This window comes from Neofelis nebulosa, chromosome 5 (genome assembly GCF_028018385.1).
Source record: "Neofelis nebulosa isolate mNeoNeb1 chromosome 5, mNeoNeb1.pri, whole genome shotgun sequence".
NCBI lineage: Eukaryota > Metazoa > Chordata > Mammalia > Carnivora > Felidae > Neofelis > Neofelis nebulosa.
This window is the reverse complement of record NC_080786.1, coordinates 152,231,242-152,357,113: the sequence shown is the minus strand read 5'-3', so window position 1 is coordinate 152,357,113 and position 125,872 is coordinate 152,231,242. Positions and strand designations below refer to the sequence as shown.

Genomic DNA, 125,872 nt, shown 5'->3' with positions numbered 1-125,872 from the left:
AGGATCTTTTTGTGTTGTTGTTCTACTATGTGCAGTTATTCTGGTCAAAGGTAGATGCTCCAACTCCAAAATATTCACTGAAAAAGCAGGAGTTGGACTTGAACTCTGTATCAGGGTTCTACCTAAGAAACCAAACCAGTGGGATAGTGTGTGTGTGTGTGTGTGTGTGTGTGTGTGTGTGTGTTTGCGGGTTCCAAGGAATTAGCTTCTGCCATCATGGAAACCAGCTGGGGAAGTCTCAAATCTGGTGGGCTGGCCAGCTGGCTGGAAGCTCTTGGGCAGAAATTCTTCTTCAGTTTTGCTCCTAAGATCTTTCAACTGATTGGATGAGGCCCACCCAGATTATTAAGGATGATCTCCTTTCCTTAAAGCCAACTGCTTATAGCTGTTAATCACACCTACCAAATACCTTCAGAGGGACACCTGGATTAGTGTTTGGAGACCTGTCAGGAGTGACAGTTGCAGGCTACAAGTCTGGTTAAGATTGAGTCACCACTTCTTGGTTTCCTGCAAAGCTCCATGAAAACTGCTACAGCAGAGTGCTCGGGGGCGCAAATCAGGTCCCCTCTGCCATGTCACAGGAACCACGTCTACAAGGCTTGCACTTGGAGCCCCGGTTTGCCAGACGAGGGGCCGGAGCTCCCTAAGCATGAATCTGAGCGTCCGGGACAGGACCGGAGATGGAAGTCCTGTCACCCCCCAGCTCCGGTCTTGCTGGGAGAGGCAAACTTAAAACCCCTCTAGGGGTGGGGATCCCGCTCTTCAGCCTGATGCCAGGGCCCGCTAGCCCTCGGGGCACTGCCACACAAGTGCAGCAGGAGACGCATGCACCTGCTTCCGCTGCTGACTCCATACGTTTTCTCCAGTTCACGCTTTCCAGCAGGCCCAGCGTGTGCGATCAGGCTGTGCGTCCTTGAGTGCTCGGTCAAGATAGAGCTAATGAAGAAGGGACAGAGAGGAAGAGGGACGCAGCACACGACGAATGTGCTCACTTCCCACGGATGCACCTAGCAGCAGGGAGTCTGAAGAGGGCGGTCATGATTCCGTTATTACGGAGAAAGGGCAAGGGAAGGGATTGACCTTTGCAGCAGGGCCCCCGCTAGCCCGCTGGCACACGGGGCTCCTTTGTGCAGATTAGAAAAGGCACTCGCTCTGGGCAGGCAGCTTCCCAGGGCCAACGACTCACGGCAGCGTGGCCCTCCCCCGACGCCAAGCCAGCCTCCACTCGCCCCGTAGGGGTGCATCGTTCTGCGGTGCCTGGACATCTCAACCCTGTGCCACGGCACCATCTGTCCCAGGACCGGCGGCTCTTTCTTCCGGCCTAAGTGACTCGTGGCTGAACGTGTCCTTTCAGAATCCGGGCCGGATTCACGGGGGTAAGTGCGGGCCACCCTCTGTTACGAGCGTCTGGCCTGTGCTCCAGCCCGGGGATAGAACGCCACGTGAAGACAGAACCCCGCATCTTGTCCGTGTGGATGCCAGAAACACTCCTGTCCGGCAACCTGAATGGCAGTCCTTGAGGGGTTCTGGGCTTGGGCCTCACAAAGACCTGGAAAGGATTTACTGACATGACCGTAGCTACACTTTTTAAGGAAAACTGAATACGGTGTACTGAATACCTCTTATTTTCACATATAACAGACTGTAAGGGATACAGACGGAGGATGCCTTCCCGTTCTTTTGCACAAAGGAGCCGCACAGGACTTTTAGTTCTAGAAGCTTCTTATCAGGCCAAGAGTACAACTCAAGACTTCCCATCAGCCCTGCTAGGCTCTGGGTGATTTGGCCCTGCCGGCCGCCTTTGTTATTGTGCCACAGACACCCGTGACCTCGTCCGCAAAGCAGGCTTCCTGTTCTGCAGCTCTCAGGGAGGCCTCCCTGCCCAGTCCCGCAGCCCCTGGGCTGTTTCCTCTCCCTAGTGTCCTCTTCTACGTTCTGGATTTCCATCATCATCCCAGCTACGGCCTCCCTGAAGGAGAGTCCTGGCCCAGGGCAGGGGAACGCAGTAAGGACCTTTTTACTTGTAGATGATGCTGATTTGGAAAGTTCGGGGTAGATTTCAGGCAGGGATGCACCCTCTCCGTCGACCTCAATGTTGGGTGGGCTCATTTTACATCCTATCAAGGTAGTTGCCCAAACCAAACTCCGGGCTTCCAGATCTCTAAGCTCCATTACCATTGATATTTTGGGACAAAAAATTCTTTGGTGTGGGGGCCGTCATGTGCACTGTAGGTGGTCAGCAGGATCCTTGGCCTCTCCCCACCAGATGCCAGTCATGCTGCCCCTTAGCCCCAACAAGATCTGTAGACATATTTCCAGTGAGCCCATGAGAGACAAAGTCGTCCCTGGTTAAGACTCACTGGCTTGCGTCACGGCCTTTCAGCCACTCCAAAGGAAAAGCACTTCTTGGGGCACCTGGGTGGCTCAGTCGGTTAAGTGTCCGACTTTGGCTCAGGTCATGATCTCATAGTTCATGAGTTCAGGTCCTGCGTCGGGCCCTGTGCTGATTCGGATTCTGTGTCTCCCTCTCTCTCTGCCCCTCCCTCACTTGCTCTCTTTCTGTCTCTCTGTCTCTCTCTCTCTCTCAAAAATAAATCAATAAACATTAATTTTTTTGAAAGCACTTCTCTTTTCCAATATTTACAAGAGGACTAACTGGAATTATTCCCTGACTTCGGTCACACGTCCACCCCCAAACCCATCAGTGCAGCCAGAGAGAGGCCAGTCTGAGCCATGTGCCCTAAAAGTAGGGTTGGTTCACACTCCGATCTTTGATGGGGGCGGGGAGGAGCTGTTACCCAAAGGGTAGTGAGGGAACCGCCAGGGCAGAGCTATCGCGAGATCCGCAGGAAGTCTCCCCCCCAGGGCACACGCTGCTGTTCCCACAGGTGCAGAGGTCTGCACCGGGCCCATTTCATGCCAGGTCAGGAAAGCTCTCGGAAAGTGCAGATGATTTCCGGACTTTTCCATAGAGCAGAGATCCATAGCTGGGGCTGGGTAACCTCTAAATTGCATTAGCAAAATCCCTTGCATTTATAAATTTTTCTGGTGAGATGGTCCGTTTCTTTCATCAAATCCCCGAAGTTTGCCATCTCCCTGAAATATTAAAGGCAACTGTTACAGAGGCCGACCTCCTAATTTCCAACCTTTCATTTAAAAAAATTATTACTTTATTTTATTTAAAAAATTTTTTTAATGTTTATTTATTTTTGAGAGAATGAGAGACAGAGTGTGAGCAGGGGAGGGGCAGAGAAAGAGACGGAGGCACATAATGCGATGCAGGCTCCGGGCTCCGAGCTGTCAGCACAGAGCCCAACGTGGGACTTGAACTCAGGAGCGGTGAAATCATGACCTGAGCTGAAGTTGGACGCTCAGCCCACTGGGCCCCCCAGGCACCCCTTGTGTATCTTCTTAAAATCAAAAAACCATGAATATAAACTTCTATCTTCCTTTACCTTTTATATGAAATATAGCAGAATACATTCCCTTTACACTGCTGTGTGTTTTGCCTTTTCCACTTAAAAATGCATCCCAGAGGGGCACTTGCGTGGCTCAGTACGTTAAGCATCCGACTTTGGCTCAGGTCATGATCTCGCGGTTTGTGGGTTTGAGCCCCGCATCCAGCTCGCGCTGTCACCGCAGAGCCCACTTTGGATCCTCTGTCCCCCCTCTCTCTGCCCCTCTCCACCTCCCTCTCCCTCTCTTAAAAATAAATAAACATTTAAAAAATGTATCCCAGAGGCATTCAGTTTCCATGAAAGCTTCCTGGTTTGTTTTCATAGCTGCATGGTATTCCAAGGCTTGGACGTACGATATTTTACGTGACTTCTCTATTAAGGAATTTTTGACTTTTGCCAACCTCTTGGTTACCCAAGTAACACTGCCATGAGGAACCTTGGACACCCGGAGGAGAATCAGCAGAAGCCAGAAGTGGTAAATGCATGCGTGTTTCAAAGGAGCAGTTTTGAAAATATTTGTAGTAAGGATTTCAACCCTACATACGTTTGACATCACCTCGGGGCATCTAAAAACTCCTGATACCCAGACCCAGCTTCCAGAAATTCCAATTGCCCCCATCTGAGGTGGGATCTGGGGGCTGGTCGCTTTACAAGTTTTTCGGGTGCACTGAATGGACAGGGAAGGCTAAGAACCGTGAGGGGAGGGGGGCTGAGAGCGCATGGAAAGGAAAGTATTTGTGGAACAACGCTGGAGAGAGAGGAGAGGTTGGGGCTGCCTGCTCTGTGGACTTTAGCAAGATAAGCGGGTCAAAGGCTTTGAAGATGTTTAGGTGTATTTAGCTGGGTTCTGTGTTATGTGGCTCCGCCTCCTGTCTCCCTTCGAGTGACAAGGCAAGGCCCACATTCCTTGCCGGGGGGAGTCTGTTCCGCTCCACGTCTGTTCCACGTGTGGTCGGCAGGGTGGGCTGGCAAAGGAAAGCCTGCTGTTACTCGGGTAAACACATCCTGCTGGCCCATCGGCTCTCCATGAGGAGTCAGGCACTCTTACAATCTTCATTTTGTGGAGGAGGAAGCTGGGACTCAGAGAGGTGAGGCGGCCTGCCCAAGGTCACACAGCTCAGAAATACGAGATTCACACCCGGGCCTGAGCGCCGAGGCTTCCTGCCAGATGAGACCAGCATCCTTCCCTGCAGCTGTCAGGACGATCAGACGTGTGGCACTTGCTGCTTGCTGTTTGTCTGTTTCCCTTTATCTTTTCTAGATCCTGTCCTTCCCTGGCCTCTTGAAACTTTGTCCACATCAGCTCCCACAGGGTGAACCAGGCTAGGTGAGGGGTGGACTGTCATCGCTCCCCTACAAGGGGACTTACCGGCCCAGCAGCTCACCGGCCTTTGGCAGGAAGCACTATAGGAATGTGGGGGGTGACCTGTCCCCGGGAGCTTCTGTCGTGGCCACTGATAAGGGCTGGGCGGGCAGAGATGGGAATGTGAACCATCAGCCGCCCTGGCTCACAGTGGGAGTGTGAGTCCCCCTCGTGGGACTGTCCCCCCGCCCCCCATCCTGATCTGAGGTTGGCAGAAAAGGGACTCTTTCTTTTAGACCAGGCCAGGACCTTGATGAGGCACGTTGGCCATCAGGGCTCATCAGTGTAACGTTTCTCCCGCGCTCTAGAATGCAGCAAGATCTGGGGGTGGACAGTGTTCTGGGCTCACCGCCCCCACCCCACCCCCCCCCCCCCCACCGCGCCCCCCAGCTGAGAGCCTGGGCAGGGCCTGGGGAGAGACGGGATTGAGCCTGTGGGCACACACACTTCTCTTTCTGAATGTGTGTGTGTGTGTGTGTGTGTGTGTGTGTGTGTCTGTATGTATCCCCGTATGTATCCCTGTGTGCATGTCTGTGTGTTTTCACGTGTCTTTGTGTGTGTGTCCCGATGCGTGTATCTGTGTCTATGTTGCTGTGTTTGTGTGTGTGTCTCCACGTGTCCACGTATGTGTATCTTGTCTGGACCCTTGTGTGTCTGTGTGTGTCTGCATGTGTCCACCTGTGTGTCTGTGTGTCCCTCTCTCCCTACTGCGCCCCGGCACCTGCCGCTGGGCTCCGCAGCGCCGGGCCAACCCCGTCGTGCCACCAGGGGGCGCTGGAGCCACGTGCGCCGCCGCTTCCGCAGGGGACCAAGGCCGAGTCCTGCCTCCTTTGCCTTCCTAACTTGGAACGCTTTCTCTTTAAGGCTTCACTTGTCCCTCCTGAACGTAGAGGCCAGTTGTTGGGTCATCTCCCGACGCTCCCGAAGCACCAAAGCTCCTTTTTGTAGATGTTTAAGCTGAGGCGCAGCTGTCCCGGGTCTGGGGACAGAGGGAGCCTCAGTTATAAATGTAATGAATTATAGAGTCAGACTCTAAATGTTCATCGAATGTATAGCCTGGCTGAAAATATACCCTACAGGTTCTTAGGAAAACCGTGTAATATTGGCCCTGTTTTCCAGAGGTTGTGCTTAACGTACTATCGGAGGAGGAGGCCCTGAGGTCGTGGGCCGTGCACCTGCCACGGTGGGGATCAGACCCGGCAGCAGAGCTTGAAGCGGGCGCCAGTCACACGATCCGACTTAGGGGACACGGGGGAGACACCGGGCAAGGGGCTCTCGTGGCCATCCCCCGGCCGCAGGGCTCCCTCTTGCGGGAACCGGAGCGCGGCCTGCCTAGGCCTCCTTCCCAGCAGGCGCGCTCAGGACCCCGCGGGCACCCCTCTGGACGCCTACATCACCGCACCGGCCCCAGGGACACTTCCTCCACCGAAGCCTTCCGCCTTCAACCCCAAACACCCCGGTTGGTCCCCTGGCCTCGGGGAAACAGGTCTGCTGACCTGCAACGGCCAGCGTGCGAGCGTCAGGACGTCTTTCCCTCCTGCCCACAGCTGCCCTGTGAAGAGGGAGACACCTGGAAGCCCTGGAATTCTGTCTCCTCCCCAGGGGTCCTTGTGACAAACCTGGGGCTTCACCAGGATGTAAGCAGTTTACCAAAGGAATTCATGTCCAAGTTCTTCCTTCCGACAGACTGCCTCTCTCCCCTCCCCATGTTCATCTGTCCTCACGTGACAGCTCGGGTCTGTTGGGTCTGTTTTAGACCAGGGGCAGAAGTTTGGTGGGCAGTGCGGCCATCGGGGCTCATCAGGGAGCCCAGGGTTTGTCCCCAACTCTGGAAAATGCAAGATCTGGAGAGGCCGAGGTGCCGCGTGCAGGTGTCCCCGCCAGCCTGGGCAGGGCCTGGGGGGACACTTGGGATGGAGCCTGTGGACACACACTGCCCTTTTTGAATGTCCGTGTGTGTGTGAGTTGTGTGTGCGTGCTGTGTCTGTTGTGTCTGTGTGTGCCCATGTGTGTATTGTCTCTGTGTGTGTCTGAGTCCCTCTGTGCCTGTGTGTGTGTGTGTGTGTAGAGTTTCCCTGTGTGCGTGTGTGTATGTATGTTGTGTGTTGTGAGTTTCTGTGCGTGTCCACATGTGCGTGTCCACCTGTCTGTGTGTGTCGTGGGCTGCAGTCCCAGAGCTCTGATGCCCCGGAACCATCCTTTCCAGAATTTGGAGCGGGTCCCCCAAGAAGAGCCAGCGCTGGGAGCTCTGGGCCAGCAGACCCCCTGGTGGCCCCCGGGGTCTGGGCACAAGAGTCATGGAAACTGGGAGCCTCCTGCAGACTCTGCCCCGGCTGTGACTTCCCTGACACGGGCGTGATCCCTGTGTGTGCATTCGAATCCGTCCCGCATGGGGGCTGTGTGTGATCCCGCATCACAAGAGGGAGGCGTCAGGTGCCGGGGGCCACGGTCAGGGTCGTGTTTCCCGAGAAGCAGCAGAGAAGTGTCTTCCTGGTGGATCCAGGGTCAGAGCACACAGGCGTGATCCCCGGTTGTGACCGCCCGAGTCGGTCGCATGCGCGGTGCATTACGTGTCCCGCGGCCCCAGCACAGTCTGTGAAGGGGAGTTTTGCTTTCTCCGCCCCTCGGTCGGATGTGCTGCCGTTTGGAGAACAAGTCCACGTGTGGTGGTTGACGCCACAGGGAGACATTCCTTTGTCGTAAAACATCGTGAGGTTCAGAGCCAGACTCGCCATCACCCTTGCCAGCCACTCACTCCACCGAGTTGGGTTGGGAAAGACCCGTTGATATAATGAAATAATAAAATTTCATCTCCTTCTCCGATACAGTGCACGAAAACGGCTCGGCCCTCATCGGGAAAACGTACGCACGTGCCTTCTTACTGGAGCAAAAAGAAGAGAGCGTTCTGAGTGCCAGTTGCCCTGAAATGTGCTGTTATATTAAACATTTCGTAAAGGAGCTGGAGAAGGAAGCACACATGAGTCGAGCGCTTGTGTCTGGAGGGCCAGGTAGGTGCTCCCTCTACACGGGGGGGGGGGGGGGGGGGGGGGCAGTCACGGCCCCGGGGGGCTCCCAGTGGGTGCGGCGCTTCTAAAACTGAGGCTGCAAATCACCGAGTCTGTGTGTTACCAGTATGCCTTCCCGAGCGTGGCCCTAACTGCTTTCACAGTGCCCTCTGCACCAACACTGGCCTGGGGTGACCCGACAGGTCAAGCGAAACCATATTCCCGCCTGGTAAGCGTTGTAGGAGGGAACGAGGCCCCTGAAACCCCTTGGTGGCAAACACTCAGTTCTCCGTCTGCCACGGGCCTCTTCTAAGTGCTTGACAGGCACTGACGCACCTAATGCCACCACAAGCGTTGGCGTTGGCTTCTGCCGGCAGCTTTGTTTTCCGGATGAGGAAACGGAGGCACAGAGAGGTTAAGTAACTTGCCCAAGGTCACACGGCTGGAGAGGGATCAGGACACAGGCAGCCTGGCAGCAGAGGGCAGGACCTTGACTGCTCTGCTCCCCCCGCCCGCCGCTGCTAAGGTGTAAGAAGGAGAAACCCTTCGTGTTACGGGGCCGAACATAATCCTCCTAGAGAATCAGCCTTTGAAGGTTTGAACTGAGCTATAAAGTTAGAAACGAGGACGAAAACTCCCTCGAAGGTACCGGCCAAAGACCCAGAGAAACTAGGCAGGAGCGGTTGGGGTGGAAGAGAGGGGGATAAACGTGTCCGCCAGGCCCTTACGAGGACAGAGCGAAGACCGGTTCTCCGGGAAGAGGGTTCAGGTCAGGCAATCACAGCCGCAGCCCAGCCGAGTCAGTGCGGCTCTCGTCCAAGAGGTGGCGCTGTGTTTCCTAAAAGGGAAGAGGCTAAGGGCTGCGGCTCTCCAGGCCCCCCCTGAAATGCTGAGGTTCGTGGTTGGTTCCTGGGGTGGCTTGAGAGCAGGAAAACCTTCGCTGGGATCCCCCGGGGGGGGGGGGGAGGAGCACCCCTGGCGCCTGCAGGTGTTAGACCCGGAGAGGGGCGTCATCAAAGCCCTCCTAGCAGAGCCAAGGTCTCAGGCCTTGGGGCCAGCCCGGGGTGCCCTTGGCCTCGTGCAAAGACAACTGCATGCACGAGTTCAGAAAGGCGCCCGGTCCTGTCGAGCTCGGCTGCCAGGTGAGCGGTCCCCCAAAGTCCTAATCTGCGCAACGACGACTCTACTGAAGAGGCTCTAGGTTTTTAATCCCCAGTGCGTGGGCCAAGAAATCAAGCCCAGAGGTAGGCAGCAGCCAGGATGACGCGGCCCGGCGCCTGGAGACCCTGCCGTCCCCGCCAAGTCCCTTCCCACCACCCCGCCGCCACCGACCCCCCCCACCCCCACCCCCACCCCCACCCCCCTCGGAGCACCGAGCACAGGGCAAAGGTGCCCGTGCCCAGCCCCCAGCCCCGGCGGCGCTCTGAGTGTTACAGAAAGAGGGAAGGATAAATCCCAGGTGCATATTTGTGTTCCCAGTACTTGTTCTCCCCTGAAAGGTGGAAGCCGAGCCGAGCACGGGAGGGTTTCTGTTAGCTGCATGGTGTTCCGGCTCCAGACCGCGGTGTGACCGCGAGCCACGCGTGATCCGCTGAGCTCCCGGCTCGTACAGGAACGGACGAGGCCGCCTTTTTTTGGACGTGGGAGGCGAACGGAAGAGGCCTTCGGTGTCAAGCTTCTTACATTCCCCAGGCTCTGGTCCTAGTTTACGTCATCAAAGCTGACCTGGGGGGAAAGGGGAAAGAAGAAATCGTGTGTCACGTGACTGCAGGTAAGCCAGGCGTCAAAATTCTCCCCCTCTCTCCCTCTCCCCCTTCCCCTTCTCTCTCCCCCCTCCGCCTCTCCCCCCCCTGCTTCCAGTCATCCCTCCCAACCGACCAACCAACTTCCTCCCTCCCTTTCTTCTCCTTTCCTCCTCTTGCCTCTGCCCTCCCTCCTCCCCCCTCCCCTCCCTTCCCTTCCTACTTTACTCTGAGCGTGGGGTGGGAGAGGACCACTCAGAGCCAGCCCAGGAGGCAGAGACCAGAGCTTCTCAAAAAAGAAAATTTTTTTTAATGTTTATTTATTTATTTTGGTGGTGGGCAGGGGGGCAGGGAGAGGGGGAGACAGAGAATCCCAAGCGGGCTCCACGCTGTCAGCACAGAGGCGGACCCGGGGCTCGATCTCAGGCCCCGTGAGATCGTGACCTGAGCCAAGATCACGAGTCTGACGCTTAACCGACTGAGCCCCCCAGGTGCCCCTCCCCCCACAGCTTCTCCAATGTTCATGGGCTCACAGGTAAATCACTTCCGGTCCTCGCTAGCGTCTGGGGTGAGCCCGCGATTCTGCATTTCCGGCAAGCTTCCAGATGTTGCTGCCCTGTGATGCTTTGGACAGAAAGGCATGAGGGGGCGTCAAGGATCAAGTGATGTGCCTGACCTAGTGGTCTTGGGGTCTTGCTGTGGTGACGGCCCAGCAGGGGCTGCTGACGACTGCCATGAGGCCCGGCCAGCTGACCAGGACGGCCGGTCCCTGGGCCCCTCAGACCAGCTACTCTGGGAGCTGCAGCTTTGCATCTTGGGTCTGGGGATCTTTTGAACTCAACACCCTCTTACCGGCTCTGGGAGACGGGCTGAGGTGAGTGGAAAAGGGAGAGAAGAAAACGGACAGCCATCTTGTTGGGAGTCCCCTCATTAGATGGGGGGGGGGGGGGGGGGCAGGGGAGGTGAGAGGTGTCCCTTTTCGGCTGGGCACCAACTCAGCCCTGACAGGCTTCTGACTCCCCGATCTGAGAGGGTTGGACAAAACTGGGAAATTAGCATCCCATGGAGTGTTGTGCAGGGACAAAGGTAGCCCTGACTGTGCCTGAATCTCCAGGGGCGGGTGACCCTGGAGTTGACCCATCTGTTGACACGCAGCCCCGGGTGATTCTGGCCTACACTCTCATTTAAGAGCCACCATCACCAAGGTCACGTCCAGCTGTACAAGTTTCTCTTTCCAAGCTCGTCAAGCCGTCGCTCCTGCAGTGTCTCAGCAAGCCTGCAGGAGGGGCTGCTGTGCAGGGTAGTCGGGGCCAGCCAGCCTCTGCCCCTCCCCCCCCTCACCCTTCCCCACTCTAGAGGAACCGAGGCCAGATAAATTAAATCTTGGTCCACAGCCCCCAAGTGCAGGCCGGGACTAAGTTCAGATGTTTGGATCCTGGGTCTAAAGCACGTTCATCGTAGCCACCCCTCCCTCCTTTGCCCTAAACATGCCCACTAGTTTTTCTGCCCCCACTCACACGTTTTTCGTGGTGCCCAGCTACTGCAAAAAAGTCCAACTTCCTGTCTTAGGGAGACCTGCTGTATTTTGCCATCCACTCGCCTGCCGCTCCATTCTGCCCCTTCCAGGCAAGTCTGCTTTCAGCCGCTCTGTTTTCCTGACTTGCTCATCCTTGGAAAATCATCTACCGAGAGCTTTCCTGCCCTGAACACCTTCCCTGCCAAGGTTTTCCTCATCCTTCCAGGACCAACATCAGAATTCCCCCTCTCTGGGGATTTCCGCAAGAGGCCCCCTCCTCTGACTTCCCGCGGATGCTGCTCTGTGGCTGGAAAGCTCTTTGTATTCAGGGGATCTGATTCACCTTGCCAGGCCCAAAGCCTCGCCCAGCACGCGGCATCCTGCAGCTAGGAAGTGCCTGTCGATAGGTTGGCAGAATGAATGCATTATTTAGTTTTTTTAGAGGGCCAAGCTTGTGCTGAAAGAGTCTGACGGTCTTTTTCTTAAGGTTTTTTTTTAATTTTTGAGAGAGAGAGAGAGACAGACAGAGCGTGAGTGGGGGAGGGGCAGAGAGTGAGAGAGACACAGAATTCCAAGCAGGCTCCAGGCTCCGAGCTGTCAGCACAGAGCCCGATGCGGGGCTCGAACTCACGGACCGGGAGATCGTGACCTGAGCCAGAGTTGGTCGCTCAACCGACTGAGCCACCCTGGCGCCCCTGGATGCATTATTGACCAAGGCTTATGTATTGAATGACCCGTCTTTGACTATTTGAGCTTCATGATCTCCAGGGTCTTAGGATCTTCCACTGATTAGTGAAGATAGGTAAAATTTTTTGAGTTTTAAACCCAGAATATAAAAGCGCATGTAAGATGCCCTTAGTTTATCCTCCAAATAGAGCGTAACAGACCCGGGACACCACACGGGAACCACAAAGACACATCGGAAAGAAAACACTAAGGGTGATGGTCGAACAACTAAAATTGTCCGCATTTTCAAGGCGTTGTTATTCCTTAACGGGTTGATTCAGAGCTAAGGAAACCATCCGTGCCTTAATACTATGCGCGGTAACTGCCTAGAAGCATCTTCACGTCAGACAGCTTAGTTGACATGTAATAGACTGACCTTATTAAAAGAGCATGACAATAAGTCCTTGGGGGTTCATGGTGGGTAGACGTCAGAGACCCGAGCTACGTTCTTCTCTAGGGAGTGTGGGCAACAAATCAGACGAAATAGATTCTCTTATTTCATCTCGAAGTCTGGCCAGTCTCCAGAAACCAGAACCTTCCCACCTCCCACTTAAGAGTAACTAACCACAGCATGCTTCGGCTGTGGAATTATCCTGATAACTGACACAGAATGATGTTTCCTCGGCTCTGGCCTGCTCACTGGCTTGTTCTCCCTGCCCGCGCCCCCCAGGTAATTTGAAAACACTGTTCCACTTTGCTTCCTGTAACTGTAGCCAGACATGCGGGGCAGTGAAGAGAGTCATTATTTCCATAACTGTCCACGAGCAATTTTCTTACTTAAACCACATCTCCGACCCTCCCCTCAGAAAACAACTCAAACGGAGAATATGTTTTCTTAGCAAACCTCAGTCAAATATCTTGGCCGGTTTGCCATTTTCTTTCAGTGGATTCCAGGAAACGGGGATGCAGGGGTGCCTTACGAAGCCCCAGCTTGTGAGGTTCCGGACGTGAACCTCCCATCCTGAGAAAGGGTGGCGAGGGGTCAGGTGTATGTGGTTTTTTTTCTTCCTTTTTCTTCTAGTATACACAAATTATAAGTTTAGCCTTTTTCGCCCTCTTTTCTCTCAAGAATACTACTGTTTTTTTAGAAACTGTGCTCACATGAGTTTTTCCTCCCTAGTGGGTACAGATGGTGACAATTACCGGGAAACTTAGCTGCTTATTTCTAACGCAAACAGTGATAGAATCCTGAGGCATCTTAGCGGACACGGCGTGCTTCCCTGTGGGTTGCTGGTGTCGTGGACTGCAGGGAAGGGGTGGGCCCTGCTCCTACCCCCTCCCCTATGAAATCCTGTCCCCAAATCAGCCATGGTCGTGCTCCCCAGAGATTCCTAAGCAGGGACATCTTCTCTCCCAGGATCTGGGGTATCTAGGGATCCGTCTTTCATTCAAACCATTAGACTATGAAACCAGGGTCTAAGGGACTCAGCCGTCTCACATTTCCTGTCCTACCATTGGAGTGACAGATCTCCAGTGTCCTGGGCAGCAGGAAAATGTGTGACTCAGTGGCCTGTTTCCTGATCACCCCCCACGAGAGGCCACAGCACAGGGGACCCACCGCCTTCTGAGACGAGTTGCATCCTGGAAGCCTCCGCAAAGAAAATTCCTAATGGCAGCAAGCTAGCCCTGCTGCATCTTTCTCAAGAAAAGACTCCTCCTCTGCGGGTCACAGAAGGTGTGGCCATTTTCCCCTGGGAACCAGCTCTGATGAAAGAAGTAGTCCCTCCAAAGGGGGTCGCCCCACCTATTTGTCACATGAGGAAATTACCGTTCGGTTTCTGCGACGCTGTCCAAGTAAACGCTTCCCCTTCCCCCTAAACACTTACTGTCACGGAGCAACCTTCACGGGTGGGGCTTCATCTTCACGTGAGGACCTGAACGCCAAACATTGTCGTGGCTGCACAGGGACAAACCATCTTTGGGAGGAGGAGCACTCCTGTCTGGGAAGCCATCTCAGAACTGTGGTCACAGCTCATGGCCACTGTTTTTGTAAGTCAGGCGACGGGGATAACAGAAGAAGGGCAGGAGGCAGTTGGTGGGGATTGCTGTGGGTCCAGAGACCCGAGCTCTGAAATGCACAACAGTCCGAGAGTGATAACCTACCAATACGTCCCCTGGAGAAAACAGTCGCTACCCACGCTGGATCACTGCGTGGCAGGCAGTGTGTGTGTATTATCGCACCGTATCTTCTCGGTGACTATATTTACAGAGGGAAACACTCAGATTTAGAGAGATTCGTAAATTGCGTAAGGATGTAATTTCGCAATTGATAAATGATAGGGCTTAGAATCTGTTATGGACTGAACTGTGTCCACCCCCCAGATTTGTATGTTGAAGCCCTAATTCCAGCGTGATTACTTGCAGAGAGCGCCTTAAGGAGGTAATTAAGGTTAAAGGAAGTCATAGGGTGAGGACCTAATCCAATTAGACTGGTATCCTTTTAACAAGAGGAAGAGACACCGGAGGTCTTTCTCTCTTCACAACACACACGGGGAGGGGTCCGTGTGAGGACATGTCGAGAAGGTGGCCATCCACAAGCCAGAAAGGGAGTCCTCACCAGAAATGAACTGTGGAGGCACCTTGATCTTGGGCCTCCAGCCTTCAGAACGAGGAGAAAATAAACGTCTGAGGTTTCAGCCACCCTGCCTGTGGTGTTTGTTATGGCAGCCTGAGGTAACACAGAATCTGACTCAAAATCTATGCTCTTCATCATCCGCCACGCTCCGTGGTCCCCTTGCTGCATAGTAGGGACTTTCACGCTTGATGGGCTGATGTAGTGCTGATATCCAGGGCTGATGGGGAGTCCTCTTGCCCCCAGAAAGAAACTTGAGCGGTGATAGTGGCCTCTTCCCCTGTGTGCACACTAACTACATTATATTAACAAATGAGCATACCGGATCAGGTGGATCGTAACCGAGCAGAAAGGGCTGGAATCTTGTGAGAGGATAGAACCATGTGTCCTTTGCGGATTCAATACCGGAGATGTCCCTAAGGCACCTCAGCACCCTGCAGGTCCAAAGGACTCATGCTGTTCCCTGCCTCCCGCCCCAGCCCCCAGACACCACCACCCTGGTTTTCTGCCCATGATCCACATCTCGGAGAGCGGTACCCCCCACTTCCACCCCAGCTTTATCCCTGAGACTCTCTCCCCGACATCTCTGTGACCCATCTGTCACTGAATTCTCGTCTTTCCTTTAAAAACAAAATGATTGAATTATAAATAACACACGGTGTCATGTGCCTTGCAGGTGGATATAATGATGGGCCAGCTCTGCGCACCGTTCAGTGCTTCTCACAAGTGTACTCTTAATCCCCTGTGCCTGTGTGTTCTTTTAATGCCCTACATATCTTCGAAATACATCTGCTCCTCCCCAGCTCCACCGATACCACCCCACTTAGATTACCGAAATAGCCGTCCATCTGGTCTACCCGTAAGATCGTGTTGGGTAGTCGTTAAGTATGTGACTTCGCAGCCAGATAGCCCGGTTGGAACACCAGCTATGTGTTCTGTCCGTGGTTTAGTTTCTTCGTAGTTAAAATAAGGATCAAAACAGTACCTGCTTCGTCGGGTGCCTGCACTCCAATGAAACACCGGTGAGTACGCCAGACATACTAAATCACTCCGTGCCAGCTGTCGTTACTATTACCCGCTCTGGCCTCCTCTCATCTGTCCTTCCCTGTGCGGCCAGAACACTCGTTTGAATGCTCCACGTAAATGGATCGTATGGCTCGTCATCGCGCTCTGGGATAAAGATGATGGTCTTTGACTCACCTGCCAGGAATTGCCCCGTGTGGTTCTCGCTCACCTCTACAGCCCGGCCCCACAACTCACTCCCCTGCTTCCACGGCCTCACCCCCAGGCTTCCAGACCTCGTGCTCACTGGCCCCCTTGCCACGGGGACTCCTTTGCACTTGCATTTAATCAGACTAGGAACCACCTTCCCTCCCTTCCTTGTCAACGTAACTCCTACCCATCATTTGTTTCTCAGTTCAAATGCCACTTCTCAGTGGAGGCCTTCCGTGACTCCTCTTACTTGGCTCCTTTCCATGTGGGAGGCTTTTATTTGTGTGAGGGATTTTCGGTAATGTTACGCCCCCCCATGTGAACAGCACGAGAGACTGGCCTAATGCGCGACAGGTAGCAGGGACTCAAGATTACCCTACTGTGAGAGTTTAATGAGAAAATCATGCCCCCCCCCATCACTTCTAGACCCCCACTCTTCTCTACGATCAACTTGCAGGGTGGGAATTGAAGGGCAGAGTAGAAACTCATCCTTTCGGGCTATTGTATTCAAGCTCCTACTGGCTTCTCAATCTTTTGTTGGGGGAGAGAGAAATGGCCACCAGCAGGTGGAGTGTTATGGTTCCCTGTGCTCATTCACATCATTACTCTACCAGACCCTCACACCATGACTCAACTGGGAGGTGGGGAGTCTCGCTGCTTGCCAATGGGTAAACAGAGGCCCCAGGAGGTTGATCTATCCAAGATCGTACAGCTAGTGAGAGACGGAGCTAGGGTAAGACAGCTGCCCCAGGAACCCAGCTGTGCTCCAGCACCTGGCTGCCGCAGAGACCCAGACAGGGACAGGTGATGACGGCACAAAGGAAGGAGGTCTGCCCCTTGCCCTTGTCATTCTCTTCTTTGTCTTGGAGAAGTCCATCCATTCTATTTCCTAGTTGTCACAATTTGAGTTGTCTGGGAGAACACTCTGACCTGGAGTTTAGGGTAGGTGTTGATGAAAGGGTGCCCTTGGGATGGACACCCCCAGCGGGAGGGACGGGTGGGACAGCATGGGTGGGCTGAGGGAGAAGCTGAGCTGCGGTGCGGGACAGGCAGCCTCGGCTGACTCTGCGGAGGACTTGGGAGCTAAAATGGCCAAATGCTGGGCCTTTATACTCCCTCTTCCACCCATCATTGGTTGTGGGCCATCCCCCTGTGACTGAGGCCATCCAAGGAGGGCTGATAGCCATCCTGGCAGCTGGGAGCGATACGTCCTCCCCCGAAGGGGAATCTGGGCAGGGCATCATCATGTCTACTCAGCTAGTCCCCATCTCCTGCTTTTTCTGCCTCATCTATGGTTTTTGCCCTTTCTTCTACTCTTTCCATGTTTTCTAGTCACTCATCAGTCTGGGAGGACTTTTCCTGAATGAGTCTCTAATGATACGTGCCTATGATCCTGGGGCAGCCGTGTGTCTGAGTGCGTCGGATTTTTGATCTGCGATAACTGACACTAGAGTGATTACACGGCCTAAGGGATTAAAACCAAAGAAAGAACGAAAGCAAAAGTAACCTACCTGCCCTTTTCCATCAGAGGCTTTATATTCCAGCCCACAGTTCCTATTCTTTTGAAGATAATTCCCACAAAGCCGAATAATTACATCACGCATATCCTCGCGCAAGGCCCGGCTGTGGTAGGACAAATGCCCCTGGGACCTTGCTTCTGTTTGGCCCTTTGTCCTTCTCAAGGGTTTCCACGTGTGCTTGATTTCTCATATCAAGGCAGGCACAGCAGATATCAATTCCTTCTCGAGCCCGAGAGGACATACGGAGGTCGGTACCATGCTCAAGGCCACGGCACCAACTCCTGGCAGAACCAGGAGGAAAGCACGGGTCTCTCAACACGCAGAGCTTTTCGCTCTCCTGGTTTTTAGGGAGAAGGAGTCGGTCACAGGGAGAATCCCCTTTTGTGTGATGGTTTACCTTTTGTGAAAATATCTCCATTCCTTTTATTGGCCAGTTAGATTACTCAGGCTTTAAACTTGTGATAATTTGCTTTCTTTTGGAGTCAGAAGAGCCCAGGTTTGGGGGCGTCCGACTTTGGCTCAGGTCATGATCTCGTGGTTCGTGAGTTCGAGCCCCACGTTGGGCTGTCTGCGGTCAGCACAGAGCCTGCTTCAGATCCTGTCTCCCTCTCTCTCTCTCTGCTCCCCGCCCCCCTCAAAAATAAATAAATAAACATTAAAAAAAAAGAGAGTCCAGTTTTTGTCACATTTGCTCCAGTGAGCCCCAAGGGAGCCAAAAGTGTAGACACCAGCAGATGTGAGCAAACAGCTCAGTGGTGTTTATTAATATATGAATATTATAATAGTCACGATAATTATAGTAATACTAGGAATCATGATATTTTATTTTATTTTATTTTATTTTATTTTATTTTATTTTTTGCCTCTCTGGAAAGTCAGGCTCCAGTCTCAGCAGAGTGCACTCCCAATCTGCAAAAGATGTCTTGGGACTGCTCTTTTTCACTCTCTCTGTTCTTTCCTGCCAGCGGGCTTCTAATCTCTCTTGGCATTAGGGCTCAGTTTCTTGCTGTGGGACCTGCACCAGTGGACACACTCAGCCAAAGTGACCCCGGGACAGACTCAGCATAAACACAGTCCCTTGTGAGTCGAGCTTCTGGGGTAAGTGAATAGGCGCTGGGCTAAACACCCGGAACTGGGCACCGTTTAAGGATTGTCACCTGCTCCTTGGCTCTCTTTGTCCCCCGGGGGTGGCTGGCTCGCGGAGTGCATGCCCGGCCCAGAACCACACAAAAGCCAACATTTTATCGACACTCGACAGCCAAGCAAACACTTGATTCACTTACTTTTTCCTGGCTTTGCTCTACTTGATAACAGAGGAAGTGCCCGGGGGAGAGAGAGTGATGGCGGATGTCAGCAGAAGTAACTGTTCTGGGCTCGCTGGGGCAGGCGAGGTGCTCACCAGAGCTTAAGCTGGCTGCGGGGCCGTTATTCGTGGGTGGGAAAGGGCAGTTCTCATCCAAGTCACCCGTGGCCTCTTTCGCTGGGTAAATGTGCTGCATTTGAATTCACCGAGGCCGTGGAAGGGACTATTTGATTATTCAGAAGAGGGAAAGACTGAGCAGAAGGATTGTTTCACAGTCTAAGTGACCAAGACTGTCAGATTAAAGGGGCTGGTTCTTTCCTCCTCATACAATCGCCATCGTTCTTGAAAGACCTTCTGGACGCTAGTCCACTATCATGCTATGGGGACATTTATGAGGTCAGCAGCTGTCAAGGAAATGCAAGGCCAATACTCTGGGGTTATAAATGCGATTCTAAATATCTTGATGAGAATGTAATATCTCAGCAGGTGGCCTGGTGCTTCACAGAGACCCTTTTAAACCTAAAGTCTGTTTCTATTTTCTGGTCATCCGGGGGAAGGGACGGAGTTTGAGGCAGCAAAATGAAAAAGAGTTTGAGAAGGGGGTTGCGGAGGAACTGTTCCCTCCCTACCAGCTCAGGGACTCCCGGGCTGAACCTGTCCATCCATATACTCCTGATGGCATCTGGAGGTCAACTGGGGAAGTAAGGTAATGAAAGAGATCCAACCCGTGTCGTACAGGTGGGTAAGAAAGAGTGAGGTGGTCAGTGAGTAGCAGATTGGGAGACACAACCCTGGTAATAAGGAGCTGAAGATTTCTGCCAGGGCAGTTGTGATCTAGGCATTGGGGATAAGATAACGAAGGAGAGGGACGTCCCTGCCCTCACCGAGCTAACGCATCGTTCCGCAGATAGCAGTTAATTGAAGACATGGACGCCACAAACGTTGGGGTGCACTTTTCTGAACGCTACCAAGCTTTAAACCTTTTGGTGGAGAACATGGGAGATCCAAGCATAAGACCTCTCATGCTTAATACTTATACAACATCAAGGGTCAAGATGCAAGGGTCAAGACTGAACACCAGATGTGGCCATCTAAGCCTATTGACCTCTCCAAGGCTGGGACTCTTGACCTTGCTATATCAAGGGAATGGGGACTCTTGGCCACTCCATGGACACCTCAGGCTTTACCGTAGGGTGTGTTTGGAGCAGCAGTGACTGTTGATGACTTCATGTCTCGGTTCTCAGCTTGGGCTTGTTGCCCTTGGCCCTTGGTCCAGGCAGGCTCTGCCCTCATGCGTCCTCTGGCTGGGTTCTGATGATCACATGAGGGAGGCACTTTTCCTCAGAAGCAAAAACAGAATTGTTGGTTAGTTAGCAGGGTGGGCCGGTGGCCCCCTGGCAAAGATGCTGGCTGTGACTTAAAGCACCGGCAGTGGGCAAGGGAAACCCTCCTTTCCAAAAACTGATGAGGGTCCTTGGGGAGAAAGAACAGAGGTTTGTGGTGGGGAATTTGAAACTCTGGGCAAAGATAGGCCTGGAAGCGAAACACAGGCATGACTTCCAGGAACCAGGTCTGCTGGGAACTGCTGGGGAAAGGCCAGCCAGGAACACCTGGCCAGGAAGCCAAGGACGCAACAGCCTCTGTGCTTCAAGGCTCTGTAGGCTGGAAAAGAAGGTGCGTGGCTACTATAAGGACTATGTGTTCCATACCCCTTTCCCAAAGAGGACAAGTTATCTCACTGCACTACACGGGCTTCTAAGGATAATAGATCAAAAGAGTAGAATTTGGGATTACTCCGAAAATCTAGAATGTATGACTGTCATGTTGTGGGGGAGGTGACATTTCTTCCCCACCCCATGTGGAGGGATATCTATTATGTGGTTTAGCCTCTTTCTTTTCTTTTCTTTTCTTTTCTTTTCTTTTCTTTTCTTTTCTTTTCTTTTCTTTCTTTTCTTTTCTTCTTTTCTTTTCTTTTCTTTTCTTTCTTCTTTCTTTCTTTCTCCTTTCTTCTTTCTTTCTTTTCTTTTCTTTCTTCTTTCTTTCTTTCTTTTCTTTCTTTCTTCTTTCTTTCTTTCTTTCTTTCTTTCTTTCTTTCTTTCTTCTTTCTCCTTTCTTTCTTCTTTCTCCTTTCTTTCTTCTTTCTTCTTTCTTTCTTTCTTTCTTTCTTTCTTTCTTTCTTTCTTTCTTTCTTTCGTCCTTTCTTCTTTACCAATCGCTTGAAAACATGGCAGGTATGAATGGCATTATTTTTTCCTATTTGTAGCTACGCTTCACAATGTTCACATACACCTTAAAGGAAGGATGAAAAATCTGTCCACCCTGGTGTGTATTTGTAAGTTAGCACCTAAATGTTTTCATCACAAGTTTGAGCAAGCCTAGTTCTTGGCAATGAATAAGACAAATGCACAATATTCTATAAGGTGAAGTAAGATGATGATTGATTATGATTAGAATACATGTTATGTGGCTTAATAAGTTTTAACTATTTTATTAAAGAAAGCCCACCAACTGTAACAGGAATCTCATAAAAATTTTCTCTGCACATTTTATGTAATGTAGCTTGAAGAATTTGCTCGTTCCACAAAGTGTTCTGCTTACATCTAAGAACAAGTGACGATGACCTGAACTGCTTTGGCTGTTCTGTATTCAGAATATCACAATATAAGTCAGAATATGCCATTTCTAATATCACGCTTCACCATTAACAGAAATATCAGACAGGGAAAGACAGGAAGCCCTATGGCTCAATGGTGTTCATTTAATCATTGAAATATTCCTTTTCTATGATGCCATAGCTGTATTTCAGCTGAGGGCAATGAGCCACAGTAATATTTGAAGTGGGTGAGGGACACTAATTTTTACAGGGGGAAAGACTCTTCAAATGAAGATTCACTCTCAGATAAATCTTAGGAAAGCGTACCATGTTAGCATACGCACTTTGGAACCGCTCAGAGAGCTGGATGGGGAAGCTGACTGGAGAGTGTTCTGGAGGAAATCTACATCTAAGGAAGTGAGGAAGACACCAGTGAGCAGAGGGAGAGGCTGATACTCAATGGCTATCATTGAACTGACACGTGTTGTCCCCTTTATCCACTGCCCGGTCTAGATTCCCTTCTCCTCGGCTACAGCTCTGCTGGTGTAGACAGATCGCCTGATAGAATGACCCAGATTCTCATCTCTGACGAATCTGAGTCCCTGTGTACCATACCCATTTAGGTCATGGTTTCTGTTCTTCTATCATTGGAACTGAGAGGACGAGCACTGAGAGATGCCCTACTTTGTTACCCAAGTGCCAAGCCTTTTTTTTCTATGCCCGCTGTGTAGCAGCAGCCTATCATTTCTTAAAGATCAGGACTTACCCTTGGCAGTATGACACCCCCTTTCTTTGCCTGCTGGTCCCTCGGCATAAGGAGCCTGACGTTACTTGATGGCAGCCGTAATTTAAGTTTCAGCAAGGTTCTTCATATCCCCTGTGAAGCATTTCCCAACTCTGGGAACTAGGACCTCTAGACCCAGGAATCTTCAAACCATACGGACTTCAAAGTGCAAATTCTTCAAATGGCTCATCGGCAGTGATGGTGGGAGCAGGGCCGTTTGACTCCCAACCTCTGGTTCCCAGACTCAGATGTTGGACCTGTTTCAAACAGAGCACCATAGGACAGTCATTAGTTGGTATACCACATCCTGCATGATGGCACCCTATCCCTGCCATGTGTCATCTGTACATCAGCGGCTCAACTTTAGGAGACCATTCCACTGTCTTCCAGGCCAGTAGCTTCTGGGTGGGCGCTGTGTAGGATAGATAGCACGGCTTTTGTTTGCAATTCCTGATTTGTGGATCAAACATTCTAGAAGTACCCAGATAGTGGGTTTGGCTGGGATCCTGTGGACAAGAAAGGTGAGCCCATACTTGCAACATATATGTACGTCTAAAAAATAAATGATTGCTCATGTGCAAATATCTCCTGGAAATTTTCCCTTCTGGTTGGTTTCACCATATGTGCATGTTGCTTAAGTTCAGACCCCTGGCTGCCTGTGGTTTTCCCAAGAGTGAGCCAGAGAAGGTTCTGGAATAGTCAATGAGGTTAATGTCTTAGATTAGCCTGCTTTCAAATGGGAGCATTTTTACTCCCAGGGCACAGAGCCCTCAACTGAGGCAACGCGAAACCACAGGGCACATTTTTTTTGAAGTTCTGGGCAATCTCTAATTCTATATTTAATATGAAATAGACATCAGTATATTATGGAGTGGGACACAAAACTCCCATCAATTATTAAGATAAATACAAGACTTCAAAGACATTCCATGATCATTATGGGGCTACTCCAAGCTATCCCTCCAGTCCCGGGGTGTCCTTTATAGCTGGAGGTACTCAGTAGAAAATTCTGAGAAGTGCTGCCATGTGTACACCAAGGGCGTTGCAAAACTTGACCTACTGCCTGTGGTCCCTGGCTTACCCAAGTCACAGGTAGCTGGACTTATGGTGAGGCAGACATTTGGGGCACCATGGAGAGTCAGTTCAAAGTGGGGTGCAGAGATTCTAGAACTCCTGGAGCCACCTGGGGCCCCCCGGGGGGACTTGGTCTCCAGAACCATCTGTGTTATGTAGGAGACCACTCCAGGCAAACCCCTGGTATGGACTTGCCCCTGAGGCTGAGCTGGGTGGTGGACCTAACCTCCTGTCTGCCCGGCACCTGCCTGTGGCCCCCCACACAGTGTGAGCACATGACCTGGGACTTCACTTTGGGCACTCGTTACTCTAGCTGGGTCCTGAGCTCAAGCACATTCTATGCTACACACATCATCTGAATACAGTCGCAATTAGACACCTAAACCACAGCCTTAGGACAAGAGCCTGCATGAGATTTACATACGTAAAGATCTCCAAGTATGGGAAAGTGTTCCCTGACTGACTGAGTGTTCCCTGCCAGGGCTGTTTGAAAGCCAGGGCTCATGGAAGGCTGACATTGACTCATGCATCCTGCAGTGCAAACCCAAAGTTTGGCAGAGAGAAGGCAGGAGGAGACTGAGCTCAGAGATTTCAGTCGTCCACTCTCTTTGAACAAGGAACCCCCACTTTCACACCAACCTGTCTGCCAGTGAAAACGAGAAGGCAGCAAAGAATCGGGATTGGGCTGATATTTCCTTGAGCTCTCTTTCTGGACTTCTGGCGTCACTGCTTCCTGACTGTGTGATCTTGTGCAATCTTCCCACATTCCCATCACCCACCCCGAGACTCCATTGCTACATTTGTGAAGCGGGGAACCATGAACACAAACAGCATACACCCTATATACAAGGTATATAAGAGCTGTCATCAGAATTAATAAAACGGGTGTATGTAAATCCTTATCAGGGAGTGCAACACCTTGGAAGTGATTAATAAATCTGAGATTTCACGTTTTACTTAGTCACATCACAGCTTCCGGCTGCTGGGATCAGAAGGTTGGCGAAAGCAAAGGAACGAGTGAGAACAAGTCCCCGACACAGGTGAGTGCCTGTGCCCACTAGCCTCTGGGGCTGCGTGGGTGCCTGGGGAGGCTGTTGGACGGGGTAGGGCCCCAAAGAAGCTTGGGTGGAAGAAAGATGAATGGTAGTTCCTGCCCTCAGGATCTCAGGTCGTGGGAGGAAAGAAGCACGTTTTAAACAAGGAGCGACCGTGGCTTTGGGCATAGTGTAAGCCAGAGGCCTGTGGAAGGCACTAAGAGAGGCTGGGAGAGGAATTCGCCGCACAACCTAGGAGGCAGAAGATGACTTTGAGCGCCCGGTGAGCGAAAGCTCGGGACTGGAGAGCTGGAGGGAGGAGGGGCAGGGATGTGAGGAAAGGAAGAGAGTCACAAGAGGCCCCGAAGGGTGAGGCTGGTATGTGAAGGGGGGGCGGAGCTCTCAGCGGGCAGCGGCTCCTTCTTGGAAGGGAGGGGCGGGAAGGGGGTGGCTGGCACAGGCAGGTGACAGAGGTGCAGGCAGCCTGGTGAGCTGACTGCTTAGGCTTTGAGCACGTGGCAGGGTGAGGACACAGCTAGAACAAAGGGCCCGATTGATTCCAGGCCCAGGGACTCAATAACATAACATAGATTATCCTAGGACCAAGGTCCTACTGGGAGGCCCCCAGTGGCTCCAGAAATCCAGTCCCAGACACTCAATAACATAACATAGATTATCCTAGGACCAAGGTCCTGCTGGGAGGCCCCCAGTGGCTTCATGAACCCCTGTACCCTACTTTGAACTAATCTCCATAGACCCCACGTTGCCTCCATCCAAATACTCTGTCTCATAAATCAAGCTCTCCGGGACTTGACTAAAGCATGAAAGCTTGAGGGTGACGTTGTGATCGATAATGGTAATCCCCGGACCCAGGGAAGCAGAGTGCAAGTCACGAGCTTGGTGTAGGAGTTGAGGTGTGACGGCGATCCTGCTTGAGATGTCAGGACAGTCCAACTCCAGGAATGACACCTCACGAGCATATTAAAGTCTGGGCATGACGTTAGAGCAGATCCGCGAGCTGGAAGGCTGAACAAATAGGGCACCGACCAAGAGGACCTTACAGCCTCACTGCCCAAAAGTAGCCTGTGCCCCAGCAGCACATCCGTGGCTGGGGACTTTCAGAAACGCAGAGCTTCGGGCCAGGTTGCTGTGTCGCAGCTCTGAGAGTCTCCTCATGGTTGAAAGACACTTCCTCTGGCTTCGAGCATCGTGTCCTCAAGGGCTCTTATAGGAGCCAGGGGGCAGGGGTTGGGGTATAGCATCCTTCGGCTGCCATGGCAAAGTTCTGCAGACTGGGGGATGGGGTGGGGGGCACTTAAGCAACAGAAACTTACTGTCTCACAACTCAGGGGCTGGAGGTCTGAGATCAAGAGGTCAGCAGGCAGGTTGGTTTCTGCTGAGTCTTCTCTCCTTGGCTCATCATGTTCCCTTCTCTACGTCTCATATCATCTTCTCTTTGTGTGTGTCTGCGTCCTAATCTCCTCTTGGAAGGACAGCGGTCATATTAGCCTAGGGCCACCCCAATGTCCTCATTTTAACTCGATTACCACTTAAAAACTATACCTCCAAATGCTGTCACCTTCCATGGTAGGAGGGGGGTGGGGTGGGTGGGTAGGACTACAGCATAAGAATTTGGGGGGTGGGCACAATTCAGCCCCAGACAGGTGAGCAGGGAAGGGAAAGAGTTCTCTTTGCTTCCCTCTTTTCTTCTATCAGGGAGGAAAAGTCTCTCCCGGATTCCCTCGGCAGATTCCCTCGTGATACGTCTGCGTCGAATGGTCACCCTAACCGCAAGGGACTTCGAAAAAGAGCCCAACTGCCTTCTTTGACCTCTATAGCGGGAGGGCTCACAGGAGGAGGGGGTCGGTAAAGGGTCTAAGAAAGGGATTCAAGCAGGTCCTGCCCTGACTCAGTTTGCGGCCTTGAGGATACCACTCAAGCTCTGTTTCTTTAACTGGGCAACGAAGGGGCCGGATTGGATGAGATTTAAGATCCCTTTCAATGCCGAGGAATTTATTCTAGAAATCCAAGCCCCGTTGGCATGCCCAACATGCATGTGCAGAAGGGTGACTAATTCGGGGCAATCTTTGGCTTGGGACTTTGCAACACCTGGGAGCTGGTTGATCTGCTTGGACGATTTCTCTTCCCCAGGGCAGTATAATCAGAAGTGCGTCCGGAGCAGTTGGGCTTGTAGGCATGCATTTCAGGGGCCAGTGATTAAAGTACCAGGTTGCACATCTGAAGCAGGGTCTGGCTGCTAACGGTCAGTGGGGCTGTATTATTAACCCAGCTGCCTTGGGGAAGGTTGTGTGGGACTGGAAAAGTCAAATCGTGGGTGAGCCGAGGAAGAGACTGTGTTTAAATGGAGGTTTATGGCTTTTGGGGGAGGGTAGCATGTGGTGTATTTGCTTATGTTCTTTCTTTCTTTCTTTCTTTCTTTCTTTCTTTCTTTCTTTCATCTTTCTTTCTCTTTCTTTCTTTCTTTCTTTCTTTCTTTCTTTCTTTCTTTCTTTCTTTCTTTCTTTCTTTCTTTCTTTCTTTCTTTCTTCTTTCTCATCCCCTCTCCCAGTCCATTCCTAAGGTGGACGATTACATCTGCCCTGGAAGCAATGGTTTATGGGGTCAGGCTCCGGGATTAACAAACAGATTTGAACGCCAGCTCAGCTGCTTACCAGCTGGCTAACACTGGACACTTTGCTAAGTTTCGGATCCACCGTCTGTAAAATGGTGATATTTTGTAGGAGTGTTTTGATGATGAAGCTACTTGAGGTGTGTGTGGCCTAAGGCCTAAAATTAAGGCTTAATGTCATGTGCTGCCTTAAATCTGTTTGGGGGCGCCTGGGTGGCTCAATTGGTTAAAGTGTCCAACTTTGGCTCAGGTCGTAATCTCACGGCTTGTGGATTCAAGCCTCGCATCGGGCTTGATCTCATGGCTCGTGGGTTCGAGCCCCGCGTCGGGCTCTGTGCTGACAGCTCGGAGCCCGGAGCCTGCTTCGGATTCTGTGTCTCCTTCTCTCTCTGTCCCTCCCCTGCTCACGGTCTGTCTCTGTCTTTCTCTCAAAAATAAAATAAACATTTAAAAAAATCAGTTCAAATCAGGAGAGCCCCAAATGGCCCAATGCCTCATCATTCCCCCATTCTGTTCCTGCCGATAGGGTCCTCCTAAGCAGGTAATATTTCTTATCAAGTGGACCAGACGCAGTTCTTACTTATCCGCGAGTGGTAGGTTTCATTCAGTCGTCCGCCAGCCCACAGAATTATTCAAGGAAGCCAATCACATCCTGGAGCCTTATCCACTGATGAAGGTGGGGTATGAAAGTCCCCGCTATTGTCAATTTCTTCCTTTAGGTCTGTTAATAGTTGCTTCCACGTAAGCCTCATGGTAACCACAAAGCCAAAATCTATAGTAAATATACAGAACGTAGAGAGAAAGGAATATAAGAATTCCATTAAAGAAAGTCATCAAACCACAAAGGAAGAGAGCAAGAAAAAAAGGAACAGGGAGAAACTATTAAACACACACCCACACACCCCCCCACACACACACACATACACACAAACACTCTTCTTTCTTGTCTTTTTAGTCTCTATTTCATTTTCTTCTGCTCTTATCGTCGTTATTTACTTACTTCTACTAACTTTGGGCTTCATTTATTCTTCTTTTTCTAGTTCCTTGAGGTGTAAAATTAGGTTGCTTATTTGAGACTTTTCTTGTTTCTATGAGCTTCCCTCTCAGAACTGCTTTTGCTGCATCTAACACATTCTAGTATGTTATGTTTCCATTTTCACTTGCGTCGAGGTATTTTTCGATTTCCTTTTTGAATTCTTCTTTGACCCTTTGTTGTTGGGTAGCATGGGGTTTCATCTCCACCTATTTGTGATTTTTCAAGTTTTCTTTGTGTAATTAATTTCTGGTTTCATATCGTTGTTGGCAGAAAAGATGTTTGATGTGATTTCAGTCCTCTTAAATTTATTAAGACTTATCTTGTGGCCCAACATCTGATCTATCCTGGAGTATGTCCTGTGTGCACTTGAGAAGGATATGTATTCTGTTGCTTTGGGGTGGAACGTTCTGTATATATCTGTTAAGTCCATCTGGTCTAGTGTGCATTTAAGGCCATGTTTCCTTATTGCTTTTCTGTTTGGACGATGTCTACATTGATGTAAGTGGGGTATTAAAGTCCCTGATTATTATTGTATTGCTGTCAGTTTCATTCTTTAGGTCTGTTATAATATTCGTTTTATATATTTAAGTGATCCTATGTTGAGTGCATAAATATTTATAAATGTTACACACTGGTGTTCGATTGACCCCTTTATCACTGTGTAACACCTAACCTTTGTCTCTTATTACAAGCTTTATTTTAAAATCTATGTAGTCTATTCAGCCTTCTTTTGGTTTCCATTTGCATGGAAAATCTTTCCCATTCTTTCATTTTCAGACAGTGTGTCCTTTGGAGGAACATTAAAGACATTACGTTAACTGAAATAAGTTAGAGAGGGAAACACAAAGACTTTACGATATCTCTCAGATGTAGAACTTTTCAAAACAAACCAAATCAAAACAAAGAACAAACTCATAGATATAGAGAACAGACTGGTGGTTTCCAGAGGCAGAAACAGAGTATAGAGTGTGAGAAACAGGTGAAGAAATTCAAAAAGTATAAAACAAAACAAAACTCAGTTGATTGAAAACAGACATAGACATTTTAAATCATATTCAAAATACTGGCTTTACACACATACACATTTACATAAGGAAAAAAGGAAAAGAAATTATAAGCAAGCAAACAAACAAATAAAACAAAATCTTCCCTCAACAATCTGTCCAATTCTCACCTGTTCAGCTTTCTCTGGTCTTCTTTATAGCCTTAACTTCTTGAAAGTATCTACACTCATTGGTTTCATTTCCTAATCTTAACTTTCTATTCAACCCACCCCACCCATTATTTACTTTATCAAAACCGTTCTCTGGGGATCATCAGTGAGTTCCAAGAGAGTGAAGTCAATGGAAACTGTTTGACCCTCATTTTCTTGGCTTTTCAGTGGCATTTGAGACTGTTGACAGTGACCTTGGCTTCTGTGACATCACACTCTGTTTTTTTCTCCTCTTGATATTCAAACAAACAGTGTCTTTTTCAAGCTAAAATAAAATTGTAACTCTAATTGGGATGTCTTACTTCATCAGTTTGGTGTCTCACACTCTAGCCACGAGGGCTACCCGTGCCCAGATGAGAAAGAAATTCATTTTTCCTTGGCTCTTTATCTGTCTGTTTCTAGAAGGAGGGCACCAAACTCCACTCTTGTCTCTTGAGGCTGAAGGACTTCACAACCTCACTAATGGCAGCTCAGAAGGAGTGCTGAAATGGTCCCAGAGCCTGACGTTAGTGCCTAATCTGGCGGGGGGCGGGGGGGATCTAAAGAGATATCCCCTTCTTGTGGCTGCCAGTAGCTCCCAGCACCTGGCAGACTAATGGAGCATAGCCAGCTTGACCACACTCACCAGCTGTCTCCAGTGGCTGCTTTCTGTGGCTGCCGAAGCAGAGTATGGTATCTGGCTGCTGAAACCCCATCAGCCTGAGAAGGTGTGGCTTGACTGTGCCTTCATCTCTGGCCTTTGCCCCAACTTTGGGTGCAGATCCCACAGTGGGCTCAGCCAAGGACGGGCCACAACAGAAGTGGATTAAATCCCAATGCGATCCCTATGTAGGCCCTCACCACCCTTTCCCCAGCGTGTAAGCCTGCAACCAGTTTGCCCAGGATGATGAAGTGTCTGACACCAGCAACCTAACAGACGAGAACATTCTCTTCCAGGATGAGTGCTGTCCCATTCAATGAACAAAAGAATATTCAACAAAGTGCTCATTACGTAAGGCATACTTCCATAGACCCTGTGGATATAGGAGGAAAGGTGGAAGACGGAGCTAGTATTTCCAGTGTTGGTGCTATTTCCTGCCATTTGGCTTAAGCCAAGGCCAGCTTCACCTGCCCGCCATGTTTTGTGCAGAAGGAAGCCTTTCCTCCTATTCTATCTATCCTATTCTCTTCCTCCCACGTGGACTCTCGGAGTTTGGACCAGCAAGCGGCAGGCTGTACCCCACCAGGCAAACCGGGAAGGTTGGCGGAGGTAGTTATGTCAGAGGGATGCTGCCCCTCTACCCGCCTACACGGCCAGGGCCCCTGCTTCGTGAGAATCATGCCAAAGGCAGCTTGTAATTCACAGGAGCCAATGACCAGCAAGGCCTCTATGCTCACCTTCGCGTCTCAGTAGGCAGTTTCAAGTGAGGGCCCGGTCTACTTAGTTTGACTAGAATGGCTTCAGCTCCCTTGCTTTGCTCACGAGACCAGGAAATACAGCAAGGAAGAAGTCGTCACACCATTATGTGCCATGAGCCTGATCTGTGATGGCTCATTGAAGCCCTTCCCCTGCAACCTTATGTAAAACCCATGGCTCCATCCCCATTGGCTTTGTTCGCAAGTGACAGGGTGTGTGTGGTCTAAAATACGTTCGCCAGTTCTTTGACATTCTCCTGAAAACGCCACGCTTATTCCCCTCCTCTTGAGTGTGGCCTGGACTTAGTGACTCACGGCTTGTGAGCGGGGAAACGAAGCACAAGTGACAGAGGGCCACGTCAGAGGCAGAGCAAGTGAAGGCATCGTGGCTTCTTGCTTGCTTTCCCTCTTGGATCACTCTCCCTGGAAGACGCCAGCCTTCGCACCATGCGGGTCACTCTGCAGAGGCCCGCGTGGTGAGCGAGTGAGAACTGCAGCCAATAACTGGTGAAAACTGGAGTGCTCCCATCAACGGCGTCTTCTCCAGGCCCAAATGAGCCTTCGCGTGATTGCCGTTTCTGTCACTACCTTGCCCCCAACCGCATGAGACCCTTGGAGTCAGAACCACGGAACTAAGCCACTCCCGCATTCCTGACCGTCAAACACGTTGAGGTCATAAACTCTTGTTGCTATAAACCTCCCCCTCTCAAGGTGATTTGCTATGCGACAAGAGATAACTAATAGAAGGCACCAGTGGATTTTCGAAAACTTCTGAGACTCTGGCGTGACATCACCAGTTTTATTAACATCAGGGCATCGTAATGATGGATCTTAAGTCAGAAACTCAAAAGTTACAGCTTGTGTCAGGGTAGTTATCACCAGCCACCATAACAAACAAGCTTCTCCCACCCACAAATCACAGTGACTTCTCAGAATCAAGGCTTAGTCCTCCTTTGCAAGAAGTCCAGTGTGCCTAAGCCATCTGCGGTCCTAGATCCCTGAGCAAAGAGAAGGAAGGGACAGACGAATTAACGACCTTGGTCAGAAAAGGAGATACATCGTTCATAATGGTACTCTGTTGGCCAGAACCAGTCACGTGTCCTCAACTCCGCTATAAAGGAGGCTGAGAAATGTTGGGGAGTCCAAGGACGTTGACGACTGCTATTGTCACTGCCACGTGGCCCTATTGGGGTCTTCTAATTTCAAAGCCGGAACAAATACAGTTTTAAAGAGGTATGTAATCTGTTTTTGGTCTTCAGACCGCAGCTTGGATATCGAAATGGGGAAATTCTCTGGATTTTGTCAGTGACTTTTATTGTTTCCTGTATAAAGTCCCCACCACAAATTGGTATTCCCCCAGGCACCTGAGACAAACTTTATCAGGTACCCAAGGAATCTGCTATTTCCTTCCTTTCTTTTGCTGGGCGGCGTCTAGGACTTCACGATCGGCCCCGTGCCACTATAAACAGAGGTGGGTCCATTAGGGTTTGGTGAGTACTGTGCTTCCAACAGAAGGCAGACAGACTGTTCCATAAGAAGGGAGACAATTGCCTCTCTCCCCTTTGTGTCTTACTTGGTCTCCTGGAACCTCAAGCTGAGCTCCGGGCGAAAAGAGCTCCCTAGGACTCGCCTGCGAGTCTTTGGTTGGTGCCACATCTCTGAAAAAAAGTTGGCGCTGCATTCCTCCTTCTCTACGCCTACCTCCTGAGACACATTTCTCTCACCATCTCTGGTCACCCATCCGCCCCAAAGCAGCCCATAAGCAGCCCCTTTATCCCATGTCGTATAAAACTAAGAGCTTCCTGGAGAATGGTGGAGATCCATGCGGATGGGTGACGTTAGGATGCCATAGTTCTGCTCCGGTCTGTTATGGCTGCGAGAGATATGCAGCCTGACAGCTGAAATCCAACACCACACTTTCCGGCCTCCCCAGAGCTTATCCTTATTGAACTTACCCACCTTCCCCTGCACTTTCCAAGGCAGTTTGGATACACCCCTTTAGCACGTTATGACCGTGTACCGAATAGGCGTGTGATTCTGGGTCCTAGAACGGCCCGAAAGTGTGAACTTTAACCCGAACCCACATTTCCTGGCATGGCGTTTTCCCCAACTTCTCCACTGTTTCCTTTTCCTACTGAAGGTGTTTGAACATAAAAGCTACAACGTATTTCTCAGGCTTCCAAGAAATCTTATTGAACATCTTGATGAGTGCAGTGTGAAGAAGTTGAAACATACGGATCAGATCCTCTTTAAAATACGAGAAGGCTCACTCAGATGAGGAGAAACAGGCTGTGCAGAACCACGGGTTTGGTTTTTCTGAACCCAAAGCACTTGAGCAAAATAGTTTGAGACATTCAGTAATTCCAAACTGTGGCTGGGCTCACCCATCCCTAATTTCAAGGGAAATTAAATCCGTGTGTTTCTCATTCATTTACACTCAGCTCACCAAAATAACTCTTCTGCAAGAGCGACGAGACTACCAGGAAGCTGCCCAGGCTGTTTTTATGCCGCGTCCTCAGCTGGGAGGTGGGCCTGGCCAACGTCCCCTTGGATCAGCTTCTCTGGTGGCTGATGTTCCGCTCTGTGGAACCCACAAAATCCTGACACACTCGAAACTCTCTGAGGCAGACTTCTAGATCCCTGAGGGCTTGGAGAGGTCAGTAGTCCGGGTCCCTTCCTCAGGGAAGATCTACAGTTTGGAGTAACTTGCTAATCCGTTCTTATCATCGACAGCCTCGCCCTTCAGGAAACTCCTCCTTCCGGCTGCCCTGAAAGGCTCCCGTGCTGTCCTAGACACCGTCAATGCATCACACAGATGTCCTTGGACGCCGTGCTCAGCTCCCAACTTCCGCAAGCTTTGCTGCTAGATGAGCTAGAGGCTCACCCCGGAACCTGGAACCCTCTTACCCTCAGTCCAGGAGAGAAAACCGCGTATTGTATGGAAGAGTTACGTTACTTAAGACAGGTTTCTTTGGTGATGGATCTGGGTGGACCCAGAATAACACAACAGAGAGGCATATGAAAGTAAACGGGATTGATTATACTTGCAGGTCCTGGAGGAGGGAGGCCTGGCGTGGCTCAGCACGCAGCAGCCCCATGGGCGGAACACCCAGGGGGTGGGCTCCACCAGGAGGGCAGGGAGCCAAGAGGGGGTGACACCACAGGCAAGTGCCTTTAGTGAAGTCGGGCGGAGTAAACCAGCAAAAAGCATTTTACTGGTGCCTTTGAATGTCACTAGGTCATGGTCCAAGAGGGCAAAGAGGAGAACTTGTGGCAGGGGCCAGCCTTATCACCCCGCTGCACCTGGTTGTTGGGGTGGGGTGTTTGCAGCCTACTTGTGGGGATATTGAGACAACAGGAAAAGAGGAGGTTTTCAACATTTACAATCATGAGACTTCTTGGAGGATGGGTAATGAGCCCAGGGTGTCAGCTCCCGCCCTAGAAACTGACTGGATGTAACTGTTTTGAGGGGTCACTAGGAAGAAATTCCAGAGGTTTCCCTGCCTTCTATCTCACTTAGGAGCTCCATTACAGCAGGGAGATCTGATCAACACTCCATTCCCTTGATAGCAGGGATCAAAAGGGTAGCCCAAGTCCCCAGAGGCTCATATCATGGCCCTCCCACAGGCTGGGCTCTGTTACGAGGAGACACTAGGGAAAAGGGTGGCACAAATTCTGCTCTGACACAACACCAAAACCAGGAGAACAGAAGGAGGGTAAGGAATGCGGTTGGCATCCTCAGCAAACTGCTCAACAAGCAGACTGCCAGTGGATGCCATAACTCCGGGAGAATGTGGCAAGATTGCCGCCATCTTGTGGATAAAGCCCGACACACGGCAAGTGCTCAATAAATATTTGATGTTGAAACAATAACGCTCTCCGTAAAGAATGACAAAGTGGGAAGGTTCTTCACACAGGTCAGCAGCTCTGACTTTCTTTCAGGCCGGAACCTGTCACACTTGGGAGATGATCATTCTTCTGAGACGACGCAGAACACAATGTCACGGGGGCGATGACTAGGGCTGAGTCTGCCTCTTCTGGGCATCAGCTAATGATCTCGGGCAAGTCCTTTAGACTCTCTGTGCTTTGGTTTTGACGTTTCCTGTTATAGGATAATAATAATACCTGCGTTGGCATTGAGGATTAAATGGGTAAATTCCTGTACAGCTGTGAGAACAGTATCCAACACTTAAGATGTGCTTCGTAAATGCCAGATGGGATTGTTATTGCCATTAGAGTCTCACAGGTTGATAAGACTGTATAGGAGAAGTTGTGGGACATACCACAGCTCTCTAAGAATGGGAGAGGTGATGTTAATCACACACGCCAGGAGGCTATAAAATTCTCCTCTGCTACATCTTCTCTAGATTAAGTCCTGTGGTCCCAGGCTCCCTAAGTGTGGAACTTGGACTAGCAGCTTGGGCATCTGCCGGGAGCTTGTGACAAACGCAGAATCTTGGGACCCATCCCAAGTCTAGAGAACCAGAACTTTCATTTTAACTAGCTCCCTAGTGGTTAGCATAAACACCAATTCTTTAATCTGATTTATTGTGGTAAAATTAAGATACGATAACTGCATTCATTTAAATTGTCCTGGGTGTGTGTGTGTGTGTGTGCGTGCACGCGCGCGTTTAGCTTGTTGAGGTATAATTGACGTACAAAAACAGAACCTATTACATGCGTACATCTTTGTGAGTTTGGACATGTGCACATACCCATGATTCCATCACCACAACCAAAGTTCTAAACATATGCATTATTTCAAAAAGTTTCCCCATGTTCTATTTCATGGAGTTTTCTTTTTTTGTAAGATCACTTAACATGAGATCTAAACTCTTAACATATTGTAGATGTTAAATGTTATGATGGTGTACTGTTAGTTACATATACTAGGTCATACGGCGGATCTCTAGGACTTAGTTTTGAGGTAGATAGACTATGAACCGTCACCAAAACAAAAATTCTGAACATGTCCATCACCCCCAAGAATTTCTTCATGCCCTTTCTGTTTCTCCATCCTTGACCAGGCTGGTTAGCATCGGATTAGTTTTCTGTTAATATAGATTATTTGGAATGTTTTAGAATTTGATAGGGAATAAATCAGTATGTATTCTCTTTATGTGGTTTCGTTTGCTCATTATAACATGACTTTGAGATCCAACGATATTGTCTTCATCAGTAGATCATTGATTTCTCTTGTATGCCATTATATAGGTAGATCACATTTTGTTACCCACTCACCCATTGATGAACATTTAGGCTGTTCACGGATTTTCTGGCTATTACAAATAAAGCTGCTGTTAGCAATGATGTGTGTGTCTTTGAGTGGATATACATTTTCATTTTATTTGGGTAATGACTAAAAATGCAATGACTGGGTCTCTGCTTGCTGGTACATTAGGCATTTCACATTATCCCACAGTTCCCTGGGCTATGTTAACTTTTTTCTCTCTGTTCTTTAGTTTAGATAATTCTACAGATTTATATTCAAGTTGACCCATCCTTTCCCTTTTCACTTCCATTCTGCTATTGAACCCATTAGCAAATTTGTTATTTCAGATATTTTATTTTTTCAGTTCCAAAATTTCAGATTGGCTTGTATACAATTATGTATTCTATATCACTAGTGAGATTTCTTTATTTTTTCATTCATCACCATTGTATTCTCTCTACCTCATCGAGCAGTTTTAACGACTGTCATCTCAGGGTCAGCCTCTGTTAATTGTCTTTCTCTTGAGTCTAGGTCACGTTTTTCTGATTCTTCATATGTTGTTTAATTTTGGACTGTATCCTGAATATTGTCAAGGGCATATAGTAGAGACTCTGAATTCTATGTTCTTCTTATGAAGTGTGCTTATGTTTTTTCTTTTAACGGGCAATAACTTGGTTAGGGTTAAACTTCCAACTTGATCTCACCTGTGTGTATGCAGTGCCTGTATTCTCAGTTTGGACTTTGCAGTCTGTCCTGTGTGTGAACGGTTCAGTGGTCACCCACAGATTTTTCTAAAGTTTATGCACAGAATTAGGGATTTCCACTCCATGTTCCCTCCTTTCTTAGATTTTTGCCACCCTCCAGTAACCCTGGTTGCCCTGGGCACCTTCTCTTTTCTCCAGAGCCAGAATAATGGTGACTTTTCATTGGAGTTTTAGTTGACTTATAACACCACGACTGCAATTGCCTTAGGGCAAAGCTACAGAGAAGGGAGCGTCCCCCATGCTTGCTGCTTCCTGTGAGTTTCAATGCTTCTTAAGAGCTTACTTGCTTCTGTTCACTCTGTAGAATCCTTGGGAAGTTGATTTTATGCATTTTTTCCCAGAAGCTATATAGCTTCTATCTGTAGGAGCTTAAAATTGTTCCCTCAAACAGAACTATTGTTTGTGTATTTTTTTATTTCATTGATTTCTATCTTGTTTTTGATATTTCCTTCCTTCCATTTATTCTTTTTCTCACTTCTTGAGGCTGGAGCTTAAATCACTGGTTTTAGGCTTTTCTTCTCTAAAATAAAGACCTGAAGTTATAGATTTTCCTTTGAGCATTCTTATTGATCCTATATCTTTGTTTAAATTTTTGATAGTTTGTCCATCATGGATTTCTTGCATTGATTTCAATTTTAAAAAACACTGCTTCAAAATATTTGTCTTGATTACTTGACTTTTTAGCACCCCTTACATTTAGTACCCAAGGCAAATGTCTCACTATCTTACATCACACCCCACCTAGTTTTATCAGAAGAACCAGTGTTGAGTCAGTTACAGAAGTGAACCAAGGATGGGAACTGCTCATTTGCAAGGCCTGGCTCTGGAGATACAGCTGGGAAGGTGTGGACTGTTATCTAGAGGTGTTGTAAAGCTCAGTCATGCATCAGGGAAGCCTCTGAGAGGTGAGAACTATGCCTTATGGGAAGTCAATAGCGTGGTCAGGAGCCCTCATCTGAGATATCATAGATATTTTCAAGAAAGCCATTTGTACAAAGCTGTCAGCAGACCTAGCAGGACTTGGCCAGGGAAATCCCAGACAGAGGGGGAAGCATAACCCAAAGCCTAGAGGCTGGAGAAGCATTCAGGGATTTGCAAATGTTTCAGGATGTTTGAAGATAGAACCCAAAGCACAGGGATGACGAGGGAGAAGGTTATCAGGAGCCAGATCTCAGAAAGCCATCAATGCCATGTTAGGACACTTGGCCTTTTTGAAGAGTCAGGTTTGGTGTGAGGGCATAATCCCACCAGATCTTAATGTCATCAGTTCTAGACAACCACTCTGGGCACACCATGAGGGGTGGATTGGAAGGGAAGAAGACTAGAGACAGTACAGTCAGTGTGAAACTTTTCAGAAAAAACAGATAAGGGACAATGGCAGCCCAAGTGAAGAGCAGAGCAACAGAATGGGAGTCCCGTCAGGGGTCCTGTGGGCAGGGACTGGCAATGGATTAGATGCTGGTGGAGGGAAGGTGGGAGAAGCAAGGTTGGGTCTCAGGTTTCCAGTGCTGGGGGAGAGATGGCTTGGGGATGAAAACAATATACAAGAGCCTCATTCTCATAAACATGTGAGGCCACCAGATTCAGCAAAATGATGCAAGTGTGGGAACCCAGCAGGCGTCCCTCTGTATCTAAAGGGCAGTCCTTGCAGAGCCTCCTCCATGAAGCATGCCTTGATTAAAAGAAGAGTTTTTCCTAACCTTTGTAGTAGGAGACACAAAACGCCAAAAATGATAGACACAGAATTATGAAATGCACCTACATGTCAAGTACTTCCAAGTCTTGGGAAATCAGCAAGCTCTTTGTGATAGCAGTTGGGATGATGGGGAGCCCAGTATATGATTAACTTGTAGAGACTACAGCTAGCCTCTGACCATTTGAAAACCAGTGTCAAGCCTTCCTTTGTATGAAGCAATGGAGAGAATTCCCAGGAAGAAGACTCTTGGTTCTCTGCACTGAGAACCAGAAACCCTCTCAGAAGGAGCGTCTAAGAGTGTCCCCTGCCATAGATTCCCAAATCACAAGGGAACACCTGCTAGAGGTCTGCTTTGTCTGTCCATTCTGCAGGACTGGGAAATTCAGGACAATCACTATTACTGAGGGGAGCCTTTACCTCTTCCAAGAAGAAGGACAGGAGGAGGGTTGAGTGTGCACAAGCTGGCAATGAAGAAGGTAGGAAAGAATAGTTGTAGGGTGAATTGTCCTGTCAAAAAGCTACGTGGAGGTCCTAACTCGTGGAAGCTCAGAATGTGACCTTATTTGAAAATAAGGTCTTTACCAAAGTAATCAAATCAAGATGAGCTCATGAAGTGGTCCCTAATTCAACACGACATGTGTGCTTAAAAGGGAAAGACACACACTAACGTGGCAATCACAGAACTCCAGAGGATGTGGCTTGGTAATCACGTGTTTATTAAAGTGTCTGGCTTGGCTGAGTAAATATTAAGCGAAGTGAGGAACCACGTTTTCTTTCAATAAACGACACACCATGTCTAGAAGGGTGTGCTTGCTTCCTGGCCTCCTAAGCTTTGCTTAGGGAGCCCTGAGGCAGGAGCTCTGATTTCCACCTCTGACTCCTACTCAGGGAAAGGAAAGAGGCAACGGGCCATTGGGTCCTCACCAAGTCCACCTCGACTTAGGTCCTGCTCACTGCGAACCCTTCTTCCCAGGGAGGAAGCCACGATATTTTGCCCGGTTCCATTCCTACCTTGGCCAGCCTCTTTGTGGTGGAGTTCCAACCTCAGGATGGGTTTTTTTTTTTTTTCCTCCAGAAATAAGATTTGCCTTGCTTTTGTTCTTCACTGACTCCCTCCTAGGGACAGGGCTCTGCTTCTGATTTGGACTCCCTAGGACTGGAGGCCTACTCCCGAAATTTCACCTCTTTGATCTCATCCTCTGTTGTGGATTCATACTGCCCTTGCCTCCCATTTGCCCATGAAATGGTGTCGGGACCCATCCATCAGAACCGCCTTCCACAGTCAGCTTCCAGAGATTCCCTTGTGACCTTTATCCGTGTTTCTAGCTTTTCTTGGTGGCTGGGTCTTGATCACTTCCACTCCGTCCCTGGTCACTATCACAGCAGGGTGCAGGGGCTACTCGCTTGTCCTCAATAGGCCCCATAAACTTAGTATCCGGTTCCAGAGAGTTCTGCTGATTCTGTGGTGTTTGCTTCTCTCTATAAAACTCTCTTTGCCTTTTGCATGACTGGCCAAGACCTTGAAGTGATCGCCTACCTGAGAGTTTCACTGAAGTTCCCAGTATCAATCCTTACGACTCATGTCTTCAGAGCCCAGACAAACAATCAGTAGGAAATGTACTGCCCCATCCCCAGCGGGCAACACTCAGGCAAAATCCATATTTGTGCTGCTGTGGCTCAGCATTAATTTTGCACTCATGGGCCAGGTCTGTGGTGACACAGCAACTCAACCATGCTTGTGTTTTCACTTGGCAAAAACACTTGAGGGCCAAGCAAATGCAGCTTTGTTTGCTCCGAGAACATCAACCACTAAATCCCTTACGCTCCTTTGGACGCCCACCCGGGATGCAGGCTAGAGCCCGGGGAAGAAGACAGACTTTCACTTGGGTCCGTCCTGGGTTTTACCCCTGGCTCTGTCACTTACAGGCTGTGTAACTTTGGACAAGTTCTTTAATTTCTCTGAGCCTCGGTTTTGTCTTCTGTAAAATGGAGAATCCTAACAATGTTTACCTGTGTTAAGGAGCTACGATGCAGTCATAATGAATGTAAGGAACTTTGAACCAAACAAGGTAGATTTGCTGGGTCACCACGACCTTCCTCTAGGATTTCTTGATCCTGGCCGCCCCCCACATCTCTTCTTCGGTTGACTGCTGGTCCCTACTTAGATGAGCAACAGCGGTGTGGATTCTGCTTCTGTCTTGGTGAGTGGCATTCGTACTGCTCTGCCCTTTCCTTCCAGGATGATTGCTGAATGTCATTTCTGCCTTCTAGATCCTTATCCCATGTGCTCAGCTCCTGAATCATAGGCCCCTTGCAACATGTTAGGGCCGTCATGGAATTCACCCAGACTCCCAGCCTCATGCTCGCCCTGGATGGTCCCATGTTGACCTAGGTCACATAGAAATCAGCTCCATAATGACATTCCATGCTGTAAATTTAGGAGCAAAAAGGAAAAGTGTAGGTTACTGTGCTGGCCTGAGAGGTCACACAGGGTGAGACACTGAACCTCAGTGAACCGTCGAGTCTTCTGGAAAGTACAGGTAACCAGACACGTGCTACCTCCTTCCCCAGGTCTGCAGCACGCTATTAAATGTTCAAAGTTGTTGAAGTATTCAGAGCCCTATGAGTGTAGGATGGTTTCTTCTCTGCAAATTCAAGGTGTGGCCAGAAGTCCTGAGGCATGTATATGTGTGGTTGTACGAGCAGAAGAAGCGTGCGGGCAACATAGTAGGTCAGCCATATTCATGGTGGAGGGGAAGGGGTAAAGAAAAACATGCATTATTCTGTGTTGCTGTAAAACTGTGAGGCCGTAGTTGCAGCAGACATGTGGAAGATCCTTTTAAAAATTTTTTAATGTTTATTTATTTTTGAAGGAAAGAGAGACAGAGCATGAATGGGGGAGGGTCAGAGACAGAGGGAGACACAGAATCCGAAGCAGGCTCCAGGCTCTGAGCTGTCAGCACAGAGCCCGATGCGGGGCTCGAACTCGTGAACCGCGAGATCACCACCTGAGCTGAAGCTGGACGCTTAACAGAATGAGCCACCCAGGCGCCCCTGTGGTAGATCTTTAAATCACACATAAACAGAGTTTATAGGAAGGTGTACCTGCCAAGGGCAAGAGTTTCTGACAGACTCAGTAGAGGCAAACCAAGAAATACAGACGGTGGCCCCTGAGACTGATGAAAAGACCTTTGGGACACTCAAATATACTATGCGCTGAGTCCTGCGATGGATATGTTAAATCCAAGCAAAGATATAGAAAATTTGGGGAAAAAATTTCAAATGAATACAAATCTCCTGAGAAGAATGTGGACTTTTGCACGGAAAATTAAACCATTAAACTTGTTGGCCTGACAGTTTTGAAGGCAGGTTACCAAAAGCAAGGATTTTTGAGAAGAGAGATCACAGCTGCCAGGAGGCCTTGTTTTCAGCCCAGGAGCAAGGCTTCCCGTGCTGCTGTGACAAATGTCTATCTTCACTGCCCCAGGGACGTGGTGTGGTGAAGCAAAACTATCTTATGGCTTGGACACGGATAGCTCGGTTCTTGGCCAAGGTGACCCCGCAAAGACAAGGAGATTCTTGAGACAAAGGGTTAGGAAAAAAAATACGTTATCAGCGCAAGTTAAAATTAATTAAATGTTTCCTTCTCCCGACCCTCATTACTGTGTTCCAAAATACTGTGCACTTTCTGGAAAACATTTTGTTTTCTTTCCCAAACAGCCTTCTCAAAGTTGACTTCTTACTATATGCGCTAGTCTTTTTTTAATTTCTAAGTCACATTCTCATGCAACGAACAGTCTTGCCACCACCAAGAAGGTGGCAGTGAAGGAGCCAAAACTCCACAAGGGAAGGTTCCAAAAGAGACACCTGTGGCAGGCTTAGGACCGCACCTGTTCCTTCGTTGTACGTGTGCGTGGTTTCCCCAGCAACGCGCTTCCAGGAAGATAGCTTCCGCGCACGTCTCTGCCGTGTGGACTTTAAATCGTTGTGCCTTTAAGGGTTATGTAACTACGTGTTTTCTTTCTTTTAATCCATCAAAGCAGAAGAGCAATGAAACATAAGGGACTTTGGTAAGGGTTGAGGTGCAGAAAGGATGTTGTTAAATAGTTACTTGATCTTTAATCATTGATGAAAACGAAATGATCACTACAGCATCAAGGCAAAAGAAAGAGATGAGACAGACCCTTCATCTTCTTTTCTTTGAGTAAAAAGAAAGAAAAATACATTCTTTCAGGCCCTGGCAGATAACAACATCTTAACAAGGTCTTAGGACCCACTCACTCCCAAATTATTGTAGTTACTATCATTGGTAGCAGCCGCTGAGCTCTCCAAGGGAATACTAGGTCCCTCTCCATCAGAGCACCCCTGTAACGCTGTTTCCATTCCAACGAAATAAAGATAATTTTTTAAAAACCTCAAGACTATAAAATTAGCCTTACTGGATTTGCTATTGTTTCACAGACGGGAGGGATTCCACACGTAAACAGGAAGAGGAGGAGATACTTACGAAAGCAAGAAATGACTCGACACATAGGTGTGTGGCTTTTTAGAACATAAAGGGACGCATGCCAAGATCATTTACTGATTGGTCAGAGGTTGATTGGGCTTGGTGGTCACATAGTATACCTATATTAACACCCACCAGTAGCAACTCGATCTTGGGATCGATTGGGATCTTGGGAGTCACGATGCTGCTTAGGCAAATCCAAGCACAAGAGCGGCTCCAAAGTCACTGACAAGCAAGGACAGGCGTCCTGTGGCACGGTGCAGCAGTCAGACGTAACGCTGCATGTAGCAGGACACTGAGGCCTGATCAAAATTTTGCTTTGCACACACGGCCAGGGTTTATGAGTCGTGGGACTGTTTGCTTGTAAAATCCGCAGGTCATTGGGGATTTTTGCTCTCCATAACATTCTCGTGAATTTGATTAAGCGGTGTCTTGGAATGGGTCCTTTTGGAATGGAGCTGTCTGTTTACCAGAGTGAAACACACTTTTTGTAACTTATAATTCCATGACACCCTACAGAAATAATTCTTCCAAAATAGATCCAAGTTGGCTGTTATCCTGTCTTCCTGTCCCAACTGCTATTTAATACTCTGTGTCCGCACACAAACACAGCTTCCTCTTGCGATCTGGAAGTTTGTTTTTGTAAAAAGTCCCTGATACAGTCATACTTCCTGTAATGATTTGATTTCATACAACATCCTTAATATTAAGATTTGATTAAAGATGAAAGAATAAAATTAAATTACAGTGAATTTTTAAAAAATCCCTCCTTTGAACTTCCCTATCACCTTCTTGGAAGCTTTTTACTTTTTCCATTATATTAAGGTCGTTTGCAATATCACAATAATAGTACTTACAAGCTAAGGGGTCACATTTCTTAGTTCAGAGTCAACAACTTCTGATTTTTTTTAGGCGATAAGTACCCTTTAATCAATTGTGGTAGCTTCCTTCGAGTCTAATATTTTAAAAATTTTTTAACGCTTTATTTATTTTTGAAAGACATAGAGCGAATAGGGGAGCGGCAGAGAGAGAGGGAGACACAGAGTCTGAAGCCGGCTCCAGGCTCCGAGCTGTCAGCACAGAGCCCGACGTGGGGCTCGAGCTCATGAACCATGAGATCATGATTTGAGCCGAGGTCAGATGCTTAACCAACTGAGCCACCCAGGCGCCCCCTTTGAGTCTAACTCCGGGCGGGTTCTACCTTTACTTGAATATTTTTGAGGGATGAAATTGGGTGTCCTCAGGGTGTGGGTGTGCCTGGATGCTAGACACGGTTTGGCCTTGAATGAAGAGGAGACCATGGTGAGTGAAGACCATCATCAAGTGGGCCTGCTGAGAAAAAGCTTGGAGATGGACTTTGATGCCGACTTCCATGTCTTTGGCTTTGCCTCCCCTCCTCCGTACTCCCCCCCCCCCCCCCCAGTGCTTGTTGAGAATCCACCCTAACCATAGGCCTGATTCTCTGGCACAGGCTTGGGAACTAGGATTCCTGTCCACCATGTGGCAGAGGACTTTGAAGCCATCATCCTAGGCCCTTCCTTGATAGCCTCGAAGAACATGCTGTTCTGCACCACACGGAATGTATCACTGACCCTTTGTGTTTTGCTGAAATGTACTGTTACTAAGGGGGCAAGCCAGGAAAATACCCTTCTGGAACACTCCCTTTCTTTACCGCCCGCTGTATGAAAACCGTAGCTTCTAAGTGAAGGGCTCTTCTAGAGATGGGCATAGTTTGGGATTATGTGAATACTCTCTGCAGGACTGTCAAATTTAGCAAATAAATATGCAAGACATCCAGTTGAATTTGAAATGTTTTTCTAATTGGTTGTGTGATTTTGTAAGTTTTTTGGAAAAAAGTGAATACAGGACTCTTAGAGCATCTTTTTTAAAAGTATTTATTTATTTATTTATTTATTTTGAGAGAAAGAGAGAGATAGCATGAGTGAGGGAGGGCAGACAGAGAGGGATGGAGAGAATCCCAAGCGGGCTCTGGGCTGTCAGCACAGAGCCACATTTGGGGCTTGAACGCATGTACTTTGAGATCATGACCTGAATGGAAATCAAGAGTCAGATGCTTAAGTGACTGAGCTACCCAGGTGCCCCTGGACACTTCGAGCATCTTAATAAAGTCCATGCAGGATGTAGGACAAAAAGAAATCATTGAATACAAGACATGTTCTGTAGACACAGCATGCCTAGCATTCCTCACTCTGGTATGATTATTAGTACTCAGAGTTCTATGGCATTTACCTATCCATACGATACCTTTGGCTTTTGTACTCCTATATCAATTATGTCCATTGACTTCCACAATCAATTATTGTAATTTAATTAGGAATTAACTATCAACTGCAATTATCAGCTATTCCTTGGTCTTCTATTTTTTTTAAGTTTTATTTATGTATTTTGAGACAGAAAGAGACAGCATGAGTGGGGGAGGGGTAGAGGGCGAGGGAGAGAGAGAGTCCCAAGCAGTCTCCACACTGTCAGCACAGAGCGCGACATGGGGCTTGAACTCATAAAACCGTGAGATCATGACCTAAGCTGAAACCGAGGGTCAGACGCTTAACTGAGTCCCCCGGGCATCTCAGTCTTCTATTTTTTATACACCAGCAAATGCCAACAGAAAAATAAAAATTCCTGTTCCCAAATTTTGGCCGTCGAAATGTTCACAAATTACTAATTTGAATCAATTATTTAAAAAAAATTTTTTAATGTTTATTTTTGAGAGAGAGAAACAGAGACAGAGCATGAGCAGGGGAGGGGGCAGAGAAAGAGGAGACAGAGAACCTGAAACAGGCTCCAGGTTCCAAGTTGTCAGCACGGAGCCGTATGCAGGGTTTGAACTCACGAACTGTGAGATCATGACCTGAGCCGAAGTCAGATGCTCAACTGACTGAGCCACCCAGGTGCCTCCCGAATCAATTCTTTTTAACCCACAAAATAAGTGGATTTGATAGAGTAGATAGCAAAGATGAAAAACAGCCAGTGAAGCACAAATTAAGTGGAAAGCAAACTGAGCTCAGCAGAACTGACAGAGGAGGAAGATGAAGTCAAGTGGCTAACACCTCATTGCCGCCTTCCATTTCTTCTTCAGTAAGTATTTAGTGGAAAGCTTCAGGAAAGAGTTGGACTTCATTCATCAGTGTCTCTTAAAAGCTAGGAAAATCACTGCCCGCAGGCCCAAGTTGGGGTGGGCAACGCATTCTGATTCAAGATAAACTGAAGTTCACAGAGGGTTAAATGCAAATAATCAAGGAGGAGTGTGAGATGTCAAACTTTAGTCTTTCAAGTGTGTCTTCCAGGAGGAAGAAAATGAAGTGCATCTTGACTGTATCCAGAGTCAAATGCTGCAATTCAAGTGCACACCACAGAACGTGGAAATCAAGACTTGAAATGCTAACATTTCATTTTAAAAAACACCATCCCAGAAAACTTTGATAAAATAACCTGCATTCAAAATACATGTTTCAAATATGTAACAGGCAAAGAAAAATTCTGACAAGAGTGAAAACCAAGACTGTCGACCACACGGTCAAATGTCAACACTTTGACCACAGTGACAAACCCAAGCCTGAGGATGATGACCTTTGACTGAGCTACCAAAGCAAAGACCTAGGGTCTTCTATGTTTTTTGTCTCTCTTTCCTTCTTTCTCCAGATGACATAAGTTCAAAGGATCCAGGCAAGGACAAAAGAATAATACAGGAGTAGAAGTGTCACTTTTTTAATATTTCTTAATTTGCATTTAATGGCATCAAAATCGCCATCAATTGAAATTGAAAATTTAATTTAAAGAAAAAGCAAATGAATCATCATTTAATTTCATCTCAATACCTGATCCCCTTATTCATGGCATTTTTCACTTTTAGCCAGTTATTTTAGATTTCTGAAGTCTCATCTGGTGCTGTGATTTCCCCCTGAATGGGAAAGCAAACCAATGTGTGTCTCTACCCCGTCTCCAAAAGTGGCTTCTGAGGAGGGTCAGTGAGTGAATCTTGGCTCTGCTGTCTGGGACCATTGGCTACCAGGTACCAAGCAAGTACACTATATTTTCTTACTGAAATAAATCAGATTACACTGATTTGCCGCTATTGACTTTGTGGTTTTTCAAAGGGAACGTGACAGTTTGGAATGGTCTCACCGAGAAGGCCTGATGCATTGGACATGTTCCAGAACGCAGAAGGCTTTTTGGGTCAAAAACGTTGCATTAGCTCGATTTCTTCTCAGTTGGGTGTTGAGCATGAATCTGTTTCAGTCAAAAGACCGTCCAGATATAATCAAATAAGTTTGCCACCTACATCTTTGGTTAGTTTGTTAACACCAGAGTGCTGTGCACCAAGTAATAATAAGTAAGTATGCTTGGGAAATGCTAAGTTTCAACCAGATATAAGTATAGAACTATTTACAAAATATCGTATGATTATTTTGATTTGTCAAAATATCGTATGACTATATGATTTATCGACTTGAACAAGTATTGGCTTTTGGGATGCTGCTTCGGGTAGTGCAAAAGATCAGATGACCAAGTCTTCCAGATTTGGCTGAAATAGATAAGCTCAATGGACACACAAAAGATTTCTCCATCTCATGCTCCATCAATATACCAAATACTACGCAAGTATGCAGGATTCCTCATCTTAATCACATTTAAATTAGCACTGATGTAAATACCATGAAGAGAATTTAATAGTGCAGTAGAAAACCTGTAAACATGCCCGTGGCATTATTTTCCTGTCGATTACACCGCAATATACAATTTAAAAAACCCATAAAATAACTAAAAGGGCTCATGTCTGTATATGCAATTTCGTTAAGAGAATAAAGATCTAAAACAATCTGCCATTCAATTATCAACAGAAAGAGAAAAAACAATTCCTGAATAATAAAAGAAAAGCCTCTTGTACATTGAGATTGTTCTTTAAACCCCCTCTATCACTAACTTTACCCCCGTTATTCTTACATCTGCATTAAGTGTTCAGCCCCCAGTCAGATGTGTGAGCCACATCTTCTCTTACGTGCAAGGACATTTGAAAATGTGGTAGCCTGAAGATAGGGCCGGATTTGCTGTAATCCGTGTTGTCATTTCCCCGATAACCCGAATCCAGATTGCTTTCCCTTTTTCTTCTGAGCCCCAGTGTCCCCATCTTTATAGAATAAAACATCTATGAGCATATTTGTTGAGGACTGGCTCTCTTCATTGCAAACATCTTTCATTGATCGTTTCCACAATTATGCTTGAAAAACCAGGATGTGCGTGCGTGCGTGTGTGTGTGTGCCCGTGTGTGTACATATATGTGGGCTCGTGTATATGTCTACACAGTGCCTCCCCACTTACAGTCACATTCTTCTTGAGTGAATACACAAATTGACCCCAGTTTGAATGAAATGAGAATTCACCTGTGGCACATTTAGCTAGTCCCGGCCCCACGTATATTCTTTGCCCCAAAGAAATGTGGTTCCTGGCCCCTAGATTCTGCCAAGAGCAAAAGGTTACCCCTGTAAGACTCAGTTGTATGAGATTTATTTAAATGCTGGGGGCATTCTTTACACGTTATAAGATTGCCAAAGTTCATGCCCCAAGGAGTCATCTGTATACGAATTCATTATCCTCACCCCTTGTGTTCTTCATGGCCCCATCCAACCCTGTGGACTTCAACATCTGAGCAAGTTTCCAATTGTAATGTGGCTTCATTTTCTTTTGTGCTAACTAGGGTCAACAAGCATGTGCTTTAGCATGACAGCCGTTCCTCTCAAGTAATTTTTTCAATCTTGGAATATCAGTGGCACTTCCTTTGCAGACGAGGAAGGAGATGGCTGACAAAAATATTGGCCCATGATAACAAGCTGAAGAAAGAAGGATGGGTCCAGGGGCCAAATGGGTTTGGGACCCATGGGGTCCCGTGGCTTCAGAAAGTTCCCTTGAAAACTTTCAGAGTGGACATTTTTCAGACTTTCGTTTGTATACAAATCACTTGGAGGTCTTGTTAAGGGACAGCCTCTGATTCTCTAAGTCCGGATGGGGCCTGAGAGCCTATATTGCTAATAAGCTCCCAGACGGTGCTGATGTTGCTGGTGTTGAATAGAAAACAGCAGTACATTCCGACCAAAAAATTAATAGCATCAAGTCCATTTGTGTATGTTTTCTCAACTGTTTACCCCTGGTTTGATCAATTTCACTCCTACAATTCAATCCAACGAAGAAAGGCAAAAACGGAACTATGATTTTTGTGAGCACAGAGTCCCTTGCCCCTTTTTATGTATTATCAGTAGCTTCCATTGTATATATAGCATTTTCTCTCCTTGAAAAGAAGAGGGTGCTTTAAAGCAATGGTATAAAGGAATACCGAACCACATTTCAACTCTCGGCCATAACGTCTTTGATAATTGTTTTGAATAAATACCTTATATGATGGCTGATATCCTGTATAGAAATGCACTTCCTTTCAATACCAGCATTGCTAACTGTCTGTCCACCCGGCAGGACATTATTTCAATTGCCCTACACCAAGTTTGTGGAAATGTAGCCCCATTTTAGGAAATACGAATTTTGAGAGTTCGCGGCAGACAAAGCATTGGAAAAGGAACTCCTCAAACGTGGCGATGCTTGCTTAGGCACTAGATCCAAGGGACGGGGGGTGATTTTGTATGTGTGCGCAGCTTTTTAGGGTGAATCCACACCTTCACGTTTTCACGGTGACCTCTGCATTCTAAGGGAGCTCGGACGCGGAAAGGGCTCCCAGGGCTCAACCCGGGGCGTTCACTGACATCAGACGTTGCTCTGTTGTAACAAAAGAGTTCTCAGCTCCCTTTCCCTCCGCTCCTCCTGCCTGTACTTCTCCTCAAGTTTCTGCTTCTCAGAATCCGCACAGTAAAAGGTGCAGTCTGGGCTCTTTCGGATCTGTTCGAACTGACTGAAATCAGCCACGTACTTTCCGTTCTTGGAGAGAGAAACTACAGGCACAAATTCAAAGCCCCAGTAGATCTCCTCTGGGATATAAGACGTGCGGCTCTGGCAGACCGCGCTGGTGGATTCCACGGTGGCATTGAGGAGGACGACGAGCTCAAATTCCTTTTCCTTCAGGTTTTGGGGCGTGAGGTCTCTCAGGGGGCTCGTCTCATCCAGCACGTGGTAGAATGTCATGGGCAAAATGAGGAAGGGGCTCTCCGAAGAGGAGTCCACGTGGAATTTGACGGTGGCTTGGTTGAGCAGGATCCGCTCCCCCTCCTTGGTGACGTGGGTCTGCAGGAGCTTGCCAGAGAGCTGGCATTGGATCAGGAGGCTCTTCCTCATGTTGGCCACCTGGATCACCAAACACAGCTTCCCGTTCTGCTTGGTGATGACCGCACAGTGGCTGAACTTGATGGTCTCCGCCCGCTTTTTGGGTCTGGCAATCTTGGCCAGGAAGGTGCCTGTGATGAAGATCTCAATCAAGGTTGTGATGACCAGCTGAGCGACCAACAGGAAAATGGCATGAGGGCATTCCTCCGTGATGGAACGGACTCCGTAGCCAATGGTCGTCTGGGATTCCAGGGAAAAGAGAAACGCCCCAGTGAGAGAGTCCACCTTCATGATGCAGGGGGTGTGATTCGAAACGTCCTCGCTCGGCTCTAAGTCCCCATGAATGAACGCGATGGCATAGTAGATCACTCCAAAAAGGAACCACGTCATCACGAACGTGGCGGCAAACAGGGTGAGCTTGTATCTCCACTTCATGTCGATGACGGTGGTCCACAAGTCTTGAAGGTAGAGTAAGTATATGCCATCCACTTTGTCAATTCGCACATTGCTGTGCCCGCTCTTGGACATGACTCGGGGCCTGTTGGTCTTGAGTCCAGCTCCTGAAGGTTGCCTCACGAGGGGAGCGCTGGACATGCTGAGGTGAACGGCGTCCATTGTCAGGCTCTTGGGACCACCTAAGGAGATGACGAAGAAAGATGTTCCATTACTGTCACGGGTGGTAGGACACCCAGAAAACAGACACAGGATGATCAGGTGAAATATGTAGGAATATATACGGACGTATATAAGAAAGGAGAATTTGGAAGGCAAGACTCGTCTGCTAGTTCTGGAGGAAGGCAGTAGGGTGGAGTGAGGGGCATGGAATCTGGAGATAAGCAAACCTGGGCTGAATGCTGACTCTCCAATTTATTTGCTGTGTGACCTGGGACAAGCTATGCAGTCTCTCTGGATCTCAGCTCCCTAATCTGTAAGATGGGAATACAACCTACTCCTCAGAGTTTGCGTGATGGTTAAATGAGATAATGACCAGAAAGTTTGCCAAAACGAAGCCTCGCCCTCAAAAACGACGCTGAGCTTCTCGTTGTGAAATGACACACACATGTGTCTACCCCACAGAGCATGACGAATGTTTGTGTATACTTAGCTACCACAGATTTCCGATTCTGGAAAATTTAAAAATAAGTTGACCGAGCATAGGGTCAGTACTGATATAACTAAAACATACCATCTGTAAGATAGTGTTGATGCAGCAATAGAGAATATTACTCCATATTTTTAAAACTTGGGTAATATCAATAAACTTTTTAAAAACTTACCCTTTCGTGTGGCATTCTCTGCAACAGAAATTCACTCCCCCGCCCCCACCCAGTGAATAATCTATAATCTATCACCTCTCCTACTTCTTGATTACATGAGAAAGCATTAAATTATCAAACAACCAACACCAACCACATAGTGAATAATTACACTTTCTTAATAGCTCGGTCGATACGCTGGTTATTCTTGGGAAAATGCTGTAAAATCCCACGTTAGACATGACATTCAGGTATGGCCCCAAATTTCTGCATTACTCCTTTAGAACCAACTAGAACCATCACAGGAACCTCTTTTCAAAAATTAAACAACAAGTAAGCAAGGACAGGCATCCGACGCTGTGGCAGAACAGTCCCACCTAGAAGACACGTCAGGCTCCCGCGCTAAGTCCCAGGGAACGCTCCCCTCTGCATCGACAGACAGGAACAGACTGAGTGTGAGGCCACACGGCATCTTATACTACCTGCCTGGTGACGGGAATAAATCACCCCTACCTTCCTTGAAAAAGATGTGAGGGAGTACAGAAGAACACCACCTGGTCGGCGTGGGTTTTTCCCACCTCACTGGTATTTGGAGGATAAAGGAACCCTCCCCCTGTCTAAAAAGGAACTGAATACAGTGGTCTGTGATTCATGCAGGAATCTTTGCTGTTAGAGCAGCACTGTCTCCATAGAAGTTTTGGAAGCCATCTTCTGGGCAAACCCCTTCAAGGGAAGTGAAACCATCCATTAGCAGCTAACACTTGCTGGGGATTCAGTAAGTGGTTGCACTTTTTAATTTTCCTGCTTCATGAAGAGCGTGTCATTTCCAGAGCTAACCTCGAAATGCTTCCCCCCCCCCCCTTGGGAAGGAAAGGTACTTCTTCATTTGCACTGCAGAGAAGGGCCCTAAGCTATTCAGAATGTCTTGTTCTTGCTGCAGCCTCTTCCTCGTATTTAGAGATCGGTTTAGAAGGAAAACACAGGATGAGCTTCGGCTTTATCAGCCCCTCAGCGGCATTCCTCAGTCAGCTAAGAGGACAGTGACCCCAACGAAAGTTTGGAAACAGAACGCCATGCTGCCATGCCGGGGGGCATAGCCACGCTCAAAACATGAACACCCACTAAGACAAATGCAGCTTATGTGGAGGTAGACACATGCACCCCGTGCAAGAGAGAGAGAGAGAGAGAGAGAGACTGCCAGGGGAAAGTGCATGCCATTCCATCCACTGCAATAAAAACAGAGGCTGAAGTTTTCAGGAGTGAGTGACACCCGAGTGTCCTGCGGGCATGAGCGGCGCTCCAAGCTCAAGCTCAGCTGTCTGCCAGATTCCGGGGAAGTTGGCCCTGCGTACGTGAAGGCAGTGCCATGAAGCTTCTGTCTTAACCTCCCTTTAGAAGGGGCAACGGGCCAGGCTTGGGATGAGCTGGATCTTTTCCCTCTTCCTGCTGAGAGCTCTTTTCTGTTGCACTGCTGCCCACCTAGTGTTGGAGGTGACGACACCAAGAGCTACCCGAGATCGGTGGTCTCAAAAGGGAGAACGCGACCGACGGCCTCTGGGGGAGGGGGTGGGGGTCTTGGGTTCAGCACCTCTCTGTGGGAAAGAGCAGCTGGGGGGGCCACACTCATGGGGTAAACGCGTTTTCCCTCCCTCTCAATGTGCCCTCAGACTGTTTACTACCTGGTCACTCCCTCAGCAGGTCAGAAGGCGTCTTCTTCGAGGCAGGTGGAACGTGCTCGCTCCCCTTCGCCCACCTGGCTACCGGGGGATGCTGGTTCTGCCTGAAAGAGAGAGGGACGCGTGGCGTTCACAGGTGTTTACAAAGAGACTGACCCGGTGAGACTGACCCTTAACCATCCCCCCTCCCCCCCCCCGCCCCAGGGCTAGGGCCCTAGCGTTCACCTTCCAATCCCTGGTATTCTGGCAAGGTGCCCAGAGTAGACCAAAGGCTGAAGGAGTGGTTTAAGAATTAAACCGAAGGCCCACCCACAGCCCTTCCTACAGAATTCCCACCCTGTGGAGGGAGCTCAATAGTAAAACACCCTGGAAAGAGTGGGTTAACTCACCCCCATTGAGGCCCACTCTCAACTGACCAGCAAACAGGGAGGCAGGAAGGGGAAGTGCAGAGGAAGTAAACACCGAGCACTGGAAGGGAAGAGTCTAGAATATTTTTACCGCCTGTGGAAATGCATTATTACTGTTGAGTCACAGAACATCAGAGCTGAAAAGATTGTCAAACCCAAGGCGTCTGACACACATTTTTCAAACGAGGAGACCGACCCGGGAGGTCAGAGCGACTGGTCTTCATCACACAGCTGGCTCACGGCGGAGAAAGAACAAAGCCCAAAGCCTTTAAAAACTAGACCGGAGCCCTTGTCCATACACCACACGTGCCCCTTCAACCTCCAAAGTGTAACGTAATCTGTTCGCACTTCGAAAGGCTCTTTTGCATCCTTCTCTTCTGGATTGCTTCTTCCGAAGGTAGCTATCTGCAGACCTCCCCACCTTTCTGTCCGTCTTACACGCAGGGGCACCCGTATGCCTCCCACTTCCTCTCTGGACCGCCGGGTACTGTGAACAGTTACGAGACGTACCCTGTCCTCACGTCAGTGGCCCCGGTTATCGACCCGTACGGCCCTTTGCACACTCGATTCTCACTGTGTGTTCGCGGGGCTCGGCAAACGCTCTCTTCATCACTGCCCCTATTGTCACCCGTAACCATCATCTGTGAAGATCCTGCGTCTCCTCCTTTGCACCCATCCATCTGACCCGTATGCTTCACCTTTCGCGTTTCGTCATGCGTGCCCAACTGACAGCATTGTATTCTGCAGCAGACGTCGTCCTCGAAACTGACTTCGGGGTCCATACACACACTCATTCCACATAAGTTTATGTCACGGACTTAGGTATTCTTCCCCTAGTGGTTCTTCAATCTACCTGGCTTCACTTCTGACGCGTTAAGAAACAACAGCGGTTTCCAAAAGCTAAGGATGGAAAGAGCGATACAAGATATGCTCCCCTAACGTCCCCTCTTTCTCATCCCACAAACAGGCAATATCCCATACAAACCATTAGAGTCTTCTTTAGTCTCTGGAAATCGTATATATTTCTCCGGTTTTCATTATCTTGTTCCGACATGTGGGCTGGGAATGTAATCTTAGCAGGGTGATATCTTTATAAAGTGTAGTCCTTGAAACTACTGAACAGAGAGGTCAACCTCCCTCTCTACTTCAAGCCAATAACGCACACATGGAATGAAGTCATTTATTGCTTATGGTGTGTAGCGTTTGTTTTCTGGAGATAAAGGAAAGAAAAACATATTTTTGAGACAGAACTAGACAGCGGGCACATTGAAAAAGGTATGTAGTGATATGACGAACTACACTTCCAGTCTTGAGGACGAAACAGTGAGAATGGAAAAAACTAAAGGGAGTTCCCATCACCTCCCCAGAGAGGAGAAAGTGCCAACAGAGAAAGAGGGTCTTATAAGAATGGGTGATCAGGGGCGCCTGGGTGGCTCGGTCGGTTAAGCGTCCGACTTCGGCTCAGGCCATGATCTCACGGTCCGTGGGTTCGAGCCCCGCGTCGGGCTCTGTGCTGACGGCTCAGAGCCTGGAGCCTGTTGCGGATTCTGTGTCTCCCTCTGTCTCTGCCCCTCCCCTGTTCATGCTCTGTCTCTCTCTGTCTCAAAAATAAATAAACTTTAAAAAAATATTAAAAAAAAAAAAAAAGAATGGGTGATCAAAGAAATCAGCCACATTGAGCTGGAACACTCTGTCCTATCAGAGAGAAGTCAGTCTATAAATGACCAGAAAGCCACCGACCAAGTAGAAGACATAGGTATGCATGTAATAAGCACGAAGAGAGTCCGAATAGAGTTAGAAGTGGTCCAACGTGGGAAAGATCCAGAGGAATAATAACAAGGGCAATAATAAGACAAAGTTGCAGATAGATTATAGACATCATCATCACCATAGATAACAGTACGGAGCCATGTGCCAGCCATCGTTCTCAGTGTTTTCCACGCGTGTACTCAACCGTCACACCAAGCCCACGAGGCAGGCGCTGTCATTAGTCCCACGAGGAGGAAACTGAGGCACAAAGAGGTTGAGCGGCTCACCCAAGTTCCCAACAGCCGACATGAGGCAGTAGTGCCCCCGTGAAGCTCCCGTGCCTGCCCTCAGCTTTAGCTGCAGCAGGATCACCTGGAGGGGTCAGAGTTTCCGGTTTCAGTAGCTTTGGGATGGAGCCCGAGAATCTGTGCATCCAACGATCTCCCAGGTGACGCTGCTGTTCCAGGAGCGCACAGTTGAAAACGACCACACTGTGATAGGCGGGTGGAATGAGAGCGATGGCTTTTCCCTCTTGATGAAGACCCTTATCCCCTCACTCTCCCTGAACGTTCTGAAATAACACTTGCACACAGGCGCGGAGAACATCAGGTTGTCAGTTTCCAGAAATGTCCAGTCTCCACCGTGCTCGCAGATGAATGCCATCCACCTCGTGGGCCGGTGATAAGTACTGATTTTTTAAAGCATGAAAGAATGATTTTCCCCCTCCTACGTAGCACGCCACTGATTCCTAAAAACTTAGCACTCCGTTGAGTCCAACTTTGAGAGATTTCAATTTGTCCATCCTGATACTTCATTCTGTATTCCCTGGTGGGGAGAAAAAGAACTGATTTTCAGCCACAGAAAAGCAGCTGATAACAAAACAGGGAGGCAGCAGGGATCCCTCAACCAAAACTCAAGTGATGTCGCATACCTTCAAGGGGAATGGGCCCCAAATCAAACCATAACTTCGGATTTCCAGACGAAAACTGCAGTTTGAGGGGATCTGACCTTAAGTTCTATCAAAACAGGTTCCTGTTTATAGGAAAAGTTGCTTTGAAGGCTTTCTTGGATATCAAATATTTCCAACAAAACATTTCTTGGATGATCTGTCTCCTCGCTATGAATCCAAAATACCTGGATTAAATTTCACTTTCAGGAACCACGGTTTTAACTAGTAACTAGAAAAAGACATGCTCGACAAGAATGTGCTTGGGGTTCACTGAACTCAAAAGGTTTAAAAATAATTGAAAATAAAATCAGTGAGGCTTGGCTATCCTCTCTTTGGATCCTGTGACTGTGGCCACTCAAATTCATGTGCTGGGACCTTTGGCTTTGGCCTCATGCCATATTCTTCCCCGCTCTCCAAAGCAGCCTAGGACTCGCAATTCTCAACTCCATCCGTGTCAGCTGAGGACACACATGGCTTTTCCCAGGTGGGCTCAGCAATGGACATGTCTACCGACAAAGAAGAAGGTGGACAAAGTTGACTCCCAGCAGATCCCAACGGGTGGCTCTTTGGTTCTTATCTGCCAGGGAAATGACTCTTCATTCTGAAAGCCCATTTTTCCCCTCAGGCCCTTGAGAACTGAGCTTGATTAGGAAGAATGATTGGTCTTTCTCCTCCATAAAAATCTGAAGGATCCGAAGGGCAGTGACGGTTGAGACTATGGGAAATTTTCACCGAGTTTCCTCTGTCTTGATCTATATTTTGAGCATAAGAACTTGGATCCTAATCGACAAAGCTGTGGTTGACTACTGGTTGTTGTAGCTGATTGTGGCTTCCAGTTATGTGCTGTCCCTTTCGGCTGGGTCCGTCGAGAACGAATCTTTCCCTGGGTCTGTCCCTGGGAGTAGGAAATGGAGTCTCCGTTTCCATCCTTTTGTGTCAGATGCGGTCATGTGACTGCATTAGCCAATGGAGTGTGAGCCTCAGTGACTCCTGCCCGAACAGAGGCAGCCGGCGGACTCCTGGCAGGGTCTCTGGTGGGTCTCGGATGGGGCAGCTCCTTCTTCTGGAGAATGGGAGAAGGGAGACACCAGTGGCTCAGCTACAGCTACAGCTGAGCCAAGGCTAACTTGCAACAAGGGTGAGAAAAAAACAAACTCTTGTAGCCTAAGTCACTGGATTCTTGGAACCGATTGGTACTGAAGCAAAGTCTAGTGAAAGCCTGACCACAGGGACACAGCTAGTGTAAGTTTTTGTCTTAGTATGACAGGAGGAGACAGGATTCAGTAGGCCGAGAGGGAAAGACTAGGACCTGAGGTCCCCGGGTGGGGAAAAACACCTGTTTTGGAACAATGCTGGGAGTGTTTGATCACAGCAAGCCCCCTCAGGAGTAAGGTTCCTCTTAAGAATGGAACGGACCCCACCTACTCCCCCTCAGGTTTCCCTCAGGGATTTGACCAAAGACCTAAGTATGGCCATAGACCACCCCTCGTACAATGAGAGCCAATCAGGAACGGACACCCCAGCACCTAGAGCTATCAGGCCAATGAGGGAAGAATCTGAGAAGGAACCAGGGGGAAGAACGGGGGGAGGGCTGACCAGAACCTTACAAAACAAGGACCCTGGCCTCTAGTCCTCACACACTTTCGAATGTCGCCTCTCTGTAAAGACAGCTTTCCTACTATTCTTCTTTCTGATCTTACATTCTAATAAACTTTTGTCCGCTGCTCATTTTGTGGCCGCCTCTTTGTTCTTCAAAGCCTCATGAGGCTTTGAATAATCTGTGATGAGAGACACACGTTATCATTACAGACAGCTTTCATTTGGGAAAGGGACTACTTAAAAGGAAGCAGGAACCTTCCAAAGTAATGACAGACAGTATTGTATGCAATCCTTCCCTTTCCCTCATGAAGAAAGTATTTTCTTGATTTTCTAAAGGAGGAAACGAAGCTTAGTTGAAGTAATTGACAAGTGTTCACAGAGTTCATTCATGGCGGACCTTGTTGGCAAACTAGACCTGTCTCCAGAGCTATGTTCCCACGTGGCCACTGTGGCCCTCGGTCATCAAATTCAACTCACAAAGAGCGTCTCTACTCATGATGAACATTCATGGAGCATAATGGAAGTTCCTGCTCACTACATGTGAGCATCCATTACAGAATACATAGCTATGGTTGATTTATTGCTGATACCCTGTCAGACCGTATAGAGGTGTCACATATTAATTTGAATTCTGTCATTGATTCTGAAAGAGGGACTGCTATTATTTGAGGGTTCCAGGTTAGGAAACTGGGATACAGCACGTGGTTTGCTTGAGCCTGTGCTCCAAGCCTCTTGTCTCTACGCCATGACGTCTCTAGCTCCCGTGGGCCTCAGATCACCCAGAGGTCTGGAAACATGGCTGCGTCCCACCCCAAGCTCCTGATTCAGCGGGTCTAGAGTGGAACCTGAGAATCTGCATTTCTAATAAGTTGCCAGGTGATGCTGGCCCCGCTCCTCTTGAGACTACGCTTTGAGAGCGTGACCTACACTATGCACAGCCTAATGAATTGCATAAAATATGTAGGAAATTCCCAAGCACATAAATTGGGTTGTCTCAAATGTTCGTCGCTTTCAAACAAAAGAATGGGCCCTTTGGTGTAAGAACGAAGAGAAAGTTAGTGGGGTTAAATATACAGTTATGGTAGCTGCCCAGTAGAGTTTTCAATCACCAGGAGAAGGGCCCCAGGGGATGGAAGTTCAGGTACATTGTCTTGGGGGAGGGGTGGGAATGAGAATCTGGGGGGAAAGGAAAGCAACTGATTGAAAGTTTCCCCGAAGTCTCCTCCCCGAATGGTGGGTGTCATTCTGTTCATTGGCCAAGAATGTCGTGGGCCTAAGGAGGGAACCTAGACTCTATGGTCGAAAGAGTTGGAGCTGAAAGTTCTTAGCAGTCTTTTGTTAAGCCTTCCCCCAAGCGTGTGGTGCAGGCGTGCCACAAATAAAGGGGTTTGTGCTCAGATAACGAGGGGGAAGTTTTGCCTACCAAGCAGCCAAACAGCTCACAATCTCTACCCACTGGAGACCAACCCCTCATGTTTGTGTGTTACAGGGTCTGAGAAGTCCTGCTGAGCTATGCCCGGCATTTCTAGCACAGTCCGAGGAGTGCGGACTCAGTTTAAACTCTGCACTTTGTATCTGGGGGGAAACAGGAAGGAAGCAAGCAAGGCTTTGTGCCTGTCCATCCATCTTACAGGCATGTGTCTGTCTGTGTTGCCATGAGATCTCTTGCGATGCGCTGTTCACCTCAATGGACACTGAAGACCGGTACCGTAGAAGAGGGTGAATCCGCAACCCCCCCCAAAAGCTGCAGCATCAGTATCACTTGGAAGTTCATTTGAAATATCAATTAAGTGACGAATGGATAAAGAAATTGTGGTTCATATACACAATGGAATACTACTTGGCAACGAGAAAGAATGAAATCCGGCCATTTGTAGCAACGTGGGATGGAACCAGAGGGTGTTATGCTAAGTGAAATCAGTCAGGCCGGGAAAAACAGATACCATATGTTTTCACTCTTATGTGGATCCTGAGAAACTTAACAGAGAACCATGGGGGAAGGGAAGAGGGGGGAAAAAGTTATAAACAGAGAGGGAGGGAAGCAAACCTTAAGAGACTTAAATATTGAGAACAAACTAAGGGTTGTTGGGGGTGGGGGAGAGGGGAAAGTGGGTGATGGGCATTGAGGAGGGCACCTATTGGGATGAGCACTGGGTGTTGTATGGAAACCAATCTGACAATAAATTATATTTAATAAAAAAATAAAAAATAAATGAAATGTCAATTAAGTTTCACACTTCAGCTGCTGAATCACAATCTCTCAGGCGCTGCCCCCAAAACCTGGGTCTTAAGAAGAATCCAACTTCCCAAAGGATTATATGGCCAGAGCTTCTCAGCAATGGCTTGGTGGGTTGACGAGGTCTTTCTTGTGCCCTATTACCCACTGGAAAAGCAACAAGTACTCCTTCAAAGACAAATCCTGCATTTTGCATTGCATGTGAGTGTCTAATGATCCAATTTGCCGCTGTGGTCAAATACTTAGACTTTTCCCTATGTTTCCATTCCATTATTATTGTTTCAAATTCCATAAGTACTAAAAAAAAATCCTTTTCCATCTCTAAATGTGGTTTGCATAGTTATACACTTTACCCCTCAATGCAGATTCTTTTTTTAATTTTTTTCATTCCATAGAACATCAACCTTTCTCTGCTCGGCAAAAACAAGTTTAAACAGACACAGGGTTCAACAGGAGACTCATTTTCCATTTTCCATGGCAAAGAATCTGAGCACTGGAATAAGGCAGAGGTATCATTTGCAGAATATTTTTGCAAGACAGTTTAATTTCCAGCCCTTTATTTGTGAAAGAGCTGGCTAACCTAAATAAAACATTATACATCTGTCTGTTGTTACAAGTGACCAACTTAGCTGAACGTTATTACTTAATAACAGCTAACTTTCCTATAGAGTAAGAGAGTGCAGCAGCTAAAAAGCAAATGGAAATTTCCTTTGGTTTACCACCGTTCGTCTCTCCGTGCTCCGACATGTGAAGAACTTGGGTAATAGGCATACGCTCCCCTCTAATCACAGCATGGCTTGGATGTGCATTGTTGTGGAATGACTGGTAAAACAGGAAAATTTATGTCTGGGGGAAAAAAAAAACAACCAACCAAGACGAATTGTATCGCGTTAGCCTCCCTAACGCACTGCCCCCGGTTTTCTCTTCGGGGAAGAGATTTCTTTAACTCGTGGATTCTCACTCTTCTTGTCTGGATGAGCTCAAATGTAACACAGAGAAGGCGGCTCAACAGGGTCCCATTCAGATTTTAGCCAAAGAGAATAGAATGCAGAGCGTTTGGGTTTGTCTGACCGTAACCTGGAACACATTAGAATGAACGCGTCTGCTTTTGCCGACAGTCCTCGTAGAGAAACAAATCTTTTATTTGGTGTATTCTGTTTAATAAAACTCAAGCTGAGCATGGCTGGAGCATTAAAAGTGGAAGGAAAAAAAATGGGAAGCCAGCCAGGACGGTTCGTTTTCCGTAACCTTCATCTCAGCACTGTTCGCAGAGCACCTCGTTGTTGTTACAATGCATCATTACATAGTTGGCAAAATTTCACGTTGATTTGCCCCTTAATGAGTCTCTCACTCCCTCAGACTCTGAATTCACCACCTTTAACCCCTCCCATTTTCCTTGCCTCACACATATAATATTTTTACTATAATAAAGGCATAGAGATATAAAAAAGCGTATCACGTTATAAATCTACATACCGATTTCAGGCTGCCTTGTTTTTCTGGCTGCACGCTGACTACTTTTTCTTCTGTTTAGAATAAATTTGGAATTGTTGGTCTCTATCAATTGATGATTAATGGCCTCGGGGGTGATTCACCTGGACACAAGAGTGGAATTCTTCTCCTTGTTGTTTTCCACGCACACCATTATCATAATTGGAATCTCGTCCCAGACAAAGGAAATTAGGGCTTTTGCTTGATTTGGAACCTAGTTACTTAACAATGGGATCAGTGTCAAAAGATTTTGAAATTCAGTCTCACTGTCGGCTTAAACTTTGACCACGTTTCTCTGATAGAGAAACTGGATATCACAGGATCTCAGGGGAACACAGTTTATACCCAAATTCTTGGATTGTGGTCAAATGACTTGAAGGAATGGTCATATTTCTGAGCTGTCTGCCTGTTGCAAAGTTGAAAACATAGGAGCTTATGGTGACTGAGTGATCATAAGAAAATCTCAAACTTCAAAATCCCTTTCCATCCAAAGTCTGAGACCCTTGGCAGTTAAGTAATCTCCATCAGTAAACAGTATAAGAAGACACTTTCTAACCATCTCCAGTTAATTAGCTGGAGGACTATCAGCCCAAGTTTGGTGATTTTAGGGGTTGCCAGGTAGAATAGGAGATTCCCGGTCAGAAATGAATTTCAGGCAAACCACCAATGATTTTCTACTATAACTATGTCCCATGCAATATTTGATATATACTTACACTGAAATTATTTTTTGTTTATCTGAAATCCATAAATATGTACTATATAGATATAGTACAAAGGAGACTTATTTTTTTTTTAATTAATGTTTATTTTTGAGAGAGAGAGAGACAGAGCACGAGCCGGGGAGGGGCAGAGAAAGAAAGACACAGAATCCGAAGCAGGCTCCAGGCTCCGAGCTGCCAGCACAGAGCCTGACACGGTGCTCGAACTCACAGACCGTGAGATCATGATCAGAGCTGAAGTCAGATACTCAACCGACTGAGCCACCCAGACACCCCAAGAGACCTATATTTTTATTTTCTGAATCTGGCATCTCTAGGGAAGAACAAATGTATGCTCGTGGGTAGCTCAGAAGGTCAAAAAATGTAAAGACAAATTTACTGCACAGACGACATTCTTAGAAGAGCAGCCGGTACTGGGAACCCTGCTGACTAATGTGACCATTGTAGGATGACAGAGAGTGGGGTCATTTCATGCCTGGTTCACCAGAAAGTATCAGAAAGTCTAGCTAGCCGGTCTCAGTTTTCATCTTTTAGCTCGGGGGTCCTTAACCACTTCTGCGTTAGGATCCTGGTGGTCAAACTGCCTTCTCAGAATGGGTTTATGCAGATGAAAATGAAAGAAATATGATTACGGGGCGCCTGGATGGCTCGGTCAGTTAAACGCCTGACTCTTGGTTTCGGCTCAGGTCATGATCTCACAGTTCATCAACTTGAGCCTCATGTCGGGCTTGACTCTGACAGCACAGAGCCTGCTTGGGATTCTCTCTCTCTCTCTCTCTCTCTCTCTCTCTCTCTTTCTCTGCCCCTCCCAAGCTTGTTCCCTCTCTCACTCTCAAAAAAGAAATAAATAAACATTAAGAAAAAAAAGAAATATGATTACAAATGACACCAGTGACAGTAAAATGCACTCATTAAAGCATTTACAAAAACAAAATTGGGCTTCTTTTTCAAGCATTATTTAATAAGCGCTAATGTTTTGAAAGTGCAGTGAGCAGAAATGGTGTTTCGAATCTTGGAAACAACTGTACGTAAAGCGGAAATACTACGATTCCCCCTGTGACCGAATCCCAGTTGGGGGTAGAAGGGTTGCAAAAAAAGTATACATTTTGCTTACAGGTGATTGAGGGTGAACCGTCCCTCCCCCGCCCCAGCCTAGGCCATGGACACTGTACCCCTAGCCTCCCCAGACTCCATGGACCTGGGTTTAAACCCTGCTGTGCATGAGGCCCCACGTGCTGGTCCTGTCGCAGAAATTAAGCCAATGTATTAAATCCTCCCCGACTGATTTCCCCAGGGACGCCCCTGACCCTTGTAACTGGATTTGCCTCTTCTAGAAGAGTAGCTGGGATACCGAACAACCAGAAGCACAGTCCATTCCTTATCCGGCGGGACATCGCCGCACAGCCCAGGGTTGGCAGCGACCGGAACGATTCGTGTGACGGTCCCCGTGGGGAGACACCCCCTCACCCCTTACTAGGAAGCAACCCTATGGTATCTTCTGACGAGGAAACAAAGGGGGAAATGACAGCTCAGAAACACACAGGAGCCGCTGCCTTCAGAGCCTGACACATTGCATTTCCCAGAATTGTGAAGCTGGATTTTTACAGTAAATGTACTATTCAGGCACATGCAACTTTATGTTACCATGATTTCATCATAACTCTTGCCAGGAAGAAAGAAAGCTTACTCATGCACAGAGTAGCTGTTCTGACAACACTCCTCTTTATAAATCCTCCCTACGGCTGCCAGGATAAGTCTTGCTCACCTTTGCAAAGCTAAAGTCTCCAGCTCTGCTCCCGCTTTACCTTTCTTCCCTTCAGGATGTAGCCTGGGTGCATCGTGGCCTCTTCCCCCGAGTTCAGTGCCCTCGGGGCTCCTGTCTCCCGCCTGCCACTCCTTCCTGAAGGTTCTCATTCTCCCCTTCTCGGGTTAATTTCCGCCTGTTCTTTAAAAGTCAGGTTGAACATTACCTCCTCTGGGCTTAAAAAAAAAAAAGCCTTTCTTCATAAACAGCATAAAGGTTAAGAGTACAGGGTCCTGCTTCTGTTAATAGTAGCTGTGTGACTTTCGGCAGCTTACTTAACCCCTCTGGGCTCAGTTTCTCATGTGCGGAATAGTGACACTGAAAATTCTTACACATGATGGGGCCGTGTGAGGTTATAGTACATAAAGCACCATAGCGTGCTGCCTGCTCACACTAATTATTATATAAGAGCTATTATCATTAGGTGCTTACAATAAACAAAATGTACGGAATATGACGTACCAAAAGGAAATTCTGGTTCACACAGACGACAGCGGAGGGTTCTTACTTTGATTATAGCAAGTTCTTGTCAATGAATAAAACACCATTGCTCCCCCCTCCCCCCGCAAACAGCAACCTTTATAGACATACACTTCAAAAACATTTAAAAGGTGGAAAGTCTGAAGGTATTTCAATACTCGTTCCTTCATCTGAACGCCAAGAGATCACTGAGCACCTGTTATGTGCTAGGCTCGGCACCGGGTGCCGGAGCTCCAGCAGGGAATCAGAGACCAGCGTGGTTCTTGCTTTCAGGCAGTTGATGATAGAGCAGGGAAGGGAGGGATTAGATAAACCAGGAGAGGAATGTTTAAAGGTATTTGTGGGAAGCCTTAGGGAGAAATTCAGGACCGGATGGGAGAATCAAACCCGGGCTGTGTCATACATCCTAGTCTGGGGTCCCGGGAAGGCTTCCCTGGCGTTAAGGGGGAGACGTAAAGACTGAGGAGCACTCGGCAGGTAGGTAAGCGGGCTTGGAGTGAGAGGAGCGTTCCGGCCAGAGGGACACACGGTGTCTGCAAAGGCCCCGGGTGGCACGGAGCTTGCACCTTCCAGGGAGTAGGGGACTGGAGCAGAGTCAGGCAGGAGCTCGGGGCAGAGCCACGCCTCGCAGGACTTGGGGGCTCCTTGAGGACATTGCCTTCATCCTAGGGGAACGAGAAGCATCTCAGGGTTTCAGTCAAGGAAGAGAGGACCACCCTGGCTTTTAAAGTCACCGTGTTTGGGGCGCCTGGGTGGCGCAGTCGGTTAAGCGTCCGACTTCAGCCAGGTCACGATCTCGCGGTCCGTGAGTTCGAGCCCCGCGTCAGGCTCTGGGCTGATGTCTCGGAGCCTGGAGCCTGTTTCCGATTCTGTGTCTCCCTCTCTCTCTGACCCTCCCCCGTTCATGCTCTGTCTCTCTCTGTCTCAAAAATAAATAAAAAACGTTGAAAAAAAAAATAAAAAAAAAAATAAAGTCACCGTGTTTGACACAACATGCAGAATCAGTTGGAAGAGGCTAGCATAGATGCTGGAAGGCTGGAGAGCTGGTGCTTTTGGTAATCCAAGCTATAAATACCGGTGTGTGGACAAGGACAGCGTCAGCCGACTGAGAGGAGCGGGGGGCTCTGAGTTACCTCTTCCAGACAGGGTCAATAGGCACTTGTAACAGGTGGGGGGCAGGGAGCAGGTGAGGTCTCCAAAATGACTCCTGACCTCCGGGCATGAAGATAAGGGGGATGGGATGTGGGCGGGGGGGGGGGGGTGTTAAAATGAACATACTCATTCAGAGGAGACTGGATCTTCCACCAGAATTTAAAAATCATTCATAGATTCTCAGACACCCGTGCTGTTCAAACACTTGGATGGTATATGTGTGTGGAGCTCACCCCTGGTGACCCAGCCCCTGCAGGGGTGAGGTCTGGGGGAGCGCTCCGGGGTATGGGCAGGACAGACGTAAGCAGAGATAAGACCTGGGGTCTGGGCTGATGTTCACAAGAGAGGGCTGGGCGGGAGGGATGCCTTTAATGTTTCATCCTGCAAATGGAATTTGAAACGTGTAAGTGGATGAGATTCTCCCAGACACGGAGTGTGGGAGAAGCAGTCCCCGTCTGAGCCTTGGGCAGCCCTGGGGACTGGCAGAGTCGGAGGCATTGGCAAATGAGACCTAGAAGCCACTGGTCCAAGAAAAGTCATCACAGGTTTTTAGAGACATGTCAGCCCATCTTGTCGCCCATGCAGAGATGAACAGCTTCATAGACGGCTTCAGACAGGTCACTCGCCGTGGCATTTTCTGGTGGAAACTGACAAAGTTACACCCAAAGTTTAAAATCTTTACTTAGGGGCGCCTGGGTGGCTCAGTCGGTTAAGCCTCCGACTTTGGCTCAGGTCATGACCTCACGGCTTGTGAGTTCGAGCCCCTCATCGGGCTCTGGGCTGACGGCTCAGAGCCAGGAGCCCAATTCGGATTCTGTGTCTCCCTCACTCTCTGCCCCTCCCCTGCTCGTGCTCTGTCTCTCACTCCTTCCAAAATAAATAAACATTAAATTTGTTTTTTAAACTCTTTATTTCTACCCTTTGACCCAGTGACTTTCTGTCTGAGAATTAATAAGAAGTGCGAATTGGGATTAGGTACAAGAATGTCTTCTGCATTAGTCACAATATTGAAACATTCAGATCGAGCCGCATCACCAAAAAGAAAGAAACGATTTTACATGTGTAAAATATGTATAAGCTAAAACAGTGTGCAGTCTTTAAAAACCATGGCAAAACACTAAACGTCTCCCGTTGAAAACAGGAAGCTGATAAAGCTGGACGGACAGTGTGTTTGCTCCGTGTCTCCCTCTCCAGGTGAGATTAAAATGGAAATGCAGCTAATGTGTTAATAGCAGTTATCTCTTCAAAGGAGAACAAAATTAGGAGGGTTTGTCAACCAGACTTTCCATTTTATGGAGTTAATCTGAAAATTCAATTTCCCTAGTAAAGACCATTCCCAAACATTCCAGGTTTTACTGTAAATGAGAAGTACTCACCGTGCCCTACCGAGAAACTTTCCACATGCTGTGGTGGCCAAACCATACGAAATAATTTACTTTCAGAGACATTTAGATTGTACCACCCCAAGGACCCAGTGTTCAGCAAGTGTCCAGGCTTATTATTCCACATCAGCTTCGGGCCTCATTTAATCGACTGGGTGGGAAGAGTTTGCATTCCACCCAACAGGTTTCCTGCCCCACGCCTTTGTTCGGGCGGGTCCCTTTACCCCGAATTCCTTTCCTGTGCCCTATGTCTGGCAAACTCCTATTCATCCCTCAAAGCCCAGCTCAAATGCCACCTCCTTCAGCTTCCAGGGAGAGTTCCCCTTGTTCCTTTCTGCTGCCTTTTGTAAGTCGTTCACACCTCACAGTAACACTTAAGTGTGGCTGTACTATTGTGTTTGGGACCCCTCTTTCTCCTTAAACCAGGCTCGGTGAGGGGGTGTGGCATTTAACTTTTTTTTTTTTATTTGATGTTTATGTATATTTTGAGAGCGAGACAGAGAGACAGAGAGACAGAGCATGAGCGGGGAAGGGGCAGAGAGAGAGGGAGACACAGAATCAGAATCAGGCTCCGGGCTGTGAGCCATCAGCACAGAGCCCGATGCGGGGCTCGAACTCATGAACCGTGAGATCGTGATCTGAGCCGAGGTCGGGCGCTCAACCGACTGAGCCACCTAGGCACCCCATGGGTGTTTCATTTAACTTTTAACCCCAAGGCCAACACAAGGACTGCCACATGGCAGGGACGTAATGTTGGAGGAAGAGTGGGGTGGCCGAAGATATCATGCAAGTGAACTCCCGGCTGTCCAGACTTAGTATCTGCTGAAGCTCATTTAAAGATATGCCGTCTGATATTGTGGGTCAGAGGGGAGGCCAGTCCAAGGCCTGGCATGTCAGAGAGAAGAAGGTACAAATATGCCAGTGACCTTGAATCACTGAACTACCAGTGAAGATTTAGACTTGAGTCATAGCTCAAAGAATAGCCTACAAGATCGATCCTGCCTTAAAGAGAAATTGGGTCTTAGGTTTCTCACGCTGATAAAATTGACAAGCATGAGGGCATAAATATATTCAGTTGAGCCTAACCAATTATTTCCTGTTCTGCACACTGGCCATCAGAGGTTAAAGGTTTAAGACACCTTTGAGCGCTAGCCCTCTGTTTGAGTTCTCAGAGCAGGAGTCTCTGACGTTTTGTGCCTCAGGGATCCAAGAGCAAGGACAGAATTGAAGTATTCAAACTGAGTTTGTACTTTATTGTTTTCAACGTTTGTTTATATGTTGTGCATTTTAAAAAATGTGCATAATATATTAGTACCTACTTGTATATGTGTATTAGTACATATATGTACAAAAGTATATGTGTTGTGCCTGTAAGTCCAAAGTGTTAGTGTATGTGTGTGTGTGTGTGTGTGTGTGTGTGTGTATGCAGTGGGGGTGGGGGACTGTACATTTTTGAATCCAGTGCTTTATTATTATTTTTTCCTGTTTATTTATTCTTGAGAGAGAGACACAGAGAGACAGAGAGAGGGGGAGACAGAGGACCCAAAGTGGGTTCTGTGCTGACAGCAAAGAGCCCGATGCGGGGCTTGAACTCAGAAAGCAGGAGATCATGAGCTAAACCGAAGTTGGACGCTCAGGACCTCAAGACTGAGCCCCTCAGGCACCCAGAATCCGATGCTGTGGACGAGTGCTTATTAAACCTTCATGTGCAGACAGATGTCCTGGGGATCCTGTTAAAATGCAGATTCTGATTCAGAAGCTGTGTGCTGAGGTCTGAGAACGTGCATTTCCGCCAGGCTCCCGGTGACGAGGCCGGCCACTAGCTTTGGTTTGCAATCAGCATTTTGCAACCCGAGTTCCTCATCGAAACTACACAACACAGAACACAGAGCAATCTGAAACGGTTTCAGTGACCCTTTTGTCTCCCATGGGTGGCCGTCACCAGCTGATTTCGCTCGCAGAACTCTATGGAGAAGGAAGCTTTACCTCTGGGAGAAAGTTCAAGGTCACTAGCCTTTTTTTTAAAACCCTGCTTATAAATCACTGCGCAGCATCACACGTCAGTCCCGTGTTTAATAATTTTTTTCCAATGTTGGTTCTCCTTTACGAGAAGCAGAGCTGGAAACCAACGTTTTGACCACTCCTGATCATCCAGGCTCCCGTGGTACTGGTGTTAAGCAGAAGAAAGCTCAGTGGGAAGTTTCTGACTAGGAAGGGCTACCTCTGGGCACCCTCACCCTGATGGGAGGCTGGTGTTGAAAGTCAGTGGGTTGCAAACGTTCTTTGTCCGAAGGAAGAGGAGAAAAAGAACCCACCCACATCTGTAGCGCTCAGTGAAGATTTGTGAGTGAAAACACACGTGCACAGACGCACACGATATTGACACAATGATTCTCTTAATTCACAGAGTCTACCCGGCCATTCAAGTGCGCGTGAATTTTCAAATATCTGCATCTTCTCGGCTGCGGGGCTGGTATCCGAGTATTTCCATTCCCTGCGGAAAAGTGACGTGTGATTGAATTGGAACAGTGCTTCCTCCGAATCTAGGCCCACGTCCCACACAAACACAATGCAACCCACAGGATTCAGACTCAGTGCCTGAGATCACGTGTTCAGGATTAGCGAGGACAGTGGAGTGGACGAAGGAGAAGTCCTAAAGGGCCATTCCATTGGCCGTTTGACATGAGTTGGCCCCCAAATGACATCTGGTCGGCCAATTCTCAATGCTCTATCTTGGATCTGTCTTCAGCCCTGATTTCGGTCAAGAGATCCCGGTTTCAGAGGGTGGAATTGGGAGCCAGACCCTGGCTGCAAAAGTTGGACAATGCCCTTTTGTCTTTCCTGCATGCCACCTCTTGTTTCTGTTTGTAGGTAAATAAACCTCATGGAACAAGAAAGGCCAAATTACTGTCTTCGGGTGGTGAGGACAAAAGGTTCAGCTGAGAAGAATGTCTTGTATCACACAGCCTCGAGGACCCCTGGTTTACATCAATATCCCTTGAAGCTGCTCCTCCCCTTCTCAGCCCCACTGCCTTGGTTTAGAGGCACATACTCTCTTTCTTCGGTGACCCCAGGAGGCTCATAACCAGGTGCCTGTCCCCAGTGACCATCCGTGTGAGGCATTCCCCACGGTGCAGCCTTGCCGATCTCCTGAAATCTCTCCTCCACTGCCCAGCTCAGCGGCCCCAGTTATCTACAAACCAAGGCCTGATCCCTTGACCTTATGACCATGGCATGTGAGTCCTTTAGGAGCCGGCCCTCCTACCCCTGCCTTGGTGCCAGCTTTTCCGCGGCCTGTGCAAGCCATGCCGAAAGACTCACGGTTGCCCAAATGGGTTGGTCCTCTGTTGACTGATTCAATACCTTCAAACATGCCAGGCCATCTACTAGAAAGCTCTCTCCCTTTCTTCACTCGCTTCCTCCTGTCTACCTTTGAGACCTGGCTCATTCTGGGGATGTGCTTCCCTTGTTCTCACAGGTTAGGCGCTTTCCCTACCTGCCCCCCTGTCCCTGTGCTTCTGTCTCTCGGAATATTTATCTCAGTGTGGTGGAACTGTTGGTGGACTTCTGAATATCTGATTGCAGTAACAATGATCAGATTAACAATAGCCATTAGCCGCGAGCATACACATGGCCAGAACTGTGTTGACAGCTCGTATTCCTGAACTCCAAACTTCAGAGTCACTCTGGCAAAAACTCTGGTAAAAATAAGGGGCTCGGATGAGTCAGACAGTTCGCCTGAGGCCACACAACCGGCCAGTAGTGGTGACAATATTTAGATCCTGGACTGACTCAAATTCCAGCTCGTGCATCACCCTCCATTGCCTCCTGTTGGAACATAAGCTCTCATACCTTATGTTGCGTGTGCCAATGTCGAGGTTCCAACAGGCCCTTAATGTTTATGAATGAATGAATGAATGGGTTAATGAATGGAAGCAAAGGCATTTTGGAGTCTTCCGGTGCTGAGAAAAGCAGCCAAGGGTCTCAAAATGAGTGCTCCCATATATTGGTGTATTGATGAGCGAAGCGGAGAAAGAGTACTTTGCCTCCCTCGGTCCGCTCACTGCTGAAAGATGCAGGGGGGACCATGCCTATGAAGCCAGCATTCTCTGCAAGGTCACGGTGCTGCCCTGCACCTGCCTGAAGCTGCTGCTATGCCTCTCTTCTTTCTTTCTATGAGTGACTCCGCGGCCACCCAAGCCTGATGCCCGTCCGCCTCTCTCTCCCCACTTCCTTTACAATTACAACACATCGTCTTTGGTTCTGCCTGCAGCTAAGTCTTGTTTCCATCCCCTGCTTCTCTGCCCTTTCAAGGCTCCACTCTGCTCACTGTCCCTGGCCTCCTTTCGGCCCCTCTTTACTCCGACTCCCCTTTAGAGCCACTCTCCCTTTCAAAAATGATGACGTGTCTATGTCCATCCCCTGAGTCAGCCCTCAACCTGGTTTTCATGTCTTACGTGATATAAAGTCTAAACTTTTTACCCAATGTCTGAGTTTTCTAGGTGAGACCCCCTGGCTGCCATTCTGGGCACATCTCTGGACGTTCACTCCATCATCCATGCTTCAGTGATGGCGAAATGCACTTCTCCGCACACTGCGTGCTGCCCCACATCTTTCTACCTGCCTTTGCTCCCAGTGTGTCCACTGCCTGAAAGGCCCATGTTAGCACAGATCCCCCAGCTGAAAGCCCGTGATTCCCTGATAACTCCTCCCACCACAGGTTCATTTAAGACCTGCCTCTCCTTTACCGCTCTAAGGTATAGTTCTCTCACGTCTGTATCATGAATTCCTCTGAATGTATCTGTCTCCCCTTCTGGAAGGTGAGTTCTCTGAGAGCAGGGATTGGGCCATGTTCATCTCTGTAGCCACAGAAACACCGTTCCTGGCATGTAGTAGGTGCTCAAAAAAAAAAAAAAACTTTTGATGACTCATACTCAGGACTCTATAAACGAGTCAATAAATAGATTAATAAGCAATCCATAAATTAAAGGATGAATGAAGGTCAAAGACATGGCCCAAATCATATGAATGGTTTCAACATACTTATCATTACATGTGAAGCTTTCTAAATTCTTTCTTTGAAGGGACTTACAGTCACATATTGTCCTATCTCTGCGTGAAGTGAGTTTCCACTGTGCTACAGTTCACCGGGTTAAGGAATGCTTCCTTTCGTCTGTCCTGACTCAGACGCTCCCGGAAGCTGGGAGCTTCCTCCGTTGATGACCCTTCCTTGGTGATTCACTGATGTCCTCAAAAAGTACATACACGGATGTTCAGATACGGCTCTTCTCCCCAAGGATGGCTTGCTTTTTTCGGGAATGATTAATCATACCTGTAGTTACTTGAAGCATTGGAGCTTTCCACTAAAGAAGTCTAATTACGTTCGCATGTGCTTTGTTTCCTTCCTTGTTTACCCCGCTCCCCGTACACACACATACACAAAATCAGCCTGGAAACTGTGGCAGAATCCTATTTGTCTTTATTCACTTGGTGGCCTTTTTCGCAGCTTTCTCGACAACATCTTTCAAAATCCCAAGGATTTCACTGGAAGATCATGGTTAAGGTCAGAAGGAAAGGAGGGAAGGCTCATGAACCTACACGGTGGGTAGGGGTTTCTTCCAATCTCTCCCCTCGCCCCCCAGTCCTTCCCTCCATCCATCAAACCATCGCATTCGATTCCCAGGATTTACTTACTAAAATCAAAGGGGCTAAGCCTTATTTTGAGCAGCCCATCACCGCCTTCTCAGTCGTGAGAAATGGAACCTAGTTTCTAATGCTATTTCTATTACCATTTTGTAAAATATGCAATGAATGATTGAGGAAAACTAAAACCACACATAGCCTAGGATTAAAAATGGTGCCATGGCCTTCAAACTCCACTGGGACAACCCCTCGCTCTGGGTCATTATTTCCTAGAAGCTGTGAGTATTCCTCAGTGTCTCCTAATCACCAATATATCATTCATTCACTCACTCACTCACTCACTCACTCACTTATTCAGCAAGTACTTAACACTATTATAAGAAAAATACAGTCTTATGCCTGGTCCTGGTCCTCGAGTTTTACCATCTAATAGAGGAGATGACATATACATGAAATGTTATAACACCAGGCAGAGTAGGATCCTTTCCGGCTAACTCTTAGGGACATGTAAAAACTCCTATAATACAACTTAAGATGTTTATTGGTTCCTGTGTTTCTCCCATCCCACAAGTCTGCAAGCTGCATAAATACAAGGACTGTGTCTTATTCTAATGCTCTGTATTGTCCTGATCTAACAGTGTCTTCCCAGCTGACGTGAACGAATGTACTATATAGAAACATAGGGAAAACGTCCAAGAAAGGATCGATTCTTTCCAACTGGAAGAATCACAGAAGTCTTTGTGCATTTTCTGTAGGAAGAGGAAATAGGAGAAAGGGAATTGTCTGTGAGGGGAACTTCCCAGGCAAAACAAAAAAAGGATGATGTGGTGGCAAAATACTTTCTTGAGTAGGTTCATTTGATTGGACCATAGGTTATATCAATAATTCCAATTGTGGCTGCATATAAGAAACATCTGGAGAAGTTTTTAAATGTCTTAATCCCTTGGCTTCTCCACACATCAGCTGAATCAGAATCTCTCATCGGGGGGAGGAAAGGAGGGACATATTATCAGGAGCCTGAGTTTTGGTACTTTTTCAAAATTTGCTGTTTGCTTCTAGTGTTTCCTGATGGTTGAGAATCACTGTGGTGCCTTAAGAGATTAAATATGAGGACGGATTAAAAGTTCGCGTGGCAATAGATTTTAAAGAGCTTTAAAACCGAAGAGTTTGATCTGTCGACAGGTAAAAAGAAGCCAGGCTCATGTAGCAAGACAGATTGAGATGAAGAGAGTAGATATAGAGAGATGAGATAAGATGCCATTAATGCAATAAAAATAAAGCAATACACGAACTCCAGGGCATCACCACCTTGGCTTACCAACAGGTAACACTCACACACCTGTTAGATGTGAGGTGATGACAGGGGACGCTGCTTTGTCCCTGGATGAAGAAGAAGGCTTGAACGACAGAGTATTGAAGGCAACGCCGTGAGATTGGCTCTCCTCAAGTTTGCTTTGAAGTGTTCTTCTCTAGGAAGTAAATTTGGGGCTGGTGATGAAGATTTGGGAATCGCCACCCGGGAGCAGACGTGAACCGCATGAGTCAATGAGATCTGTACCAAGGAAAAATACCAACGGCAGAAGGAAGCTGAGGGCTGAAGCTAGGAGACGGGCCACACTGGGGAGGACTGGAGGACTTTTCGGAAATGCGGCTGGGCAAGAGCAGCCAGATGGTTGGGCAACTGTGTAGCTCATCAGAGTGGACAACCAGGGAAATGAGATTTCGGGAAATAGGACATGATCTAGGAGTCGAAGATTTGAGGGTGGACAGGAGGGACTGCCGCTCCCAGGGGTGAGTCCTGGAAAGGAGGGGGGGACCCCTGTTTCCCTAAGAAAGAAGGGAAAGAGGAAAGGTTACACCCACTGCTCATGTACTTATTGAGCACCTACTATTTTCCGGACTCTTTCAAACACTGGGGACACCACGGTACAAGCAGATGCTTGTTCTCATGAAGCTTATGTTCCAGCTGAGGGGGAGGGGAAGGAAGGTAGGAAACGTTATGGGAAAATACTGAGCGGTAGAAGATGAACGCTGCTGAACTGTGCCCTTGGTCCAGGGAATGGACTAAGTATGGTCCTTTGGGGAAATGTGAGCAGGGCGGAAAGATGTGGAAGAAACTGGGGCTAGCTCTCGAGAAGCCAGGAGACGAGACGAGAGAGGAAGGAGTCTAAACAGCCGCAGGACCCAGTCTCTTGGCTACACCTGCTGTGACTTTGCAGATGTCGATGCTGAGTACCCGGGAGCCCCGGCCGAGTACGGAAGAGGAGAGGTGCCCGGAGCCGGGGACCGGCGAGGCCTCAGCGGTAAAAGGTGACCGGGACTTGGGATTACAATAAACATAGAAACATAAACATCGAAAACCCGCAGAATGTAAATTCTCAAGGTCACGGCGCGCTCATCGGCTCGTGGAATCCATACGGTAATTGAGCACATTAAGAAGCCTACTAACTCTGCTATTGAGTTTTAGAAGGGCTATAATTTAGTATCGCCAGCTATCAATTAGGCCTGTTTTCCTCATCTGTAAAATGAAAGGGTTGGGCGAAATGGCCTCCAAGCTCTCTCCGGTATGGGCAGCCAGTGAACATCAGAGAAAACGCGAAAATCTGAAACTCGGTTTACTTCTTTAACGTGTACATTGAACGTGTGACTCTCGTGTCAGCTGCACAGCTAACACGGCTCTGGGCTGACTAGGCCCTTGGTCACCAGGACCATCGTGGTTTTAAAGATTAATCGCCCTGTGAACATACACAGCCTAAGTTCTGCTGGGAGAAATCTCAGGTGTCACGGGTAATTGACAAGTTGTTGATAGGACATTGGAACAGACTGACAAGAAAATTCTTAGAGACCAAGGGGTTCTAGGTATTTGCAAGCTGGGGAAATTGATTTGTCAATATCGGGGAAAAGGGGGAGACACTGGTTAAAAGACGCCAAGGAAAGAAGGAAGGAAGGAAGGAAGGAAGGAAGGAAGGAAGGAAGCAAGGAAGGAAGGAAAGAAAAGGAAGGAATGGAAAGGAAGGGATGGGAAGAAGCTTTGCAAATATTAGAATGAATAGCTAGGTATATGAAATAGAGTTATACACATATGAGTCATCTCTCAGAGCTAAGATGAATTTACAGCAGTCTATGTAGGCTCTTTCTCACGCCCGAAAATTGTGAGTTAGAGTTAACCAGGCCTTAAGCAGATCCTAAAAGCCTAAGGTAGAATGCTGCCAATTGGACAGTCCATAAGGGGAACTAGACTACTAGCTAGCTATCATCACTTAATATTTTAAATACCTTCCCCCTCTTCACAAGCCATGCGGTTTGTGGATAATACAATACACAACATTGGAAGAAGTAAGCCTCTGGATGTGCTTGTTCAAACAGCTGCATTTGTTAGACACCTTGTCGTTAAAATCAAGGTCTTTAAGGCTCAAACATCAGTGCTAATGCTGCAAGTTATTTATTTGTGAATTTAATCTGAATTAAGAGCTAATTGCTATTTTTAGAAGCATGCCTGTTCTTTACTAATAGTTGTATACCCAAAGCCTTCGTTCAGGAAAATAAACTGGGGCTGCAGTCTCTACAGCATAGGGTACAAGAATTCATCACTCTTTTTCCTCACGAGGTTAAATACTGTCTTTTATTTGCAGTCCCATAGCGTAGTGCCTACTCACATTTAAGCACTAGAAGTTTCAAACACGGGAGTTTTCTTCAAATCAGGAAGATACATATTAGTTGAAATGAAAAAGAGTGGAGAGTAGGGGAAAAAAAAATCATGCCTGAGGTCACGATGAATCATTTTGGTTGGACCTTCCAGAAATTCCCTAGTCTTTTGAGGTTTGGATGTTTTATTTTTCCCTTCCCTCCATGGCACCCTGGGTGGCCAGCGGGAAGCACTCTGGGGGCCTTACCTTGAGTCCAGGTGCTGGGACCCAGCTCAATCGAAGGTCCTGGAGATCTGGGGCAGTGACCAGGAGGCCCGGCTCTGCAGGAAGGACCTGGGACGGGGGGTGCAGTCCAACCTTGGGCCGCATGATCACTGGATGGCCAAAGCTGGGTAATGGAGCTTTCCTCACCCACTTCCATGGTGGATGAACAGCAGAGCCTTGGCCCACAAGAAATTCCAGCCCGGGACTTTGGATTTTATGGGTGAACGACAGCCCCCTTGCAAAAAAAAGAAAAAAAGGTACTTGTATCTGACCTGGCTCCAGATTCTTTTATATGCTGTTTGAGGGGCGCCTGGGTGGCTCAGTCGGTTGAGCAGCCGACTTCGGCTCAGGTCATGATCTCACGGTCCGTGAGTTCGAGCCCCGCATCGGGCTCTGTGCTGACAGCTCAGAGCCTGGAGCCTGCTTCAGGTTCTGTGTCTCCCTCTCTCTGACCCTCCCCCGTTCATGCTCTGTCTCTCCCTGTCTCAAAAATAAATGTTAAAAAAAAAAAATTATATGCTGTTTGACAACAGAAACTGCCAAGCAGAACTACCGCCTGGAAGGAGGCACAGCATTTTCTCATGCTTCATGGGTCCTGGGGATGCTAGCAATTCTCCCTCTCGCCTGGATTCTCTCCCACGGGGCTCTGGAGCCTTTGGAGGTTATCTGATCAAGAATCACATTTCAATCACTCTCAAAGCTGTCGTGGGCCTCACACTCTCGGTCACGGGCCCGATCGCGGTGCTAGGTCACAGGTTGCACGGTTGGTTTTCAAGACACCCAGCTACTGGGGCACCTGGGGGGCTCAGTCAGTTAAGCGTCTGACTTCGGCTCAGGTCCTGATCTTGTGGTTTGTGAGTTCGAGCCCCGCCTTGGGCTCTGTGCTGACAGATCAGAGCCTGGAGCCTGCTTCAGAGTCTGTGTCTCCCTCACTCCCTGCCCCTCCCCCAATCTCTCTCTCAAAAATAAATAAACATTAAAACACCAAGCTACCAAGCAGCCCCTAGTGGTGGAGAATTATTGTAAACAGATGAGAACACACTAGAAATTTCCCGTGACTTTGGATGGCTCTCATGTGCCATCATTTTCGATGACCTCCATATGCATTTCTCCAGATGTTTCTTCTCTGCCAGTCTGTTCCCATAATGACCTCTGGACAGGATGTGAAGTACCTGCCCAGAATAATAACGACCAGGCCCGCAGCCAGGTTGTGGACAGTTGTATTGGGGAAGCATTCTAGTGCACAGGCTCACTGCTTCCTGACTAGAAAATACTGGCATGGTGTTCAGCTCAGTCCTCAGAACATTCTTTATAGGACCATCCCTGGGAATGACAGTGTTCAGGGAAGGAACTATTAACAAATGTCAACATTTTAGGGACAGCAGGGATTGTTTTCCTGTGTTCAACCTGTCTTCTCTCTCTCTGTCTCTCTTTCTGTCTCCCCCCCCCCCGCCCCACCCATACACACACCCTGGTCCAATTTACAGTTTTTGACAAAATTGGGTGAATCATCACATATTCAGTCAATATTATTCCATGCTTAGCTTTGTCTCGAGCATTTTGGTGATAGAGATGCAACATGAAATAGTGAAAAAATATGGGGTTGGAGCCAGACAGACTTGGGTTCAAATGTCAGGTCTTCTGATATGACAGTGGGGGGAGAGGGGAGGTCCTTAAAGTCTGGAAGCTTGTGCCAAGCTCAGGAGGGACTCATCCCGAGGACAAAGGGAGATGCCCTGTGGAAAGTACTTGGGAAAGTGACCTTGGACAAGTATTCAGTCTCCCTGATTGTCAGATTCCTGCTTTCAAAAAAGGGGTGCCTGGGTGGCTCAGTCAGTAAGTAGAGTGTCAGACTCTTGATTTCGGCTCAGGTCACAGTCCCAGGGTCATGGGACCGAGCCCTGTATTTGACTCTGTGCTTAATGTAGAGCCTGCTGAAAAGTCTCTCTCTTTTCCTTTGCCCGTCTCCCCTGCTCACACTCTCTAAATAAATAAATAAATAAATAAATAAATAAATAAGGGAGATAATAAGGCTCACCTCGCATTAAGATCACAAACAGCCAGTTGAATGCACCCAACACAGTGCAAAGCAGGACCCTGAGAAGCATGGCTGGCTGTCACTCGGTCAAGGGCGAGAGGCCCCCAGCCATCAGGGGCTTGTCATCTGATTGGGGTGGGAGGCAGCACCTGTGCCCAACAAACACCCACTCGGGGACCCAACATATGAAAAGGGCTTCATTGCCCAGAGACATTCTGGGTTGGGTTCAGCCCAGAGAGAAGGAAATTTAGGGAGTCCAGAAGTGATGAGGCCCCTGTGGGAGGGACAACCGAGCCTCGTGGGCCTTGAAGGGAGGGTGTTGAAGGCGGATAACAAGACCGGAAGCATAAGGAAAGAACGGCGGCCTTGGGGAAAGCGGCCACACCGGCAAAGCCAACAAGGTGAGGTTGAATGCAGAGCAACTGAACAGGGGGCCTGGGTGAGGAGCGGAGCTTGGGGAACGGAGGTCAAGTGACAGCATTGGCAATAAGCAGGTCGGCTAACGGATGCCCTGGTCTGCGCTCGTGACCGTCCGATTCCGGAAATCTGGGTAAGACGGCTGCCAACCGCACACGTCCCCAAGTCCTAGGGACACCTGGTGTTTCGGTGCCAACCTTCCTCTCTGTCTCTTTTTCCCTGATTTTAGAGAGCACTGTGGTTTCTTTCCCGACCAGGCTGTGCAGTATGTACTCAATTTATAGTTTACAGGGATTTCTCACACACCCATGTATGTTTTCCACTGAAGTCTGTACTTTTTCCTAGACCCGCCCGAATTCCAGAGCATGGCTCATTTGTACGCCAAGTTCATAGTATTTCTCTTTGTCACTCTCCTCTTCTTCTAAAACCTAGGAGAAAGTTACCTTTTTAATGTTCCTGCGTGTTTTTAACAGCAAAAAAAAAAAAAAAAAATGAAGGATGTCAAAAAAATAATTACAAGGGTAATTTCTGATTCAATCTGCCTTGAGAACAACCCTGTCAACGGGCTTCTGCCAAGTCTAAAATCTTGTTCATCAGAGTTTGAGTAGCTACAGGGGCATGATCCCTTTTATAAGTAAAAGAATAATAAAAAAAAAAAATCTGGTTGAAGATTTTGTAAGAGTGATGACCTAGCCTCTGGAATTCTGGGCTCCTTTACAAAGTAAGGAAAACAGAACCATATAAAAAGGGAATTAGGTCCTCGGGGAGGAAAGTCAGCTCACGTGGGTCATTTTGAGAGTGGTTCTCTCTACTGATGCCTAGAAGACAGAAGAGCCTTCCCTGACACGTTCATCCAAAACGTCTTCTCTGACTCCCTGGTGTCTCTATGGCAGGCATTCCTCCAAGTTCACGGATGAGAAACAGGGAAGTTGGGGACGAGGCAGAGGCTCACACAGCCCAGAGGTGGGGGCTCCAGCCCAGGATTTTCACCTCCTTTCACTACCCTTCTTCTTGCCAGCCATCCTAAGGAAGTGTGCTCACCTCGGGCTGGGAGGAAGGGGGTGCTGAAGAATCTGTTCGGGAATTGGGGCCCTGGGGTGGAGACAGAAGGAACCAGTCTCTGTTGTTCGATGGCTTCCCGTGTGCCCCAAATATGCGAAGACACCGGGGCTCATAACACCAGTGCACGTTACCCTAGGGCTCCGTGGCTGGGAGTTCACACACTTGGATTTCACATCTGGAATGTCTGCTTCCAGAATCCAAAGTCTCTCGTCGTGAGAGCATCCTGCCTCTTTCTTGTTGAAAAATTTGTTTTTAATGTGTATTTATTTTTGACAGAGAGAGAGAGAGAGAGACAGAGCGTGAGCGGGGGAGGGGCAGAGAGAGAGGGAGACGCAGAATCCGAAACAGGCTCCAGGCTCTGAGCTGTCAGCACAGAGCCTGACGCGGGGCTCGAACTCACAAACAGTGAGATCACGACCTGAGCCGAAGTCGGACGCTCAACCGACTGAGCCACCCAGGCGCCCCTTGCCTCTTTCTTAACAGAGTGAACTTCTTTTTGTCAAGCTTCCACCATTACCTGCCAGGGGCTTTTTCTCTCTCATCTTTTGTTTCTTTCAGGCTTCAAAAATTCTTATCACATATGTATATTCTCCTCTCCAGAAGTTTCTGAAATATTACCCATTTGACTTTTGCTGAGAAAAATTAAGGCCTCCACTCTTTGAATCCACGTATCTATTTTTCAAAAGGGCTATAATACTGCACTTTGTGTTTTGCTGAAGTTTTGTTTAATCACAGCACGGCACCAAAAACCCAGAAGGTATTCCCCACAAAATAAACTTCAAGCTGTAGGTTCAGTGCCAACAACAGCTAATTGTTCTGAGGGAACTGGCATTGCTTGCTCGTTCTCTCTCCCTCGTTATGACTGTCTTTGTCAGATCCTGCTTGTGTTCACGAGGTCGCTGATCTTAAGAAAGAATAAACTTGAAAGGTCTTGCTTTAATCATTGCAGTAATTAGCAAATTTGGACACTGCATTATCTTTCCCTTTTTACTGGAAACACATTCAAGCATGGGCTTGTCGCTTTTCCAGGGCGTCTCAGGAAGACTGAAGCTCATAACTTGCAAAAACCAGGTATCCATCCAGGTACGAAGGAGCCTGAGTTGCTGGAAACTTCCTTCAGGAGCACATGTCAGTACCCCTCCCCACTAAACCTATACGTTTACAATCGTGATAGAGGCTGATTTATTGGATCACTTGGTTGACTTTCAGGAGGAGAAGGACCGGGCTCGCCACCCTTAGAACGCAGAATGGAAGAGAAGAGACTTTCGCCATCGACGGGCTCAGAAGGGGCCATCCTGCGCTCCTGAGGACTCCGATTTGCCAGCCGCAATAATCTCTCGGTCCTCTAAGCTTTTACCTGGAGTGTGAGGTGGGAAGAGGCTACCGAGCCCTCTCCACCACCTTGTCTCGTTGGCATTGTCAGACCACCTGCTGCTTCTTCCCCTCAACTTCCAGACCCGCTTCCTGCCCGCTCTGATAAATGAGTCAAGGCGGTATCGGTAAGAGCATCTCCAGAACGTTCCTACCGACTTTTGCTACTTTGGTCTGCCGTCTGCTTCTCTGCTGAGTCCTTCTCTTTCATTCTTTTCCTGTGCGGTGGACTTTTCCTCTCGTCTGCGTCCGCCCCCGCCCCCCACTGGTTATGGTCCCCAAGGTCCTACGCTCACCCGCCTGTACTGCTCTTTATAGTACGTCTCGTGTCCTCTACCTGACGCTCTTGACCACGCCTGGTCCCGTTACGTTAACTGTTGTTGACCGACAGCACCTCCTCTGAGAACAACTCTGTCTTTCCCTGGGACGCCCCCTCCTAGAGAAGTGCCCAGAACTGACTTGTCCCAAACAGAAATCATATTATTTATCTTCCCCAAATGCAGTTACTCTTCCCGGTGCTTGGTCCCAACAACGGCATCCTCATTCTGCCACCTGTGAAATCCTTCCCTCCTGCCTAATGTAGTGCGAGCCCTTCTAATGCACTTTGCCAGTGCCTCCCTTTCCCCTTCTATTACCGCGCCGGGCCCCAGGTCTTCAGGCTCTCTACTGGCCTCTCAACACCCCGTTCCGGCAAGTCACGTGGCCTGCACGGTCAGCCTGATATCCCTAGAGTGCAGCTCAGAACCCCCAAAACCAAAGCTTTCGGTGACCCCTCACTGCTTACCAAACCAGACCCCAGACAGTCCTTGGCAACCCGCCTGCCCCTGAGTCTCATCTCCGGAGGCTCGGCCCTTAAGGCTCTGGCCACTAGAGGCTAATGACCTTGCATCAGAGTTGGCTTCACCCCTTCTGAAGCAAGCCGCATACCCTCTGCACCCTGTTTTCCTCCTCTCGAAAACAAGGCTGATAGCAAAGCCCGCCAGGTAGGAGAGACAGTTGTTGTGAGGATTAAGGAGGACCTAGAACCAAGTTGTCTTTAGTGAGCTCTCAGCATCGCCTTGACCGTTGCCATCACTCCCCACCCCGACCCCCCTCCTCCCTGGCGCACCTGCCATTCTGCTCGCTCTGATGGCTCCTCCCATCCTGACTTTCAAAGTCCTGTCCACTCGCCTACGCTCTCTCAGATTCCCCAAGGCCTTTCCCTACCGTCCCAAACAGATCTGGTCTTCTCTTTTGACTATCCCCGACCGCTAGCCTGGCTCCTTGTGCGATTCTGTTCTGCCTGATGCCACAGACATTCTGCTGCACAAGTGGTTTCTACTATTTCTTCTCTTCTGTTCCCACCCGCACGTCATCACAGAAGCCGACTGGGGGGATCCCTGCGATCAAGGACCGCGTCTTCTCCCGCGACCACCCAGCCTCCTGCCCAGTTAGCCAGCAGCACACACACACTGGGTGAAGGGGCTTGGGGCCGGAGCCCAACTCTCCAAACTCCTAATAGGAGTTGATTAAAAACTCATTCAATATACATTCCCCCCAACTTTGGGCTAGTGCCTCATAGACCATTTCTTCAGCTATCGAAAATTAAACAAAGGGTGCTGCAAAAAGGCGAAGTTTAGAGAACATTCCCAGGAGGCTGGGCTGGACAGGCCAATACCCATCATTATAAAATTTATTTTTAAATTTTTTCATGTTTAGTTTTGAGAGACAGAGAGAGAGAGAGAGAGTCTGGGAGGGAGGGAGAGGGGTAGAGAGAGAGGGAGACACAGAATCCAAAGCAGGCTCCAGGCTCCAAGCTGTCAGCACAGAGCCTGACACGGGGCTCGAACTCATGGACCGCGAGATCATGACCTGAGCCGAAGCCAGATGCTTAGCCAACTGGAGCTACCCAGGTGCCCCTACAAAATTTACTTTTTTCAATATACATACCCTCACACAGCCTCACACTCCAAAATGCCAGGTACTGGCATAGGCTGCTTCCAGTCGGAGTGAGATGCATTTGATTACAATCACAGCAAAGAGGCTCTTCTAAGGTTTAGTCCCGTAATATTTCATCCTCAAAATGGAGAAATCTTAGAAAATTCTCTTCGACTTAAAATTTAAAACACACTGAGAGCCAAATACCCTGATTGCCACAGGTACACTAACACAGGCCTTAACTAAACATAGCACTTGAGGGAGACTAGAAACGACGTGATGCCTGGGCCTTGCACCCTGGATTGGCCGCACCCTGGGTCAAATCCCCCTCTGCCTCCCGGGATTGCAGCGACTTCCTCCTCCTCTTTCTTTCCCTTGTTTCCATCCCCAGGATCCAACTTTCAGTGCACGCTCCCATGCCAAAGCCATGGAGTTTTATTTCAGTGTCCTTCTTTCCAAAATACTCTGCGTGCTGCTCGCTTTCCCCGCATGGGGTTTATTCAGCTACTTTGTGGTAGGTGCGTGCTGCCCCATTTAACCACTTCTAGCAGCCGGCCTATCACGTCGAAACGTTCACCGAGGGAAAAAAATGCACCAGTTAGTAGTTTTCAGATACATGCTATTTCAAAACACTTTGGATAAAAAGTTCTCTGTTGGCGTAAATGCAGGCCACGGTTCGGGTGAGGATGTAATTATAGCAAAAATCCCACCTTCGTGTCAATGCCTGTTGACTCAATGAGGATCGCCCAAGGAATGATCCGGACCAAGCTCTGGGAGCGCCGAGAAAGCATCAGGTAAGTCTCGATTGTCCCAGAGCTTACAACTAGTCGGTAGGTGAGACAGACACATAGGTTGCCTTGTAACGTAGGGTTGAGTGGGGTGAGCCAGCTCATCCGGGAGGGGGGAGGGACGTCTACAGAGGGTTCCTAGCCCAGGCGTGGCCGGTCATAGATGGCCTCCTGGCAATGGTGCCAGACCCGAGTCTAAACCGGTGGAGAACATTTATCACCTCACTTATGGACAAGCAAATTATACACATAGTGACAATTAAATTATAGACAGTGATTTTAAAAAGAAAGATCTGAAGAGCCAGAATAGACATTATCTTTCAAAAGAATCATAAAAAACGATGCCCGTAAAACTCAGCACTACAAGGGCCTGATTGATTCCCAGTTTCAAACACGAAGGTTATTTAAAACTCACATTGGAGGCGCCTGGGTGGCTCAGTCGGTTGAGCGTCCGACTTCGGCTCAGGTCACGATCTCGCGGTCCGTGAGTTCGAGCCCCATGTCGGGCTCTGTGCTGCCAGCTCAGAGCCTGGAGCCTGCTTCAGATTCTGTGTCTCCCTCTCTCTCTGACCCTCCCCCACTCATGCTCTGTCTCTCTCTGCCTCGGAAATAAACATTAAAAAAAAAATTAAAAAAAAATAAATTAAATAAAACGCACATTTAATTCTGAGGCCCCAAACGAGATTCTGCCACTGTGGGCCTGCCTACGTTTAGTTTGTGGTTTTCAAAAAGCAGATAAAACTCGGGGCCAAATCAGGTCGATCAGGTGAGCATCTGACTTTTGGTTTTGGCTCTGGTCATGATCTCATGGTTTGTGAGTTTGGGATCCTCTGTCTTCCTCTCTCTCTGCCCATCAAAACTCATATAAAGTGAGCAAGTGATTTACTCTAACTACCTGTTTGAGGCGTACTCCTATTTTCCCTTCGCATCTACTTTTTATGTCATGTTATATTTTACGTGAGGGGCTGTGAAAGTCTTTGGAAACTCACTTAAATCCTTAGGGAATAAGATGGAGAGAGAGAGAGAGAGAGAGAGAGAGAGAGAGAGAGATAAAGAAACAAAGAGGCAAAAAGTAAACACATTCTTAGGAGCTGACTATCTGTAGCCAGTTCCCGGTCCCGAAGGCCGGCCAGTCACCTGTAGGGATAGTGTAGGTCCCGAAGGTATAACTCAGAGCCAGGAAGAACACGAACACTGTAACATGTTCTTGGAGCGAATGACACCTTGCCACCCCACACCAACAGTAGTCTGCAGAAGTGGCCCCAGTGCGGCCAGATGACATATTCATTGGAGGAGCGAACGATAGCTATAAGGAAGGAGGAGGTGGGAGGCAGTTCTGTCACCCAACATGGTCGTACAACACGTGACTCCCGGTTAAAGCCTGGCTCTGCTGCAGGACTTCTCAGAGCTTTAGGATGCTGACGATGACTATGGAGTTCCAAGGGGGGCCTACAGACCACGGTAGCTTCCTATCTAAGCGTAAACCTTCTTTTTGCAGGGCGAGAGTTATGTGGAACCCTCTTCAGGACTCTGCTTGCCACAGAACTTCCCAGGACGGACGATGCTTTACTGTTTAGCTTGACTGAGGTTCAGGATACGCCCTCCTGCCTTTGGCCTGGGAGAACCGCTCTTGCCCCAGAAGCCGGAGCCAGGAAGTATAGGGCCAACGACTAGGTGGTCTCCCCCAGTTCCCAGGAGATTGAGTTATGGAGGCGCTGGAGTGGCACCCTCGCTGCCCCCCTCTTACCTCCTGCTGCAGCTCTGGCCTGCCTGGGAGAAGCCAGTTCTGCCCATAGGGGCCAGGTGGGTTGTGGTATCAGGAACCAGAATCCTGAGCATTTCTTGATCAGATCATCCCTGCATTTGTATTGATAAGAATCGAATCATGCGACCTAACACCCAACTCCTTTGTTAAAGACTGTTGTTAAGACCAACATCCCTATGATGGCACTTGTTTGGGGTTTTTTTGACACTGTTTAGAGGGCAATTTGAGGGGATGTTTCATCTTTAATATGGACCTCGGGTGGAAATGATGGATTTGAAACTTATGAAACAAGACAAACTATCGAAAATAAAGCCCCACTGTATGTTGTCAGCATCGGAATACTCTCTCTACACCTGCAGTTTCATTATTAATGTTTGGGCTACATACACACCCATGTGGCGTTTGTGACCTGCACTTATATGTCTGTGCATCATGTCGTTCACAGTTTGTTATATAAAGATCCCTTCCATGGACTTTTGAAGATATAAAGAAGACAGGGCAGATCCTCATTCTTTAGCATTTAAAGAATTCTAGACAAAGGAACCAGGTGCTCCAAGGCTTGTCCATTTCCTTCAGTTCCTGGCGGGCATGTGGGGAGGGCATTTTTAGGAAGAGTACAGATGATGTCAAAGGTCGAGGTGCTTCAAAACAAAGGATAAAGTTTTCCAACGTGTTCTCCAAAGGGAGGAATAAAGGGCACCTCAGGAAGTGAGAAAGCCAGAACTGGGGAGCTGATCTTGTATTCTTTGGCACGGCGGAGTAGGATCGAGCAAGATACGGATGTGCCAACATTTGCAGGCACAAACATCGCTGAGTGGGAGCGTTATCTGCCTGGTAGGCATGGGTTTTGCAAGCATTCATACGGAGAAATGGCACTGTTCACTTCTGGCAGAACCGGGAACAGCATTAACAGAAACCGAGGGAAGAGGCTTTCCCTTGCCGGACACGGGGACATTTCATGGCCATTTCGGGAGGGACACCCCCCAGCCTGTTTGAAGAGAAGCACCTTTTTTTTTTAAATTTTAAGTTTATTTATTTATTTATTTATTTATTTAGAGAGAGAGAAAGGGAAAGCAAGAGCACGAGTGGGGTTGCGGTAGAGAGAGAGAGAAGTAGAGAGAGAGCATCCCAAGCAGGCTCATGCTGTCAGGACAGAGCCCCCTACGGGGCTTGAACTCATGAACTGTGTGATCGTGACCTGAGCCAAAATCAAGAGTCAGACGCTTAACCGACCGAGCCACCCAGGCGCCCCGACAGGCACACTCTTGATGCCTTTAACATCATGCTAGGTCCTAGGCTCACGACTAGCATGGTATTCTTTGAGTTTTGACGTGAGCACAGCATGAATCTCAGCGCCCACACACTCTGCTGTAGGAAAAGCAGCATTTTGACAGCAGCTTGCCCTTGGGCCTAGTTATGGCCTAAAGGTTTGGCCACGGCACAAGGATCTACATTTCACGGCAACCCGCCAGTGACATGAGGAACATTCTACAGATCGCCCGGATCAATTTTCCATATATCACCGATCATTAGATATGCGTAAGCACGATGGTATTTTCGCTTATCTTTTTCCAGTTACTTAGAGGGCAGCCAGCAGTTAAAATTTACATAAGCGAATGCAACCGATCCCTCAGAGATACTAAGTATCAGGCCTTTATTATGTATGACGGGGTGGATTTATCCTGAAGGTAATGACATTAGCTTCAAGATGCCTCACTTGTGCTGAACCTTTGTACCTAGTTTTCTAGTCACGTTTTTCCTTAAAGAGGGCCCCGACATTGAACATTCTTCAAGCTCCATATGACCTTGATGAGCCTCTCGTGCTGGTACTCGAGAAAACACACAAGAATTTCATAGTCATCAGCCCGACACTAGGAAGCAACTTCAGCTGAAATACAATGTGGATTGAAACCCAAATCTGACTACCTGGGTCCTCCAAACAGCCTGAGAACTGGATCCCAACTCAGAGGCGTCCCCTGTGTCCCCCATCGGCCCCATGCTGATCTGTGATCCCGGGGGCATGGTCAGGTTGAGAACCCAGACCCTGGGGGTTGATGGGGGTTGGTCAGCGGCCAGGGCAGGCACACTGGCTCTTGGCCAGCGCCACAGCCCCCGCCCCCCAAGGAACTGCTTACTTCTCCTTTTACTGTGGATCAACACGTATCCAGATTGCTCTGAATTTGAGCCACCGGAGTGGTGGGAAAGAACGAAACGAAACTGTTGCTAAATCTTTGCAACATTTCCTCCTGGCCTCAGCCCCCAGGCAGCACAGACGTGCTTTTCCACTGTAATTGCCAATTGCTTCCTGCGGACATGTGTGTTTTTGTATCAAATATCAACACCTTGTCCTTCTCGTGTCCCGCCCGTCTGATGCTGTGAGCATGATCAGGCATCCCTGGTTCATGACCGTATCATGACTAAAACACCTGGCATTTTGTGCTCTAGAATTTTAGGTCTAGAACCACAGACTGTATTCTGGAATCAGGCTGTATGTGACCTTCTAGAGTCAAATTGGATGGTGCTGACTATGGGTTTATCGATCTTTCCACCTGTTAAGGCATCCTGCCCACTGAAGGGAACACAGGTACACAAACCCCTCACAAGCTCTGATGACCTTTCTTTAGGAGAAGCGTTTTGGGCTAAAATGGCCTGGGAATATGGTCAGCATTTCCACGTGGACTCCAGCTGCACCCTGCTGAGTGGAGAAGCCCTCACCACTGTCTGCATTAAACCCACAGAACATTTTGTGACATTCGTCAGATTCCAGTTTCTTGCCTTGTTTTACGCAGGAATGTGGATTTTGCTCATTTCCCCCCCTTCCATCTCAACAAAGTAACACTTACAAGATAAAACTTTTTTTCCCCCCCAGAACATATTTTTTAGATTATAAATTATTTCCTTCCTTCTCTGCCCTCAACCCTCCCTGTCAAGGTGGGGAAGCAGGATGTCCTCTTGTCCTTTAGTTGAGGGAAGGCTTGGCATTTCTAGAACTGCTCACTTCTGGCCACACGGTTCCCTTCACCTGCCCGTAAAAGGAGCGACGGGGGAAAGCTACCTGAACGGCAGCAGAGGGCCAGGCGTGCTGGGTCAGAGCTGTCTGCTTCCCGGGCACTGCATCCTTGAGGGGCACAGAGCCAGGCTATCCCACCACCCAGGGCTGTCGCACCCCACTCTCCAGCTGCCCCCACAGCCCCGCGGCCAAGGTGGATCCATGACACGGAGGCGAAGGGCAGAGGAAACCGAAGGATGGATAATAACCTCAGTCTGATATGCCCCTCGCATCTGTCCATGAATACGCAACACCTTCTTCTTTGCAAGCATCGAAACTAACGTTAACTCTCGCCATAGCTTCCTAATTATTTTTGAAGTCGAGCTACTTTGACTTGAAGGGCGAATTCAAACACATTTGGAGATACCCGATTTTGTCCAGTGTGAGGTGCTTAATAAAATTTCCGCGGGCAGGGGGAGTGGGGAGGGGCGCGTGAGTGGCTCAGTCGGCTGAGCGTCCGACTTCGGCTCAGGTCATGATCTCACGGTCCGTGAGTTCGAACCCCGCCTCGGGCTCTGTGCTGACAGCTCAGGGCCTGGAGCCTCCTTCAGAGTCTGTGTCTCCCTGTCTCTCTCTGCCCCTCTCCTGCTTGCACGCTGTCTCTCTCTCTTTCTAAAGTAACATTAAAAAAATTAAAAAAAAAAAACTTGCGAAAAGACAGTGGCCGCATCACCTATATATTAAAGACTGCAAGAAATGATTAGGGAAGTTTATATGCCTTGAACAGGGGATAGTCGTCTGTTCCCGCTCATGCTTACGGCTCTGTCTGTGGACTGCTTGTGTCGCTTCTAAGGTTCTGATGCGGCCAGCAGGCAAATACAGTCCACAAGCAGCTCAGGACTCTGACGTGAGGCATGCGAGAAAGTCAGCGGATGACTCCGTGCCTCTATCCGGGGAGGGGGTGCGGCAGGAGAGGCAATTTCAAGTGTTTGACGTTCACTGATTAGGTCTGAAAAGGTTTGCCTCTGTGCAGTCGCTGCCCCACATGGGTGGGTTTTCTTGTACTGAGCGTGTTGCTGTCTTTCAGGTATATAATTACACACACATGTGCACACACACGCACACACCGAAACAAGAAAGTGCAGCCCTTTGGAGATCTCCTGCACGCCAGGGCAGAGCCGGGGTGTGCTGAGCCCTGTGTGAAGAAACCCACAGACCCGATTTTACTGGCTCTCACGGCCGCTGGCGTGGGAAGCCTGGGGTCTCGCTCTCCTTCCCTGCAAACACGGGCCGTCTGCACTGGCTTGAAGTGTGATGAGAGGAAATCAGGGAAACAGCACTTTCCGTAAAATGACCACAACTGCTGGTGGAGGAAGGAGCGGTAAGAAGGTGGGAGGGCTTTTTAAAAATGTGTTTTCCTGGGGCGCCTGGGTGGCGCAGTCGGTTAAGCGTCCGACTTCAGCCAGGTCACGATCTCGCGGTCCGTGAGTTCGAGCCCCGCGTCAGGCTCTGGGCTGATGGCTCGGAGCCTGGAGCCTGTTTCTGATTCTGTGTCTCCCTCTCTCTCTGTCCCTCCCCCGTTCATGCTCTGTCTCTCTCTGTCCCAAAAATAAATAAACGTTGAAAAAAAAAAAAAATTAAAAAAAAAAAAATGTGTTTTCCTTAAGCTTCCAGAATCACAACATTCAACCTAGTCTATTCCTGCAAACCCCCAACGATTTATGCGTTTATTTAACTCGGTGAAGACCCGTCAGCTCTGTTATTGGATTGGCATTTCTGGGATACGGATGACCCCGGTCTGGTTAAAGTCTTCTAACTTGCAACCTTTAGGGGAGACTTGCCATGTTACCTCTGGGTGGCTCCCCGCATGCTCATTGATTACATTTGCAGCTAGAAAAGAAGGAAAACTGCTCAAAACAAAAACAAAAACAAAAACAAACCAAAAAACCCCCTGGGGAAGGAAGAGCAGAGGAGGGAGCCCTGCATGAGGTAAGTGCTGACTTGCACGGCCAGCGTCCTGATACTTTCCACCAGCGGCTGGTGTTTGAATTGAACACTAGTGGTGGCCGCATTTGACTCTCTCCTTTGGATCCTTAGGACAAGTTTAAATCGAGAGAATCCGTCACCTCAGGCTATGGCTGCTCGTTACACAGTTGTGTAAACATTTACAAAGACAGGACCCAATAGGGTAAGATCGGGGTTGGCAGTCGACTGTGCATGAGTGTGAGCGGGGTTCTGAGGTTTCAAAGAAAGGACTTGACAAATCCTTTGTCAGTTTCTTTTTTTTCAAAACGCTTCCTTTAGGTAAACACACACACACACACACACACACACACACAAGAAACAAAACAAAGATTAAACTATTTTCCGCTCGGAAGAAATAAACCCGCGCACGTGTGAATCGAGCGGGGCACACAATTCGGGTCTTGAATTCTGTCCAGTTGAACATCGCGTTGTGGGGTCAGTTTCCCGACCCGCGACACAGAGAAGCTGGGAGGTCAAGAAACACCTCCTCGGACGGCAGGTTCTCATATCCTCCAGGCGACACAACGCGGAAGTGCAGGCAGGAGATACAACACCGGTTTCACGGGAGCCGGGTGGAAATTTCACGCCGAGTGACATTGCTCAGCTGAGAGCAGCGTGAACTCACAGGAAATCACACACGGGTTCTAAGGCAGACGCCTTCCCCCGCCGGGCTGTGAACAGGGTTCCTAATGTTTCCGAAGCCAGAATTGTTTACCTACCGTGGAAAACTTACGTAACTTTCTCCCTCTCTCTCCCTCTCTCTCTCTCTCATGAGGATAGGTAACAGATTTTAAACTATTCCGGTGAGGTTTCGCCTTACGGCAGCCCACCCGGACTTCTCCCCGGACAAAGGAAGCTCACGGCCAGAGAACGACCCAAGAACTATCTCATCCCTGCAAATCAGTACCAAACCCGCTCCGACAGACACCGTGAGAGAAAACACTAGCAAGGAGAAGCCGGAGTCATTCCGTCCCTCCACCTAGATCACTTACACCCACAGCAAACAAGACCACATCTGGATATGGTTTCCCAGGCAGGAATAAAGTGCTTTTTTTTTTCCTTTTTGCCCCATCATTAAGTAAAAACCCGCTTTCCACATGCAAACGGCACTTGTAAATTTCCCCCAGATAAGCTAGGAAGTTTTGAATGATTTAAGTGAGTTTTAAGAGACTCACCAACCCCCTTCATTGCCTTGGAGTAAAGTTTTCCAGAAAACCCTGCAGCCGGCTGAGGGCTCTGGTATTGACCGAGGCGCGTACCTCTTACCTGCAGGGATGCACCGGGCTCCTGGCTAGAAGGCAGGCGGTGACCTGGCAAAGAAATGGTCCTGGTGATACAGGTCGCCTTGGGAAAGATCGGTGTTTGGGTTGGTTCTCTCAGAGTGAAGAAAAGTCTCTCGCTGCTCGCTGTCAGTCAAAAACTAGTTGGTACAAGTTTCAGGAGGATTTACCTGAAGGAACTGAAGAGAGGAGGAAAGAGATTGGGAGAGATTGAGCGGAGGGAGGAGGGACCTGGAGGGAGGAGGGGGGGGGTGGGGGGGAGGGAGAGAGAGGGAGAGAGAGGGAGAGGGAGAGAGGGCTCCATGATGTCAGCAGTGTGCCTTAAGGAAACCTACAGACCAGCAAAACATTCTAGTGGACACCAGCCCTGAGGTCCCTGAACACCTGTAGGAGAGAAAGCTGATGTCCTTTTCAAGAAAAGGGCCATTTAGCCGTTGAGGAAACTCGGGCCACTCAAAGCCTGTTTTTAGGCCCTTTTGCCTGAATAAACCATAAATAAATAACCAGACGCTCTCTTCTAGCCAGCTCCCCTATACCTCCTGTCCCCTCCTCCTCACCCTGTCCCCACGGCAGCTGAATGTTAACAGAAACTCCTGCCTCTTGGGAAAAGCAGAGGGAACCTGTACCGATGACTCATATGGTGACTATATACATAAAAGCAAAATATCACCGAGAAAAACTGTGTGCTTTCCGCTCGATCCCCTTACGGCCATGTTGATTTTTCCTGCAGCCTCTGTGTTCTCTGATCAGGAAGCATAAAGACGTTGGACGGATATGGGTAAAATCAGGTTCTTCTGGATCGCGGAAGCTGGGGTTGAGGTTCCCTGTTGGAATCTGGTTTCCAGCGTTTGTGTGCAGAGTCTGGTGCCTTTATGACTTCTGTCCTCGAAGCAGAAGGCTAAGGGGGAAGCCTCAGTCTCTGGAAATGGAGGCAGAGTTTGTTTCTGGGGCACAGTGGTAAGTCCTCCCTCCACCAAGCCATTTCTTGCGGCCATGGCCCATCCAAGGGGGGCCCGTCCAAGGCCTGTGCGGGTCTCCAGGCTCCCCGTGGCCAGAGTGCACAGGGGCCCCAGCAAACTCCGAGGCGATGGCTTTCCCACAGGCGCCTGCCCCAGTGAGACCTCCTGCATGGGCCCAAAGGCAAGGCCAAGGGAAGCGAAGGCCGTCTGTCACAAAGGTGACGACGGCACCCTCACACCCACCCTGTGCAGGCACCTCGGAGGGCTCAGGGCTCTGCGGCTGCTTTATGCTGAATGATTTGTTGGAAGCAAATGATACGTCCCCTCCCCCTGATTTTTGGGGTCCGCGCTGCTGTGCATTATCCCCTCGGCTCCACGCTGGGCGCCGCTGTGGCTTTTCAGGCGGCCGGAACTCAATGGGGCAGGGAGGGGTGAGGGGTTATTCTCCTTTTTAAGGGGGGGATGTCTGAAAGTCCCTATTTTGTCCCACCCCCTCCCTTGACTCCAAGGACTGGCGTAAATCATTCCCTTTTTTCCGGTTCCCTAGGGGGAACAGTGCACCCTTCCCTTTTGCCCTTCTCTTTCCTGGGAAGCAAGGGCTTCCTCTTCTGCCCGCGAGAGTACGGTGGCCCCTCCGGGAAGATGCTGGGCTCCCCGGGGGGCTCAGGGCTTGAGAGGATGAAGACAACACGGAAGGTGCAGACACCTTCCAGCTGGTGATCTTACTCCAGATCGTAGAATCAGACGGACATCATAGGAGGCTCGTAAGGAAGCCCCATATAAAACAGGTAGGGGCACCTGGGTGGCTCAGTCCGTTGAACATCCGACTTCAGCTCGGGTCACGATCTCACGGTCCGTGGGTTCGGGGAAACCCAACTTCAAGGTCTGTCTATATCCTACCTCAGGTGATTGGCACAGGCTGTCCTACCAGCCCGGAAGGTTCTCCATCAGATCTGCATTTACCCAATTGACCCCATTCAGGACTCAGCCCAATGGCACCTGCTCAGGGGGGCTGGGCCCCTCATCTCCTGGGACCCCAAACCCAACTCGCTTCCTAGTTCTCCCTTTACTCTGCATGTCCCTGAGCACTGCCTGAATTGTGCTGCTTCTTTATCGCTTCTCGCCGGTTTCATTTAGACTCAACCGCACCAGGCTTGTTCGCTGGGTGCCCCGGGCACATCGGAGTCCCTAAAATAATCAATTGTCACGTAGACTTGTAAACGGACACTACAGTTTGTTACAATTGAAATTTAATTCTTATTTTCTTACTTTTGATGAGTATTTCCAGTCTCCGCTTTAATTAATAAACTAACATTTGAATACTCATTCTCAACTTATTCTCAGGTTCTTTCAGGGATGTTATCGATTTGATACTCAGGCTAAAAGGGCACGATTAGCTACATTGAAGGGCGAGGGAGCCCGAGAGGTTAAGTGATTTGCTCAGAATCATAGAGCTGGAAGGGGGTCAGGGGTGAGGCTCAAAACAGTTCTCTCTCTCAGCCCATGCATTTTTCATTAGGCTACATTTTTCTCAAATTAGTCTATTGTGGGCATACATATGCATGTGTCGATTTCTTTGAATGCACTACATGAATATGAAGTCATACACTACATGAATGATAATCACGGTCTAGTATTCTGGCTTTCGTTCTTGCAGGGCCATACAAAGTAGAGCCCATGTTCATTCATCACACACTCTTAAACGTGATGAAAGAAGAGAATGAGCTCAAAATAGTGTGAATACATGAAATACTTTAGAGGTTAAGACAATTAGGTGCTGAGGTGGTAGGTAAACAAAAGGTGGCGAGGCATTAAAAATGCAAGGCCAAGTGTGGAGAGGTGAGTAGGAAAGTTCTAGAAAAGTATCTATATGAGATTTCGGTCCGACGGGGACAGACTTTCCTTAGCATGTTTTAATAACCGAATGAGCTAATTATTTCGGGTGCTAAGTGAGGAAACCAGGGTAAATTATTAATCTTGACTGAAAACATTTTGTGTCACCCAATCTCTCTCCTATCCAGTGAATGAAATCTGCTTTACAGGCCACTTCTAAAGAGGAGGGTCTGGAATCTACGATCAGATTTCTTCAAAACACATAGCATATCATCTTGTAATTGAAGAGGGTTAATGTTATTAGTCTATTAGCTTAAATTAAAAAATAAACATGAATGAGTATTCAGTAAATCTTTCTTTCTCCCTTCTTTCTTTCCTTCCTTCCTTCCTTCCTTCCTTCCTTCCCTCCTTCCTTCCCTCCTTCCTTCCTTCCTTCCTTCCTTCCTTCCTTCCTTCCTTCCTTCCTGATTAATTGAAAGCAAGACTCTTACATGTGTCAAATTTGAATAGAGTACACATCTAAAGTCTGCATTTTTATGCAAAGTTCTAAAATGATGTCTTAAAACTGGACAGAAAAGATCACAAGACCTAGGTCTTTCAGGAGAGCCATTTCCCAAGAATAATTTCCAAAAAAAGAAAATGCTGTCGTGCTTCCAATTCTCATCTTGGCTTAAATGGAGACATAAAAAAACCTTCATTCTCTCAAACACCTTAAGTGTTTTAAGAGGAAAAAAGTACATTTTTACCTTTGAGCAGATCTATTTAAGTTGCTTCAGATATGGGACTGTTGATGGAGTGTTATGTCAGTGTTATGTTAAAACTTCCTGGAAGCTGCCTATGACCCCACAGCTCCAAGTCCCTGCACAGGCTCAGCAGGATGTGGCCGGGTGCCTCATTTGCTCCCACAGCTCCTGTCCCAGAGGCCTGTAGAACACTCCTCCTTCCCCCGAATGTAGGTGAGCCGTGGGGAATGAAGAATGTCCGTTTCAATCCTCACAAGACTCTGCAGACCAGAGCTGGGGCGCTGCTTGCCTTTGACCTTGTCAATGGGAGGCTTGCCCCAGGAAGTCACAGAGCTGAACTCGTCTGGGAGTGGCTTTCTAGAAGCAGGTGTTGCGACAAGGATGCACTTGAGATTTATTCAAGTGCTCCTGGAATCGCTCTGACGGAGAGAAAGGGAGGCAGGCAGGGGAGGGATGAAGTTAAGGAAGGGACAATTTTAGGCTCAGGCCCGAATCTGGAGAGGGTTCTGGAGTGAAAGTAGCATCGTAGAGAAGGGATCTGGACTTTCCTGCTCTTGTCCCGGCCACTATTACTAAGAGAAGGGCTGATGGGACATCCAACCTCCCCGGTGCTCTGGCTTTCTGCCTCTGCCAGGAAGTGGCCAAGGGTGGCCTTAAGGAGGTGGTGGACGGGGATGAAATATTCACACCGAGAAGCAAGGAAGGAGGTCCGAGGGGATCTGGGCAGGCCACCAGGGGCATGGGCTCATCCTGTGAATGCTGGAAGTGATCCCTTCCACTGGTACAGGCCCCCCCCCTTACGGTGAACCCTCACCCCCTCAGCATCCGCCACCCCCCTCCTCTGCTACATCAATTTCCCAATCAAAATAAAATTGGGGATGTCAGCACTAAAATTTTGAACTTCCCTTCAGACGCACGTGGTCAGTTCCTCAAAGTGCCAGGCAGATCCCAGCAGGGCCTAGCACCAATGGAACACTTTGCTATTAAGGCCGTGTCAATTTAACTTGATTAATAACTGAACTGGGTGTCTTCTCTTTGCTGGGTGACAACGACCCTACGGTCCCAGGCCTGGAGGAAAGTGCAAGATCGGGAAATAGCTGAGTATAAACTGGGTGATAAATGCTACATGACCAAAATATTCTAGAAGCCCATAGGAAGGGCAATGGACTGTGCCCTGGGAGTTTGAAGGTAGGCTTCCAGAGGAGGGGACGATCGAGTTCAACTGGTAAGTTTTTCATAGGCAGGGATACTGAAGGGCTGTAGGCATTATAGAAAAAATAAATAGAACGAATGATGGTGAACACGGGAAGAGCCAAGCGATCTCACCTGTGGGACAACTCGCCAAGGTGGCTCTAACCTGAGCCTTACGGGATCTTGTTTCCATGGCAAGAATCACAACAACAAAAATGGATCCAGCTATAGAACCATTAAGGGTATTTCATTAAGTATGAAAGTATATAGGTCACACTGGCCTTAGCATGAACCTCAAGAGTCTGAAAGGTGCCCTTCTCTTAGTAACACCAGAAGAACATAGAGGCTGGGGCGCCTGGGTGGCTCCATTGGTTAAGCATCTGACTTCAGCTCAGGTCATGATCTCGCAATTCATGAGTTTGAGCCCCACATCGGGCTCTGTGCTGACCGCGCAGAGCCTGCTTGGGATTCTCTCTCTCTCCCTCTCTGCCCTTCCCCCACTTCCTCTCTCTCAAAATAAATAAACTTAAAAAAAAAAATAAAGACCACATTTTTATTTATTAATGTTTACACTTTATGAATATTAACTTTGTAACGAAGAGATCAAAGCTCATATTTGTTCTCTATCATTTCTGCCTTCCATTTAGACATTCCAGTCACCAAGCAGAAGTGAGCTTGCCCCAAACCCCCAAGAACGCTATTTTATCAGGGCATCTTGCCAGCTCTCCAAGCCATCCCGTTCATGTAAACACCTCATCTCCCACTTTTGCCGTCCTGCCTCTCCCACCGGACACCTCTCCCTGGAGTGGCTCTGAGGGAGAGGGAATCACTTACTGATGGTTACGTCCCAGAAAGGAAGCAAGGAGAAGAATCAGCAAGGCTTAGTCATAGCTCGAGGGAGCCTACAGGTCATTCTGTCCAGTTTCTTGATATTTTGAGTTAGACTCCAAAGACCGGAGAGTTTCCTTCACAGCATCCGCAGAGCTTGAAACCCAGGATCTACACCAGCATCCCATTGTAGCTTCTCATACCCTGAGCTGTACTATGTTAGTCCCTACTTTTACACGTTTGTACCCATATAATTTATTCGAATGGCAGAAACCCATGTCAAAGCTTGAATTGGTGTAAAAAGAGCTGTGGGTCTCAGTGTGAGGCTGTCAGGACACGAGGACATGCTATTGGACTCATTCTCTCCCCAGATTTGCCGGATGGGCTTGGAGCTTGAAGGTGATAAAGTGTTAATAGAACAATAAGACTAATTCCTCCAAAGGCTCAAGCCTTCGGAGGAGGCTCTCCCGGTGGATACTACACCAGATCAGGCTAGAAACAAAATGGCGTCCCCAGGCATCGAACTCAATGTGGAAGCAGGCACCAGCCCGCATCCCCAGAGCTCGCCCTTCGCTTTTGGAGTTTCAGTGACTGATCGTTGACAATACGTTCAACATCTCTGTAGACCACAGGGGTCTCTCAGAACAGTATCGTGTTGCCTTTTAAGGATTGTGACCAGTTCTAGCGTTCTCTCTCTCTTTGCTCCTCCTTCCCATAACATGGCGTATGGTCCAAACAAGATCCCTGTTGCATTAACTTCTTGCCGCCAGCTTGCCTCAACCCAGAACTCACAAGCCACTCCATTTTTTTTTTTCTTGATTGAGGTTGAGACCGATGGGGAAACAGATAAATACATGTTTGGGCCTCTTCTGTTGAAAACAATCATGATCCAACACGCCAAGTTTGAGCGCATCATTTAGGGTGAGGAGTGTGGCTGTTTTGTGTTCCATGAAGGACCTGAGAGAATTTTCGAAATTATCAATAGCAGCAAATTCTGAAAAGGAGCTAAACAAGCCAACTACTCAAGGCCTAGGGGCTACCAACTGAAAGAGTAGGTAAGGTGAAGTAACGGTATTTCTACAAACCTAATAGAAAAGCTGGCCTCGCAGGTAAGCTCCCCCAACTTTTGTCACAAGGCCAGTTACACCTGAACACTGTGAAGGATGATCTCTTGCACAGAACGGGTGAACGGCCCTCACTGAATTACTTACAAGGTCATCTGTTCTTGAACTTGATTTCATCTATTGGTTTTTAAACCATCCCGTAGGACACAGCCCCTGGACTAGTAAATCATGTGCCCTGTTCACTCTGCTAGCAGATTTCCAGTGACCTGTCTCCCCTTGTCCTTAGGTTTCTTAGCAGAGGAGCAGGTGAAACTGAAAGTGACCTGTGGTCAGTCACTGGAGACTTCTCCGTTTTCCTACAACAAAAAAATTCCTCCTCAGGAAAACATGAGGGCTTTCTCATGTGCTTCTTTAATAGGATGGAAAAAGGGGCGCCTGGGTCGTTCATTTGGTTAAGTGTATGACTCTCAGTTTCGACTCACGTCAAGATCTCAGTTTGTGAGTTCGAGCCTCACGTCGAGCTCTGCACTGCCAATGAGGAGCCTGTTTGGGATTCTCTCTCCCTCTCTCTCTCTCTCTCACACACACACACACACTCAGAATAAATTTACAAAATTATAATGGGATGGCACAGAGATTACCCCAAAATTCAAAAGTTCCTTAACAGCAATGAACCTCTGAGTTATTCCTCTGGAAGGTAAGGAACCATCTTCTGGTTTTCCCATGATTCTCCCTGTTTTAGCCCTGGCAGTCAGTCTCATGTCCCGGAAAATCCCTTAGATCTTTTGTAGTCAACTGCTAAATTTTCAAAACTTAATTTGGAAATAAAAGTGTTAACATAGGCATGCTATCCTAATTTTTTAGCACCAAACAGACCTTTGCTAGGGCATTTGTATGATACAATTTTGTCAAGTGGGAAAATGTAGGCTTAAAAAGTTAGACACAGGAAATGATCACCACTCTTCATGGGGGGTGGACACCTTCCTTTAAACCTCTGCTGGAGCTAGTTGTTGATTCCAGGTCCCCACCCGCAGCGCGGCTCGGGTGTCGGTGACGTACGAAGCACCACTGACGTGAGCCCAATGGTGATCCAGTTTCCCCTTGCCTTTTTCAAGTCGGACTTCGTTGCTTTAGCTAGTGTTGGTGCCACCTTATATCTCATGTTAAATACGCACAATTTGTTTCCGGTTCACCTGACAGCCACTCTTACTAGGTGAATGGTGGCGAGTCCCATCAATGAAAAGTAGACGGTAGTGTCTGTTTTTCAGTGTTGACAGTGTGGGCTGGGAAGCAGGAGAGCAACATCCACAGGGTAGAGTTCCCATTTCCAGGTCATTGCAACCAGTGGGGTGCCACCTTCCTTTCAGAGCCCGGCCATATCGCTGATCCGGCAACGTGTTACAGGCATCGACTCACATGTTCTGTTGCCATCTTACTGTTTAATCTTGAACCAACTGTATAGGTAATAGGCTGGGCCAGACAGTGAACTATCGGTGGCCACGGACCCTATCTCTACCAGATGGGCAAATGCAGTATTTTGCACCCAGTAGACTGAGTCTGTGTTGGAGAATCCAAGATTTGCATTTTGAATATTTAAAATAGAGTCGTACAGAAAATGGTATTATCACCCTGAATAATTTCAATGATCACTTGGGGAAGACAAAAGCAGTGAATATTTTAGTGCTTGCTCCTTGGAGAGTGATAAAAAGTCACCAAGTCGGAGTGCCTGGGTGGTTCAGTCAGTGGAGCGTCCGACTCTTGATTTTGGCTCAGGTCATGATCCCAGGGTTGCGGGACTGAGTCCCACATTGGGCTCTATGCTGAGCGTTATGCCTGCTTGGGATTCTCTCTCCCTTTTTCTCCTTCCTTCTCTCTGTCTCTTCTCTCTCTCTCTCTGCCTCCGACTCTCTCCCCTCCTTGCATACTTATGCTCTAAAATAAAATAAAATAAAATAAAATAAATCACCAAGTCAATGGGGCATCTTTCTTTTTAGGCTGGAAATATCAAAGGGCAAGCGAGGTGTGTGATTCCATCTGGTGATGTGGACACTATCCTTCATCAGCACATCGCATCAAACGGTCCCCTCCCTCCCTACAGGCCTCGCTTGTTCTGACACTTGTTGCCCTGAGGTTTTGGTTCCTGAACATACACAGAGCCTCTTGTCCACTTCTCCCAAGTTCAGCCCCTGGCCTCTGGCACAGCCCACTGGGAGCGCATTGCATGTTTTCTGGCTCTTTTTATTTGATTTACCAGTTATTGAAATGATTAGGCTGTAACTCTTTCTTTTGTAGCATCCTGAACCACTTCCCTATGAGCCCATATAGCTCCTATCTCTGATAGCCACACGGAAGAATGTCATAAAACATCCTGATTCTCCATCAGTACCCTTATTTCTACAGGACGTAAATGCACCTAGGACTCATTTCAGACATTTACTATTAGCAAAATTGGGTAAATAACTGGGGTTTTTGCTTTTGGATCTTTCCCATTGCGGGATTGTGCCTGTGGCCAAATATTCTAGTTATTGTGGAAAAACTGAGTGATGCAATTTGGCTTAAATTGTGCAAAGTGAAAGATCCCAGCCAAGTTGTCACAAACTCTAAAGGACTTCACACCGAAGACGGAGCAGGAGTGCAGAAAGAGGGTACCAGGCACTCTTAAAATACCAGCCGTAAACCCCTTCTATTCCTTGTCAACCTAAGCAGAGGGTCCACACTGCTTAGGGAAACACTGCCTCACGCCGATCTACCCAAAGGTACACACACCTGTGTTAAACGAGAAATGGGCTCAAGGGGAAGACTGTCCATGGTCACTCTTGTCCTCGCACGGCATTTCCCCTTATCAAGGGCACTTGTAGACGCTGCCGAGTCATCAGCAGGGCAAAGAGATGATAAAGAATGCCAGTAAAAGGACGCCTTTTTCTTTCTTTGTTCTCCTTGACAGTCCAGCCCGAATAAGAGGATCTGGAGAATTCCGAGGCAAGCTTGGGCTCCTGAAAGCCAGGCTGTGCCTCCTTCAACTCCCTCGGTGGCTGACAGCACGTATCCGGGCTGGAAACGGCATACTGGATTGGCTTTCCTCCCCCCACTAAGAAATATCCCTCAGGTTACTCCCCCTTTGTGCATTTATTTTTGGCCACGTGCTGGAGGACATTTTCTTTTTTTTTTCTTTTTTTTCTTCTTCTTATTTTTAATTTCTTTCATATTTATTTTTTTTAGAGAGAGAGACAGACAGAGTGCAAGCAGGGGAGGGGCAGAGAGAGAGGGAGACACAGAATCCGAAGCAGGCTCCAGGTTCCGAGCTGTCAGCACAGAGCCCGACACGGGGCTCGAACCCACGAGCTGTGAGATCATGACCTGAGCCAAAGTTGGACGCTTAACCTACTGAGCCACCCAGGTGCCCCAACATTTTCTATCTCCATCATCTGTTGTGTCCCAACTGCTTTGGTTCACCACTGTGGGTCACCCCCGTCCGGAGCGAGCGTTGACTGACTAACAACTTGTAAGTTGTCACCCTACTCCCATTGTCGAATTTCTGCTAATCACTGAACACTTGCCTTCGCTCACTTCCCTTCTGAAATCTGTGTGTACTTACTAGGCGGCGGTGATTCCAAAGGCACGGCATTACGGTTTATCAGTCAATAAATAGCCCTTATCCCCCAGTGGAGCATGTGCACCAACAGGAACCCTCGGGTTATCGGCTTAGACTCGCAGCGATCTCTTGGGCAAACAGCGTCATGTTTTGCTTTTCAAATTGTTTAATGGTATATCTTATCTCACCCGTCAGCTCTCGCTCCATAGTGTGGAGACCAACAGAGAAAAAAAAAAAATGAACCCAAAATGTAATCCTTGCCTCGGAATGCTGAACTGTGATATGATTTCTTTCTGGCAAAACAGTACGCTGGAACGGGGGGGAACGTATAGGTTTAGTCTCAGATAGGCATGGAGTTGATTCTAGAATGTACTGACTGCATGACCGGGGGGAAGTTCACTGAATCCTCTGAGCTGGTTTGTGCGCTAGTGAACTAAGGGAAGGAAATTTATCTCCCGGGTTCTCGTGCAGTTTAGACGAGGACGAGGGATGTGTCTGGTTCCATGAGCGCTCTGTCAGGGGACCCCGGCGAGCAGGGTTCTGTGGGGAAGGGGGCTGGTGCCAAGACACTCTTCCTGCCCATGGCGCTCGGCCACTGTGACAGGACACTCGCTTGTTTTGCCTGAACCCAGGCAAACCCTGGGGTTTGCAACCCCTAGATGCTCTTTTCTTCTGTGTTTGCAATGAATTGTGGGACAGCTCAATTGTGGGAGACTTGGATTCCTCCAAGATCTGCTGTTTTTACCGGTCCTCACACAGAGACCGTGAGCCGGCCTAAAATATCTCCAATGATTTCATTCCCCAGAAGTCCTGCTTCTTCTTCCAAGGACGGCAACATAGGGCTAAGGGCTTCCGAGGGTTTTCTGAGTATCGTTATATTTTTTTCTTTATCGAAAACCACTTGGGTAGTCAAAGAGTTCAGATTACTTGAATAAATAGGACCTAATTAGCTCGTTCCTAGGAAACGAGTTTGATCGTGCCAGTTTTCCTGAAGTGCCTTGCATTGCAGTGATAAGCTAGAAGGTTTATACCACTGAGTTAAGCATTATTTCTTGACTTTTATGGGACATTAGCATTCCCAGAAATCAAGCTTGACAATCTATCTCCAATCTTGGTGATAGAACCTAAAACAATATTTGACGTTGCACAAACACCCCTCCGGTTTCTTGTTTGCTACTGACGTGTTGACTCTGCCCTGATACTGAATCAAATACAGATACAACTAACTTGGTTATGTGTGCGAACAGAGATACGGGGTGGGGGTGCGCTGACGGTTCACGGTTCCTGGTGAGGCAATGCACTCCTACCAGCGGTAAGTATACAGTGAAAACCTGGGGGTGTGGAAACCACTTGGGCAGGGTCAGCAGGGGCCAAATGTGGAAGCAGCGACGCTGGTCAGTTCACTGCATCCCAGAGATGGAATTTCAGTTAAGAGGGAAGCCTGCGTCAGCAAGGTCCCGTCTGGTTTTGTTAGGGGAGCGGCGAGGAGTGGAAAGCTTGTCTACAGCGGTACACGCAAGACCGTGTGTGTGTGTGTGTGTGTGTGTGTGTGTGTGTGTGTGTGTTCCTGGTGTGTGTGTCCCCTGGCACACGGGGAAGCCTGGGGGGAAACCGGCACGGGATGAAACACGCAGGGGAGACGCAGGGGCCGACTTTGCTGTGTGCAAACAGGGTCGTTGGACCTTGAGTTTTGAAAATTGTTTTCTGCTTTTTAGGTTTGTTTTCTGAGGACCTGTAATGAACAAATGTCAGGATGCCCAATGCCAGATAGTGATGTTATGTTTATTTTTTAAAAAGGGGCACCTCGGGGCACCTGGGTGGCTCAGTCGGTTAAGCGTCCGACTTCAGCTCAGGTCATCTCAAGGTATGTGGGTTCGAGCCCCACGTCGGCCTCTGTGCTGACAGCTCAGAGCCTGAAGCCTGCTTCGGATTCTGTGTCTCCCTCTCTCTCTGCCCCGCCCCCACTCATGGTCTGTCTCCCTCTGTGTCTCAAAAATAAATAAAACATTTTTTAAAAGGGCGGGGGGGCACTTGGGTGGCTCAGTCGGTTGAGGGCCCGACTCTTGATTTCAGCTCAGGTCGTGATCTCACGGTCTTGGAATCAAACCCTGTGTCAGGCTCTGTACTGACAGCACAGAGCCTGCTTGGGTTTCTCTCTCTCACCCTCTCTCTCTCCCTGTCTCTCTCTGCCCCTCCCCCACTCTCTCTAAATAAATAAACATTAAAAAAACTCATTTATTAAAAAAAAAAAAACCGCTGTCACCAACCTGACAACAGTGATACCGTCTTTCTGCCTGGAGGCTAAGTGTGGAGTGGCCTTGGGAGCTTTGGGGTACAGAATAACAGGCATTTCTTCTCATTCCAGGGCTTTATTAAATCTATCATCTGTCTATCTATCTACCCATCCATCCACCCACCTGTCCTTCATTTTCTGACTTTCTGGTGGAACTTTCTGTTTTTCTTTGAATTGAAGGTCAGGATAGCCTCCAATTTAAAATGTCTCCTGTCATGGGGCGCCTGGGTGGCTCAGTCAGTTGGGTGGCCGGCTTCGGCTCAGGTCATGATCTCGCGTTCCGTGAGTTCGAGCCCCGCGTCGGGCTCTGTGCTGACAGCTCAGAGCCTGGAGCCTGTTTCAGATTCTGTGTCTCCCTCTCTCTCTGCCCCTCCCCTGTTCATGCTCTGTCTCTCTCTGTCTCAAAAATAAATAAAACGTTAAAAAAAAAAATTAAAAAAATAAAATAAAATGTCTCCTGTCAGAAAGACGAGGTTCAAGTTTGGTTCTCAAACATGCATTTATACTATTGTGAAGAGCAAGTTCTAGAAATTTTGTGGAGTAGGACTGGTTCTACCAGTCTGATAGACAACTAGGTAAATACTTGGCCCTTACACACACACACACACACACACACACACACACACACCATATTGGCCAGGTAGCCAATATTGTGGTCACAAGGTAGGGGGACATGAAACATAATTTACCTCCTAAAGATTATGTTGGAACTTTACTTGCTTTATGGTATATTTCTACTTTTTTTTTTTAATTGAAATCAAGCACTGGGGATGTTCATACTTTGCCTAAATGATTAACACTCATTTCAACCATGATTATAGAAACACTCTCTTCAGGTTACTATACGTCATCTCTTAACCTCCAGCAGATAGTAGGGAATATGGAAATATCCTCATCCCTCACATGAGTTTCTGTGCATTCAAAGAAAATCAAAGGCAGCCCTGGAATTTTTATTTTTGGCCTGTATTCTGCAGAAAGTTTCCTCCAAAAGTTTGTCCTCATTGTATGCTGACAGTAACCAATACCCTTGGATCTGATTGTACTTGGCAACATAAGAAAACTTTAGTGGGCTCACTGCTCAAGAAAAATCAAGAGTTTCTTCATGGGTTTGAGTCTTATTCTTGAACCATTATCCCTTGAGAAAAGAAATTGAGACTCTGGCCCAGACACACCATTCATTTTGGTTTTAATGATAAAAACCATCATTGGTTGAAGTCTTACCATGGAGCAGGAATTTGACTTAGGTGTATTATATCCACTGCCTTGTTTAATTATTATTATCTATCAAGTTATTTATTCTAATAGTGCACTTATTATCATATTAACAAATCAGGGGTGCCTGGGTGGCTCAGTCGGTTAAGCATCTGTCTCTTGGTTTTGGCTCAGGTCATGACCTCACAGTTCATGAGTTCAAGCTCTGTGTCAGGTTCCGTGCTGATGGTGCAGAGCCTGCTTAGGATTCTCTCTCTCCCTCTCTCTCTGCCTCCCTGCTCTGCAAACAAATCTTTGAGATAAGGATTATTCTTTCCACTTTATAGATGAGAAAACTAGGCTTTAGGTTAAGTCATGTGCCCAAGACCAAAGAGCTAGTAATTTGAGGCACAGAGATTCAAACCCAGGTCTCACTTCAAAGCTCACACTCTGAATCACTGTATTTTACAGCCACCCATGTGGGTCACCTCAGGGTTAACTGAGCTGCAGTAACAGGTCACGTCATGAAGAACAGAAATGGCCAAAACTGAACACATGACATCAGACTGGAGTCCCGTTTGATTTCTAGTTGTAGACATCCTTCATCTTTTAAGTTTTATTTTATTTATTTTTTATGGTTTATTTTTGAGACAGAAACAGACAGCCAGACAGACAGAGCACCAGTGGGGACGGGGCAGAGAGAGAGGGAGATGCAGAATCCGAAGCAGGCTCCAGGCTCCGAGCCATCAGCACAGACCCCGACGCGGGCTCAAACCCACCGACCCCGAGATCATGACCTCAGCTGAAGTCAGATGCTTAACCTACTGAGCCACCCAGGTGCCCCTATTTACTTATTTTTTAAGTTTATTTATTTACTTTGTGTGAGAGAGAGAGAGGGGGAGAGAGAGAGAATCCCAAACAGGCTTTACGCTATCAGTGCAGAAACCGACATGGGGTTCAAACTCACAAACAGTGAGATCATGACCTGAGCTGAAATCAAGAGTCAGGCTCTTAACCAACTTGAGCTACCCAGATGCCCCCTCCTTCATCTTTGGAGAAGAATATATAAGTGGAATCATTTACAAGGTGACCTCACAGCCTAGTTTCAGATGAGGAGGATCTCAAGGGAGGGACCGGTGGGGAGACTGGTAACCTTTAGTAACTTCCTTCCGATAGTGTTTTCAGCACTGTGACAGTAATGAAGTGGAATGGAGTTCCCCAACCCCAACTACACATTAGAATCACCCAGAGAAACTTTGTAAACAGCCAAGGGATTGTGATTTAGTTGGTCTGGGGTGAGGCCTGGACGTCAATATTGTGTTTCCCATCCTGAGATGATGGGTTTGAAACCAAGGCTGAGAACCCCTTCCGTGGTCACAGAGAGGGCTGGCTGTACCTTTCCCCATCCTGAAAAGAGCATCTTGGACCCACCGTGTCCATGTGGTCATCTGCCTTTGGTTGTGTCCACGGCCCCTGGTTGGCCCTTTGCTCTGTTCCCAGTCCAGCCCTCTGGTGACTTCGACGACCTCTTCTTAAGAAGAAAAGAGGCTGTTCTTAGTCTGGAGTACCTACTGGTTCCCATTAGTTCTGCAGACTAAATACCTTAAAGTTTACAAGACAAATCCCCACTGTCTCATTAGCCACCAGTGCCATTGTCCCTAGGGCCTGGGATAAGACACAACTTTTCCAGGAGTCAAAAGAAAAAGTTCACTCTCTCCCACTTCCCTAGGTCATTTTGAACTCTGGGTTGTGTGAGAATGAGGTGGAACCAGAGATAAAGATTTTTTTTTTTGGCTGGGCTTAGATATCTTTAGAGGGGGCACTTGGAGACTCGGGGGCCCGGGAAGTCAAAAGTTCTACAGACAATCTCCAATCTGTTCCAGATCAGACAGAGGCAAAGTGGAAGGCACAGCTATGCAGAGGGGGTTTTGGTAACCACCAGAGGAAGAAAGGCAGTGGTCCACGGTCAGTTCCTAGGGCTCGGTTCCGTTCGGGTTTCTGTACCAAGCCTGGAATGTCAACGCATCTCTGCTTTCCTGGCATTTTTAGGGTCGCAACTAAGGGACCAAAGCCCATCCCTTTGTCCTCCCTTGTGGAGGACATATACAATTTGTACATGGGAATTAGCTGTTGTTAGACCCAGGGAGAATGAAGGAGGTACAGTCTGGTGTATATTACATATTGATCCCTCCTCAAAACACATCTAATCTGGTACAGTCCTCTCTTTCTCTCTCCCGGAGTCTGGTGGGTGAGAAACCAGTTTGACCACAAAGAGCTTAGTGAGCCGGCGCTAGGAGCTTTGTCTCAGGTTCAGTTTGTGTCAACAGGAGAGTCACAAAAATGAGGTATTATTTAAAAGAAAAAGGAAGAAAAAAAAAGAAGGCAGTGCCTCGGTACTTTTCTTAAGTGGGTCAAGTTTCATACCTTCTGAAAAGGGAATAAAGAGGGACTCAAGCTTGGGAGTCACTGAGCAAGTCTCTATTCAAGTAACAAATGAATAACACTAGAAATGCAAATGAAAATGATCTCACATAGTTTACATCCAATTCAACACGAGAGAACCGAACAGTTCACTTTAGGAATGGTTATTTTATGGTAAGAATAGGCTAGCACAGGAGAAAGCAAACTATAGCCCAAAGGTCAAATGCGGCCCACAACCTGTTTTTATAAATAAAGATTTATTGCAATGCAGCCATGCCCATTTGTGTTTATGGCTACTTTCATGCTAAAACGGTGGTGTGACAGAATTGTGACAAGGAAGTATGGCTCGCAAAATGCGTAATGTTTACTGTCTGGTCTTTTTGAGAAAAAAAGAAATTGCTGATCCTCGATTCGACAGATCAAACGGTATGAAGTGTATTGTTCGAAACAGACTTCCTGGTCACAAGACGTACAGGAAGTCTCCAGAAATAAAGGGGTTCTTTCCAACAAGGAATTACCGAGCTCCAAGCGCAAGGTTTGTCCTGGGAATATAAGAGAATGAAAAGATGTTCACTTTATAACCCTGCCCTTCAGAAGATTACAGCCCAGTAGAAAAAGTCAGAAAGAAGATAAATACTCCCCAAACGTTGTAGCTTGAAAACCCATTCAAAATCTTAACTTCCGAAAAATCTAGCCCAAGTCTCACTGATGGCACAGACAAGGGCGAGAGGTGTTCAGTGCTTCGGAATTAGACATAAGCTATGTCCCATCTTTTAGCCACATTTCCATTGTTGGCCATTTGTTACTTAAATAAAGACTTGCTCGGTGACTCTCAGGCTTGGGTCCTTCTCTCTTTCTAGACCGTGCTGAGGTCACAGCGCCGGGTGGAGAGGCAGGGAGTCGAACCTCCACCATTTGTTTCCTCCTTGTACACCGACCATTTGGCTTGACAACTTTGTTTATTTGACGTTCACCAAGTTGAACCAAGTGCGATGGGTCAGGCGCCTTCCTACCAGCTAGGAAGACAGCGGTAAACAGAGCAGACCCTCCACGCAGTCCCACTTTCTTTCCTCTTCACCATCAGCTTCTAAGTAAACATACAAAAGCCTCATTCGTCGGGAGGTAAAGAAGACAAGGAGGGCAGTCATGGGGGTCATGGAAGTCATGACGGGGGTCATGGGGGTCATGGGGGTCAGTGAGGTGGCCAGGAGGCCGGGCATGTGCCACTGAAGAGGCTCGTCTGGCGCTGAGATGGGGGGAATCGGCTGAGCAGGTCGAGTCCTAGAGGGGAGGCCGGAGAAGGGAGGGTTTGGGGGTGTGCGGGGGAACAAGGGTGCCAGTGTGGTAGGCGAGGCGTGGGGCGGGCTGGGGAGGAAACCTTGCAGAGCTTGTGGGCATGGTAAGAATTTGAAACAAAGCTCCTTGGGCATCGATAACAAATATTGCACAGGCCTCCGTCTTTAAACTCCTTGCCCTGGGTGTTTGTTTGGTTTGGCTCTAAGGGCGCATGTTCGCATGTGTATGTGTGCGTTCGTGTGTTTGCAGGGCAGGGATCTTTTCTGTGTGGAGACCCGCGTGAAACCCTGGTGCTCGGGCATCCCCAGAGCGCTGTCAGTGGGGCAGAAATAAGCAGCAGAGAAGCAGCAGAGGGAATGGCATGTATCTAGAAGCAACTTTGGGTCGATCCGGGAAGCTCATAACCACAGTAGGCCCGGCTCCCTGACTATGTTTTCTGTTTGGGTAAAGAACCAAGAAAGAGCATGAAAAATGCACCATTTGGGTCTTGCCTGAACAAAACAAGGTGACCTGGGAGCACAGCATCGGGTAGAGATGCCCAGAGCCCAGGGAGGGAGGCAGCCACGACGGCCAGTACTCTTGCATCTGTTGAGGATAATCCCTCCCTGGACAGAAGAAAGCGGTTTTGGGGTGCCTGGGGGGCTCAGTTAAGTGTCCGACTTTGGCTCAGGTCATGATCTCACGGTCCATGAGCTCGAGCCCCGCATCAGGCTCTGCGCTGACAGCTCGGAGCCTGGAGCCTGCTTGGGATTCTGGGTCTCCCTCTCTCTCTGCCCCTCCCCCACTTGTTTTCTCTCTCTCTCTCTCTCTCTCTCTCTCTCTCTCATAAAGAAATAAAATTTTTTGGGGCGCCTGGGTGGCTCAGTCGGTTAGGCGTCCGACTTCAACTCAGGTCACAATCTCGCAGTCCCTGAGTTCAAGCCCCGCATCGGGCTCTGGGCTGATGGCTCGGAGCCTGGAGCCTGGAGCCTGCTTCCGATTCTGTGTCTCCCTCTCTCTCTGCCCCTCCCCTGTTCATGCTCTGTCTCTCTCTGTCTCAAAAATAAATAAACGTTAAAATTAAAAAAAAAAAAAAAAAAAAAAAAGAAATAAAATTTTTTTAATTAAAAAAGAAAGAAAGAAAAGAGCAAGTCATTCTTGAAAAGTTTAGGCTAGGGGCGCCTGGGTGGCGCAGTCGGTTAAGCGTCCGACTTCAGCCAGGTCACGATCTCGCGGTCCGTGAGTTCGAGCCCCGCGTCAGGCTCTGGGCCGATGGCTCGGAGCCTGGAGCCTGTTTCCGATTCTGTGTCTCCCTCTCTCTCTGCCCCTCCCTCGTTCATGCTCTGTCTCTCTCTGTCCCAAAAATAAATAAAAAATGTTGAAAAAAAAAAATTTAAAAAAAAAAAAAAAAAAAAAAAAAAGAAAAGTTTAGGCTAAAAAAACCCTAGGATAATCCACGGAGGGTGAAAATCTCTTATCGCTTTGCCCAGATTGACTTAGGTAGTTGCCTCAACTGCACACATTGTCATGAATTTGCTGTTTGTAGCACAGAGTCTGGATCTGGAGAGCGAGTGCCTTTGTACACGTTGGAAATGCCGGTGGGTCACCCCCATCCTTGCCGTTTGCCAGGGACAGGGAGGTGACCGGCCGGCCTCACCACAGAGGCTGTAGGTTCCTGGGGTCCACTGGTGATCTGAGCTCCCGTACCCCAGCCTTCGATGAGACACCTGGCACGAAGGCAGTGCCCCAGCGCACAGGAAGGTGACCTAGCTGCCTTGCACTTAGGGAAACTGCAGACCTGAAAATTCTCAGCAAGAAAAACATGTCTCACCAAAACGCAAACCAGTCACTTGGCATCCAGTCTCTGACGCAGGGCTCCCCGACCGGCAGGAAAACCACAGTAAAGAACTGATTAGGCTGCTAGAACACATTCCACGGGCTGTCCAAGGCTATTTTTATTTTACAATAAGGTACAATATGTTCCATGATGCTGTCTCTCCTGGCTTTTTTTTTTTTTTATTATTATTATATTTGCATACTCATCGAATCCAGTAAATCACAGAGAATCTTTCAATAATTTGAACAAATTAGCAATTTGGGGGTGTGTTTATTCGATTCAACAGCAATAATAATGCCCACGTGCCACTTTTATTGTGAGTAATACACTGATGGCTGGTACCACCTGTTGACCACAGAAGCCTTTCATGGGAGGTGGGCCTTTCTAGAAACTAAGCCCCAGGAGGGGCGCCTGGGTGGCTCAGTAAGTTGGACGTCTGACTTCTCTGACTTCGGCTCAGGTCATGATCTCACGGTTTGTGAGTTCGAGCACCGAGTCGGGCTCTGGGCTGACAGCTTGGAGCCTAAAGACTGCTTTGGATTCTATGTCTCTCTCTCTCTCTCTCTCTCTCTCTCTCTCTCTCTCTCTCTCCTCTCTTTCTCTCTCCTCTCTTTCTCTAAAAATAAATAAACATTTAAAAAAATTAATAAACAAATATAAATAAAATAAAATAAAATAAAATAAAATAAAATAAAATAATATAAAGAAACTGAGCCCTAGGAAAACTCTGGAGCTTCACAGACCAAACGCTTGCATTGTTAAATCTTTTTGGGGGGTGGGGGGGGCGCTCCTGGGTGGCTCAGTCGGTTAAGCATCCGACTTCAGCTCAGGTCATGATCTCACAGTCCGTGAGTTCGAGCCCTGCGTCGGGCTCTGTGCTGACAGCTCAGAGCCTGGAGCCTGTTTCAGAGTCTGTGTGTCTCCCTCTGTCTCTGCCCCTCCCCTGCTCACGCTCTGTCTCTCTCTGTCTCAAAAATAAATAAAAACATTTAAAAAAATAAATCTTTTTTTTTTCTTTTAAGAAAAGTCAATTGTGAAAGCAATGTCTGGTTAAGCGTTATTTGGTCAAGAAATGTACTCACTCCTTGTCATATTCCAAGAACTTTACCCCTAAGAAAGCAAATGTTCCTGTTTTCACTTAGACTCCATAAAAATTATCATTGTTTTGGAAGAAGGAATAGGCCCCTGTAACATAATGGATATTCAACAACCCAGATGCATTGGGGGAATGACTTCCCACCCGCCTCTGAAAGGAAAACAGACAACCGGTGTAAGATTACTGGCAAAGCCCAGACCACGCATCAAGACTCACACTCAAGAAAAACTTCCTTGCTAATGCTTAACTTGTTATCGTAACCGCGGTTGATTTTTCAGAACTTCCTAGCGACTTTCTAACCGTTTTCAATCGGGAAACTGGACAGAGTGCCTCTGATCCAGCCATCGGGCTCTCTGAAGACGGTCTTGTCTTGATGACCTTTGAGAACTCCCCATTGTTTTAACTTGTTGCCGACTTTGGAAAGTCTAGAGGCCACAAGAGGTTGACATCCGCAGTGCCATGGTGGGAGTCTACATTTCTTGTTGGTCGTCAAAAAAGAGGGCGGGAAACAGCCATTACTGCGATGAAGTGTATTTTACTACAGTGGTCCCTGGCGCTACAAGGGTGAGGGGAGGTAGAAATGACTAGTAAACCCGAGGGCTGTATCTAGTTTTTCATAACGAGCGGAAGGACTAGGGAATGGACCCCAGAACTCGAAGCCCCGCAAGGGGGTGGCAGTTAAATCGGTGCCTGTGTGTGCAAATTTGCACCTCATAGGAAAGCGTACGTAAACCAAGACTCTTGTTCTAACGCTTCAGTGTCAATTTTGCTGACAAGATCAGGAGACGGGAGCCAAACTCCTGCACGAAGTGATACAGTCGTGGCAAAAATGTCCTTTTTCTGCTGTCGGGCCGTCACAGCAAAGCAGATGCGCAGGATGTTTGCTGTTCCCATTTCAAGGTGAGGTGAGAAGCCGGGGATGCTCCTGTGCCCTGGGCGGAGGTGCTGGTCTTTCCCTCGTGACTCTAATTTGTATTTTGAGATAAGGTTGGAGGAGCTGATGGGTTTTTTTTCCCCCTACCTTTGGTTTGCTCATGAGCCTGCCAAGATCTTGCACATCTAAGCAGTACCTCGTCCATTGTTGAACTGTTATTTTTTATTTAGCTTTTATAGGGTACCAAAAATGTGGCTGGAGTTAAGTAACTTTTCTACTTTTCCAGCTACAGTGGAAATTATTTTTGTTTGAAGCTCTTCAAAAGAAGAAAGGCGGGGCCGGTCGGGGGGTGGGGGGTGGGGCACATTAAAATGAATCAGGACCCAGAAGAGGTTTTTCAGAACTCCTGTGTTCAGATTCCCTGCCAAGGGAGTCCTGTGAGTTGCCCATGGGTTCTCTGGGGAAGCAGGATAAGTGCCTTAGGTGGCTATTAAATTTGGTGTATTTTCTGGCTTGGCTCTGTGACCTTGGGCCGTTCAGATAGCAATCTCGTGGGAACTGAGGATTGGTTACAAATATCAAAGTTGTAACGTAAATGTGACATCAAAGAGATTTCTGGTTGAATTCTTAGCGGCAAGTGTGAACATGCCTCCAGGAACATCTGGCTCCTTGAAGTATTGAAAATGTGCAAAAAAAAAAAAAAAAAGGAAATAAAAACGAGTTCTGAATGCTTCTCCATCCATCTATGCCATGTGGATAGACCTTCTCTTCCTCCTGTATCAGCAAGCCGGGCACCATAGCTTCTATGGTTCAGTGGGAAATGGCTTATTTCTTCAAGTTCAAGCCTCTGGTGTTTCCATCCAGAAACACCCTAGATGTCCATTGTCACGGCTGCCAACCTACTGGTAGGATTTGAACTTACAGACCTTCCCAAGGGACCTGCCTTCCAATTGCAGGGCTGTCTTTAACCAGGGAGTGAGCTCTGAGTCCAAAAATGCTTTGTAAGGGAAGGACAGGTAAAGGGATTTAGAGAGCCCAAGGGAGAAACCTTCTTCTCCTACACCCTTGTTTTTCCATGCCAAACCCTGGACAATATAGTATTGGAAAATACTTTTATCTAATTATTCTATTTTTGTCCTCTTGTCCTTCCACTGGGAAAAATTTCTTCCTTTTATGAATAATCTTTCAGAGGACTTCTCTCCCAGGTTTAAATCATTACAGCCTTCGACCTGGAAGTCAGAATTAGGCTGGTTTTTAAATAATGTGCCTTTGTTTTGTCTTTGCAATTAACAAGAGGTGTCGTGGTGATCGAGCTTTAAGACGCCTGCATTCGCGTGCTTGTGTTTATATCGAGCACACACTGTGGGTCCTGCTCTGGCCCAAAGGGTGGTGCTAGCCCCTTCTCGGAGTTGCCTTGTTGATCCTCTGAGCCCTGGGAAAGCTCACATTGCTACAGTTCGCTGGACCCCGTCACCTGCCCAAAATGAACAGAGCGCCTGAACGCCACTGATCTTGATGGACAGCCAAGATCACTTTTCACGTCCAAATGAGGAACACCAGGAGGGACTATTGCAATAGTTGCTGAGTGAGGACAGTACGAAGGAAGAGGCTGGGACTTGCCTAACTCACCAGCACGAACTCTTTCTGCGCGAACAGTCAGGCCTCCTCCGTGGCAGTTAAACCCTACGCTTCTCAGCCGCTTACGAAAGATAAGCAGGAGACTACAAGACGGTGTGATAGAGTCTGACTCCATTTCTGATCTCTGACTGCTTGTAAGCCCCACCTCCCTCCCTCTTTTGCCCCACATCTAGGAAGCTGAGAACCAAGCCTGGGTGCTCCTTCCTTTGCCGGTGGTGGAAAGTTTCGACCCCACAAGCTCCGACCCACATGTAGCAACTCTCCCCCTGGCCTCCTCTCCTACTCTCAGTAAAGTACAAGCAGGCTCCTTTCTCTGCTGTCTTAAGATATTTGGGGATCATCTTGGGATGATCTGCCCTGCTCACCCCATAAAGCCTCACTATATCGGTAGCAAACCTTTCTATGCCCTCTGGGTGAATGCAAGTACGGTATCAGCATCAACACCTGAACTCAATTTTGGGCAAGGGGTCCCCCGCCTCTGGAAGACATCTTCACAGGAGTTGACTTAACTGGCCGTGTCAATGTCACCCTTCACCTTTTCCCTATTCCTGCTGGTGGCATAACAACCGCCCCCCTTGCGGTATGGAGACTCAAACCTGTACTGAGTAGAAAGAAAGAGGGAACCTGCGTCCCTGTGACGTTGTGAGTTGCCCCCGCCCCCAATCCCTACACCACCTGCTTCTGGGTCTCTCGAGGCTTGAAAAACAAGCCGAATTTATTCCGCTGCTTCTAGCTCAAGACAGCTCCAAGTATAGAACTGTGACTGAGTTGTGTCTTGACCTCATAAGTAGAATTTAGTGCCGGGATGTGAACAGGTGAACATCAAAATACTGGAGACACGCCTAGGACTAAGTCATGAAGTCCCTGGATATTTTCTGGGCCAGACTCCTTTGGGGAGAAGCGAGCCGACATAAGTTCCCAGACAGAGCCTGCTTTCACAGCTGGAAAATGGTCCGGAGATTGGTCTCCAGTAGAATTTGGAGAGAGGTTCAGAGCCAAGCGTTTTGGGTGGGGAGCCACGCATATATCTAAGTCATACTGCGAAGGTGCCTGAGAGAACCAATGTGTCAGGAAGAAGGGGGACTGTTAACTGAGCACGATTCTTCCATTGGTAACGTGCTAGATGTGAAGAGAGAAGAGAATATAGGCTTCCGTCCCTTAATACCTGGTGGAGGAGTGAGCGCAAGGATGCTAAGAAGTCATGAAGGGAATGACAACGGGCTTCTTCAAATATAATTAGAATTTTATTTGCATAAATTGACACTAGAAGCCAGTGCAAGCGATGATGAAGGAAATCGTGTTAGCCAGGTACAGGCAACTGACCAAAGCTAAAACCCCCATCACTGCCCTCAGTAAGCTGAACAGGAGGTCCCATCCTGACCTGGAAGATAATGCAGAAAGTGGGGAGAGCTGGAAGCAGGCCCCCGATGGTGTGGCCTTTCCATACAAGCACTTGGATGAAACGACATGGTATTTGTTTTATTTTTTATTTAAAAGATTTTTTTAATGTTTATTTTTGAGAAAGAGAGAGAGAGAGAGAGAGAGAGACAGAGCATGAGCAGGGGAGAGGCAGAGAGAGAGGGAGACCCAGAATCCAAAACAGGCTCCAGGCCCTGAGCTGTCAGCACAGAACCCAACACGGGGCTCGAACTCACGGACTGTGAGATCATGACCTGAGCTGAAGTCGGATGCTTAACCGACTGAGCCACCCAGGTGCCCCCACAGTTATTTATTTTTTGAAGAAATGAATGAGTACAAAGGAAAGCAAAAGGAAGCAACAACACAATTGCAGAATAGAAATGTTAGCATAGTCTAAATGGCCTATGTTTAGAAAAACTACATACTTATTCTAGAGAAATCATCTCTGACTGGAGCTCATCAGAGATCCAAGTATTTTACCTCCACATTTCTCTTTGTTGTCGGTAGAAGTTAACAGACAACTTCCAGAGGGCTTCGCAGACCAACAGACGCTGACTTGAAGCGGTTTTTTAGAGTAGTTGTAAGTACTCAGTATCTTAGTATTTTTAATAGTCCATACGTCAAAGACAAAATGCTAAACATTCATGCTGTTGAGTGAGCACACAGTCAGAGAGAAGAAGGAGGACAAATCCCCCTCACGGGGCTCCCATTACAGCCCTGCGTGGGGTCATAGTGGGAGCGTCTACACCTTCTTTTCGAGGAGTAACAAATATGCTCAAATTCCAGCTCAACTCTTTGGGCAAAAGAAGAGAGAGTTTAGTCAAAACCGGAAGCAGTTTGGTGACAGATTTTCTAACAAACAAAGGCAAAAGGAAAAGGGAAGAAACTTCTTAAACTACTTCAAGAAAAGCTCCAGGGGCACGTGGGTGGCTCAGTTGGTTAAGCATCCAGCTTCAGCTCAGGTCATGATCTCACGGCTCATGAGTTCGAGCCCCGCGTCAGGCTCTGTGCTGACAACTCAGAAACCGGAGTCTGCTTCGGATTCTGTGTCTCCCTCTCTCTCTCTGCCCTTTCCCTGCTCACACACACACTCTCTCTCCTTCAAAAATAAATAAACATAGAAAGAAAGAAAGAAAGAAAGAAAGAAAGAAAGAAAGAGAAAGAAAGAAAGAAAGAAAGAAAGAAAGAAAGAAAGAAAGACAGACAAGACCCAAACTAGAGTCTCCGTGTCCAAAAACCTGTTAAATCTACTGAAACCTTTCACTGACCATATTGATTTTTTGGGAAAGCGAAGTTCTCAGCTGAACTCCCAGCATTTCTTGATTTTAGAGGGAACTACTTTATGTGGGTGTCTGGACATCACCCTCCGCTGAAGCATGGAGAAAGTGATCTAGTAACACACCCAACCTGCCCGACAGGTATTGCCTCTACCTGGATGGCTAATTCATGAGTCAGAAAACACCTCTGTTGCCAGCTTGGCCTTTCATTTCATTCTTGAACTTGTCAGACTTGGGATGCTGAACAAATTTTAAAATTCAGAAATATGGAACATCACAAAAACAAGTCCCTCACTACTCAGCTTTCCAAAAGAGCAGATGTCTTTGTGCATAAACTCGTATGTATTGAAATGTTTATATAGGCAAGAAGGAACTCTATAATAATATGACACCACTCAAGCTGGGTCTGTATAACCACAGGAAAATCAGACACTGAAGCAGCTGTGAGGGTTTCAGAGCATCTTTGGCCAGTTCAAAACAAGTTCCCAGTTGTGAAGTACTCTTTCATGAATTAGAGATCGTTAGACCCAGCCTTAGTCAGTCTGTCAAAGAGATCACAAAGTCAGGATGTCCCTTAAGCTTGCCATTGTTATATCTTGCTGAAAATAAGTCGTTTCATTTGCGTATTTCTCTTTGGTCTACATGAAACCCAGGACTACAATAACTAATCACTTCACACCATATTGTGTAGAACTTTTAGTCAAAATATGGTTCAGGGCTTATAACGTATGTGAATGTAATATATATGACCATGATAGCATAAAGGAGGTGGAAAGGAACGAAGCTATGGTTACCCAGATGGTAACTGGAATCTACAGGAACAAATGTAGCGAACAAGAAATGAAACATAAAAAAAAAAATCGATCACAACAAAGCCTTGAAATATACAGTCTCTGTCCTTTCTGATCTTAGCTTCCTTAAAACAGATGAAATTATATAAAGTCAAAATTACAGCAGTTTACTGTTGGGCTTACAGAAAATAATATGTATAACAATAATATTACAAAACAAGGGAAGAGGTTGGAGCTTTGTAAGAGAAAAGTTACTATATCCCACTGTTATTAAGTTAGCATGTCTAAAGTCGATTTCAATAAGTTAAGGCATGTACCATAAACCCTAGACAATAACTTACTCTAAGCCTAAGAAAATTACTCAAAAACAAAGGAAAAAAGTCACTGGAGAAATTAAAGTCTTACACTAAAAATATGCATTTAATGCAAAGGAAAGTAGTGAAGAGAAATAGAGGAACGAAATGTGACACGAGATATGTAGAAAGCAAAAAGCCCAATGGAAGCTACACATCCAACCATACCAATAACAATATTAAATGTGAAAGGATTAAACAGTCTAATCAAAAGGCAGAAATTGTTAGATTGGAGAAGAAAATATGATTCAGCTCTACGCTGTCCACAGGATGCGAACTTGAGATCCAATGATACAAATAGGTTGATGGGGCGCCTGGGTGGTTCAGTCAGTTAAGCGTCCGACTCTTGATTTTGGCTCAGGTCATGTTCTTACGGTTGTGAGATCAAGCCCCCTGTCAGGCACTGGGTGTGGAGCCTGCTTAAGATTCTCCCTCTCCCTCTGCTCCTCCCCAGCTCACGCACGTGCATGCATGCATGCTTTCTCTCCCTCTCTCTCTTTCTCTAAAAACAAAACAAAACAAGGCAAAACAAATAGGTTGAAAATCAGAAGGCTGGAAAAAGATATGCCATCCTAACAGCAACCAGAAAAGAAACTACTAATATCAGGCAAGGTAGATTTTAAGACCCCCCCCTAAAAAAAATGTTAATAGAGATAAACAGGATATTTTATAATGATGAAAAGCATCAACTGATCAGAAAAATATAGTTGAAAACATATAGGCAACTAAAAACAGTGGCCCAAAACAGATAAAGCAAAAAACTGACAGAATCGAAGAAGAAATAGGCAATTCAACAATAACAGCTGAAGACTTCCATATCCCACTTTCCATAACGTATAGAATAATTAGGAAGTAGGTTAAAAGGATATAAGACTTGAAAAACACTACAAACAAACAAGAACAAACAAACATTTATAAACCACTCTACTCAACAATAGAACAGATATTTTTCTCAAGTGTACATGGAACGTTTCTCCAGATAGACCATATGCTAGGCTTAGTAAACTTCAAAGGTTTGAAATCATGTAAAGTATATTCTCTGAACTACAATGGAGTGAGATTAGACATCTATAATAAAAAGTAGTTTGGGAAATTAGCAAATATGTGGAAATACACAGTACATTGCTAAATAACCAATCAAAGAATACATCACAAAGGAACTTAGGCAATACTCTGAGATGAAAAACAACTAAACATAACATATCAAAACATATAGGATACGAGTAAAGCAATGGTTCTAAGGAAATGCACATCCATAAACACCTACATTAAAAAAGGAAAAATGATCTCAAATCAATAACCCAAACTTCCACCTTAAGACACTGGAAAAGTAAGAGAAAACTAAAGCTAAAGTAATCGTAGGGAGTAAATATTAAAAACTTCAGCAGAAATTAATGAAACAGAGATCAGAAAGACCATGTAAGAAATTAATTAAATCAAAAGTTTATCCCTTGAAAAGATCAACGAAATTGACAAAGCTTTGGCTAGACCAAGAAAAAAAATAGAAAACTCAAGTTATTAAAATCAATAATAAAAGAGCAGAGCAGTCATCACTGCTAATCTTATAGAAATAAAAAAAGAATAATAAGGGAATAGTATGAACAGCCTTGTGCCACGGACACACATTACATGGACAAGTTCTTAGAAAGACGCAAACTATCGCGAGCGTGCCTCGGTGGCTCAGTCAGTTGAGCATCCGACTTGATTTCAGCTCAGGTCATGATCCCAAGTAAAAAGATTAAATTACTAACTTAAAAACTTCTTGTAAAGAAAAACCCAGGCCCAGATGACTCAATGATTACATTTGACCAAACATTTAAACATAAATTAATAGCAACAATTCACAAAGCATTTGAATAGAAAAGGAAGGAACAATTCTCAGCTCATTCTATGAGGCCAACATCACACAGACACAAAAAGCAAACAAATACATCGTAAGAAAACTCTCCAAACTACAGACCAATATCTTTTCTGAATATAGACCCAAAAATCCCTCAGCTAAATACTAGCAAACTGAATCCAGCAATATATAAAAAGGATTATCCACTATGACCAAGTTGAATATATCCCCAAAATGTAAGGCTGGTTTAACATCCAACAATCAATTAATGTCATACCCCATATCAATAGAATAAGGACAAAACCACACATCATTTTAAAAGAACAGAAAAGGCATTTGACAAAATCTAACACCCATTCATGATAAAAAATATATTCAACAAACTAGGAAGAAAATAAACTCTCTTCAACCTGGTAAAGGACATCTACAAAAATATCCAGACAACATTATACTTAACGACGAAAGATTGAATGCTTCTTCCCTAAGATGGGGAACAATACAAACATGTCCACTCTTTTTTAAAAATGTTTTTAAATGTTTATTTATTTTTGAGACAGAGAGAGACAGAGCATGAATGGGGGAGGGTCAGAGAGAGAGGGAGACGCAGAATCCGAGGCAGGCTCCGGGCTCTGAGCTGTCAGCACAGAGCCCAAGGCGGGGCTTGAACTCACGGACAGTGAGATCATGACCTGAGTCGAAATCGGATGCTTAACCGACTGAGCCACCCGGGCGCCCCAAACATGTCCATTCTTGATACATGTATTTAATACTATGTTGGAAGGTCTAGCCTGGGAAATTAGGGAAATAAAAGGAAGAAAATCCAGCTAGATTATAAAGGAAGAAGGAAAATTATCTCTGTTTGCGTATGGCATTGTCTTATTTATAGGAAACCCTAACGAGTCCACTAAAAAATTACAAGTTCAGCAAGATTGCAGGATATCAGACCAATTTACAAAAATCAATTATATTGCTATATGTTAGCAATGAACAATCTGAAAATGACATTAAGAAAACAATTCCATTTATAACGAGATCCCAAAAATGTTTGGGAGTAAACTTGACAAAAGTAATGTAAGACCTGTACACTGAAAACTGCAAAAAGTTGTCGAAAGGAATGAAAGGAAAGCAAAATAAACAAGAAAGCATTTCATGTTTGTGGACTGAAAGACTTAATATTGTTAAAATGGCAATATTCTTCAAACTGATCTACAGATTCAATGCAATGTCTATTAAAATCTCAGTTGGGGGGGGTGCCTGGGGGGCCCAGTCAGTTAAGTGTCCGACTTGGGCTCAGGTCATGATCTCGCGGTCCATGGGTTCGAGCCCCGCATCCGGGTCTCTGCTGACAGCTCAGAGCCTGGAGCCTGCTTCCGATTCTGTGTCTCCCTCTCTCTCTGCCCCTCCCCTGCTCATGTGCTCTCTCTCTCTCTCTCTCTCTCTCTCTCAAAATTAACATGAAAAAGAAAAGCTCAGCTAGCTGTTTTTCAGAAATTGTCAGTTTCTATGAAAGTCCAAAGGATCCAAATAGCTGAAACAAGATTGAAAAAGAATAAAGCTGAGCAGCTCAGGCTTCCTGATTTCAAAACTTATTACAAAACTACAATAAACCAGAACATGTAGAACTGGTATAAGGACAGACAGATCAATAAAATAGAATTGAGGCCCCAAATAAACTTTCACATTTGTGATCAATTAATTTCAACAAGGGTGCCAAGACAATTCAATGGGGACAGAAAAGTCTTCTCAATAAGTGAGGCCAGCACAACTGGATGCCCGCTTGCGGAAGAACGAAGTTGGATGCCTTCGTTACATTATACAAAAAAATTAACTCACAATAGACTATAGAGCTAAATGTAGGAGCTAAAATTATACAGCTCCTGAGAGGAAACATGAAAGCAATCCTTTGCGGCCTAAGGTTAGGCAAAGCCACGAATATGACTTTAAAAACACAAGTAATAAAAGGACAAAAAATAGATACATTGGAGCCTAATCAAAATTGAAAACTTTTAAGTTGTAAACCACACTGCCAACAGAGTGAACAGCCAACCCACAAAATGGGAGAAAACATTTGCAAATCATATACCTGCTAAGGGACTTGTGTCTATATAAAGTCTTTTTAACAACTTAATAATAAAAATTTTTTAAAAAAATTCCTGATTGATCTGAATGGACATTTCTTCAAAGATAAGCAGCTGGTCAACCAGCACACTGAAAAGATGCTCGCTGTCATTAGTCATTAGAGAAATGCAAATCAAAACCACAATAAGATGCTACCTGCCACCCACGAGGATAATTATAATGAAAAAGACACGGAAGGGAGAAATTAAAACCTCATACATTACTAGGAGTGATGCAAAGTAGTTGCACTAGGAAAACAGTTTGCCTGTTCCCCGAAACGGGAAACATGGAGGTAGATGATCGAGTAATTCTACTCCTGGGTCTGTGCCCAAGAGAACGAAAACATACATTGCCACGGAAACTTGTACGTGCATGTTCAAGCAACACTATTCAAAATAGCTGAATGCCATCTACTGATGAATGCATAAGGAGATATAGTTTATTCATACACCACACCATTCGTCAATAAAAAGGGATGAGGTCTTGATACATGCTACAACATGTATGAACCTTGATAACATGATGCTGAAAGAAACCAGGCACAAAAGGTGGCCTCTCATATAATCGCGTGGATATGAAAGCCGCACAGTAAGGACAATTCTATACAGATAGCAGGCATATCTGTGGCTGTCGAGGGCTTGGGGGGCGGAGACGGTGGGGGCGAAATGACTAAAGTGGATTAAAATGTGACATTCGGAGGGTGAGAAAAGTGTAAACTTGATCGTGGTGATTGCACAAGCCCGAACAAACTAGAAGTCATTGAATTACACTCTCCAAAGAGGTGCATTTTTTTTGGTATGTGAATTACACCTCAATAAAGGTGCTATAAAGTCGAATCCATGTAAATCAGTCGTGTAGTATGAGTTTTGGTTTCCTTGGAGGAATCATTCATTATGGTAGCGTTTTCCAGTGTTTCCACTTGTGATATTTTGAGCTAAATCATTATTTGTTGTTGGGGAGTGTCCCTTTGTCCTGTGCATCCCGGGATGTTTAGCGGTATCTTTTGCCTCTATGCACTAGAAGACAGCAGCGTCCCTTCCCCCCAGTTACGACAACCGAAACGATCTCCAGACATTGACCAATGTCCCTTGGGGGTGCAAAACAGCTCCCGGTTGAACCACTGTATACAGTGCTTAGTAGCAGTAATTGTACAAAATCAACACTTCAGCTTTTATTAATCCGTTAGGCTGATAGAAGCTTACATACTTGCCCCTTATTTCTTACAATAAAACTAAGGAATAGAATGTTTTTGCTACTTTCAACTTTTGTCCTGGAGCTCCAGGGGCATCCAGTTAGGAAAATGGTCTAGGTGCAAAATTATAACTTGCCACAGAGGAGTGCCCGCACCGTGCCTCTATTTAACTACCATACTCGGTATTGTAATTTAGCAGGGTCTAATGAAGTGTTGAATTTGCTTGCCACCCATTTAATAGACAGTCTTCTTAAAGAAGAAAGGATCTAGAGAAGTGAAATGCCTTTGTTTTGATGCTATTACTGGTAATAGAATAAATATCATTGCTATCTATGCAGAGTAAGAAAAAAAAAAACAAGCAGGACCCCGTGGAGATTTTACTTAAAATGTTTCACTTGAATTTACTTGTTTTTGGTAACTTAGCCAAGGGAACCTCTCAATCGGTATTCAAGGAGTTCCACCAAAAGCCCAGTGATCGGAAAACATGAAAGTTGATTTCCAAGGGACGCCACAAGGCATGTGATCGATTCTATGGCTGCTTCGCACAAAGCTAAAAAGGAACGGATGAGATGGGGCGCCTGAGTGGCTCAGTCGGTTAAGCAGCCGACTTCGGCTCAGGTCATGATCTCGCCGTCTGTGAGTTCGGGCCCCGCGTCGGGCTCTGGGCTGATGGCTCAGAGCCTGGAGCCTGCTTCCGATTCTGTGTCTCCCTCTCTCTCTGCCCCTCCCCCGTTCATGCTTTGTCTCTCTCTGTCTCAAAAATAAATAAACGTTAAAAAAAAATTAAAAAAAAAAAAAGGAACAGATGAGAAAAATAACTATCTTGAAACCCCAAGAGAGGCCAGAAGCAGAACTGTGAGTCCTAGAGAAAAAAAAAAAAAAAATGAGAAAAGTGTGATGAATGTGACAAGAGGGTGTTGAATCAGTCACCAAGAAAAGGGAACGTGTCACTTTCTCACAGAGTTGCAGCAATAGAAGCAAACAAGGAAAGCCGTGAGCCCATGCGATGGGCAAACGTCCCGGGTTTTATGCTCACATCCTCACAAACACATTATTCGCCACTGAGGAGCACTGCCGTTGTCATGTACTCACTTTATGCTGTGAAAATCGGAGGTCTCACATTGGCTGACTTTCCCTCCACAGCAAAATCATGTAGTCTTTCCATAACCGAGCCCTATGCTAATGAAAGACCTCCCCCGCCCCGCCCCCACCACCGAGTCCTCTGGAACATCTACAAAGGACGTTAAGATGGGGGGTGGGGTGGGAGGTGGTCTGAGAATTGCGTTCCGCCTTTCCACGTTGCCCCAGATCAGCCGGGAGCACAGCCAGGATTTTCCAGCTCGTTTGTTTCATAGGGATTTCTCTCTTATCCTGTGCTTACTTCTTTCAGTCTAACCAATTCAAAGAAATGGACAGCACCAAAGTCATGCTCCTGTCCTTCCCTCGACACTCACAGTCTGATCTGAATATTTGGCAACACTTTTAACCTCTCTTATGACTCAATCCTACCCTGGGCTTTTCACCTTCAAGTTCTGCCCGTTCTCTCCTGCCGTGAGCCTCCAGTTCCAAAACTCCAGACGATCTTGGCCACGTGTTAGGAGAACAGGAGGCATCCAGCCACCAAGCTACCTGTTGCGAAAAGCCATTCCGCACCCTTTTCTGCTTGGACACTTACCACTCCCACTGGTCCTGTTCTGTTCCTCTGGGAAGTCCCGGACTCCGGTGCTGAGGGAAGGACAGGATGAGGAAGGCTTCCACGAAGAGTGTGTGTGCACGCTGGATGTGTGTGCGCTGTCACCTGGCCGTGTGGCTCTCTGTCACTAAGTGTGGAGTGTGACGTAGAACGAGAACTTAGATTCGTCTAAGTGAAGGCACCAGGGTCCTGGGTTTTAAACATCTCCGCAGACTCGCTCATCTCACACGAAATTTCTTCCACATCCTTGGAGTTGACAGGAATTGGACAAGCCTTGGTCTTACCACAACCCAGCGCATTGGGCAATCCAAGGGCGGGACTCTCTCTCCCTCAACATGGGGTTGCCAGTTCAGTAGGGCCTGAAGTTCCTTTTCTGAAAAGGAAAGTCCATGCTGTGGCAAAAGCCAGTGAACATGGTTTTTCGTTTCTTATGTTTTGTATTTTGGGGGGGAAAAGAGGGAGGGTCACTTTTAATCAACCCAAGTGAGCAAAGAAAAAAAAATAGGGTTTTACCATCAAAGAAAGAACCACCTGGTGAAAAGTTCCCATAAAACGCAGGCTTTGCCCCACTTTGGATATCTCCCTGTCTTTGTCCTCTTTTCTTTTGTTC

General features: G+C 47.5%; 1 protein-coding gene across 11 annotated transcripts; it reads right to left on the bottom strand.

The window, feature by feature from the left end:
• Nucleotides 1-47,024: 47,024 nt before the first annotated feature.
• Nucleotides 47,025-125,562, bottom strand: KCNJ15 (potassium inwardly rectifying channel subfamily J member 15). 11 transcript variants are annotated; one of them, XM_058731999.1, is made up of 7 exons: nucleotides 125,245-125,562; nucleotides 91,731-91,923; nucleotides 53,960-54,184; nucleotides 52,957-53,035; nucleotides 52,571-52,671; nucleotides 50,652-50,759; nucleotides 47,025-50,270 (listed from the first exon to the last, which is right to left on the bottom strand). In XM_058731999.1, exons 6-7 carry the CDS (start codon nucleotides 50,695-50,697, stop codon nucleotides 49,123-49,125), a joined length of 1,194 nt encoding a protein of 397 aa, XP_058587982.1. In that variant the 5' UTR covers nucleotides 50,698-50,759; nucleotides 52,571-52,671; nucleotides 52,957-53,035; nucleotides 53,960-54,184; nucleotides 91,731-91,923; nucleotides 125,245-125,562; the 3' UTR covers nucleotides 47,025-49,122. The 11 variants fall into 11 exon arrangements, with proteins under 11 accessions (XP_058587982.1, XP_058587981.1, XP_058587989.1 ...); XM_058731998.1 differs by lacking the exon at nucleotides 52,957-53,035; XM_058732006.1 differs by lacking the exon at nucleotides 50,652-50,759 and having other exon boundaries at nucleotides 125,245-125,559.
• Nucleotides 125,563-125,872: the final 310 nt, after the last annotated feature.

Bases quoted from the DNA above. Each gene is read 5' to 3' on its own strand.
- KCNJ15 (XM_058732000.1), bottom strand. From the start codon at position 50,697: ATGTGTGTGTCATTTCACAACGAGAAGCTCAGCGTCGTTTTTGAGG. The intron at 50,271-50,651 runs GCGAGGCTTCGT...TCATCTCCTTAG, and splicing joins GCTCAGCGTCGTTTTTGAGG to GTGGTCCCAAGAGCCTGACA.